Source organism: Chrysemys picta, chromosome 8 (genome assembly GCF_011386835.1).
Source record: "Chrysemys picta bellii isolate R12L10 chromosome 8, ASM1138683v2, whole genome shotgun sequence".
Classification (NCBI taxonomy): domain Eukaryota; kingdom Metazoa; phylum Chordata; order Testudines; family Emydidae; genus Chrysemys; species Chrysemys picta.
In genome coordinates this window covers 99,844,303-99,967,665 of record NC_088798.1, presented here as the reverse complement: position 1 = coordinate 99,967,665, position 123,363 = coordinate 99,844,303, and the positions used below count along the sequence as shown (strand labels likewise).

At 42.7% G+C, this 123,363-nt stretch overlaps 2 protein-coding genes and 1 long non-coding RNA gene across 31 annotated transcripts; 1 reads left to right on the top strand and 2 right to left on the bottom strand.

Moving 5' to 3' along the window:
* Nucleotides 1-5,146: 5,146 nt before the first annotated feature.
* On the bottom strand, nt 5,147-30,499 carry LOC101936581 (F-box/LRR-repeat protein 21). 19 transcript variants are annotated; one of them, XR_010589916.1, is made up of 9 exons: nt 29,995-30,159; nt 26,833-26,867; nt 22,969-23,068; nt 21,934-22,011; nt 18,452-18,910; nt 15,996-16,118; nt 11,589-11,760; nt 7,525-8,580; nt 5,147-7,231 (listed from the first exon to the last, which is right to left on the bottom strand). XR_010589916.1 is itself a non-coding variant. In XM_024103682.3 (7 exons), the coding sequence occupies exons 4-7, from the start codon at nt 18,821-18,823 to the stop codon at nt 7,937-7,939; spliced, it is 1,311 nt and encodes a 436-aa protein (XP_023959450.1). In that variant the 5' UTR covers nt 18,824-18,910; nt 21,934-22,113; nt 22,969-23,064; nt 29,995-30,499; the 3' UTR covers nt 5,147-7,936. The 19 variants fall into 19 exon arrangements, 9 of the variants coding, with proteins under 9 accessions (XP_023959450.1, XP_042706832.1, XP_023959447.1 ...); XR_010589908.1 differs by lacking the exon at nt 26,833-26,867 and having other exon boundaries at nt 21,934-22,113; nt 29,995-30,183; XR_010589909.1 differs by lacking the exon at nt 26,833-26,867 and having other exon boundaries at nt 21,934-22,073; nt 29,995-30,183.
* LOC101936425 (uncharacterized) lies at nt 30,491-35,714 on the top strand. Its single transcript, XR_006174575.2, has 4 exons — nt 30,491-30,833; nt 30,934-31,068; nt 31,809-31,896; nt 35,253-35,714. It is a non-coding gene; the product is annotated as an uncharacterized LOC101936425 (long non-coding RNA).
* A 16,565-nt stretch (nt 35,715-52,279) lies between these two features.
* On the bottom strand, nt 52,280-107,570 carry SLC25A48 (solute carrier family 25 member 48). Of its 11 annotated transcripts, none has more exons than XR_010589906.1 (13): nt 100,627-100,938; nt 97,978-98,021; nt 91,782-91,853; nt 91,547-91,633; nt 88,398-88,650; nt 79,916-80,164; nt 77,768-77,901; nt 72,773-72,902; nt 66,771-68,624; nt 56,056-56,094; nt 55,913-55,939; nt 55,074-55,211; nt 52,280-52,498 (listed from the first exon to the last, which is right to left on the bottom strand). XR_010589906.1 is itself a non-coding variant. In XM_042850891.2 (9 exons), exons 1-8 carry the CDS (start codon nt 100,670-100,672, stop codon nt 72,780-72,782), a joined length of 1,008 nt encoding a protein of 335 aa, XP_042706825.2. In that variant the 5' UTR covers nt 100,673-100,937; the 3' UTR covers nt 69,208-71,490; nt 72,773-72,779. The 11 variants fall into 11 exon arrangements, 9 of the variants coding, with proteins under 9 accessions (XP_042706825.2, XP_042706826.2, XP_065411107.1 ...); XR_006174570.2 differs by having other exon boundaries at nt 66,771-66,857; XM_042850891.2 differs by lacking the exons at nt 52,280-52,498; nt 55,074-55,211; nt 55,913-55,939; nt 56,056-56,094; nt 66,771-68,624 and adding an exon at nt 69,208-71,490 and having other exon boundaries at nt 100,627-100,937.
* Nucleotides 107,571-123,363: the final 15,793 nt, after the last annotated feature.

Here is a 123,363-nt window from a genome sequence, read left to right as displayed (position 1 = left end):
TAAGCACAGGGAAAAACTCTCCAAGAGCAGAGGGGCAGTTCACACATCATCAGGGCATGTATGAGACAAACCCAGCCCAGCCTCACAGGAACAAAGGACACTGGCCTAGGAAGCAACAAAGGATCTGTTGGACTCCCGAGTGAGTCACCCCCTTTCCCTTGGTCAGACAGGGACTATGCTGAGGTAATGCTCACCTGACTCTGAAAGGGAGGGGGAGAGAAGGGCGCAAAGCCAAGAGGGAAGAAAGAACATGATAAAAGGGAGGGACGTTTGCCATGCTGTTCCTCTCTCTTCCACCTCCATCTACAGACATCACCACCAAGCGACTGAAGCGCTGATCAAAGGGAAGAGCCTGGCTGAAGGGCAACCAGCCAGCCTGTAGTGAGAAACATCTAAGTCTGTAAGGGCATTGAAAGTGTTAAGAGCAGCTTAGAATGCATTCTGCTTTTATTCCATTTGACCAAATCAGACTTATTATGCTTTGACTTATAATCACTTAAAATCTATCGTTGTAGTTAATAAATCTGTGTTTATTCTACCTGAAGCAGTGCTTTGGTTTGAAGCGTGTCAGAGACTCCCCTTGGGATAACAAGCCTGGTGCATATCAGTGTCTCTGTTATATTGACAAACTCATATAAGCTTGCAGCGTCCAGCAGGCATAACTGGACGCTGCAGGGTGGAGGTTCCTAGGGTTGTGTCTGGGACCAGAGATATTGGCTAGTGTCATTCGGTTGCACAATCCAAGGAGCAGCTTACGTGCTAGAGGCTGTGCGTGAACAGACCAGGAGTGGGGGTTCTCACAGCAGAGCAGGGTAAGGCTGACTCCCAGAGTCAACGATTGGAGTGACCAAGCAGATCACCAGTGCGGAAAACACCAGAAGGGAACGTCACAATAGGATACAAAGATTGTGAGATTAATGCAGGCAGCAACTCACAAGCATTCAATAAAGTCTAACCACAGTCTTATAATTCTAATGCCTTTGTCAACAATACTAACACACAAGTAAGCCAGCCTGATTCCAGCTAAGTATTTGCCAGTGTTCAACTGAGACCCGGGGACATTGGCGTGAGCTGGCACCTGCTTACCAGCATCACAATATGCACAGTAGCCGTGTGTCACCCATCAGTTTAGCATACCAATGATTATTTGCCTAAGACATCGTAATCTCAGGCTTAGCAATGAGCTATATCAGAAGTACTACTTTGCCCAGTTACAACCTTTTTGGTATCAATACTTGTTTTTATTTGATTTTAGTCTAATACATAAAATAGGAACTGTTCTCTTCACTGCGTGCATAGACGACCTCAATATGAACTTTTAAACAGGAAAAGTGTTACCTCTCTGTTTTCGTTGCTAAACGAGTCCCAGTAATAACAGCTACAGGAGAATCTCTATTCAATTAAAAGACATTACGGGAAAAAATGAAATTGCAGGGTGATTAATTTGCTGAAACATACAAAAGTCAAACCAAGATGCTATTTGCAGTGACCATGATTTAACAACCAGTGTTTAAGTAAATTGAGGTAACACCCTAAGGAAACCAGCTGTCTAACCAAGATGATGCATTTTAGTGAAATTAATAGGTAGAGTGACTCAAGAAATGGGAAATGGTGATTTTTTTGTCTTGAATACTCGAGGGAATTGAGCTTATAGGAGGGGCCAGACTTGAAGTAGATGACAGATGTTTCTACTGAGCCACCTCTGAGAGGCAGAGAGAATAGTTGAGTCTAAGGGAATAGCTCATCAGTAATGGATCAGGAATGATAATATTGCTTTTAAACTGAAGTGTACAGAATAGCCCATGAAGTCTCTTACATATAATCTAAGTCAGATGGGACAGAAATCCAGTGTGTTCCAGTGGTTCTTCCCTGTGCCTTAAAAAGTACACTTTATTTCACCCAAACCTCATAGGATCTGAATGTTATGCTGGGGGGAAAACTGACAAATCATTTCCTTGCAAGAAAACAGATCCCACAGAGCTACATACTGTGACCAAGTAGATGCTGGCTGTGAGCAGGCAAAGGCCTTGTATCTCTTCCCCCACCCCCCAAAAAAAGAAAAAGGCAGCACCAAAGGACCTGTAGGAAGGATTGGGGCTCACACAGCTGCCAAGAGGCTTTTCATAGTCCACAATCACACCTCAACATTCATCAATCCAACAATACCCTGCTTTTTCAGGAACAGCAGAACTACTGCTGATGCCATAAATTGACCAACCTGTGTTTCAACATTTACTTTGGATCTACAAAATTTAAAACTTTGCATTAATAAGTTAGCAAAATTTTACCAGCCACATTTTTATTTAATGAACTTTACAAGTTCAATGTTTCTTTTGGATCAGAGAACAACTTTCAAATTATACATGGGAAAAACAGGCTAGTTTTGGATATTTCCAGGTCTAAAAGAATACAGGTATGAAGGGAGGGTAGTGTGCTTTTATTTAAAAGCAGTATTCAAAGTTTTTGTGTGTTCACTTATAATTCTAAGTGAAATTAAGATTTTTTTTTAATTATGCAGAGAATTAAATATACCCACTAAAGCCAAAATGTAGAAATACAAAGCATGCAAGTATGTAGGAGCCCTTTCAAAACCAATACTAGCACTGTAAAAACTTATGATTCTTGGCGGAAGAGGGGAAAGATAAAAGATCTGAAGTTCAGTGTAGATAAATATTCAAAAGCTCTAATGCTTGTCCAAACTCTGAACTCGGCTACATCTACCATATCCCTAGCTCTCCTATAACATTCCTTAGAACAGGCTCTGTCTGGCAACCCCTAACACCCTACCTGTTGTTTTGCAGTAGCCTATCATCATCTGTTACTTCTAGATGGCATATCCTTTGTCCTCCCACTAGACTCCCTGGGACTTCCCATCTTATTGGTGCCCAACTTTCTCTCCTCCCATAAATCCACCAGTTACTGCACACTCTTTCCTTACGGAAGATATGATTATCTTTAACTAAAAAAAAATATAGTATGACATTTTATTTTATTCTTTTTTTTTTAATTGTTGAAAGCAAGTATAGCACCATCTTGGCCTAAAATAGGAAACTAATTCATATTTCAGAATCAGCATTTTTTAGTTAAAAATAGTCTTCATAAAAAAATAGGTGTGTGTGTGTGTGTGTCTCTAAACTCCAAAAGCAACTCAAATAGTAGAAATCAGGATCAATATCTCCCTTTTGGCTGTGGGGACAGTCTCTAAGGCCTAGTCTACACTACGAGTTTAGGTCGACTTTAGCAGCGTTAAATCGAATTAAGCCTGGACATGTTCACATGTCTTTCGACTTAAGGGGCCCTTTAAACCGGTTTCTTTACTCCACCTCCGACAAGGGGATTAGCGATAAAAATCGGCCTTAGCGGGTCAGAATTGGGGTAGTGTGGACGGAATTCGACGTTATTGGCCTCCGGGAGCTATCCCCCAGTGCTTCATTGTGACCGCTCTGGACAGCACTCTCAACTCAGATGCACTGACCAGGTAAACAGGAAAAGCCCCGCGAACGTTTGAATTTCATTTCCTGTTTGCCCAGCGTGGAGAGCACAGGTGACCACGCAGAGCTCATCAGCACAGGTAACCGTGATGGAGTCCCAGGATCGCAAAAGAGCTCCAGCATGGACCGAACGGGAGGTACGGGATCTGCTCGCCATATGGGGAGATGAATCAGTGCTAGTTGAACTCCATAGCAGTAAACGAAATGGCAAAATATTAGAAAAGGTCTCCAAAGCCATGAAGGACAGAGGCCATAACAGGGACGCACAGCAGTGCTGCGTGAAAATTAAGGAGCTAAGGCAAGCCTACCACAAAGCCAGAGAGGCAAATGGAAGGTCCGGGGCAGAGCCGCAAACATGCTGCTTCTACGCGGAGCTGCATGCCATGCTAGGGGGTGCAGCCACCACTACCCCAACCGTGTGCTATGACTCCGTCACTGGAGAAACACACAGGGAAGAGGGTTCGGGATACGAGGAAGAGGAGGATGAAGATAATGTAGATAGCTCACAGCAGCAAGGAAGCAGAGAAACCGGTTTCCCCAACAGCCAGGATATGTTTATCACCCTGGACCTGGAGCCACTAACCCCCGAACTCACCCAAGGTGTGCTCCCAGACCCTGAGGGCACACAGGGGACCTCTGGTGAGTGTACCTTTGTAAATATTACACATGGTTTAAAAGCGTGTTTAATTATTAATGATTAATTTGCCCTGGCAATCGCGGCCAGTATAGCTACTGGAAAAGTCTGTTAACGTGTATGGGGATGGAGCGGAAATCCTCCAGGGACATCTCCAGAAAGCTCTCCTTCATGTACTCCCAAAGCCTTTGCAAAAGGTTTCTGGGGAGGGCTGCCTTATCCTGTCCGCCATGGTAGGACGCTTTACCACGCCAGGCCAGTAGCACGTAGTCTGGAATCATTACATAACAAAGCATGGCAGCGTATGGTCCCGGTGTTTGCTGGCATGCAGACAACATCCATTCCTTATCACTCTGTTATTCTCAGGAGAGTGAGATCATTCAGGGTCACCTGGTTGAAATGGGGTGATTTTATTAAGGGGACATTCAGAGGTGCCCGTTCCTGCTCAGCTGAACAGAAATGTTCCCCGCTGTTAGCCACATAGTGGGGGGGAGGGGTGAAGTGATCATCCCAGAGAATTGGGGGGGGGGGGTAGTTGGGTTTGTGCTGCATGTTAACCCGGGAACCGCAGCCCCTCCTTTTACATTTAAAATGGGTTTGCAATGAGCCAGCCGTGGGCTTTTCTTTGCTGTGCAGACATCCCCCTGGAATGGTAGTCATTAGTGCAATGTGACAGCAAATCAGTGAGTTCACCAGAGACAGAACTCAGGTCCACCATACTATTCCGATATCCACAGGAGTATGCCTGCTTCCTTATGATGTAATCAAACATGGGCAGTTTTTTTTTTTAAACATACAGGACTATTATTTCACTGGATTGCTGGGAAATTCAAGAGATAAAAATGCCTTGTTAAAAAAGATGTAGGTACATAAACCAGCTCTTTTGGGGAGGCAAATCTGTTTAACCAGTTTTGTTAATCTTTAATTAAAAATGCGTGAACTAACCAACTGACAGATTGAGGCCAGGGGGGTTAAAAGCAGTCATGTTACACACCCTTGAAATCAGAGTTCAAAACAGCAATAATTACAAATCCTTTATTAGAGCAGCCTATAGTTGAAACAAGGTTTCATGTTTAGTTTTAGGGAAAAGCAAAGGCTTGAGGTATTTTAGTTACTTTTTTAGTGGAGGGGTAGTGGAGGAGGGTTATGAAAATACTTACAAATATACAAGTAACTAAGACACTTGCATTAATTTTTACTGCTACCATAAGTGTTTCTATGCTGCATAAAATAACATTGTTAACAAAGGTTCAATTTTGAGCAAGTTCCATTTTAATATATATGCTGTACTGTAAGTAAAGGAGGAAGCACAGGGTGACTAAAACCCCACAGTGAGATAAAGTCAGCTCTTTCCAGTCCCCGAACTATGACAGATGAGGAAAATAAAGTCGTTAATTTTAATGATGAGAATGTATCCAGGCTGACATTTGAGATAATAATGCAGTTATATCAACTAACAAAGAAACAGTCTTCCCCTACTATTAACCTCCCGCCCCCCAATTAAAAAAAAAAAAAAACAGATTCCCTTCCATTTGTACTCCTATGTATGTTTACCTTCACCTGTCACTTATTCTAAAATGTTGCCCTTTAACTACTTTCATTAAAACCAATATAAAATTTTTCAAAATCAGTGGGCAGGTTAGATCAGTTTATTAAATTTACAGTTTAAACTAAAATTACAAAAATACTCATCAAAATAGTATTTGGAACTAATTTAGATTATATAAATTTACCACTTATGAACCGCTTGGTTAACAAGTGATATTACACAGTCTCTTCTACAATATTTGTCTTGTGTAGTTTTTAAAAACTCACTATTGATCAATTCAAATACATTCAGTGTGTTTTACCCAAATTATCTCTTATTTTATGTTGTGTATAACTTTTCAAACCATTTGTTTGAGGGAATGGTGGAGATAGCCAACACCTAACCCAAAATTATTTGTACAGCAGAGAAATTAGATTAACGAAAGAAGCGACTCTACTTGGATTTTACTTTGATGTGACAAACCTAATACAGATCAACCAAATGCACACATCTCTGATTTGCTGCTACAAGCAGGTAGATAGACAAACTATGGTACAATCCACCACAATTTACATTAGTGTATAAAAGTGGATCACAAAAAACAAATACACATGTTCTACTTCGTACTAATGACCTTTACCCCATTTCAAGTAAAAGAAAGATTGCCTTCAGCACAGGATTCTTTAGTGCGGATATGCAATAAGTCAATCCTACAGTCCTTACACAGGCAGGACACTCATTTAGGTTGCAAGTCTTGCTTACTTAATGAAAACAGGATCAGCCCCGGACACTCACTATAGGAGGATTTAGTGGTTAGGGCAGAGTTCTGTGAGGCACAGCTGAGACTCCCCAATTCCCAGGGTTTAATGGGGCATTAGGAAAGCCTTGGGTTGCTCTAAGCTTTTAATTTTATGTCAGGTGGGGAAATAACTGGATCCAAGTGGTACACCCCAATCACACCCTCTGCCCTACCAGCATACTTCTGTGCTAGTGTCGCTGAGATATCATAGCCATCCCTACACCAGGAAGAGGAATACAACTGTGACCCTTTTGGGACATCTTAATAGACCGTTTGTGAAGGGAGCATGGGCCAGAATCCTGACAGTTTAGTGTTTAAGATTAAAAAAACTGGTCTTAAAGATAAAAGCATACACCTTCTCAAATGAAAGGGCTACTATTTCCTACATACAGTTACCAAAGTGCTTCACTGCTTAGCCAAGAACTGAAACACCATGAATTATTAGGTACATCAATTTTAACAAGGTTTGTTTTTTTCCTGTACAGGTAAGTCAGTACATAGGAAGAGAAACAATGAATTATACAACATTATCTTTATGGTACAACTTACTGATAAAGTGAAAATTGAGTACAGAGAGCAAGTTAAAATCAAAAGCTTTTTCTTTATTGTGGCATAAGTCCTTAATTTGCCACAATACTCAAACACATGTATACAAGCACATTAAAAACAGATTTAATTAGCTATACTATTTCAGATTGCTATTATGATACCAAGTATTTGTTCTACATGTTCAACAAAAAATTATTAGTGAACAAGTGGATAAACACTGCAAGTAAGGCCTTGGCTACACTTACCCACTAGTTCGACGGCTGGAAATCGAACTTCGGGGTTCGACTTATCGCGTCTAGTCTGGACGCGATAAGTCGAACCCGGAAGTGCTCGCCGTCGACTGCGGTACTCCAGCTCGGCGAGAGGAGTACCGCGGAGTCGACGGGGGAGCCTGCCTGCCGAGTGTGGACCAAGGTAAGTTCGAACTAAGGTACTTCGACTTCAGCTACGTTATTCACGTAGCTGAAGTTGCGTACCTTAGTTCGAATTAGGGGGGTAGTGTAGACCAAGCCTAATAGTTTACCTGAAAGTTCCATTTAACTCCCTATCAAGCAATCTAGCTTCAGACTCCCTTTAACCACATCAGAAAGATTAACATCATAGAACACCTTAAAAACTTTGTACTAACTGTGTTTAATGGAACAATTTAATTTAACAGAGGCCAAATGAATGTGCTTAATTTAATTGGAGGATGAAACATCTCTAACCCAGACATCCTTTCAATGTATCTATTGTTAAGTATATGAGATTCTACTTTCTAATTTAATCTAACATCGTCACTCAAGCACTTCGCTTTAGCCTATACGCAGTTTATTAAACTTGAGAAATTTAAAATTAAGTTTCGATGCTTTATTTTATAATTTCTTATTTGCATAGCAAGCAACATCTTGATCTAACCAGTTTTGACCATATAGTAATACTTTCTATAGCTAGGTTTACCAGGTAGGCATCATATCAGGGAACCACATTCTTCCAAGGTGTTTGGAGACTTCTGAATGAATTTGATCCAGGTTGTAATCATTATCTGGAATTAGTACCTCCTCCATAATAGACAGCTGGGTGAGCCTCCCTCCACACATCTTTACAAACTCAATAAAACCTCTGCAGGTAACCTCACATTCACCAAGGCCCATCGCCGTTAGGTTCTTACAGCGTTCAGCAATGCAAATGAGTTCATCATCCAGTGGCTGAAGTCCATTAGCACACACCACCAATTCAACCAACCTGGGGCAGTTCATTCCAATACGACCTAACATGGCTTTGCTTACTGCACGACCAAAGTAAAGGTGCGTAACAGGAGTTTCTTCTCTGAAAAATGCATCAAATTCCTCTTCATATAAAAAGAAGTACATCACAATATTGACTTTGGGGGAGTGCTTAACAAGTGCATCCCAACTTTGCTTTTTAATAGTATGAAATTCAATTTGTCCAGGATTTTCACTCACAACATCTATGCGAAGATGTTCAAGGTTAACATGTTTCTCACTTGAAAGAGCCAGCAGCAGTTCATCACTTAGTATGTAATAATTCAAAGCCAGTTCCCTAAGGCCATGACACTGGTCAGCAACACAAAGAATTCCTAAGACAAAAAAATTGAAATACATAAATTGCATATATTTCTTTTATAAAGTACAATATATATTTGTATACTTAGTTTAAATTAAAACATTTTATTCAAACCACTAAACTGTGTGTTATTCTTTTTAGCATACCCATATCCCAGAACAATGTCTAATATTTCCAGAAAAGCAATGATAATAGAAAGGGTTGTTTTTGTAGGTTTCGAGGAAGTTTAAAGCGGTCAGCTTTACAATAGTTCATATTTGATGGCACCCCTAAATGCTGTCAAACAAATCTCTTTATTTAAAAAGTTAGTGTAAAATATAAAATGAAGCTCTGTGAAAAATGGCTAGATAAACATGGAATCTTCCTACTCCACAGTTCTGCTTCTTTTGTTCGTTCATATCTGGTTATTTTAGTGATTATTTTCCCCCTACTGCTTTTTACTCCTGTTAGTCCTAGTATATGCCTACATCTGTAAGAGAGTGAACTGAATTTTAGCCTATTTGTATACCAAAAGAACTGCTTACTAAATTTCATTCAGTCATACTTGTAAAAAAGCCTCTGAATGCAATGAATAGGGACAAGTATTACTGAGGCATAATATGAAGACAAGTTGTACATCTGTTACTAAGGGAACAATTTGGTCCACAGAAGCTTTAACTAGTAAGGATATTTAAGAATGCAGTTTGATTTTTAGTTGTGCAAACTGCAACTGAGCTGGCATTCAAAAGCCTCAATACACAACTGAACTAGTTTAATATTTATGTTGAGAAAAACAGACTCACAAACTTCTTTCAGTCACTTTAAGATGTTTTTAGACTCAGAATATGCAGAGTTTGTCATTGATAAAGTTATAATGACCACACATAAATGAATAACATTTAGACTTGAAATTAGATGAAGGCTTCTAACCACCAGAGGAGTGAAGTTCTGGAATAGCCTTCCAAGGGGAGCAGTGGAGGCAAAAGACCTATCAAGCTTAGTCTTGAAGCCAGATAAGTTTATGGAAGGGATGGTATGATGAGATAGCCTAATTTTGGCAATTAATTGATTCATAGATTCTAGGACTGGAAGGGATCTTGAGAGGTCATCAAGTCCAGTCCCCTGCCCTCATGGCAGGACCAAATACTGACTAGACCATCCCTGATAGACATTTATCTAACCTACTCTTAAATATCTCCAGAGATGGAGATTCCACAACCTCCCTAGGCAATTTATTCCAGTGTTTAACCACCCTGACAGTTAGGAACTTTTCCCTAATGTCCAACCTAAACCTCCCTTGCAGCAGTTTAAGCCCATTGCTTCTTGTTCTATCCTTAGAGGCTAAGGTGAACAAGTTTTCTCCCTCCTCCTGACACCCTTTTAGATACCTGAAAACCACTATCATGTCCCCTCTCAGTCTTCTCTTTTCCAAACTAAACAAACCCAATTATTTCAGCCTTCCTTCATAGGTCATGTTCTCAAGACCTTTAATCATTCTTGTTGCTCTTTTCTGGACCCTCTCCAATTTCTCCACATCTTTCTTGAAATGTAGTGCCCAGAACTGGACACAATACTCCAGTTGAGGCCTAACCAGAGCAGAGTAGAGAGCAGAAGAATGACTTATCGTGTCTTGCTCACAACACACCTGTTTATGCATCCCAGAAACAGGTTTGCTTTTTTTTTTTTTGCAACAGCATCACACTGTTGATTCATATTTAGCTTGTGATCCACTATAACCCCTAGATCCCTTTCTGCCGTACTCCTTCCTAGACAGTCTCTTCCCATTCTGTATGTGTGAAACTGATTTATCCTTCCTAAGTGGAGCACTTTGCATTTGTCTTTGTTAAACTTCATCCTATTTACCTCAGACCATTTGATCTTTGACTATTAGTGGTAAATATGCCCAATGGCCTGTGATGGGACACTAGATAGGATGGGATCTGAGTTACTGCAGAGAATTCTTTCCTGGGTAAGCTCAGGGTTTAGCTGATCGCCATATTTGGGATCGGGAAGGAATTTTCCTCCAGGGCAGATTGGCAGAGGCCCTGAGGGTTTTTCGCTTTCCTCTGCAGCGTGAGGCACAGGTCACTTGCTGCAGGATTCTCTGCACATTGAAGTCTTTAAACCACAAGTTGAGGACTTCAATAGCTCAGACATAGGTCAGGGGTTTGTTACAGGAGTGGGTGGGTGAGATTCTGTGGCCTGCGTTGTGCAGGAGGTCAGACTAGAAGATCATAATGGTCCCTTCTGACCTTAAAGTATGTGAGTAAATACCTTACATAATTCAGGAAATTCCCACCACAAATTTGTATTCAAGCTTCTTTTGCACTGCATTACTTGATTTTGACAACGAAGCCACATAAAGTTATGTTTTTTCAATGAACAGAGGTACAGGTACCGTACATGCTCGTGTTATCTTGAGTATATTATGGAACGGAAGTTGATTAGTTTAGAAAATACTGTGCACGCTATGAGCAGTTCATGAATTTTAATACTTACAACTTCATTATTTCAAGCAAAATTTCTTCACACAGCAAGAGTCATGCCCTTTATACTTATATTACAGAAAGAGATAGTGCTATATATAAACAAGTACTTGCTTTCATGTCGGGCTAAGTGCACAGAAGGTTTAAATCTTTTTTTTTTTTTTTTTTTATCTAAAATTTAATTCTTTACAGAAGTAAAACAAAGCATTAGAATGACTGAAATAGCATGGACGAATCCCCAAAACAGGAACACCACCAGAAAAATTTAAAGTAATACGAAAGGTATATAAATACTATTCTGATGCTTTCCTTTCACTTGGATTACTCCAAAAATGCTTGACATTAAAGACGACATTTTCCCACGGTCTAGACAACTGTGAATAGTCAAGTGGAAGGTTTATGTACCACCTTTGAACTGAGAATTTGCATGAAAGATTTTAAGTGGAAAAATAATTTATTCCAAATGTTAAGTACCTGAAAACAGGTTAACAGAAATGCATCCTCAACAGTAACTACTGCATTACTACTTCCTTTTTTAAACAGATTTACTACTCACCAGCAGGTGACACATGAGGACAGCTGCTCATTTTTAGCAGTTTTAGAGTATCGCTATTGTTAGCAACAAGAACCTTCAAAGATGGATCATCAACTGGTGTGTCATCAATTTTGATGGATGATAATGACTTGGAGTTTACAAAAACTACTGTCAGTGCTGATGCAAAATGAGCCTGTTCAGAGAAAGTGAGGGGGGGTGGAACATTTAATTCAGTGGACATTTAATGTTATTATATCCATAGCATAGTTCAGGGGTAGGCAGCCTTTCAAAAGTGGTGTGCCGAGTCTTCATTTATTCACTCTAATTTAAGGTTTCGCGTACCGGTAATTCATTTTAACGTTTTTAGAAGGTCTCTTTCTATAAGTCTATATTATATAACTAAACTATTGTATGTAAAAGTACACAAGGTTTTCAAAATGTTTAAGAAGCGTCATTTAAAATTAAATTAAAATGCTGATCTTACGCCACAAGCCTGCTCAGCTCGCTGCCAGCCTGGGGTTCTGTTCACCTAGGCCGGCAGTGGGCTGAGTAGAGCCTGCGGCCGGGACCCCAGACTTGGGTGTGGGTGTTTCAGGGGTCAGGGCAGAGGGCTGGGGGAGGAGGTTCAGGGCAGAAGGCTAGGGTGTGTGTGTGGGGGGGGGTCAGGGCAAAGGGCTGGAGGTGTGGGGGGTGCAAGGCAGAAGGCTGGGTGTGAGGGGGGGTTCGAGGGTCAGGGGAGAGGGCTGGGGCTGTGGGGGGTGCAGGGCAGAGGGCTGGGTGTGTGTTGGGTGCAGGGCAGAGGGTGGAGGGTGTGGGGGGGTGCAGGGCAGAAGGCTGAGTGTGTGTGGGAGGGTCAGGTCAGAGGGCTGGGGTGCTCGGCTCGTGGGGGTGCTCCCAGCCCCCTGCCCTGAGTGGCTCAAGGCAGGGGGCTGGAAGGGATATGCCCTGTTCCACCCGCTTCCCCCAGGCTCCGTCCCTAACTCTCTCTGCCTCCTCTAGTGAGCTCTGTGCACGCTGCCGCTCTTCCCCCTCCCTGTCGCTAGGGCCATCAGCTGATTGGCGCCGGGAAAGAAGGCACCACGCTGGGGGAAGAAGAGGAGGAGGAGGGGAAGCTTGGCTGCTGCAGAACCAAGCTTCTGCCTCCTGCCCGCAGGGGAGAGCAGTGGGTGGAGGGGCTGAGGGCCGGGACCACATCAGGGGAGCTGCGTGCCACTCAAAATCGGCTCGTGTGCCGTGTTTGGCACGCGTGCCATAGGTTGCCGACCCCTGGCATAGTTGATTGAACTTTTGCCTCAAGGTAGAACCATTAGTTTTGTCTTACATGGGCCGAAGGGGTAAAATAATTAGCGTAATTATAAATTCTTATTTAATCAATCCCCTAAGTTATGTAATAAAGAATATAGTACTTACTCTCAAACTAGGGGTTATTTTAATGCTTACAGTGAACACAAGCAGTTCTGCCCTCTTCCCCATTTCCCCTCTTTTCAAAGAAAAAAGTGCATATAATGAAGAGCTTGAAGTAGCTACAGAATACCAGTAAGTAAAAATACCAAATTAAGAAAAAAAAATTTCATCAAGAAACTGAACTGAGACCTCTCAGGACTAACATTTGATGGAGCGATAATTGAGCCCATTGAGAGGAAAAAAGGAAAGGATATACTTACATATGTATGCAAAATTAAGTATTGTAGCACCTCACTTCTGGAGATCTGATTTATACCACTTCAATTTTGGAGTCCTGAATAGGGCTGTCAAGCGATTACATAAACAATAGAATACCATTTAACAGCATGATTAATCATGATTAATTTTTTAAAATATTTTTTGATGTTTTCTACGTTTTTAAATATTTTGATTTCAATTATAACAGAATACGAAGTCGACTTATTTATTCTTTATTACAAATATTTTCACTGTAAAAAAGAAATAGGTGAATTGAAAAATACTAATACAAGTACTGTAGTGCAATCTCTTTCTACATTTGTAATTCAACTTTCATGATAATTATATACAAAAAGATCTGCATTCAAAAATAAAACGTAAAACTTTAGAGCCTACAAGTCCAATTAGTCCTATTCCTTGTTCAGCCAATCACTCAGACAAACAAGTTTATTTACATTTGCAGAAGATAATGCTGCTTCTTGTTTCTAATGTCACCTGAAAGTGAGAACAGGCGTTTGCATGGCACTGTTGTAGCTGATGTCACAAGATATTTACATGCCAGATGTGCTAAAGATTCATATGTCCATGGGCGGCGGGTATAATAGGCCATGGGAAGCTCTGCCTCCCCCAGTGCAGCCACAACCACTGGACCCCTGGCTGCATGCTTTTGCGGTGAAGTTTTTGCTTTATTATGCCCTATGCAGGTTCCAGGGTGGCAGAGGAGGCACATACCACCTCCGCAGCCACCCCGGAATCCGCATGGGGCATTTCAAAAAGTGTCTTCTATAGATGCTTTTCCCCTGGGCCATGGGTGGGTTGGGTCCGGGGAGGGAAGGTGAGGTATGACTGCGGTCACCTCCGAGCTCCTCCAGGTGTGGGGAGGCTTGGCTTGGGGCTTCAGCCAGCCCAGCCCCCTCTGGGGGGTGTGTGTGTGTGTGTGTGTGTGTGTGTGTGTGTGTGTGTGTGTGTGTGTGTGTGTGTGTGTGTGTGTGTGTGTGTGTGTGTGTGAGAGAGAGAGAGAGAGAGAGAGAGAGAGAGAGAGAGAGAGAGAGAGAGAGAGAGATAAGGGGGAGCTCTGGGCTGCAGCTGACCTGGGGCTCCTCTACCCAAGGGGGAGGGTACAGGGGTCTCATGGCTCTGGCAGTGGGTGGAAGGGGCAGAGCTGGGGGCTAGCCTCCCCAGAGTGGGGCTCCACCCACCGCCTATGCCCCTTGATGCTTCAACCACCATTCCAGAGGACATGCGTCGATGCTGATGACAGGTTCTGCTGATAACGATCCAAAGCAGTGCAGACTGACATGTTCATTTTCATCATCTGAGTCAGATGCCACCAGCAGAAGGTTGATTTTCTTTTTTGGTGGTTTGGGTTCTGTAGTTTCTGCCTCAGATTATTGCTCTTTTAAGACTTCTGAAAGCATGCTCTACATCTCACCCCTCTCAGATTTTGGAAGGCATTTTAGATTCTTAAATCCTGGATCGAGTGCTGTAGCTATCTTTAGAAATTTCACATTGGCATCTTCTTTGCATTTTGTCAGATTTCCAGTGAGTGTTCTTAAAACGAACAACATGTGCTGGGTCATCATCCGAGACTGTCATAACACAAAATATATGGCAGAATGCAGGTAAAACAGAGCAGGAGACATACAATTCTCTCCCAAGGAGTTAAGTCAAATTTAATTAACGCTTTTTTTTTTTTATTAACGAGTGTTATCAGCATGGAAGCATGTCCTCTGGAACAATGGCTGAAGTATGAAGAGGCATAGGAATCTTTAGCGCATCTGACAGGTAAATATCTTGTGACGCCAGTTACAACAGTGCCATGCGAACGCCTGTTCTCACTTTCAGGTGACATTGTACTTAAGGGGGCAGCATTATCTCCCGTAAATGTAAACAAACTTGATTCTCTTCATGATTGGCTGAACAAGAAGTAGGACCTAGTGGACTTGTAGGCTCTAAAATGTTACATTGTTTTGTTATGTAACTTCACTCAGAAACAAAACAAACAACAAAAACATATGTAAGGAGCACTTTCATGATAAAGAGATTGCACTACAGTACTTGTATGAGGTGAACTGAAAAATACTATTGTTTATCATTTTTTACAGTGCAAATATTTGTAATAAAAAGTATAAAGTGAGCACTGTACACTTTTTATTCTGTGTTGTAATTGAAATCGATATTTGAAAATGTAGAAAAACAAACATATTTAATAAATTTAAATTGGTATTCTATTGTTAACTGTGATTAATCACGTTAATTTTTTTTAAGTTAATTGCATGAGTTAAGTGCGATTTATCGACAGCCCTAGTCTTGAGCCATGCATTTGCTTCCCAAATGTTCCAAATCTGGATTAAGCACCATGTTTCAGCACAGGCTTAAGACTCATTGAAGTCATTAGGACATAAGCAAATGCTTAGATACATTCCCAACTAGGGCCATAATCAAGGTCACATGACCCAGAGTCCTGGATATATAGATACTAGTTTTATAGAAGCCAGTATCAGCTGGGCAAAAAGTTCTAAGAATGGAATGTTGTCAAATGTATGTCATACTTTAAAATACAAACATGAAAATGAGCGTTTAGAGAAATATATGGCAAGAAACAGAACTTTGTGCATTTGTGTACTTTAAAATTAAAGTGTTGGGTTTGTAAAAATTACTTTTCTTTTTAATTCAATAATATCTACATAGTTTAACATGCTTAGATATTAAATGGTTTATTACACTATCTAGCAAGGTAAAATTTGAGAATCCATAGGACATTACCTTGGAGACATTCATAAAACTTGGTTTTGCTGTTGAAATCAAACCTAATGTCTTGATAGAACAATTCACCAATTGAGAAAGGATGTCACAGGCAGCTTCTGCAGACTCAGTACTACTATCAACCTAAAAGACAATTTTAAAACATTGAAGTCATTTTGTATTGCTTCCTAGAAAGTCAACAGCATGATAAAATATATTTAATATCCAAAATAGAGTAGGACCAGTTTTTTTTTTTTTTAAAGTAGATTGCATTATACCAACTTTTATTTGCTCCAAGAAAGGAACGTGAAGCTTATTAAGTGGTTAATAATTTGAAGGCAGCAAAAAGTCATGAAAAGTACTTGCCTACAATACTTATTACACTGTGATTTTCTGACAGTCCTGAAAACACCAGACATCTTAAGGCTATCCATCTATCTTTGATTTGCCTCATCTCTGCATTTCTTTATCAACATCCCAATTTGCATGCATGACTAGTACTGAATTGCAGGTTAATGTATACCATAATTCCATAGCTGATGCCTCTTCCTTCATAATTATCACCTGTCAGACTTTTGGGGTTTAATCTGGTCTAAAAACAGGATAAATAAAAGTAATGCAGCAAAGTGGTCCACATTACACACCGTGTAGCCTAGTGAGACCTGGGTTCTATTCATGGCTCTGCCACTGACCTGCTGGAAGACCTTGGGGCAAGCCTCTTTACATCTGTACTTCAGTTTCCACATCTGTAAAATGGGGGTGATACCCAACTCCTTTGTCAAGAGCTTTTAAGATATGAGCTACATATTGTTATCTGGATCACTATTCAGATGACATATTAAGAGGCAAATCAGTTGTACTATGTGAAGTAGCTACATGTACTTAAAGTAACTGATTAAAATATTAACCATGGACTGCTACAGAACTGTATTACAAGAACTCTGAAGGCAACTAAAAAAGGAAATTACTAATGACAGTGTTAGGAGAAAGGAACTTGAGTTTAATCCTGACTGACATTAACTCCACCTCTGTGGTGTTCACAAACTTAGGGCCATTTTACACTATAAATTCACCCATGTAAGGGGACCTGGTTACAACATTATAATCCCCAAATGTAATTAAGATGGTCTCCCAGTGTAGATTCTATCTACGTAATTGCTATACTTTGAGTAGTATATCTCCAAGACAAGCTACATTAATGTTATCATCTGAATGGTCCAACACCCGAATAAAGGGAGGACTACGTTATGGTAGTACTCCGAACATGAACTTACCACCTGTGTGTGTGTGTGTGTAAACATTACCATGCTGTTTCTTGGACATTAACATTTCTCAATCACCTCAATATTCATGTGCAGCATATAAAAAGTTGTGTGATATCCTTTCACATATGTAGTTAGATATACTATTTTGATTACATTTTCTTTGCAATTGGATGGGACCTTTACATCTCTGCTTTAATTTCTACATGTTTAAGAGGTAGAAAATACTACTTCCCTTCTTCCCTCCCAGAAGCTGAGAATTAGTCTGTAGAGCACTTAGTGCAGGGGTGGGCAAATTACAGGCCGCATTGGGAAATGCTCCGCATGGCACTCGGAAGTAGCGGATGTCCCTCCTCCGGCTCCTATGCATAGGGGCAGCCAGGGGGCTCTTCTCCGCATGCTGCCCCCGCAGCTCCCATTGGCCGGGGGAGCGGCCTGGCTGTGCCTCTGCGTAGGAGCCGAAGGGGGGACATGCCGCTGCTTCTGGGAGCTGCTTGAGGTAAGTGCTGGCCTGTACCTCTGAGACACGCCCCTCCCCCCGGTGCCACATCCTCCTGCCACAGCCTTGAGCCACCTCCTGCCCTCCGAACCCCTCAGTCCCAGCCCAGAGCACCATCCTACACTCCAAACCCCTCATCCCCAGCCCCACCCCAGATCCCGCACCCCCAGACAGAGCCCTCACCCCCTTCCACACCCCAACCCCAATTTCGAGAGCATTCATGGCCCACCATACAATTTCTATACCGAGATGTGGCCCTTGGGCCAAAAAGTTTGCCCACCTCTGATTTAGTACTACTATAACAAAAACTCTAAGACTAGGATTGACATCCTATCCACACAGAATACTTCCAACAACAATACTGGTCTTGTAATTTTTAAACACAAAAGGTAAATTGCTACTATTTAATGTCAAAATTATGACAATGTTGTGCAAAATTAATTTTTTCAAATAATACACTAAATTAAATACAACAGGCTATGAAAATCATGTGAAGTAGATACTGTGCATGTATAGGAAGTACATAATTTTAGCAACTGCTTCCTTCTGAAAAAAAATTGCTGCAAACATCTTTGAATATAACTTTCCATGCATTCAATAAAATAGTCATACCAATTTATTCTTAAGAAAAAAAAAGAAAGGTTTTTGGATGGAGATGCAATACAAACACAGCTGTCCTGTAAAGTGACAAAACAAGCCTCCACCCCTATCTTTACCTTGAAGCTGACATACTGCAGATCATCAGCATGTCTCTTGATAATTTGCTGAATGAGATCAGGGTGAGTAGACTTTAAATAAGAAGTAGCTGGTTGGTTAAGCTCAAATTCAAACTTCCTCCACAGGTCAGGAATATGAAAAACTTCATTCCACCTTCGGCAAACAGAAGATGCCCGTGCTCGATCTACTAAAGGCAGGAACTGAAAAATATGTAAAACTACATGGAGTGGCAGCGTTCCCCAGTCCATCAAGGTTTGCAGGTGAGACTTGCCAAATGCTGATCCATAGAAAAAAGTTTTCTGTTTTTTTGATCTTTGTGGTGCTTGGAGAATTGGATTCTCAGTTTTAACAGTCCGCCTGATTCTCTTCATTTTGAGAGCAAACAATTTCAGTTACTAGAGTGGTGTGACGTAATGAAGGTACAAAGCTTTCTGTATGTTTTCAAGTACAATAGATCTCTAAAAAAAAAAGTACAGATCACAAAAACAAAAACAGACATGTTAGCAAAGCAAAGCCTAAGTATATCTGACTACCATACAAAATGTCTCTGCACTACATACAATGTACATACAGTAGTAAGAGTCTCATTTCCATATATTATATATATATGGTATGCTCTGTAACACAATTAATGAAACCAAGTTTCCTACGTCCAGATGAGCTACCCAAGGGCAGTTTCCTTTGACAGTATTTCATGCAAGTATACCACCAACTGCCTTCTCCAAAAAAAAAAATAATAATAATAATAATAATTAATCATACGCATAAATTTCCACTGAAAATAAACCTATGGGATTTGCTACTAGGTTTAAGTAAGAAGGCTCAAACTAGCGAGTCCATTAGTAATTTCTATATTTGTCTGTGTTATAGTTTAAGGTACACTGTCAATGCCTATTTTTTCCCAAACCGATCTTTTGTTTATTTTACACATTGATGTTTATTTAGGCTACAGACATTTATCCGACACTTGCGCCTACAGTGTAAGGATCCTACTTCAGCATGCTGTAACTTCACAAAGAAGCTAGTTTATTATTGACCAAGTTTTGTTTTTGGTTTTTGAAATTGACCACCTAGATTACTATAACTGAAAGATGAGAAAAGTATTCTGCTCTTTGTATTGTCAGTTTCACTGTACTTAAGTTTCCTGTTGTGTAGTCTTCACACAGCAATAGGGAGAGGAAAACCATGTTAAAAAAAGAAATTGTGACTAAAGTCACAATAAATTGGGAGATATAACAACTGAAGTTTTGTCTTTTTAAATGACTAAATAATAAGTTTTTCTGATCTAACAGAAAAGAGTGTTTCAAATCTAATCAAGAATTTGATTTTTACTAATTTAAAGAAGAGCAGCACACTAGCTCGTGCTAATATACACTTAATGTCTTGCTTCACTATTCAGACCATTTTGTCAGACAGTCATCTAACTGATCAATTTAACAACTGTCCAGAGAATCACTAAATGTATCTGCAGTATAACGTTAAAGTTAGTATTTTGATATTACAGGCAGAGTTGGTAGCGTCCCATTATAAGATCCCGTTTTTGGTTCCTTGTAACTTTGACAACTTTAAACTGCCTGGGATGAAATTTTCCATGCCAGATGTCTTCCTCCGGCGGATTTTTTTTCAAAAAATTCAATCAGCCAAAATAGCTCAGCTATTTCTAATAATAAGGTATAGGGAAAACATGCTTCCCCATGTTAATTTCCGGCATCATCATCTTTGATAAGCAACCACATGCTTTGCATGAGGGACTTTCATTTGGCAGGGGGAGTCTTTTGTTTCAAGGATGTGTCTTATTTCTGTGAAAATGTGCCCAAGTTTGGCCAAGTTATAAACCTTTGACAAACTGCACTTACACACGCTCAGCAGAGACTTGCTAGAGCGTCACAGCTAAACTCCCTTATGATTTTGATCGCATGCTCCAGCTTGGAGCTGAGCAGGACTTTCCTTAAAATTGTTGCACAAGATTGCTGCAGGTCAGGCTGGACACCAGAACTGATAGCACAGGAGACCAACTCTCAAGGACAGCATTGGGCCCAGGCAGGATGGAAGAGGAGATCTCAATTTGAATGCAGAGGGACAACAACAAAATTTGGTGTGGTAGATTGTGACTGGATGAGTGCCAGTGGGCGGGGAGACCAAAATCTGAAAGAGCATTGGAGAGACAATGACTGGCTGGGTAAGGAGCCTGGAGAAGGGAGACATGACACATACTAGATGAGGAGCCTTGGGAAAGAGACCATGGGGATAGGGAACATAGGTGGTGGGTGATGAATGGAGGCTAGGGGGACCTGGGATTGGAAGTTCAGGGGGGTGAGACTAGGCCTAGCTGTACAAAGACTGGGATAAGAAGCCTCAGGAGTGGAAACTGGGGCTTGCTAGGTAAGGAGAATTGACCTAGGAACCAAGAGTGGGGAAGAGACAGCGCAGAAGGGGTCATGGTTGGGGGAAAATGGGAAGAAGAGTCTGTGCCCAAGAGACTCCTCTTCAGAGAGTCTCGCCATTCCTCCGCCATCAGCACATATGGAAAAAAAATGTTGTGCATATGCATTACAATGATCACATAAGGGGGCCGAATTAAGGCTACCCTGGCAACCTTAATCCTAGCATTTCCAAATTTTGAGTGCTTGCCTTTGCAATATTTATATTTTTTGCATGCAACATATTATTAACTTCAAAATTTCACAAACTACTACACACTGTTAAAATTTTAATTCTACTCCTATGACTCTACATCATCTAAATGATACAACTATGAAAACTGTGCATGCCCTTTCTCTAAACATAAAGGGTGAGTTGCTCAGAAGCAGACATTTGGCATCCAGTATAGATGAGGAGGTAGTGTGCAGAGGCTTGCTGAAACTGCGGCTGCTGCCATTGGTCCCCAAGGATTGTTTGGGCAGTTGAGACTCATGAGAATGCAAGATTGTGACCACACCCCATATGCTAGGGTGGGGCCAAAGAGTGGAATAAGTAGTACCTTGTAAATGCTAATATATATATGGTACATGAAAGCAGACTGCAGGTTGTCAGCAACAACAAAATATGGTAATTATTACATTAACTATCATACTATTTTAGTTTAGCTATTTTTGAGTCTCATATAGTTTTGGTATTCTATATACTTCTATAATATTTTAAAACTCTTGCATAGTTGCATCACAATGTTGTGCAGTACCAAATTTAGAACCACAAACTGGAAAGAAAGAAAAAAAAAAAGTTTATTGCTTATAGATCATGGACAATCACCATAAATGTAGATCTCTCTTTTTTTAAAATTTTTCTTTTATACATAAGTATTCACAGAACCTTCTGTTCCATTCTGGCATTAACTAAAATCTAAAATAAGATGTATGTCACATATACAGCTATTTCTTAAAAATAGCTTACAATATATTTTCTACAACTGAAGTTAACTAGTCTAATTTTCAGGTGATATAATCAAGGTAGCCTTGAATCAGAGGTGCACATGCACACATACCTCCAAAGAATGTGGAAGTTCCTGTCTAACATCAGCACCTTTCAGGTATTTGAACATCCATCCCATTGCTGAGTCATCCTGTATGTATGAAAGGATTCCTTAACCAGAAGGCAGGGAGGGGTCCCAGAAGATGAATTGACCTGTGAAGTCATCGACCAAAGACAAACTGACCTGCAAAGTCTGGGAAACCCATGCGGGACTTTATTAGAATTCTTAAAGAATTCTTAAAGTATTTTAATTAAACCAAGAGCACTACTGAAGCTAGTCTCATCATGTTCGCTCAGCAAAGAGTTTTGTAACAGAGCAGGGAACTGCAAGGTGTATGGCTCTAATCTTGGGCCACTTTATGCCTTCAGAATGCACCCAGTTATCATTAGTTGTACAATTATAGGGACTGAAGTTACACTTATGGTGTTGGTTTAATAATATGGTATTGATTGTGTACCATTACCCTCAACCAAGCAAGTCTGCAAAGGGATACATAAGTTTTCCATGCGTGGGCAGGAAAAGAAGGTGTTGCTCACACAAGTAAGAGAATCTAAGAGCTGGGGAGCTGTACTCGTCTGATGTTAAACAACCAAAACACAGGACGGAATCTGTGGATAGCATCCAGAGAATGTTTTTTAACTTCAATGTCTCTCAGTTACAGTAATCTTGTATTACTTGTACATCCTACTGTTACACCATGTTCCTAACAAAAAAAACCCAAAAACAAACAAAACAAACAAACAACAAAAATCTTTCTTCTAAGTTGACTGTATCCTTTTGATCACTTTTGGTTGTTCTACACATGTACTACCTTTCTGCAAGAATGTTATTAATTATTACAGTATACAAGAAAACTTTGACAGTAAATAATTTATAATTAGTAATTACAGAAATATACTATGCATAAGATCACAATTGAAAACAAAGCAACTGTGACATACAACATGCACAGATATTTTACAACTACGAAGGTATAGAACCAACATAATTAGATATAAAAGCCCAATTTTATAAGTTGTATAGGACAGTCTGAGGCAATTTCCTTACCTAAAGAAAGCTTCCAAGTTATGGTGGGTAGTGGACGAATGAACTGTTGTAGTCGCGGCCATGGGGCATTCACCAGCATCTGTCCGCTTTCACTTCCTGTCTAGATAAAAATGCCAAAAAAACTTTAAGTTAAGTTTAAGAACTAATGCTGAGATTCCATCCAGTATAAGAATGAGTCAGTTAATAAGGAACTACAGTCACCTCATTAGCCTTTGCCTTCCCTACTGACATTCATACAGAGAAATTTAGCATCCCTCAGCATAGCAAAAACAAGTTTGGTTGTGTTAGCCCAATGGCACGTGGGTATTTTTCCATATTGCAAATACTACAGATAGAATTGGTAGTCTCTGCTGAAGAGAAGCATGAAATTGAAAGATGAGTTATACACTTACTCTTAACCTGTATCGGTCAAATTATAAGGAGTTGTTTAAACATTTGCTCTACTGATCCAATGCTACCAGTCATTTGTTGCCATGAGCACTGAACTTAACAAAAAAAAAAAAAACCAACCCACTACCTGAATTAAATATTAATGTCATCTACAGTCACAGAAAACACTAAGTATATTAAAGAGCAACCATGTAGGCTTTTCCTTGTTTTTCCTGTGTCAAAGATTTATTTCCTTTATCACGTTATGCTACTATATAAAGAGCTTTCTGGATCAATTTCATCTGTTTTAAAACAGCATTAAGAATCTCTTTCCTATAATCAGATCAGTAAGATTATTTTTGTGAGAGCATAGAGTAGATATAAATATGCTAATTCAGTACTTTTTTGTATTTCTGAAAAATACTAACAAAAGGCTCACTCATCCCATCTGTCCTATTTTCAGCACTTTGGTATTCCTCCCATCATTGTTCAATTTGAGAAACTATAGTCTAAGGCAAGAATGCTATTTGCAGTCACCTTCTACTTCATTATCTCAAATGCCACTCAGTTTTGCATATTAAGAAAGCTTTCCAATATCATCTTTGGTGGTTTGCTTATTACAACTTTGACCAGTAGCGCATTTATGAATCACAACATGCCAAAAAGCAGGAGATGCTTCTGTGTTTCATTAAGATTTAAGTTGGGGTAACTACAACAGCTAGTTATTTAAGCTCATCATAATTTACAATTCATGGTTAAATAAATTCCTCTTATTTTTCTTATACTGAATATGCATAGAGGTTCCCAATATAGATTTGTACAGTAAATCAAACAGATCCTTCTATGTTTCACAGAGAATTAGATTGGGTAACTATGCAACAGTTAGAGACTTAAACTAACCACAAACTGCAAGTTATAATGAAGTAGATTTCTCTTAGCTTTTCCTTTTATTGAAATATTAGAAGTTCACAATGTAGATTTATACAGTAAATAAAGCAATTACATTTAATCCAATAATGGTTTGTGTTTGGATATGAGAAAGAGTATTGATTAAAGTTTTAGAAGCTGGACAGAAAATTTAAAGTTACCTAAGGTTTTCAGAAAAGAAGCAGACTCCTGCAGTCTAAAGAAATTTCCTTAAGGAAAACTAAAACAATAAAAAGTATTGCATATAGTGCAGACAATGCTATCTAGCTTAAAAAGCAACAGAGGGTCCTGTGGCACCTTTGAGACTAACAGAAGTATTGGGAGCATAAGCTTTCGTGGGTAAGAACCTCACTTCTTCAGATGCAAGTTGTGCTCCCAATACTTCTGTTAGTCTCAAAGGTGCCACAGGACCCTCTGTTGCTTTTTACAGATTCAGACTAACACGGCTACCCCTCTGATAGTTTAAAAAGAAATGTGATAATAAATATGACTAATAGTTAAAGGTATAACAAGGTGTTTGTTTCTTATTAAAAAGATAATCCACTTATGCAGAGAAGCCAATGTGAAGTGAAAGTTTAAGGTAACCTTAACCAAATGTTCTAAGAGCTAAATAACCGTAAAGTCTGACTGACTGACTATAACTGGCAACTGCACACAAAGCTTAACATAAGAAGTGATCCTACCAACCTTGTCACTAAATTGTAGGGAATAACCAAGTATTTGTATGGAGTATAGACAGGTGTTTTGCCTTATTGTTTAAACTTATATCCTATTGGTGTTAGATCAAGCAAATAACTTTATATTGCTGCATGATGAACTACTAAACAAATACAGAAAACAAGGAATATGAAGAGACTTTACGTAAAGATACTCTAGCTTCAAAACAGACATTTCTTTAGGCATCTAGGAGTGGTGACAGAAACCACAAATTGGGAAAGAACAAAGAGCCATGTAAGGTTGGCCAAGGGGTACACCACAAGAGAGGCCTCAGGGAAGCGGTCTGGGGAAGAATGTTGTTGACTGGAACTAAAATAACGGGCAGATGTTCAATGATTGCCTTGATAAAATGTCTCTTGCAATCCATTATGTCCCAAGACGTTTTGCAAATCTGGTAAAGCCTCACAGGTCTTACACAAACTTGATGGCATAAGACACCTGCACCTAAAGATTCATAAAATTTTCTTGCAGTTCTTGATCCCAGGACTGAATGGTAAAAAGTCGAGAAACAAAAATGCAAGTTGTCACTTGGGCAAAATTCATGTTCTTTGTCAGGATTTTTTTATTCTGAAGGAGAGAATTGCTGAACAAAACAAGGCTAGTTTTATACAGTTTCTGATCGGTGTTGAGGGCTGGTTCCTCTTCTTGGCGAAGTTATGTGGGCAGGTCAAAAAGTGACAAAGATTTGAAACATCTAACCAGAATAGGAGTTGAAAGCAAGACAGAACACCCTGACAAAAAAACATGTAATTTGCTCAACTGACAATTTGGCTATTAAGCTAAATGCTTCTTAGAAAGTACATACTTAAGTTAAAATAACTGTAAATAACTAAATATGTCTGATGAGCACTTGTGTTTCACCAACAACTTTGATTTAGCATGTTTTCTAGACAACTAAGATTAATAAGCTATTTAGAGTTTTGAAGCTGCAAAAAATTAAAAATGCTGGGCCACGTTAGTGTAATGAGATACTGCTTAACCCTACTAAAAGATAACTGAGAGAAGCCCTGAATGTTTCAGAGATCAATCTAGAAATCAGGAGTTTTGTGATAAAAAGAAGCTGACAATTTTCCAGAGAAAGATGAAAAAGCTTTCACCTGATTTGTAAGTTAAAGATTTTTTTCCCTTATTTGAACATTTGATTGAAGTGACATTTAGAATATATAGTAGTGGTAAAATTCCATAGAAATTAGAATAGTTTTCAAATCATTATGTGCATATTGTATTTGGATTTTGGAGTGATGGGAGAGAAAAACTGGAAGAGCCTGGCTGCAAGTATCACGTTGGCAAGGTAAATGAGTTGACATTCTTAGTAATTAAATAATTGGTATACATTTTTAAAATTCTAACGTTAGTGTTTGGATGAACTGCCACAGGCAGTCCATAATTTAACTGACACACTGACAAAATTCTGTATTTAAGAATGCATAGTTCAAATGCATAGCTGGTACCAAAATCACCTGTCTAGAACAGTAAAGAATTAAGAAAGTTTGCCTACATAACAAGACTGTGAGAGACCTTGAATTAATGTATTATATTTATCTCCTGACAAGTTTTAACATCCCATATTGTTAACATCATATGCTGGCGTCATTCTTTTAAACACTGTAAATACTAACTAATCATTCTTATTTGGTTTTCCATAATTCCTATTATGCAAAATAGAATTTAAAGCAAAAGAAACAAATTTCAAATAACTCAGCAATCTGTACTTTAGCTAGAGTCTAGAGAACTATGAGAAACTTGGGAGAGAGAGTTGATTAAATCTATTTAATATGTGTTTTTATAATCTCTCACAATCCCCAGGCTCAAGATTCCAATAGAAAGTTAGTTTTTAAACTAATACATTACCCTGTGGCGTGTGCAATGCAAACAGCGGTTTTGTGCTTGTGAACAAAAATCAGAGAGAAGTCATTAGACATTAAAACAAGCAAGACTGACAAGTCTAATCAGCACTGAAAGAATGCAAAGACAGAATAATAGGTGAAACTTCAATTTTAAAAATGTGTTAATTTACAGGAACCTAAAATGTTACCTGTAAGAAAAAATACCTCACGCCCCCCGAATCCACTTTAACCAAGATCGTACATCCCAAAGAAAGCAGTATTTGCTTTGAATAAAATTATAGTTTTATTTATAATAGTAAGTCATTTTGATAGTCTGTACTTAACATAGCACCTTCAACATACGGCTCTCAAAGCACTTTGCAAAGATAATTTTTTTTTCCAGGTATAAACTGAGGCACAGGTACTTAAGTGATTTGTCCAAGGTAATAGAATGTCTGTGTCAGCATCGAACAAAACACAGGTCTCCTACTTGTGCTCTTGCCACCAGACACTGAATCCAATGGGAACAGACTCTAGGCCAACATTTATCAAATACAGCCACCAGGGGTTTTTCCTGTGGCCATGACACCCTCCTGAGCAGAGATGGCTTCAGCTGCAGGGGGCAGGCTTAACTCCCCCCCCCCCCCAATCCCCATCATCTTGGGGCTCTGGCAACAGGCTCCATGGTTCAGCCACACCCCCACCTGCAGGGTTCCAGGCTTTAGCCCCTCTTGGGTAGCGGGGCTCTGGGCTTCAGCCCCACCCAACTCCCACCCCGGTTCAAGCCATGGGGCTCCGGATCTGGTGCTAGGGCCGGTCTTCCAAGGCACTGTGGTCAAGAGGCAAGGAGTAGGGTAAGCATAGGGTGCATGGCTGTGGAAACATTGGGGGGAGGGAACAGCAGGGCCCGGGGGGGGGGGGGGGGTTGAGCCAATGGGAGACTACGAGGCCTGAGGGATCCGTGGGGGCTGAGGGAGGCAGCAAGAGCTAGAGACAGTGGGGGGCAAGGGAGGAGGTTGGGTGGCAAGTGGAGGCAGCAGAGGTCAGAGGCACCAAAATACAACTGTACATTATTTTTTGTTATTGAGTCTGCAAAAAAACAAAAACCTCCATAAATCAATTCCAATGATTTGGAAACATATGTGCATATTTATTTATTTTTCCTAAAGTATTTTAGGAAAATTTGTCAGAGCAGCCACCAGCAAGAGTTGGCGGCCGCATTGAGGTCACCAAAAATGTTGTGCGAACCCCTGCTCTAGGCTTTTAATGGAGTTTAATGGCTTAGTGTCTGCTCCCATTGGCTTCACTGAGAGCAGCATCAGGTCCTAAATAAAGGGAAAGTCAAAGCTTAAAGAAATAAGAGTGAAGTCAGTAATAGGAGACTGATTATACTCAATTACCAGTTAAGATGGGACTACTGCTTTTTCAGAGGAAAGACACAGCTTGACATTTTTGTAAGATAAATACCATCCTGGTCAGGAGACGGATGTTTCATTTTGTGCAACTTTGTCCTACAAGTACCGACAACTGGAATACACTTGCTTCAGAATACTATTTGACTGTAAAAAGATAAGCTCTCTTCATAACAATAACAACCATTCCTCCCTCCTTTAATGTATGTATGTATGATGTCAGAATGTATGCATCCGAAGAAGTGGGTTGTAGCCCACGAAAGCTTATGCTCTAATAAATTTGTTAGTCTCTAAGGTGCCACAAGTACTTCTGTTCTTTTTGTGTGATAACGGTTACTTTAAATATGAAGGTGGGTGCCAGACTTTCAAAAAGGTTCTAATTTGTTAGCCCAAGTAACGTAAAAAAATAAGTTGTAGAATGTTGGCTACTTTTACCCATGACTTTAAAATTTTGTTTTTCCAAGTAGTAAACTGCAATTACTCAGAAATCCTGTTAAACTTCTGTTTGAAAAGCAATCCCCTTTTCCAGTTTTATTATAAAGCTGCTTTTTTAAAATCCCCTTATTACATAAATTATTCAGTGCTCCAATGAAACACTTTAAAAGCCCCCCTACAGTAGTTTTACCTATCAACGCTACCTATTCTTTATGGAATAATAGAAATCAAGATGCTCCCTATAGTGTTTCCTGCAGCATTTCACCCTAATTTTAAGTAGTAGTCTGGTGCACTCCAAATTAGGAAAATCCTACCTTTTTAACCTGACCCTCTCCTTTTTTTTTTTTCTGCAGAGACCAACAACTATGAGAAGTGAGCCCACAGTTTAGCTTCATCTATAAACTGAAAGGTGACATCAACCCAGCCAAACCTAACAGATTTCAGAGAAGTAGCCGTGTTAGTCTATATCAGCAAAAACAATGAGGAGTACTTGTGGCACCTTAGAGACTAACAAACTTGTATCAGCATAAGCTTTTGTGAGCTAAAACCCACTTCATCAGATGCAGAGTATCTCTGAAACACTTGCTCCTTTCAGCTAATGACAATATTACCTCTCGCCCGCTAGATCTGCCAAGTCTCTCACCTGAGAAGAGATGTTTAACTATTACACACGGAGTTTAGTGTCTGATGGAAGATTTTGCTTAATAGCCCTGGAGAGGTCAGGGATATTTCATTTTGCTCTCCTCTCACTGGGAGGGCACCAGTCTGAAAGACCGAACGGGGGAGGAGACTGTAATAACCCCAGCAGCTGGGCCGCTGTTTATAAACAACCACCAGGGACACGCACACGCCAGGACAGACGTCAGGAGCAGAAGCAGCTTTGGGGCTCAGAGTGAATTAAGGTCTCAGAGGCCAGTGACCATTTAATGCTGCAGTTCCTGACTGTACAAGTTAGGGCTTTATCACCCTGCCCCCCCCTTCCCAATACACAGCCTGCATCACCCTCTCCCCACCCCCCAACTCTCAGCCCCTCAGCCCCGCCCCCTATCTCTCAGCCCCCTCAGCCCCGCCCCTCTCAGCCCCGCCCCCTTCACTCTCAGCCCCGCCCTACCCTCATTCACGGCTCCTCCTCGGCCCCAACACCGCCCCGCCTCTCCCCAGTGCACCCCCCGTCCGCTGCCCCCAAGCAGCGCCCTGCTCCAGCCCGAAGCACGGAGACAGCACCTATCCCCCGCTCCCAGGGCTGCTCCGCCCCCTTCTCCTCAGCCCCGCCATATTGCGCAGGAGCTAATTCCCCCCGGCGCGCCCGCCGGCAACCCCCCTCCTCCCCTCGCACTCACCGCTGCGGCCGCGATGCCCCCCACCGGCTGACTGGGTGGAGGGGTCCGGGGCGGGAGTCAGAACCTTCTAGGCCAACAGGGAGCCAGCAGAGCTGCCGCCGTGCCTCAGGAGGGCGGAGCTCCTTCACAGACTCCCCCGCCAAGCGCACTCTCTGCAGCGCATGCGCTGGCCGCTCCCGGGCCTCTGTGACCTGACGCATGCGTCGTCTGCGCGCTTCTGGTCATCCACCGCTAGGTGGCGGGAAAGTCCGTTTTAGAGTCACCTGCCGCTCCTGCGCCACAACGAGGCGGACGCTTGCGGAGCACGTCAAGTTGTGCTGCGGCGGTCTCCCTCTTCTCCCTGCCAGGCCCTGCACAGCAACGCCGGGCCCACCCCACCTCCCTCCGCCTAAGGCTGAGACCCACTTTCTCCTCAGCGCCAGCCCCAGCAGCCCAGCCTACTACTTGAGGGGAGCAGCTATTCAGTGGCAGGCAGGCAGGCATCGCGGTGCTGCCCCCCACACCCAGTGTTGAGGACCCGCCTTCCCAGGCCAGCCCACCACTGGATGCTGTAGTCACATAAACAAGGGGAAGAAGAAATTGTCTCTGTTTCCCCCCTTGATGCAAGAACAGAGGCAGTGTGGTATAAAGGCGGCATGAAGCTACCTTATGCCCCCTCCACCTAGGACCAGCAATGGACCAGGCTGGTTTCTGGTGTAAGTTAGAGCAGCCTCAGGACTACTCCCATTCACACCCCGCTGCCTGTGGACCCCAAGAGGCAGTTTTAACATCCAAGACTGGCCTCTCGCTACATCCTTCTTGGGGAGGGCTGTGAGAGGGAAGTATCCTAGAGTTACTAGGTAGGAATATAGGTATTTCAGCCTCTAGTGGCCAGAGAAGTAGTCCCTTTAATTAAACACTATATAAAATAATACCACGCATTTTCCCTTCCTTCTCTAGTTGCCTCTCCTTTGGAAGCAAGATTTCTATAATTGGCAGCTGGTATCTTTCTTCGGGGCCTAAACATGTTGCTGGATCTTTCTAAATAGACCTGTTGTTGCATGCAAAAGAACATCAAGAGAATACTGAGGAAAAGTACATTTTCAATCCTAATTGAAATGACCATATCCTTTTATTATCTACTAGATATCAAATTTTAGGACTGAATCCTAATACTTATTTTATTTGAGAGTTTAAATGAGACAAAGGTTAATCAGCCTGACGTTTACAAATTACACAGGAGAGAGATTTAGCTCTACTTACCTGATCACTTTTAAAATAGACTACTTGTGAGAGTAACATATAGGAAGGTTTTTACACCAGTCTTGATGGTCTAGGTGGATTCTGTTATTACTACACAAATAACAATGCAAATACAGGAGTGAGTTAGTGCCCACACTGCAGTCTTGTTCACTAAGAAAATACTTGATTGACATCCTGCATAGATTTCAGCAGTTAACAGCTGGTCTGTTCTTGCATGAGAAAAACAAGTGTTTCTCTATGTTTATATTTATTCATGAACAATCTGAATTCATTACCCACTGCAACCATACACTTCTTCTAATGCCCATGGATTTCTTGGCATTTGCATGACAGTAATTAGCTGACCATAACATTTTACCGTATCTTAATATAGTTGTAGACACATACAAAATCTTTAACTTGGGATAATTAGCTTTATGTGCATGTATTATATGTTGCAGGATTTATTTTTTTGCATGTAGTGGATGGGTTTTACTTTTGTTCTGACCTGGAAAGGTATTGTCAGCATTGGTGTAAGTGTAAGAATGGGTTATGTTGCATGATTTTCAAAAGTGAAACTTTTTTTTCTACAGGAAATCCTCAATTGATTAGAATCCAACTTCTTGAAGTACAGCTGCGAACTAAGGAAACACAGTAAAGAGCTAACAAGAAAAATTTGAAGTAAATATGCATTATACTATTTTCATTTAATCTTCAAGTTATTATATAACATAAAATAACAATAAGAAATCAGTTTATTACAGAAAATCACAAATATATTCTTACCTATAAAGTACTTGACTGCATTATAATCAACACTTCAAGAAAGAAAGAGAGAGAGAACAAAACCATGGTTAGGTTCTTTGTTGTACCAAAAAATTAATTGCATGCACAATTTCTCTTTAAATAAACTGTTATTAAAAATACCAAAAACTTTTGGCATTACAGTTACTCTCTGCAGACAAGAATACAGGGTAGATAGTAAACAGAGATGAATGGAGATTTATAACTGTTGGCATCCAAATCTGCCAGTTATATGCTTATCCTTGGTGCACTGCCATTAACCATTGGAATACTATAAGGAATAGGTCTAATATTCAAATTGCCCTGTCTTTTGTTACGCTTTCTCTGTAGAAAAGCAAGTACATGGTTTTCTCTATTGAGGTCGCAACAACTTACAAAAGAACTTTGTGCTTAACTTTACACACTGAGAGAAATCCTATTGTCTTTAAAGTTAGGCAAATTTCCGTTTGCAGGATCAGAATATGTGTTTTGTAAAATGCTGTATATTAAGAATAATAGAAGTCAGATATGAGGGTCGGGGAAGGGACAGGACTTTTTCAAACTAGCCACAATTCAAGTTCCACCAACTTTTGATGCTAATATGAAATGTCATTCAAAATAGATCATGTAGGTGTTCATAGTATGATCATCCTCCTTTATGTGCTTTGATCAGCTTTGACATTCACACCATTATCATTAGGCTGCAGAGTAACTATCACCCCCCACTCAGAGATTAATGGAAACAGTTCATGTCTTTCATAGCTATTGCTTCATGATGACTGCACTGCAGACTCTGGCAGTGCATTCATTTTCATTTGGTTCAAATAGTGAAGATTATTTTTATTTTTGCAATTGTAAAAGCTACAGATGAACACATTTTTAATGTGTCAAGTATCGGGGTAGCCGTGTTAGTCTGTATCTACAAAAACAACAAGGAGTCTGGTGGCACCTTAAAGACTAACAGATTTATTTGGGCATAAGCTTTCGTGAGTAAAAACCTCACTTCTTCGGATGCATAGAGTCTATGCTCTATGCATCCGAAGAAGTGAGGTTTTTACTCACGAAAGCTTATGCCCAAATAAATCTGTTAGTCTTTAAGGTGCCACCAGACTCCTTGACATTTTTAATGTGTTCACTAATTTTGGGTTCCTCTATTTTTGGGGGGCCAACTTGAGACATCTTTTGCTTGACTTTCAGAGGCCCTGTAGACCAGCAGTTTAGTTACCTGAAAGTTAGGTAAGAGAATAGAAAGATGAAAGGAGAGAGGGAGGAGTGTAAGAAGAGATGGAAAAAAAGAGAATAGAAGGGAGGAAAATTGAGGTATAGATTTCTGGTGAGAGTATTGGTATAGATTCATATTGATGCATTTTCCTCCAGAGAAAATGGAAGAATTTAATTACGGTATAGAACTTTTCCTATGGAGTCTAAGCTCAGCTGCCAGATCTGCACCCAGACCTAAAGGAATCATTCTAAAAGAGAAGAAACGTGATTTGACAATATCATCTTCTGAAGCATCGGTTGCTTAAAAAAAAAAAAGAAGTTTTTAAAGCGAGCTTAGAAACTTTGTCACAATACATATTGATACAAAATGAAAAAAAAAACTAAGCAGATTCTTATGATATTCCAAAATATGGCAAGCACTTTAGTGGCAACCACGATATTACAAGAGAGTTTCTTTGATATCAGACACTTTGCTTATGAAGACAACAGCTGTAATTGGCACCCATTGAACCAGCTTGACATGATATCTTGCCCTGGGATGGCAGGATTTTGCTTTCAATAAAAGTTTCTGGTATCCTCTCTGGGTAGGTGCTGCTGTCTTCATTGCACTGATTTTTCTGGCATATTTTCATGATCTTCATGGTCCTCAATACTTCTTTCACAATGTTTAGCATTCAGCTTAATGTTATCAGAAGAAGCATAGTTCTGCATACCTGCTATAATATTTGCAACCACTCTAGTTTTCAGAAGATATTCACTGACTAGCAAAATTTATTGTAAAACTAACTTTTGCTGAAATTATGCTTTCTCTCAAAAAATTCCTGTAAACAAACCCTTAACAAGTAGGGCAGCACTGGTTCTTCTTTCCTTTCCTCAATTTGTTTCTGATCATACTCTATTTCTTCTCCCCCTTGTTTTTTTATAATCCACTTTAGCAGAATTTTGAAATTGTTTAAATTAGAATTTAGAAATGCAATTAGAGCAGTTTTGCTTCCAAAGGTCTTCCCTTATTGGCCCTGAACACATGTAAAAGAGCAGCTAACCTATGGATTCTGCTGGGTGGCCTTGATGTTTTTTGATTCAAGAGAGAGTGGTGATGGCAGGGTCAAGAATATGCACCTCCCTGTCAAGTGATTTCACAATCTCCTCAGTCATTTTTATGCATTCTGAAAGTATTGACCTAACCAAACGTAATTAATTTGTGATTGATAATTCCGTGCAATTTATTGTGCTTTGTTCAGGTAATTCATCAAAGCCTAAAAGATGGTGTAGCCTCTTCCTACATTCCTCCCCTCACCAGCCTTGCATGCTGTGTCCCAGGGCATTCACTTGAGGGAGGGCAGCTAGGAGGAGTAGCACGTCCAGTCTTTCCTTGGGATATCTTTTGTCTGCAAACAACTTAAGGCTGAGATTTTCAAAGTCACCTATGAGATTTAAATGCACAATTCCCATTAATTGCAATGGGAATTGCATATCTAAATCATCTAGGTGTCTGAAAATTTCAGCCCAGTATCCACTGGGGGATCCATAGGAACCCTGTTGATAGAGACTGCAGGGAAGAAGTGCTGAACGAATGTATCCCTGCTACTTGGCGACTTTTGTTAGAGGAAAGGTTATGGGTGCCTAGCATGAGAGCTGTCCCCGGTGCACACTCTTCCACCGAAGTCTTCAGTAAGGTCTGCACCAACAGAAGCTGATCCAGACCCTGAGTGAATTTGGCTTTTGGCCTGTGTACACTATTTTCATAAAAATTTAAATCTGAAGCACACCAACATGCAGTCTTAACAATGTTCTGCTAAATTCTAATACCAATAAGGTTTCACACTGCATCAATAAATGTAGCTATTAATTATCACCATCATTAAATGTTTATATGATGTCAGTGACCAGAGGCTCCAGTCAGGATTAGGGCCCCCATTGTGCTGACCAAAGATATATTAAGTCTCTGTCATGAAGAGCTATATTGGAAGTATTTCACAAATACTACTGTAAATGCAATGACCAATTTTCTGTTGTCATTCTTTTCTTTACAGCAAAATACTGAAGCTATTGTATGATTAAACAGTGCAACTCTAATGGCTTGGAATTACCAAGGAGACTGAAGTAGCAAATGACAATAATACCCTGGAAGTAGGTTAGCATGTCATGTTTGGGGGAGGCTTGCTAGCAACTCCACGAGGCAACGGCTGTTTTCAAGGACATGTGACAAGAAGAAATCTCCTTTGGTAAATATGCAAGTTTCCTGATTTGTTTTCGTTTTGTTGAAAAAAACCCACAACAACATACTTACTAATTTTCAAATATTTTTTTTTAATTAAAATGACAGTTTACAGCTATTTTTAAAAAAGGTCTTCCTTAATAATAGTTAAGAAAGAGCAGGGAGGAGGTTTGTTATGTTTAGATATTTTTAAATGCTATAGTCAGGCTTGTAAAAATGTATTAACATCTTCTAAAATTACTGACTCCATAAATAAACAGTAAGCATGATTTACTAAGCAAGTCATCCGAACTGTGGTACAACCATACATTCTTTTCCCCGTATTTGGTCCGTGAGTTTAATAGGTGGTATATTTCAAAATCATTTACTCATTATGTAGGACACTGATAACATGCCTTCCAGATAAATCTGATGTGGAAGAAAATAGGCGCAGGTCAATAGCGTTCACTGAATTGCAAAACAAAAAACAAAGGACTAGTCACTCAGTGAAATATTAACATTTGCTGCAGCTTTCTCTGTAAACAAGCAGCTAGAAGAAACATTTTTTCAGCTTTTAGTTTTTCTGAAAACATACATATCTGATTTTTCCAAAGTAACCCCCTTGTTTTCTTCTCTATTAAATAATACTAAAATATTCCCCTGGCAAGTCATGGTACTTCAGTGGGAACCCTACTGTACATAAGGCTCCTGAAACAGAAAGTTTATTTTTCTATATTGCACCATCAGACTCTCAATGCTTAACAAATGATGAGCAGTAAAAGTGCCAAAACACTAACAAATGGTGACACAAGGTTAAATGTAGGCTAAAAGTTGATGAGATTACTTGAATATAAAAGATTATGACTGTCATTTTGCAAGAATGCTTGTCTCTAAATTCAAAAGTGAAACAAATGTTAAGAAAATCAGATGTGGAATGTAGTTGAGATTTTCTGTTTCTCTGTTATCCTGTATGCTGGATATTAAATCTCTTAAGAGGAGTGTATTTTAGTCTCTAAAAAGAAACCAGGAGCCATCTTTCTTAATAATTCTGATTAATCACTCTGCACATTAATTTTTAATTACCAGCTTCTGACAAGTTACTCTGCCCACTAATTATCCACAAGGTATAGGCTATTTGCTATTAAGACTAAATATGTTCTAATGATCATAGATATCAAAGTTGCCAGCAAGCTTAAAAAGTTTTCTACTGTGAAAAAAATTGTTGTCAAATATATAGTTGTCAGTTTTGAAAAACAATTATATTCTCCAACTCAGAATATTTATCACACACATGTCATGAATGACCTAGAAGTGACAAGTTACATGCAGATGGCTCATGCATACTTGAATTCTGATTAATACCTTTAAGTAGGGGGAACACATAATATATATTTAGCTCCTGTGTCATCCCTAATATATTTACAACTATAATTAGCACCTTTAACTAATGGATGTCACTGCCACAGCCAAGAAAACACAAAACATCAGGGCATTCATGGCAAAATCCTCCCTTGCAGATTAATCCTGTGTAGAGAAGAAACTCATGAGGCCAGATCTTAGCCTCTATTCCATATACACAAAGCTGATTTAAAGATGGCCTAGGTGGCCAGCTGAGGATTGTATTCGAATAGGAGCAACTCCCTGTGAGTTACTGCAGCCTGGAATAATGTAGGTTATCTAATTCATGCTGGGGATTGAACGCTGGCCCTCAGCAGCTCCAGAGATTTAGTGGGTAATAAAGATGGCCCACAGATTGTCCAGACTGAAATATCAGTCCCTCAAAAGAAGACTTTGAAAGAGTGCTTTCATTAGTTTCCTGCTTTATTAACATCTGCTAAACATTATCGGATTTATCCTCCTTTTAACTGGATTATGAAGAATCTTCTCAGAAATGTGTGTTACATTTCACCTAGTCCATGGGGAGAACTACAGACCTGCCTCAAACTCTATTTTGATGAATCCTTGACCAAAGCCATTTGTCTAGCACAGTAACTCCATTTTGGACATCTGTAAAGTCATAGAATGAACAAAATTGAGAAGCCATAATCTTAGAAAATTTGAGAAATGGGAGACGTTCTGCTAGATTTTACAATTTATCAGCAAGTCACCATAATGTTGTGCCATCAGTTTATTACCATGAATCTAACTTTTTTCTAGTCAAGCTCCACAAGCCTAGGCTAGAGGTTTTCCAATTTGGGAAAGACTACTTTTTTGTTGGGATCTATTCTTCAAATCTTGCAGGAAGAGCAACCCCGCAGGAAGAGCACCATATGTTAGGAAGGATCACCTTTCTAGGAGCAGATAGTTTATACTGATGTTTGCAAACCAAACTTTATCTCCTAATTTTGCAGAGGAACCTGAATGCAGAATAATTTCTGCAGTGTTCTGAACAGTCTTCAGCCTTGTTTTTTTAATACTACCTGTTCTCATTTGTCTCTTTTTTTATACTAAATCTGCCCATTTATTTCTTTGTTCTCAGGATCTGAGCAACTTGTTACTCAGGTGGCTCCAATACCAATGCCTCTTCCTTGCTATCTTGTTGCATAAATGTCTGATGTCCTTTCTTGGTGGGTACACACATTAAACCTGCCACACTGGTATGTTAATAGATAAATGACCCAAAGTATTTGGTTCTGTTGTATATTTTCAGATGCAAACGTTTTTGAGCGGCTCTGAATTTTTCACAATACATCTTCCTATTCTTATTTTCTTAATGGGGAGAGAGAGGAAGGGAAAGCAAAACACAGTGGAGGCCAGTTTCATTCCTTGTGCAAATCCATTGACAGCAGAAGGATTGTGTAATATGCATGTTATCTTGTGTAATATTGCAGCAGGAAAGAAGCAATGGAAAGTTGTATATTATATAAATATCACTCATACAAGTTTGCTGGAGTACACACTTGCATGGCAGGTGTAAAAGAGCACACAAGGTGCGAGGCCATAAGGACAATCAGGCCCTTGCAGTTGTAGAGTACTTGTTGCAATTTAAAATATATCTGAGTTCTAGCACTGTATACATTCAGAGCAATATCAGTAGCCTTTCAGTTGATATAAGCAATGGGGAGAAATATTTATTTATTTATTCAGTATAAGTGGCATCACACCTTTATATACTATATGGCAATGTCCTTGTATTGATTTTGATAGAATTTGGCCGTTTCATAAGATTGCAAAGATCTTTATAAAAGTAATGTTTTAGAATAATAATAAATAATTTTATAATAATAATAATATTTCCCAGATTATATGTACTGTTATTACAAACAATAGAAGCTCCCTTTCTATCACAGAAGGGAGAGTAGGAAAGAAGGCAAAGTACAGTGACCAGTTGTCTCTGAAAAAACAGGGATGTTTCTGTTGTTAGGGCTTGTCCTTGTGTCCCCGTCAGTTTCACCAAGGACAGTTTTGCCCTGGTTTTTGTAACCTCTGCATACAGACTGCCTGCTAGCTGGGTCAGTGACATTGACAACAGGCCATCTGAGAATATATGCATCTCAGGGACCTCCCCAGCAGACCTGTTATATGTTGATACCTTGCCTTTTAGGGTAGAAGGGGGTTTGCTTGGCTGACAAGCAGGCATCATGTTCTCATTCACCCCCCAGAACTACAACTCAGAACTAACTGACTTTCTACTATTTGAAATATGGTTTCTTTGCGCAGTGCTCCAAAGAATGGATTATTGCCACATGAATCCTCTCAGTTTGGTGTTACTTTAACAAGTTGCAATAGCACCACTTGGTCACAAGAGGGAGCTCACATTACTTTAGTGACATCTCAAATAGTAGGAAGTCAGTTCCGTGAAAGCGTCAGGTATTGGCTACTGCCAGAGGCAGGATATTGGACCAACGGCATAAGATTTGTAATTATCCTATCAGATACATTTATTCTTTAAAAATGGTAATTACAAATCTTATGCCATTGGTCCAATATCCTGCCTCTGGCAGTAGCCAATACTTGATGCTTTCATGGAAAAACTCCACCACCACTTACCAAATTTAATGTGTCAGTTCAGTGGTACAATACTGGATGTTTCAATTTCTAACCTAAGAACTTAAATGCTACAAGCAGCGTTAACTTCCTTCCATGCCTCCCCCACTACTGGAGAGGGTAGGTAGATCAGAGCCACAAGGGACAGTAACCCTAGAAAACAGAGCAGAAGACAGGGCCTAAGACCCATAATATTAGTTTTGTTTTTCCTATGGATCTGCAGGTTGATCCTCTTCCCACACTTCTTGTCTGCACCTCTGCCCCATTAGAGGTAAATATATGAGGGTGCAGAGTCAGCGTAACAGCAATCCAACAATCTCTGTCCAGCAGACGAGTACCTAGAGGACTGCTCTAGCCAGCATAATTTAGAGCAGCCCTTAGGTTCAGCCCCTAGTTAAACCAAGGCTCATGTTTCACTCCTACCATGGATCCTCCACTAAATTCAGCTTAGCTATGCCCTGAATATTGCCCAGAATTCTTAATATTCTATTTTATCTCTAATTCTCTTTTATCACTATTAATTGTATGCATTAAAAAGGGAGAATAAAACATAAATGAAGGCCACCCTTCTCCCAACTGCTAATGGCAGCTATACTGGCTGGGTTTACTCTGTTTAGGGGACTTTTTTGTAAAATAAATAAAAATATGGCTCAAGCCCACACCCAGAGCACTACTCCTACTTCCATCTCCGAGAAACTGAAATACAGCTTCCCTGGTCCCCTTTCTAAGTGATTCTTTCCCACTTGTAAGAACTCAGAGTCCTTGGGGACATAAAATCAGAAGTATCTTATTTTATTGGGGAAATGGGGAAAAACAGTAAAAAGACATATGAGAACTTTCTCTCTCTCTCATATTCAGGAAGCTGAACAACCCAAATCAGTGCATCAGGAGTTAGGTTAACCCCAGATCCAAATAATAATCCTCTGATTTACAGAGGTTCAGAACTTAGTCCCATCACAAAACCCACTCATGGGTCCAATTAGACTCAGTAGTAGTTAAGGGGTAGTTGGCCTCTGCCAGACTGCTCCAGTTCAGAAAGAACCACTTTGTCAGGTCTCCCTTCTATATTAAGCTTGAGTTTTGTTGTTACCAAACCAAAATCCACTATCTGGAAAGTCATGTTAACCCACTCACTTCGGAACACAAATTCCTATGCCCTTTCATCAGAATAGTATTAATAATAGTTATTTATACAATCAAAACAAACAAAATCCAAGCAACGAAACAAAACTCAGTAGGTGGAATTACTGGTAAGCAATGTTATAATTGCTGTAAATGAAGGTAGCCCCAGCTGGTTTCTTCCTTTTTTTCCCTATAGAGGGAACAGAAAGTTCCCTCCCTGTCTTCTGGCTCTTTTCTTACTCCTGTAAGCCCCAGAAAGTTACACAAAACCAATCTAATTAACAACTGAATATTCTTGTACCACACCTGCAGGCCAATGTTTTCTTTAACTCCCTGTTGATAAATTTATGTGACAAGATTGTGCAAACAAACTTGTGTCAATCTATTTTAAAAGCTTCTCTATAATCCCGAAAGTCTGGGCTTCTTCCAGGAACACTCAATATAATGAAGTTGGTCCCCAAGCCAGGTGTGCAGTTGTAAACATGTCTCATGCTGTTAGGACTCATCAGCATGGTACAGTAACCTGGAAATGTGAACAGACACACAATCAGAAAAGGCCTGGAGATTAAAATCCTGTCTATCCTATAACTTTTAACTGAGTTTGAAACCATTCTAAGGCCTGGTCAACTCAAAATTTGGTTTGTGTCCTCAAACAAACATGCCCAATGCTTGTTTTGCCCTTGCTGGTGGCCTAGGCTAGCATGCGGGTGTCTTCCTATAAGAAGCTCAGCCCACTGATTTTTTGCAGTGTAGATAGGACCCCATATCTTAGTGGCCTGGTTGGTACATTTTGGATAGGTGGAGGACACTCCAGAGTACATTGTTCCACAAGCTGCTGATGTTATTTCATGAGCCTCTCCTCCAGGGACTTTACTCTCTGATGAGGCAATATGAGATAGCTGCCCAGATTTTCGCAGTATATATTAATATAAACATGATTAGTAAGCTTGCTAGGTGTGAATTCACAGTCATCATATGATCATGTTTTGAAAACTAAAGTAAGAGAATTGCATTCATATAACTCAGCTGTGTTTCCAAGACAGATTCTGATGAAAACAAAAAAAGGTTTTGTTTTTACTGAAATTCTTCCAAAATTTGCAGATTTACACTAAAAAAACCTGAAAATTGAAACTAGAGAAAATTTTCGGCTCCTGAAAACCAAAACACTTTTAGTTTGCGGTTTTTTGATGAAAACGTTAAAATTTAGTCAAAATTGACATTTCCTACAGAAACAAACATTCTGATGAAAAAAACATTTTTGTCAAAAATGAGTTTGGAATGAAGTAATTCAATTAGCTCTAGGCACAACTGGTTGTAAAACCCTAACACTGCAAGTACAACTGTGTATCTAAAGAGATACTTCCAGGTCAGATTACTCTACATTAGTAATGAACCTTAACAGCTGTTTCAGTAAACGCCGTTCCAATGTGAAAAGACACTTTACATGACAACACTGGATATAGGGAATTATTAACAAAAATCTTGACATTCATTTAAATGTCAGTACTCAATATTCTCTCATGGATGTATTGTACAATGCTATCTAATGTAACAAAAATTTTAAGTTCAGCTTGACTTCTTTAGTCATTTTAGTACTTAGCAGCTGCATTTTTCATGTGCAGACAGACCCCCCACACTTTCCCCCCTCTGTGCTTACTTTGTTCACCCAGTGCCAATTATCACCATGTTAAGCTACACACCTCCAATGGCTTTAGCCTCTGACCATTGTGCTGCAGCTTTTAACATCATCTAGACCTACAACACAAAAAAACTACATTAAAAGGACATTAAGGTTGCAAAGTCAAGCACTCCAAAGGTAGGAAATGCCAGAATTAAGGTTGCCTGTGCAACCTTAATGCAGCCCCCTTATGCATATGTATTATGGTACAGTCTCTGACTACATGATCACATACTGCTTTTTCCTGACAGCAGAGGAATGGTGACACTTGGAAATCTTGGGTTCCATTCCAGGCTCTGAAGACGTGTGCTCCAGTGGGCCCAGACTCCTCTTCCTCCCAATCTTGATCTCTTCTGCCCAGGCCCCCCAACCTGTCCCCATCCCAGTTCTGTCTTTTCCCTATCTCTAGTTCCTTGTCCAAGTCTTATTCTCTTGACCTATCCAGTCCCAGTCTCCCATTCCAGGCCTGGTGTCTGAGTCCCGGTCCCCACCATTACTGCCAGTTTCTCTCCCTCCCCATGTCGGTTCTTAGTGTCTTGCCCCGCTGGTCCCAGTTCACCCCTCCTGCCCAGCCAGTCCCAATTCTCCCCACCCAGTTTCTCATCCAATCTATCTCTCCCCTCCCACCCCACTGATTCCTTGTCTGTCTCCCCCCATCCCTGGCTACTTGTCCCTGTTTCTTTGCCCAGCCAGTCCCAATTCTGACCCTGCACCACAACCCCTTCTCAGATCTGTCTCCCCTCACCCATATTCCCGCCGCACTGGTCTTAGTCCCAGTCTCTTTGTCTAACCAGTTCCAACCCACCTCCTTGCCCCCAGCTCCTTATCCAATCTCAGTGTTCCCAACCAGTCCCAGCCTTTCCCCAGCCCTGGCTCCTAGTCTCATTATCCAACCAGTCCCACTCTCCCCCTCTCAGCCACTAGTCCTAGTCTGCTTGTCCAACCAGCCTCAGCAGCCACAACCCTTCCGGCTCCAATTTCCAGCCTCTCCCACTCAGCTCCCAGTCCCAACCTCCCCTCCCCACCCCTTTAAATTCCTAATCCAAGTCTTCCCACTAGCTCCCAGCCCCCTTACCCAACTAGTCCCAGTCCCTCTCCCCACTTCAGCTCTAGTGTCACCAGACTCCTTGTCCCAATCTAGTTCTTTCACTACCCCCAATCCGTCTTTTGTCCTCTCTGCATTCGAATCAGACGGGTTCTTCCTTCACGCTACCTAGGGCACCAGCAAGTTGGGAGGTGTCACCAAGAACACAGTAGAGACAGGCTCCCTGCTGCCAGTTTCTGGACCTGGCCTGGAGCAGCCATTACAGGGAAAATCCTTCTGAACCCCTGTAACCCTTGAGCTGAAGCATGCTCAGTCACTCTGTGAGGATGGCACATGCACAGTCCAGTCACATCTAGGAGCTATGAGGGGATGAAGCATGCTTAATAAGGACAGAATCTTTGGAGAGTTTAAATGCTAAATGTCAAAGAAGTCTTTACTGGGCATGGGTGTGGGCTACCATTTTTCAAAGATCTATAACCTGGCCAAGTTTGGGCAGATTTCCATGGAAATAAAGGCACATCCCAGACACAAAGGCATCCCCCTACCACATTTCAAGTCCCTGCTCCAAAGCATGAGGGCATTACATCTGTTCAAGAAAGGTCAAGACTTTTTTAACATAGGCAAAAAAAATGCTTTATTCCCTAGCCTCATTCTTGGATATGGCTGAACCATTTGGGCTGAAAATTTCCAGTAAATAATCAGCCTGCGGCAGACAACTAGCATGGGAAATTTCAGCCCAAATGCGCAACGTTTTAAGCAACTGAAAACAGGGTCTTATAATGGATCAACCTTAATAATAGGGGTGCTACCAGCCCTGCCTAGAATACCTAAGCTCTGGTAACAAAAGTTTGGGGTATGCTTGTGTGTGAATAGAATTCTTTTCTATATCATTTTATTTCTTCCTTAACGGGCCTCTTCATCCTCCTCTTGTTTATTCACACATTATTCCTTGACCTTCTACAGATGCCCCTTTCCGTATCTTTTTTTCCTTATTCTTCTTTTGCCCCTTTTTTTTTTATATATCAATGTCCCCCTCTCTCACTTATTAAAACACTCCTGCTGCTGGGCCTGTCTCTTTGTCTGTTCTGTATGGTTGGCCTACCCTGAGCAATTGTTCTTACCATGACGCGTGCTCCACTGTCACTCTGGAAGAAAATGTAAGCATTATTTAATCCAGCACGGGCAGGCATCTCCTACTACCCGTGCCTGGAGAAATCTTTGAAGTTCCTCCAGCTGGGAAATCTATCCTCAGATAAGTTCACAGTTGCTTCTGTTTGTTGAAAGAGGTTCCATTTATGTTTTGACTTCAGTAAGCAGCCCTTGAATCTTTAAAAGAGTTTCAAAAAATTTCCTGTTTGGGTTCTAATGTGCCAGCTGGCTTTCCATTTTGGGGGGTAAGTATTTTTATTGTCAGAGTGTTCTCTCTGCTTGTAACTGCATCTTGTATACATTAGGTTATACATACCCAAGTAGAGATTAACAGCATTCCCCGGTGACTCCTTACTTTCCTCATTCCCTCCCAATTGCTGCTGCCAAATGTATGTAAAGTGGGTGTAAAATGCCACAAAATAAAAATTCCCCACTCAGTTACACTGGTGATAGTTTTTACCTTCAGTTTGCATGCTTGGGGCTATTCTGGTAGCTGGGGATTGCTGGAGTGCATATCCTTTGCCCCCCCGCTCCCAACCCTGATGTAAACCCCACATTGCTCTACACCACTGGAAGTTTCCCCTGTGCAGGGGAGATCCTCAGTTTTCCACTTAGGGCAATTTAAAGACGTTTTGCACAGAAAAAGTTGGTGTGGACAGGTTGTCCCAATGGCCTGGTATTTCCAGTTGCTGGAACAGTCTCTGGGGACAATTAGTTTATAGCAGTGTTGAGGCTTTTCTAATTTGTATTGAGGGACTGGCCTAGAAGCTGCACCAGCCAAAGATTGTGTGTGGGGTGGAGGCACAAACAGCACCTTTCGGCCCTATGGTAATGGACTGTAAATAGGTAATAAAATTTAAAGGACCATCTGCACTTATCTTTCCCTTAGCAACTAACAAAGTTGACTCCTAATTGTATTGCTATTCTGACAAATGTCCTATGGTTTCCAGGCATGTTGCAATCTTCACAGTCTGGTAGGATACTTTTTTCCCCTGTTGCATTCTCCTTCTTTATTAATACGTGATTAAGCCTTCGGAAGCTTGCAAAGCAAAATCAGTTTGGTGGGAAATGCTTTTTCTGACACCATGGAACATCTATATAGCCAGATGACTGATTTATATCCTGCCTGAAGTCAAATAAAACAGAACTTATCTACTCTCCCACAGGGTGCTTATAAAGTCAGAAGTAGACTGATTATTATCTGTACCTCACAAGTCATGATTTCCCTTAATATTTCACTCTATTATAATTCCATTGTATTGGGGAGGCAGGGGAAACTCCCATTACTCCTGGGTTTTTTGTTGACATAATATCTGGAAATGAATATTTGATACGAAAGCTTACAGATGAAAAACAACAACAATTATTGACTCAATCAACAAATCTAGCAAAGCTATTTTCCTTTACAATCTGTTTCTGCTGGTATTCCTTTGCTTGCCTTTGAATTTGTGACAGTAAGATACTTTGCATTGTAAAACTACCAAAAGTTTAGCATTTTGTTTACTCCCTGTGATGTTACCACTTTTTCTAGATTACATCCTGATACAAGCTTAGTATTATTTTCTTTCTTGATACAGTACCAAATTTAAGACACCAAAAATGATACCAGTACTGAGAATATTTGTGTGTGTGTTCAGTTTTTAATGCGGTGTATATTTCAGAAAAAAAAATTAACTCCAGTGACAAGGATCAAGTGGGAAAGTGGTAGTATGAAGTGTTTAGCAGGATTTGCAACCTTTAAGGCTGATAGCGACCGCCTAATGAAGGCAAGTAGGGTGCAGACCTGTCCACTCTTCAATCAACAGCACAGACCCTTCACTGCTCCTCTGCTCACTATACCTGGGCAAGGTAGGCATGATCCCCTCTTGCAAAGAAGCTAGCCACTGTACTTAACACCACCTGCTGCTATATTATGGGATACCTTAAGCCTACTCACATCAACAGCCTCTACATCCTTGCAGGTATTGCTCCTCCTGATATACGCTAGGAAGTTGCTAGTAGAGTAAAGCACACAAGGCAGCGCACAGATCCAAGACATCTGCTATATGATATAATCAACGCTGAGTCGACTCTAATCACAACAAAGTTTTCTTGCTATCATTAAACCCCTAACATTGTCACCCAAACAGATCAGGGTTTAGTTATGGCAAACGAGAGTAGAAAACATATCAGCACTGGTGCACATCAGCACTGGACTACATGCTGTTGCCTTAATCGCCTCTGCACTGGAGTTGGCTGGTCTAGAGAGGCAACATCATTGGCCTCGATTCTTGTGACTGCAGAAGAGAGCCTGATTGAGTGCAAATGCACTTCCAGTGACCTAGTGAAGTGCAACTTTCTTATATTTGTGCTCCCTGATTGAAATGAATATGGGGAGGGAATGTTTAAAAGTGTTACTGGTTACTAGTTATCCATTGTGGAGTCTGTTGCAGGACATTGTTTGTCTATACAGACAAACAATCTTGTATGACAAGCATTTAGCCTACTTTTACCCCCCTTCCACTTCCTTTCAAGCAGAGAATGTAACATGACAGACGGTTTTAGTGAGATTACTAGATAAAGATATTGGAGAGAACAGAAAAGGTAACTTTGTTACAGTAACAAATGGAGACTGTATATGCAAGTCTTGTTTTCTTTTGGCAGCTATGCAGTGGTGGGGGTGGGGGCAAATTTGAGAGAGAGAAATACCACAGAGAAAGTAGTAGTTTCTCAGATCTGCACAAGAGGGGCAGATAGGAAGAACCATAGCTGTGAAGTAGAAGGGGAATACACTTCTGTACATGGAGGCTTAGAGCAGAGCCAGCCTTCCCAACAGGGTTGTCTCCAGGCTTGCAAAGTATCCCACTGACAGAGTGTTAAGATCTGCTGGGAAGGCGCAATTCTGCCACTGGGGAAGAAGCAATGTGAGGATACGGGATTAGATTTTGTGCTGCATCCCTCAGGAGAGGCAACACAGAAAACACAGCCCAGGAAGAGCAGAAGCAAAGGGGTCTTGACATCACGTTTGTGCTGCATGGAATCTGGATTGCTGTGGGAACCAAAACTGCCCCAGCATAATTTACAGCAGGTTCCTCATAGCTACCTCTGGAATCCTGGTGGCACTCAGCACTACACAGCTGCACCGTGGATCTTCTCCTGTCACTTCTGGCCCTACCCTTGGAATTCCCCCTGTGCCAGAGCCTGGAGCTACTTACCTCAGTCCTATACTGCTCCTGTACTGTGAGAATTCTTTTGGGCTTCTTCAGGGCACCCGAACACGGAGTGGTGTATAGGGGCCAGAGCAGGAACCAGAATCCACTCCAGAGTATGTAGTTTGAAGTAGTGCATTTGAAGAGCCTGACATTTGAGTTTACCTATTTCAGTGTGGAGGAATTTCTCATCTTTCATGAGCTCCATTTGAAGGAGAAATATCCTGGGTATCCAGCAAGGGTTAGCTTATTGCACGTGTAAGTGATAATACCACTTTGTGTAAAATTGCTCCTATCACAGTGGTGTCTTGAGCCCAAATAAGATCACAGGTAAAATTTTCAGAAGTGCTTAAATGACTTTGGAGCCTAAGTCCCATTTTCCAAAGTGACTTAGGTGCTTGAGACTATCTCTTTGAAAATCACTTAGGTGTTTTTGAAAATTTTACCCACAGCTCCATTATATAAAAAACACAAAGTACGAGACAGTCCCTGCCCAGATGAGTTTACAATCAAATAACTCAAAAAAAAAGAGAGGATGGAGAAAAGGAAGCATTATCCCCATTTAATAGATGGGGAAGTCATGTGCAGAGTGATCAAGTGACTTGCCCAATGTCACACAAGATTCAAGAAGTCTGTGCCAGAGTTAGGAATTTAACCTCAGTCTAATTTTTCTTCATCAAATGCTTTAAGCACAAAATCATCCTTCCTTTCATAATCATGGTGTATGACTAAAATATTACAACCCAAGATGAAGTAGTAGAAATCTTGCAAACAGACACATTTTGCAGATTGCTAAGTATTTTTCCTCCCTTTTTCTCTCTCTCATTCAAGGGAGTTTCTCATTATGATGTTACAAAGGTAACTTTTCTCTGGATGCAGACTACATTCATCCAATGCAGACATCTGATGGTCAAAACTAAACTTACCAGCTGTAGCTTGTGATAGCTACAGTTATTGTGAAATCATATGTCTTAGTTCTAATCAAAAGAGTTGTGGGACCAGAAGTGTCAAAGTTTGGATTCCCGCCCCCTTTATTAAAGTAAACAAGTTTTAATAGTGTATCTGCAATCTTATGATCCCAGAGATCTTCCAGTCATCTATAAAAGTGCATCATTGTTTTGATTTTAGATTTGGTTTTATAGAACATGGGTACAAAGTGCCACAATAACAGGGTGATGGAAATATTAAAGCAATTTAGATGTGCAACTGGAGATACATCCCAGGAATCTATGTATTAGCAGCTAGATGAGCAATACTCAGAGTTCTGCTCAGGGTCTGACACTAGATTGGAGGCCTGATTCAGCAAGCTATCTGACAGCAGTGGAACTACTTATGTATTTAAAGTCAGATGCATGTATAAGTATCTTGCTGACTCAGGGCTTGATGGGGGAATCTGAAAGTGGTTAATTTGGACTATTATAGAAGAACACCAAGATTTTATTACTTCCTGATTCCAGCTGTAGTGGGAATACCACAAGAAAAGAAAAAAGTCTCTCATGGTATTTTGCTACTCCTCATCTTGCCTGACTACACTTCAATTAAACAGCCACTTAGCCTGAACCCCAGGCGAACGAGTTATTTGCCACAGGCAACCCAAGGATGTCAAATTGCAGCATAAACATACCCACTGATTACACACTTACGACTAGCAGTGTAGGTGCAATAGCTCGTTTTTTGGAAATGTACAGATTCCCCCAACAGAGTATCATGGAGGAACAAAGTACATGAAGTCTTTTCAACCACCACCACCACCAGACATTATACCAGTATCACATCAATTTAATAATGTCTGGTTACTTTTTGGGAACAGAATAAGAGGTTGACCAGACACAAATGGATCTTTTAAAAAAGGTAACAAATATGAGTTACGAATAAGATTTGTTTATACTTGTATTGAAAGTTCATGTATGTTAACAATGAACAAATAAAGGTAAAACAAAATACAGATAACTGAAGTGGCATTAGTTTTCTGCAGAGTTACTGACAGGGCCGGCTCTAGGATTTTTGCCGCCCCAAGCGAAAACAATTTTGGCTGCCCCCCCCCCGTTTTTTTCTTACCCCACCCCCGGCCCCACCTCAACTCCACCCCTTCCCCAAATCCCCAGCCCTGCCTCCTCCCCCCAGGCTCTCAAACCCGGGAGGGAGGGTGAGATCCCGAGCGGCCGCGGCGTGCGAAACAGCTGATTTGCGCGCCGCTGCTCCCCCTCCCTCCCAGGCTCTCAAACCCGGGAGGGAGGGGGAGATCCCAAGCGGCCACGGCGCGCAAATCAGCTGTTTCGCGCGCCGCGGCCACTCGGGGTCTCCCCCTCCCTCCCAGGTTTGAGAGCCTGGGAGGGAGGACGAGCAGCGGCGCGCGAGCAGCAGCAGCGGAGGTGAGTTAGGGCGGCCGGGGCACATTTTTAGGGGCGGCATGGCCCGCGCCAGAATGCCGCCCCTAAAAATGTGCCGCCCCAAGCACCAGCTTGTTTTGCTGGTGCCTAGAGCCGGCCCTGGTTACTGAAACTAAACTGGATGTCACAAATGTCAACCAAATAAAGTTATAGGAAATGTGCCGTCTTTATTGAGCTCCTGGAGAGCTTATATTCATAACTTTGTTAGACAGTAAAAATCATGGACTCAGTAAAGACACTGGATTTATGGCTCACTACAGTCTATAGTCCATTAACACTCCTTTGTCATACAAAAGCAGAGATATTAACTGCCCATTTCACCTTCAATGGTCCCTTAGAATGTGTTAACTAATTTAGCTGTGACACTGAGCACCTTTCTCAGACTTGAAGAAGAGCTTTGTGTAAGCTCAAAAGCTTGTCTCTTTCACCAACAGAAGTTGATCCAGTATGAGATATTACCTCACCCAACTTGTCTTTTTTTTTTTCCCAGGGAGTCAACCCTGGAGGTTTTTCCCCTTGATTCCTTGGCCTTTGTCAAAATCCCCCAACACCGCCTTGCAGCCGGGTGCAGTAACACAGGATTGCCATCTCAGTTTCCTCTCTCAGGCTGCTTAAAAACTCCACCACAAGTTCTCTTGCATCTGAAATTACCTCTGCCCAGGATCCGTTATTATCCCACATAGTGCAAGTAGTCCTTGAAAGCCCAAGACAGTAAATTTATCCCACACACAATGCACATAGTCTGTAAAATCCCAAACCACAGTCCCAAACCACACTTCACTTCATACTCCTGCTCCAGCATCTTCTGTATCTTCTTTGGTCCCTCCCTGTTCTTTTACTAAAAGAAGCCACTTTAGACCTTCCAGCTGGAGTCCTTCCCAGGCTTCTTTCTGATTTGCAAACCTCTGCTTAGGAAAGGTAGCAGACTAGCCCTTCTGCTGTTTTCCTTACCCTTCTGTCCTCAGCCTTCTCCAGGAATGCTATGCCTCTAATTCTCTCCAGAGGTCTTCACCCTAATCACAGCCGTCTTCTCATTTATTTACCCCAGATACCTGTTGTCTTAATCAGGTCAACCCGGGACACACCTGTGCTGGTACAGTCACTGCAGACACATTTCACAGAAAGGGACCAGCGACCCTGTGACAACTATCACAAACTTCAAAAGTATTATTGTACAGTTTCTTTTTTTAACTAAAATGTCACATGACATCTGCAACACAGGTGTGCCAGGGTTTGCATCAGGTTCCTGTTTTTGAATGTAAATGACCTTTTTATGACCTTCTTTCCTCTGGAAATTCAGAAAACAACTCAAGTGGACATTTAAGTGAAAGTCTGCAACAGGGCATAAAGAAATCTGCCACTGTCTAAAGTTTACACAGATAATATCATCAAAGAGTAGGACAATGATGCAGAAAGAAAACTTCAGTTTTCCACTTAAAATGGGAATTCAAAGTCCATGCCACCATCAAAGAGAAAAAAAACTAGTGACACATACTCTCCAAAGCTTATAATTGCAAATAACTTCACTCACTTAATAACAGGTTTCAGAGTAACAGCCATGTTAGTCTGTATCCACAAAAAGAACAGGAGTACTTGTGGCGCCTTAGAGACTAACAAATTTATTAGAGCATAAGCTTTCGTGGACTACAGCCCACTTCTTCGGATGCATCTGAAAAAGTGGGCTGTAGTCCACGAAAGCTTATGCTCTAATAAATTTGTTAGTCTCTAAGGCGCCACAAGTACTCCTGTTCTTTTCACCCACTTAAGATGCTGAAAGGAGATATGAAGATTTAAAAAAATCACTGTGTTGTATAATAGGATCATCCCCCTTCTTTCTTGAGAGCATTATTCAATAGTGAAATAGTCACAATGTTGACATTTAAGACATGGTTAGCATTCAGAGTTAACACTGACTTAGTTGCACAGGGGAAGTTCACACCTCTCTGAACGATTGTTTCAGGCAGTCTGCGGTTTCAGACATCACTGTTGTAATAAGCTTACCTTTCTACAGTCTAATTACAGCCACAGGCTGCTCTAACTCATACTAGAGGATGGTTCAGCCTCCGGACTGGAGAAGGTGGAAAAGTGATTTAGAACTACCTTTGCCCTCCCTCTCACCACCACCTTAGCTGTGCTGAACATTAGCTTGGTTTAGCTAAGGATCAAGGATTCTATTGATTTCAATAGAAGTTAGGAGCCTAAATAGTTTTGTGGATCTGGGCCCAAGCCTCCATATGACCAGACATAAATTATTTTGTGCCACTGGAAAAAAAAAAAGTGTAAAAAAAGGATGCTTGAAAGTCATTGGTGTTCATGTAAAATATAATTTTATTGTTTTTAGCAAATTACTGTCTTTCATGTTTTATTTAGATAATAAATACAATAAATAACATTTTTTCTCCTTTGTCATTTTTTCCTGCTTTTCTCCTTGTTCACTTGCTGAAAGGTTGTTTTGACGAGTGTTAAGAATTTCTCTATGTTCCCAGTGGAATTTGAGTGACAGGGTCCTCTACAGGACAGGAGCTGTGGTAGAAAAAAAAAGGGGGGCAATTAAACAAACAACAAAAAATGGAAAGAAAAAATAAATCCCTACCACAACATTGTGGGTTTAAGTGCTTAGGCTCTGAATAAAGACATGTGTGATAAGGGGGGCTTGGTTGAGGGTGCAGATGGTGATGGGTTCTATCACAATGTATCACCTTAATTCTTTCCGCAGCTCCCTAAGGTCAGGTTTATACTACAGATCTATGTGGGTATATCTACATCACTTGGGTGTGAAAAATCCACACCCCGACCGACATAGTTATACCAACCTAACTCCCCGTGTAGACCATGCTATGTTGACAGGAAAGCTTCTCCTGTCGACATAGCTACCGTCTCTTGGAGAGGTGGACTAATTATGCTGACGGGAGAAGTTCTCCAGTCGGCGTAGTAACGTCTTCACTATAGCACTACAGTGGTGAAATTTCACCAGTGCAGCTGCGCTGCTGTAGAGCTCTACGTGAAGACAAATCCTAGTTCTTCTGGCAGTTTCAATGATTTGACCATTTCCTCAACTGATATGTTCTAATCTAGCCACTATTTTTGTCCTATGGATACCAATGGATTTTTAAAAATTGTATTTATGGAGCTATATTTACTGTGAGCTTCAGACCAACATCTGGCTCATGACCACAAATCAAGTTCAAATCTTGAAAGAATTTCTTTCCCTCAATCAATATCCTATGACAACTATTCTTTCTCCCAGACATCCAGGAAAAGCTATTAGCAATCTAATTATTTTCACATTGGAACTGTTGGAACTATTGATTTAATCCAACAGAGTTTCCAATATCCTCTTTTAATGCTGCACATTACTTTGGGCTAAACTGCCATCACTACCACCTGAGAGACAAAAAAAGGTGCATCAGTGCAGCTGCACTGCTATAAGCTCAATAGTGTAGCCATTGTCTCTCTAAACCTATGTCTACACTAGCACTTTTGTCGGTAAAACTTATGTCGCTCAGGAGTGTGAAAAAAACCCCAGGCCTGACCAACATAAGTTACACTGACAGAAGCACCTGTGTAGACAGCGCTATGTTGGCAGGAGAGCTTCTCTTGCCAACATAGGCTACCGCCACTCATTGGGGGTGGTTTAATTATGCCAGCAGGAGAGCTCTCGCCCATCGGCATAGAGTGGCTACATGGGAGATCTTACAACCGCGCAGCTCCATCAGTACAGTTGTGCAGCTGTAAGGTCCCTAGTGTAGACATAGCCCAACTACCAGGGATCAACACAGCTACAACTACACAGCATACAGCTAAATACAAGATGGAACAGATTGTTTAGCATAAGTAGTTAACACCTATTTCAAGAGACCATTCAAGGTGAAAGATCATAGGAAGGAAAACAGGGGGTGCGGTGTGTGGAAAGCAGCTGTGGGGGAACTGTTAGTGGGTTGTAGATTAACATTAACTTCACCTTGAATGATCCCTTGAAATATGCATTAACTATTTATGCTAAACTATCTGTTCCAGCTTGTATTTAGCTGTGACAATCTGAGTAAGTTTCCCATACCTGAAGAAGAGCTCTGTGAAAGCTTGTCTCTCTCACCAACAGAAGCTGGTCCAATAAAAGATATTACCTCACTCACTTGGTCTCTCTAATATCCTGGGAATGACAGGGCTACTGCATATTGTTACCACCTGTCATAAATTTCATATTGGCCAGCCCTCTACATACAGAAACCCTTCTAGCCAACAGTTGGTTCATGAATCCTGAGTCCTCAGAAAAGGGGAATTCAGGTGAACTCTTATGTTTCCCTCTGTATACCCTTCACCTACTACTGTACTAAAAATGCACAGACCTCATTGGGTGCATCTACGCAGCGAGTGGCAGCCTGTGGCAACGCGTCTCAGAAGCCAGGTTGACAGACTCAGGCTTGTGCTATGGTACTAAAAATATCTATGTAGACATTTGGGCTCAGGCTGGAGTTTGGGCTCTGAAGCCTGGCCAGGAAAGCTCCACTGAACTGTTTTCAGAGCTCTAGTAATACTGCTCCGGATCATCCAGGAATTGTCAGTTGAGCTATCTAAGTGTAAATCAAAACCACAGCAAGTTTTTTTTTCTTTACACATCAATACTTTAAAAAAGGATTTAAAAATCAAATTGCCAAATCAGCATTGAAATATATGCCCAAATTCTGGCAGGCAGCAGCTCCAGGGGTATCCCCAGAACCATGAAGATTTGTCCTTTTGGGAGCCTGAAAAATCTATATAAGGGTCCATGCACAGATGTCATTGTTGAGTCAGGAGACACATGCTCTGATATGTGGATCATCTCCTGTCACATATAGGTGTCACTCCAGAACACCTTTCTGCGCCTTCTGTCAATGAAGGACCATGTAAAATCCTCTCTGTGGTTTTGAAAGGGGCCAAAATAGGGGCTGCCAATTTTCACACCTCTTTCCCACAGCTGGACGACACGTCTTAAAGTTGGGCACCTATGCAAAGGGTTTGCTATTCTCTGGCACAAGAAATTTAGTCAAACACATAATTATAAAATATTTAGGTTCAAAATCTTATGTAAAAGAGAGAAAATAATAAAAGAAATGTTTACATTTTTGCACTTTTTTTTCTGCAGTAGTGAAAGCGATCGATGAACGTGACGAATCTTATCCCTCACGCTGAAACCAACTTGCAGTGTTTCATTCATTCTTTTAAACCCATCCACAAAGCACGACAATTCACAACCAGTCTGGTAAATGAAGAACATATTATAGAAAACCTAATGTAGGCTGGATTACATTTACTTTAAGCTATACTCATCACAAGAAGGGAGAAGCGCTAATTCATCAACATAGCAGAATGTCACAACTGAAATAATTAAGGTTGCATTATATTGCACACTGACTGAAGAACTTTGGCTAGTTTTTAAAACAGAAAAGCTTCCTATCTTTAGTAAGAAACCAGTGCCATATTTCACTTAAGACTTGGATACTGAAAATTTAAGATATATGCACTCAAACATAATCCAGGCTAAAATTAATGTTTAGCCTCTCTCCCAAGATTTACAAAAGTATTTGGGCACCCCAACATTCAGATAGGCACCTGGTAGGATTTTTAAAAGCATCTAATAGGATAGGCACTTAATTCCTATTGAAATTGCAGATAGGTGCCTGTCTACCTCTTTAGGTACCTAAATACATTTGTAAATCTGACCCATAAGGAACTTTTAACTGATTATGCACCTGATCCAGCTCCACTAACATTAGAAGAGCTTTTTTGCTGTTTATTTCAGTGGAGGCAAGATCGAGCCTTATATGTTTCATTGTTGCTCCTATATTAATAAACTTCTTCACAAACTTTTAAAAACCAAGAGAAAGCAATTTAAAACATGCAAACTGAACACTTTACACAGTTGCAGTATTTAAAGCGAAATCTGGCATATTTACTTACCCAAGAAATGGGAAGACATAAACATGACTGAAAATGAAAAGAATAATCATTACAATTCAGTATTACCAGCCTAGTAAATATTTTGCATACACATTGCAATTGAATTTTGTAATCGAGTTCAAAGAGAGAATTCAGGCACTTACATTAGTCAGACTACAGTCGCAGGTTTCAAAGTTTTCTGCCTAAAATGATAATGAGTGAAAGATCCACAATTACTATCATTTTATAATTTGCAAACATCTATTTTTACACAAAATACTAAATAATCACATCACTTACAAGTAGCTCATGTGTATTCCTAATAATCTCATCGACTCTGCAATACACTTGTGCTTGCACACAGAGCAGGCCACAACAGAAGACTATGTATGACAGCATTCTGGTGTTCAAGTGCAATGCAGTCTGATGGTTGATAGAAGAGCAGGCAGACACTCCTTTAAATTGAGTCTTGCACAAAATTCCCTTTCTAATGGGGAAAAACCCTACTACTAAACTGATACCGAGTGCCCACTATTTTTCCCTCTAAGTTTGGACTGCATTTGGAAGAATCAAATACGTAACTGAGTCACCTAGTGAAGTGGCTTTTCCTTCATGGTGGGGAAATTCGTGAAAGCTCCTCTGAAGTGATTAATTTTTATCATTGTTTTGTCAGACCACAGCAGGAAACAAAGGTTGAAAAAAATCCTCCACAAAAGCATTTTTTGTTCAGATGTGGATTTTGCCTCTCATGGTAGTTCAAGTCATGTACCATGAAAGCAAATACACAACAACATTCCCCAGTGCAAAGTGTCTGAGGAGACAGTCCAGAGGGACACAGACTGTGGCTTTCCCCCTCAGTCAAAGAACCTTTCTATAAGAGGCAAAAAGGCTGCAGGATATTGTTGACAGCAACATGGCAGTAAAAATGTCCTGTCTACAAGTCCTGTCTACAGGTTCCACAGATACTGCATCCACAGTGAACTACAGCTGCAAAGCTTGTGAGTGCCTCCTTCAGGCACTTGAATCTGACCTCAGTTTCATGGGTGCAGAACTTTGACATGACAGTCCCTTTCCCACTCTCTGCCTGAGCAGGTAGGAAAAGTTGGATACAAAAACGTGATCAAACAGGGATTAGTCTGCAAATCCAGAACAATAGCAGAAGTTATGAATCAGGCTGAATCTAACAGGACCATGGCTCCTGGAGCATAAAGACCCTTTCTTCAAACTGCACTCATTGGCAGTTCCAGAGTTAGCCCTCATCCCTTTTCCTTCATAGGTTTATATAGGTTTCTGAAGTTTCCCCCCTTCTGTTATGCAACAAGATCTTGAATCCTCTGCTGGTCAGTCTGAGCGTACTCTGAGTGGAAATTTTCTGAAGATTGTCTTGAAAAGAAGTTAGCTTCCCATTTCACAGCGACACTTCTTGATTACAATGTAGACTGTCTCTTGAGGGAAGAGCTTTCAGCTTAGGAAGAACAGTGGGTGTGCCTCTCTCTGTTTCTTTGGACAGTACTGCCCCACAGCAAAATTCAGCGGTGTTGGCCTGAAGTATAAATCCCTTGATAAAACTGGTTCATATAACATTGGCAGTCTACTCAATGTCTCAGAGAGATAAAAAGGCTATTTCACAGGTTTTCAAGCAGTAAAGTTGTCTGGGGGCTTTATTCTGGGTAATTGCTGTGGTGACAAACCCTGGCATGAACCTTCAGTAACAACCTGGGGATTCTCCCACTGCTTTTCTGTGTTAAAGGAAGGCCCATCCATCAGATTTTGCTCACTGGCAGCCAGATTTGGCCTTTTCCGAGGGGATACCCTAGGTGATAGGTTTCATGCTTTCTGATGGAGTATTTAGCAGGGTTTGCTAGTAGGTCTACCTCCGTTAGGGATTGCAATATGGTTGCTATCTTCTGTGGATGAGTATTCAAGTCAACATGGTAGATGTCCGTGTCATCAAGGTATGCAACATATATTGGTTATGAGGCTGAAGGATTTGATCCTTCATCGGGGGAAATTTGGGTGCTCCATGAAAGCCAAATGGCATTGTCCAGAAGAGGAACTATTTATAGAGTGTGGAAAAAGCATGTTTCTCCCTGACTCCAGGGTAACAGGAGTCTGCCAATACCCTTCGGTGGGATCTAGCATAGTGACATAATGCGTCTTTCCCAAGCTACCTAAAAATTCATCTTCACAGGACAGAGCGTATAAACTGAATGTGTACCCAGGACACAGAAGCAGGATGTTTCTGTGCATGGAATGGGATTATGTCCATGCCTGGATGGCACAAAGTGAGAACAAAAGAAAATAGCTGTTAAAAATGCAATATTTTACTCTAGGTCAATGGGACTGTAAATGGGTACCATCTCCAGTCCTGGCTGGTAAGCTCTCCTGGGGATTAAACAGAATGCACACTCAACCAGAGTACCCACCCCAAGTATCTTTATTATTATTTCTTGCCTTAGGCTCCAGAGACAACACAGTGTAGCAGCAGACGGAAAGGGCTTCCTTCCTGCACCTTGTCTCAGTCTCTTATACTGCTTGCTTTCTTCTCTGAGCTATCTAGCTGGTGACCTAATTACTACATTAGCTCATCAGACTCTCGACAGGTGCAAGTGATCTCCATTAACCTTCCAAAACCAATCAGTCTACCTAACTCCCTCCTACTCTAACTACCCATTGTTGCCTCCTAAAAGGGGCTCTCTTTACAGCTGCTAACAGCACCCTCTCACATACCTCTCCCCTTCATGTGTTTTCTCTAGTTAGCTGGGGCCCGGCCTTTCCACTGGGGCTCAGTTTTTCCCTGCCCATGCTCTGTCTTCCTTGTAGGGGCAGCAAACTCTCACCACCTTAGTATGACTTTTCGTGGACCATCTGTGAGGGTCTTCCATTCTCCATCCACAGAATAAACACTGTTTAGGTGTTTTGGCCCACAGGTCATCACACAATGGACATCATGCAGTCTTTTGCCCTTGATCTATCCCATCTTTTTCAACGCTCACTAGGGCTATTCCCCAACCAGCACCTCACAATCTGATGATCTGATGTTCCCCCATAGATATTAGGGATCTCTCATGGATCTCTCACTCCTCTGGGCCTTCTAACTGGGGTATAGTGGGCTTGCCTTCCACTCTTTCTTCGTGTTGACCTTGTACAAGGTGACCCTTGCTCTTTCACTCACGTCTCCTCCATGCCTGGGCTCTGCTCTCTCAGCTTGTTAATATCTGCCTCAGTTGTACTCTCTACAGCTTTTCCTCTGCGCTGGCATTTCCTACTTGGGCCCCACTTTCTTGGCCTGTTAGTATCTATCTAGGATTTACTTGTATCTCAACTTGTGGGCTCTTATCTTTTTGACCCTAGCCCCTGCTTTTTCTGCCATCCATTGAGGTTCCTTCCACGTGGCCTCCCTTCACCTACTTAAAGGAAATGGGTTCCAACCCTAAGACCATGGGATAAGGTAAAGTTTTCACAACTCCAACATTTTTTCACCTGAACCGCCTTATACCTCTCATGGGACTAAGTTCTTTTCTCCCCTTGTATCCACTCAATGCCTAGAGTTTCTCCTTCCCGTAACCACTGCTGTTCAACCAGCCTGCTCCACAGGAACAAGCAGGCAGATGCAGAGCATAAACTGTTCTGAGATCATGGCATCTACGACTGCTTCCACATCCTGCCTCCTTAACCTCAGCCACCGGTTGGCTCAATCTGTCAAACTTCTGTGTAAAGGTTCTAGGCTGTACCCCATAAGTCCACCTGGTGGCTCTAAATATCTGTCTGTTCCTTCCAGCTGACAAGCCTGCATGGTCCAATATAGCAGCCTTTAACACATTGTAGTTCTTGGCGTTCTCCTTGCTTAACACCATGTAAGCAGCCTAGGCTTCTCCTGCCAGATAAGGGGCTAACCATATGGACCATAACCCTTTATCCTAGACTGGGCCAGTAGCTGTTCTCTCAAAAGTCAGTAAGACTGCACTGGTGTCATCTCCAGGGCTCATTGTACAGAGCTGCAGCCCGACCTCAAACTTCTGTTCCTCACAGTAGGACTTATCAAATTTTGTAAGTGCTGCTGTGCTGCGTCTCTGTCTTCACAAACTCTTGAAACGCTCGCTGGTGCTCTGCCTGGTGTCCGCCATCCCAGCTGTCTGCCGGAATGCCTGCAGCATCCTCTGCATCTCTTTCTGCTGCTAAGCTAGCCCCTGTATCAGCTCCTCCATCTTTTCTTGTCCTCATATAGGCTACCTCTCAAACCTTCCTGGCTCTAGCTGATAGGTGTATCCCAGACAAGCCCCCACTTGCAAACAGGTTTCCCCTCCAGCCTGGAAACCCTGACTGGTAAGCCCTTCTGGTGACTAAACAGCACACACAGTCTACCAGGTACCTTCATCAAGTGTCTTTATTATTATTTCTTCCTTTAGGCTCCAGGTCTAATACAACATAGCTGCAGATGGAAGGAGCTCCTTCCTGCTGTCTGGCTCAGTCTTTTATACTGCTTGCTTTCTTCTCCGAGCTGTCCAGCTGGTGACCTAATCACCTCGTTAGCTCACCAGATTCCCTACAGGTGCAAGTGACCCGCACTAACCTTCCAAACCCAACGTGCTCCTACTGTGCCTGGTGTGTTCTCAATGGGTGCTGGCTCCCAAAAGGGGCTTCATTGATAGCTGCTAACAGTACCGTGTCACAGGGACCAAGGCTGAATCTCTCGTCGGTGCTGGGTGTATGGCAAACTTTAGTCTAACCACATTTAGTAGACCATAAAGAAAGGACACATGCTGCACTTTTGTTGTGGATTCAAAAGTAAAACCAGAAAACATCAGTGAGAATGAAAGGAAATGACCATCAGCATTGTCCTTCAAAGACACCCCAGCAATAAAGGGTTCTGAAATGTTTTGGACAATAAGGGCCCAGTCTTGCTCACAGTGAGGTCAATGGCAAAACTCCCATTCAGTGTCCCTGGGTGCACAGCCGAGGTGAAACCGAAAAAGTTTGATGCTTTCTAAAAAGCTGTGTGGTGGGGAAAATGATCTATTTTGCCCCATGCTTTTTGAGGAATATCTCCATTCATTTGCATAGAGACAATGTACTCATCACTTCTGAAACTGCATCACACTGGAGGAATGCGTAGAGGATAAAAGAGACTTTCTCTTTTCATTTATGTGTTCTCAAGAGAAACTTTATCTACCTAATCTGTAGCATTCAGTCACTCTGACAGCAGGAGGTGGGAGGCTCAGGGTTAATCAGCAGGAAAACCTTAGAAATACACTGTGCGCTGAGAAAGATGGTTTCAAAAATGTTCAAAGAGTAATTACTTCAATTAGCTTTTATTTGTTGCATCCAACCCTCTTGTGTCAGGAGGGGCACTGTAATGAGACTAGAGGTGAGTAAAAAGAGGAAGATAGAAGAGGATTCTGGAAGGTTTCCCTCCAAAAGGATTTCAGACAATATTTATGGTTTGCATTTCCTTTGTCCTCCTGTGAGAATGGGAGAGAACCATGGAGGATGAGCATTGGGGGTGAGAGAGAAATTAAAATACACCTCACCTGCCAACTGAGCCACATGGCCCCTTCCTTTAAACTGCACTTGTTGGGAGTGCCAGGGCTATCACTACATCTTTTGGCTCTTTCTCCCCTTCTATTACTCCATGAGATCCTTGTCATGTCTGATTTGCAGATAAATCTGGAGCAACTACCATAGGTGCTGGAACTAGGGATGCTGCCGTACCCCTTGGCTTGAATACATGGTTTCCGCCTTCAGCACCCCCCCTCTAAACATTGTTCCAGCACCACTGGCAACTAACTTACACCTGAATCAGGTTCCTTATTTCCATTATCAGTCAAGTTGGCACAGACGAGATATTCTGCTTGTTGTTAAAGTAACTGAACAACAGTGTACTAAACATTTGAGGCAATGGCACTATTAACAACACTGGTTATACCAGGGGTTCTCAAACTGGGGGTTGGGACCCATCAGGGGGTCATGAGGTTATTACATGGGGGGGGGGGTCGCGAGCTGTCAACCTCCACCCCAAACCCCACTTGCCTCCAGCATTTATAATGGTGTTAAATATATACAAAAGTGTTTTTAATTTATAAGGGGGGTCACACTCAGAGGGTTGCTATGTGAAAGGGGTCACCAGTAAAAAAGTTTGAGAGCCACTGGGTTATATTTTATCTCTTGAGCCCAGGATTTTAACTTCAGTTCAGCCATTAACTGCCTGAAGTCAATGGGAGCCTTCCGATAGACTTCAGTGAGTCTTTGGATCAGGCCCTAATTATTAGGATTTGTTTACACTGTTCTGTAGTCGGCACCAATAGGAGTGTAAATTCTAATGTGTACCAGCATACCCACGAGGACCGTGCTGACATGAACTAAAAGTTCCCCAGTGTGCATTACCGTAATCCCATTTCAAACAGTACTATGTTAACATGCATTAGGGAACTTTTAGTGCACACCAGCAGGGTCCACGTTGGCTACTTAGTGCACAACGCTCTGGTGAGCACAGGAATTTACACCCCTCTGGTGTAGACTAAGGCACCATCTAGACAAGCCCTTAATCTTTTTTATTATTATTATTGGTATTACTAGTAGTATCGTAGTGCTTAGCCATGGACCAGGCCCCCACTGTACTAGGGGCTGTACAAATACAGAACAAAAAGACGGTCTCTGCCCCAAAGAGCTTGCAATCAGTTATTAAATATCCGTACCCATTTTTATTAGAAAATCCTTAAGCCTTTCTCATTAGAATAATGTTGTGAAAATCAGTTGAGTAAATGATTCACAGAATATATTCTTTTCAATGACCTTCTTGAACTTGGCCTGATTCTGACTTTGCTTACACTGTGTAATGGTAACTTCCCTGTACAGGAGAATTGCATTGAAGTTTTATTGTACAAACATTGGCTTTGATTCTTATCCTTTTAAAACCAATGATTCAGATTTTTCTTTCACCCTTGTTAAATGAACTCCACATTTATATTGATGTGAAAAAAAGATCAGAATCAGGCCTAATGTGTTTAAAATAAAACTCCCATATAATTCTTTTCTGCATTGTTCCATGTTCTTTCTCTCTCTCAAAGCAAAAGGCTAGACCTTTAAAGTCATGCTTGAAACATCTTCCTGTGATGTTTGAAAATCCTTAGCTTTCGTATTATATATATATTATGTATAAATCAAATAGGGTAGAAGCCCTTTGCTTTGGATATCAAGTCTTCATCTATTTCATTCCCTTGGCCTTTCAATATATTTTGGCATGTTTTATTTAAAGAGGTATTGGAAATTTGTGTATTTCAACCCGGACAGGGAAGTGAATTCAAAGTAAATTCAGCATTCAAGGTGCTGTGCTCATCCTGCCTTCTGCCTCTCACATGGCACCACCATTGTTTCCAGGATATCTGGAAATACAGACATAGCAACAGCACTATATGTTTGTTTAGACAATGTCATTTCTGGCAAACGCCACCATTAGCTAGCAAAGTGCAATGACAGGCAGGTTACAGAGCCAGGTTCAATTTAGAGAGTAAGACTGGGATTTTTCAAAAGAACCCAAGAGAGTTAGGCATGCAAATCCTATTGAAATTCAGTGGGGACTGGGCATCTAACTCCCTTAGACATCATTGAAAATTCCAGCCCAAAGGTCTTTGATGTTCTGGCTTTGTGTACCAACCCTAAGCAATAGATTTTTATGACGATGCACAATAATATATGAATGTGTGCCACCATTAATATAGAGAATTGTATGCCTAACATCATGGGAAGAGCTTTCCAGATCAGTCTTTTAGGCTTTGGCTTGTGGATAATCCGGATAAGCGTCTGGACTTTTGAGTGCTTATCATTGAAGATCACCCATCACCAGGCTTCTAAGAATATTCTTATAATTCTTTCCCTGTGCAGTAGAAAGATTCCCTACAGATGGAAAACACCAAAATGACATGCTGTCTTGTTTTAAGTATCAAGAAAGTTTACGGTATACACTTATCAAGATGTTGCAGAGAGCATGCACTTTGCTAACCACAAATAGGACATGATAGTGTTGAAAAGTTTACTTTTTCCGGAGATAAAGCTGCTTTGCCTTTGTGCGTACAGTTGCAGCAAGGTGGTGGCACATGAGTTGGCGTCAGCTAAATGAAAAAAGTTCAAAGAGCTATACAATGGTTTCTCCACCAAAATGTGACTCACACAGAACTAATGCTGAGATTGGCTGTGACTCAAAGTGACAAAAAGCAAGAGGAGCCCAAGTAAAACTTCCACTCTGCCTTTATTTCTAGACAATGAAGTGAGAGCTTACTAGGAAGAACATCTCCAGCTCTAATCAGTCATGGTCACTGGAGAGAGCCTTAGAATTGAAATAGTCTCTGTGGGTTTGGAGCCCCGGAAGCCAATTACTGCTGATCATTAAATCTTTAGATATTCGGAATAAATAAAGAAATAAATAGTACTTGAATCGGTCAGAAAAAAGAGGCGTGTTTTTATTCCAGCAGAAAATTTTGCCTTTTCATGGAAAAACTGACCTTCCCCACATTTCTAAGTTCCGACAAAACTCAAAAATTTTCAAGGAAAACATATTTTCTGTGAAGATTTTCATTAAGTCAAAAACCCCATTTTCTATCCATGAACATTTTTTTAACCAGTCCTACACAGCACAATTCCTCTTTTGTGGCTCCCTGGGCACAGGGGTCAAAACCACAGGGGTTGCCCTGCTAGGAGGCACAGAAAGGAGCAATGCCACTTCCACAGCATCATTCTTCCTTCCTCTGCTGAAGCCTCTTCACTGGATGAGGGACCCCTGCATGGGGAGAAAGTGGGCTATGGGTGAGCGTGCATCATTCTGCACCAGTTCCACAGAGCATCCTCGTAAAAGTCAATACTCAGTATTAACATCTGTGCAGGACTTCTCTCTACAGCGAAGAACCCCCCAGAATGGTGTCATTCTGGGAGCAACAGCAGGGATGCGTCCCTTAGGGAATCCATATATTTTGAGGGGTGCTTAAGCCTGTTCTTTTCACAGGTGGGAGGAGGGAGGAAGAGGGGGCAAATTCTGTTTTCCTTGAGAACAAACTGGTGAGGACACCATCGCATTTCCAGTTCCTATGCAGATCATTCCCAAAATACATTGAGATCATCCAGGTCTCACTTAACAGCACAGTAGAGGCCAGTGCAGTGACAGAGACCCTGAGGTCAAGCAACATTGCAGGTGATCCATTCTGCCTATACAGCAGTCACAGGTCTGGTAACACTTGAGATATTGCAAAGTATGAAGCCCTCAGAGCAATTAGCCTCCTCTGCTGGGTATTTTGTTGCAAGAGTATCTCACGCCCAACCGACTCCAGAAGCAGAGGAAAGCAGGGGTCACCAAACCTCACATCTTTTAAGGTTTTCCATTTATCATTTTCACTGCCAGCATCTGCTGTCACAGGAAGGAGTCCCGTGGTGGTGGAACCTGCTGTTCTCATGCCTGAACCTAGAGCCCAGATCACACTAGTGATTAAACAGGATTGTAGTGGGGGAGCTACCACTCTGGCAGAACAGAGGTTAAAAACAGCCCTGGAGAGGGCTGTGGCTGGGATCAAAGGAGTGAGAGCAGCTGAGGGAGTGGCTGATTACAGGTGTGGCCAACTACAGGTGTGGCCAACTAAATCAGGGCCCAGCTGGCCCTGATGAGAGGGCTGGGGGCCAGGAGCTGGGAAGTCTCTCTCCAGACTTGGAGGGAGAAGGACCTGGCTGCCTGAGAGAAAAGAGTACCAGAAGCAGAGCAGTGTTGGGGAAGGGCAAGAGGAGCTGGGGAACTCCATCCTGGCAACCCCCCAGGCTGCAGGCCTTGTTAAAAGCCCAAGGCAGGTACTGGGGCTAAAGAGGTGTAGTCCGAGAATAGGCAGAGGCAGCTGGTCCAGCCTTCTTGCCAGTGATGAGTGGCCATTTCAGACTGCAGTTTGCCCCAGTGAACGGGGGCTAGATGATGACTGGCAGTAGCCACTGAGGCAAGGTGGGGGTTCCTCTGGGAGGCGAGACCCAGAGTAGGGGTACTGCGGAAGGCAGAACCCCGAGGTAAAGGGCACCGGGGTCCGGGAGGGACACGGGGCCTGAGGCAGGCGAGACACCGTTCAGCAGAGAGCGCTCCGGAGCTGGAGTTGAGCTAATCCCAAGATGACCAGCAGGAGGCACCTCGGCCATGAGCGATCCATCTGTTACATGGAATAAACAGTTTTCATTTAGGAAGCTCACGTTCATCAGCCCCAGTTCTTACACTCAGCTTGGCCCCTGTCATTGGAAATCTCTTGGTCCTCTTCAGAACCAGGACGTTGTGGTCCAGCTAGTTACCCAGGCATGGCCTTTTTCTCTATAACTCAAGAGCCTATATATGTTATCTCTAGGAACTTGATGATCTATCCTGAAGCCTTAATACCCCACCTGTACTGCAGGGTTTTGTTTTATTTTTTGGCTTAAAGAGTAAATTACATATAAAAACCATTGAGTTCCTATTAAAAAAGACATTCCCATTCTGCAGGACATGTGGATCTTACTAAGTCTTTTGCTCCTTTAACTTCTGATTACAATTTTCTCTAAGACTTGGATCCAGCATCCACTGAACATAAGGGCAAAATCCCCATTGTCTCAAAATGTACATATAACCCATTTATTTAATTTTTATTCTGGGGAGATGGGGGGGGGGGCAGTGCATGCATGTGTGTGTGCCTGTCCTGTATAATTTTAACAATTACGTTTTTTTCCCCTACTTCTTACTCCGGAGTTCATTATTTTTTCCTAGAATGCACTTTTATTTTTCCTTTAAGGTTACAAAAAGTCACTTGATGTTCTTAGCTCAAATCAGGGGTATGTTAGAGATGATAACTCTCTAGCTAAACAGAGTCCTGTTTGCTATGAAACAACATACCTGGATGTTCAAAGAAATTGGGGAGATGACATTTCACTCCGAGTTGTAGAAAAAAAATTCATATCTTCATTTCTGACAGATTATAATCTGTGGTTTAAAAGCAAAGCAGAAAGATGTAATGGGAGAGAAGATCAAATATGAGACACATGGTAAATTAAATTCATCACAGGGAATATCAGTTTATGTGGTGGTCTTGAAGATGCTAGAGATAAGAATGTAAAGGGCCTCAGACTATAGAATCCGTTGTTGAAGCTGTTTCATTTTGGTTACATAATTTGAAAACAATGGGCCAGCTTTTGGTCTTTACTGTGGTGTTTTTACACTAATCTCTTGGAACAAAAGGGCCATCCAGCTGGCTTACGTGAACAGCTGTAGATTCTTTAGATGTGGAAGAAATCCCTGGCTGGTGCAGCGCCATTATCGCTATGATTTTAACAGGATCTATAAAAATCACTAGGAGCCAAATTCAAAGGTGTTGGGTAAGAAGGGAATAAGTAATGGGTAGGAGCTAAAGTGAGTTTCCATAAGGAAATCTCAAAGCGTCTAAGTTGACGTATGCAGTATGGCTCTAAGAAAATGTAAATTACACTACATTAGATTGTATCTAAACTCCCTTTGGATTTGGCCCGGTGCTTGCGCTGCCCCTACTGGACCTGCAGCAGCAGTTATCCCAGAAATACTGTCCTTAGGTCAGTCTGGAGTACTGCCTTAGTCATGTGGTGCACATGGTAACAGAGAGAGAGAGATGTAGGCGCAGTGGGCAAGACGTCCTATTGGCTGGCAAACAGGACAGTCCAGGACCCCAACAACTCACCACGAATGGACTATGTTATGAGACTGTTTCAGAGGACTTTGGTTTAACAAAAGTTTAAGTCCATTCCTTGAAGTAAAAATCGCTCTAAGTCCTGAGTGATGACTAGAGGTGAACTTTGGGGGCTAGTCTCCACTGCAGTCAATGGGAGTAGTACCAGTGACTTCGCTGGGAAAGGGATCAAGTCCATAGGTCCTAGATGTATCCAGCTACCGCGTGGGAGTGCAAGGAGGGGCTGGGAGTTCATGAACCCCTTGCATGCTGTTGCATCCCTGCTCAACAGCTGGGCCCTGCTCCCCATGTGTACCAGCGAACTCCGTAAGGCACAATTTGTCCCAGCTCCTTTTTAAAAGACAGAGTCTTTAAATTAAATTTCCAGGTCATTAGGGAGCAATTTGGCCTTGCTCCTAGCATCTGTGGGAGATCAGGCCTTTAGTTCAAAAACACACTAAAACAAAGGATTTTTTTCTCATTTTAACAGGGGGCGGGGGGGGGGGGGGGAACAGAAATCTATGAAATGAGCATCCTTAAGCCCCTGCACAAAGACTTCAAAAAGATCTTACTGTGAATGCTGATCTGCAAGTAGAGTTATAACTACCCTATGCTGCACCCACATCATACCTTTCAGCCAGAAAAGCCTAAAATGGTCAAGAGAAGATAGAAAAACAAGTATCTGGGAGATGTTATCATGCAGAGAACTTTCCAATTGTAACATCAGACACCATAACTGGACTAATTAAAAGGTGAGAACATTTCCATCATGCATTTTCTCTACTTCAGTCAACTACAACAACAATAGTAATATCTTAACCATTTAAAAAAAAATCAACTCACGACATGTTTTAAGCCCTTCATTCTTTATTACTTTGAAGACAGGTTTTAAACCTTTTCAGAGTCCATCTCCATAGACTTGAATCCCAGCAGGTACCATTATGATTATCTAGTCTGATCTCCATAACCAAGCCGTAGAACTTCACTCCCTAATTTCGGCATCAAGCCCACCGCAGAACCGATGCTTTGGCTGAGACTCAAAGCCAGACCACCTGCATGGCCGACAAGAATTCTGGCACTGAGCCACCAATGCTGTAAAGAAGTCCGAGCAGCAAATCTGCGTGAAAGTGTCATGAAACAACACTGCGGTGTTTTGCTTAGTTTATGGTTTTGTTAAACTCAAGCTAAGCTCATCAAAAGATTTGTCCAGTGCCTGCAAATGATTCTGTCAAACTGGGACACGTTTTGATCAGACCTGTTTCCTGCAAGCCTGGTCAGCATTTTGAATGAAGCCAGGCAGAGTTCTGAGTGGTCTCAACTCTTGCAGCTATTTTGTAATAAGCTGCCTTTTCCCGTTTCTTCCGACAGGGTATGGTGCCATCATGTGGTCAGTGCTTTCACCTGTTTAATATTTTACTTTTTTCCCCACCTCTTCTCTTTTCTGTTTTATTATTTAACTTTCTCTCCCCCTCCTTCTTTGTCACTAAGGTAATATGCTACTATGTTATGGCCCATTCCTGCAGGCTTCTATTTAATGTGAGTTGGGCTGAGTAAGCACTGCAGGACCTATCTCAGGCTGGCTTATATTGCTCCAAATGGAAAAACACCAATAAAAACAACTGTGAGAAACCCATGTTGCTCTCAGTGCTGTATATGCAAGGAGGACTGAAAAGAATAAAGCATAAGAACAAAGGATTTAAAATACACATTGATTAGCACTTTTACAAATGTTGTAATACAAGGAAATCCTACAGTGAGAGTCTGTTCCCAAATCCCTCCAGCTCTCCTCCCATAGGCCCCACTCCAGCAAAGCACATAAACATTTGCTTAATTCTGTCTTAAATGTTTTTGCTGGACTGAGTCCTTCCCCTTCAATAGCCCCAACATTTTAAAAATGCTTAGCAATCTCAGTGGACCTGTGTCCTAGCCAAAAGTGCCTATTCCACTTGAGTCTGTTTTTTTTTTTTCTTAATTGAACAATATTATCCATACACTAAAAGGCCTAAAGCCTTAACATCCCATCTGCCCTGTAGGAGATTTCCCATCATGCACTGCTTTCCAGGCGCACAGTTGGCTCCAGGATGTACCTTTCATAAACATGTAGAACCCATTTCTGCTCACTTCCTCATGTGCTTATTCAGACATGTAGTTCCAATGTAGGGTTGTCAACTTTCAAATGTCACAAAACTGAACACCCCTGCCCCTCTCCCCCAAGGCCCTGCCCCTTCTCTGAGGCCCTACCCCTGCTCATTCCTTCCCCCCTCTCTGTCGCTTGCTCTCTCCCACCCTCACTCACTTTCACCGGGCTGGGGCAGGGGACTGGGGTGCAGGAGGGGGTGAGGGCTCCAGCTGGGAGTGCGGGCTCTGGGGTGGGGCCAGGAATGAGGGCTTTGGGATGCGGGAGGGGGCTCAGGGCTGGGGCAGGGGGTTGTGGTGGGTGTGGGAGCATGTGGTGCAGGAGGGGACTCCAGGCTGAGACAGGCATGTGGGAGGGGTTTCAGGGTCCCAGTGGCAGTTACTGCAGCTCCCAGGAAGTGGTTGCCATGTCCCTGCAGCCCCTAGGCACATGGGCGGCCAGAGAGGCTCCAAGCGCTGCCCTCACAGCCTGCAGGTGCCGCCCCCACAGCTCCCACTGGTTGTGGTTCCTGGCCAATGGGAGCTGCAGAGCCGGCACTGGGGCAGGCAGTGCACGGCGCCTCCCTGGCTGCCCATGCACCTAGGGGCCGCAGGGACCTGGTGGCCACTTCCAGGAGCCGCACAGAGCTAGGGCAGGCAGGGGTCCTGCCTTAGCCCTGGGCCCCTGCTGTGCCACTGACCGGATTTTTAATAGCCCAGTCAGCAGTGCCGACCAGAGCCGCCACAGTCCCTTTTCGATGGGGCATTCTGATTGAAAACCAGATGCCTGGCAACCCTATTCAAATGGGATTACTCACCTACTCAGCATGAAGAAGGGTGGCAGAATCAGGTCCTTAAGTGATATCATGCATTAAAAGAAACCCTAAGGCACAGTGAACAGATGTAATAACATTGCAGGTGTCAAGCAGCCTTGCTCTGCTTGTATTTCTTAGCCCACAAAATTAAGTTCTATAATGCACTGGACCTGAGGCATGTTCCTACGTCATTTCTAACACAGCTATTCACATTTTTACACAAAAAATAATCAGTAGATACACACATCTACTCTACAGGATGAAATGGAATATCTAGATACATTCAGTACATTTTACAAATTGTTTCATGTGATGTAAATTCTCTATATAGCTAGGTGAATAATTGTTTGCTTTTGTTCTGTTTATTTTGATCTATATTTTCATCTTTCCATAAAAAAAATGTCCCTAGAAATAAAGAGTTAAAGGCAGATCGTCTTCATTGCTCTCTGCAATACCACGTGTCAGAGCTAAATCACGTTAATGTGTAAGCTGCGTGAAAGTGCAATTTTTGGTGCCCTCCTGCAGCTCCCAGCTTTGAGTTAATATTTAGGCCAGTGTTTCTCAAACAGGGGCTGATCTTCTGTATCCAATCCTGGAGTAGTACTGGGAGAACGCTGGGGATAGGAGCTGGCTGAAATGGCACTACAGGGCTGGCCAGTTACTGAGCCTTGGAGGGTGAAATAAAGGAGACAATAGGGAAATCTTGCAGGGCAAACACATGTGAAGGTTTTATTGGGATCCAGCAGTAAGAGTGGCCCCAGCCACATGGATCCGGGACTAGACTGGTGGTGGAGACGTTCTTGTTCTGGTAGAGATGGGCATGCTCAGACATGGGGACAGTAGGCAGCACGTTCTGCTGGTTCTTCCCCCTTTCCTCTGCTGGGGCTTGATCCTGTGCTCATTGAAGCCAATAGTAAAGCTCCCATTGACTTAATGGTGCAGGATAATGGGTCTAGTTTCTAAGTCTTCTGTGCTCCTTTGCTCTGTGCTGGGAAGAGAAGGGGAGCGTATTGGCCTATTCTTCTCTTTCCAAAATTTTAGCAAATAAAACCAAAGTCTGGCTGTTGAAGGCACAGATGCCATGTAGGGCAGAACAATTCAGATACACAGTTCATAGCAAATCTCCCCATGGCTTTCCATTTTAATTCATTCATGTTCCATTTTATACAGAATAGGCAAATACATGACATATAATTTAGTCTGCATTGAAAAGGAAATAATATTCCCAACCGTCATCCCAATGGGCTCATGCAATATTGCGTCCTTGGATGAGAATGATGTGTTTAAAAGTCGATAATGCGGAGAGAATGTAATCAGTGATGTAAGGACTTCTGCTCAGAGGGTGCGTGCACTGGATGTATTTTGTTATTCATTTATGGAAAACTGACTATTCTGGTTAATCTCAGCAGTAGCAAATGCTAGGCCCAAGAGCAGGCAGCCCATGAACATCCTAGCCCAGATAGCCACCTCCCAGCCTGGCTGGTCCTCAGGTGGGGTGAGACTTTGGCCTTGCTTCTACTCCTCCTTAGGCCTTGTGGTAGAGGGACCCTGCAGGAAGTGGCATGGGCCGAGGGACGTGCTGGCCACCCTTCCTGCTGCCCCCATTGGCCTGGAGCAGCGAAAACAGGCAGTGGGAGCCACGATTGGCCGAACCTGCAGACGCGGCAGGTAAACAAACCAGCCCGGCCCACCAGGGGCTTTCCCTGAACAAGCGGCGGCCCTAGTTTGAGAACCACTGCACTAGACTGTCACTTAGGCCAAGGCTTTCAATGCTGGATGGCTAAAGTTAGGTACCTAAATCCATATTTAGGCATCTTGGGGTACGTCTAGACTGCAGTTGGGAGGGTCCTTCCCAGCATGGGTAGACAGGCCCTCGCTAGCTCTACTGAAGCTAGCATGCTAAAAATAGCAGTGTAGCCAGGAGTAGCATGGGCAGAGGCTCACGGGGTCAGGGCAGGTTTGTACTCAGGCTATCCCAAGCTGCTGCTGTGTGACCCTAGGAATGTCACTTAGCCTCTCTGCACATCAATTCTTCATCTGTTAAATGGGGGAAATAGCCCTTCCCTACCTCACAGGGGTGTCGTGAGGATAAACACATACAAGACTGTGAAAGGCTCAGATACTACGGGGAGGGGGCCACGTAAGTACCTTTGATAGAGGGTTTTCAGAAGTTCTGGGCAACCACAACTTCCTCTGATTTCAGTGATGAGGTCTCTATTTTTAATAGCGTTGGCAGCTGTGAAATCAATAAAGATCTTTGTGAAGCTGACCTGGATGTTAAGGATTGGTTGCAGCTTGGTCTCCTCTTAGTGCTTTGCGTGAAAGTTCATATCCAAGAAACATGGCTGCACTCATCGGGAATCCTCGCACTGCGTTGACTGTGAGGCCCCTAACAAAGACCTGTTCAGGAGGGGAAAAGATTACAGCAAAGGAACAGATCAGATATTTTCATGAAGACAACACCGAGCTAAAACATAGTGGAAATGTGAACAACAAAACAGGGTACATTGTGAGCTGCTCATAGACATTTTGTGAGCTGGAGGAGTTATTACCTAGCTTCCGTGCTCATGCATCTGTGCATTTTCTATCTGGGCACCAGAGAGTCAAAATACATAGCAAGTTGCTAGTTTGATGGGGCTGCATACATATTCTGCTGTTTTTATAGAATGCCCTCCAAGCAGATATATTAGCAGCAGTGAGAAGCAGGAGGTGGCTCTCAGAAGTTTCTTTTCCTGCAGTGGGTAAAAAGTGGGCTAACTAAAACGTGTTTAAATCTTTGTGACCAGAAAACAGGAAATCTAAATCTTCTTCTTAATCTCCCTTCTCTTATCTGTCTCTCCCTTCCTCTCTTGCACGTGCATTGAAAACCATATTGAACGAGCTGAGAAAATGAAAGGCAAGATTGCAGAGCCTCTTGCCTTTGCAAATGAAGTGCTCAAACTTTATGGGCTAGTCTTCAGTTGCACCAGAGTTCTGCATGAGACATCTGGGGCTTGAGGAGATGTTACAATCCGGGTTCAGTCTCTGCTGCAAACTGGAGAAGCCAAAGGATCTTCCAAGGATAGCTGCAGTGCTCCTCACCTCTCCTCATTCTCAGGAGACATGAATACACCATCCATCGACATAGCAAGGCAGGAGCAGGTGGCATAGAACCAGCTACACAGGCCCTATAGGGCTCCAGGAACATAGAGTTTCCTAGCCTGGCCCTAAACGCAGTCACTTATGACGGGGCAGTTCCCAGTTTCTCCTTCATGGCAGCTTTAAGGCCCTGACCCAACAAGGTACTTTAGCACATGCTTAAAATTTAAGCACATGAATAGTCCCATTGACTTCGGTGGGGTCACTCGTGGGTGTAAGGTTAAGTACATGCGTTGGATCAGGACCTATATCCCCTTGTCTTTGCTAAGTGTCCATCTCAGTGCAAGTAGAATATTTTGCAGTTTTCTCTTCTGCTTTCACAAAACAGTTTCCAATCCAAGGAAAAATGTAGGATTGTTCTGTGCCTTATTGAGAATTAGTTCACATGACTGCAGAATAGACTTAACGGCAATATTTCATATAGGCCAACACTTCCAAATCTGATTTCCTAAAGTCAGGGGCCTAAGTCCATATTTAAGCATCTCTTTTATTTGGGTGACTAAATATGGATTTAGGTATTCAGGTTTGATACTTTTGGTCATCATATTTTGAATTGATGATGTGTTTCTGAGAGTGAAAAAGGCTGCATTTTTTGATTGCTTGAACAGTAAAGTGGAAAAGGAGTCATTGTATTAATAACATACTTCACTTCTATTGCTAACTTGTATCCTGTTTTAAAATTCTGCCGTCTCACATAGCACTATTGCTTAGTTCTCACTGTACTGAAAACCAATATCAACTTGTTTTTATGAACATTCCATTTAATTAGTTCCAAAATGTTTAGTGGAGTGTTTCAGTTAGCAAGCTACTAACAGAATCATATTATTAAATAAATTCATTGATTAAATTTAGATTACTGAATTTTGGAATAGGAGTGGAGACTAAAATCATAGAATATCAGGGTTGGAAGAGACCTCAGGAGGTCATCTAGTCCAACCCCCTGCTCAAAGCAGGGTTTAGTTGGTGTTGATCATCCCAGCCAGGGCTTTGTCAAGCCGGGCCTTAAAAACCTTTAAGGATGGAGCTTCCACACCTCCCTAGGTAATCCATTCCAGTGCTTCACCACCCTCCTAGTGAAATAGTTTTTCCTAATAGCCAACCTAGACCTTCCCCACTTCAACTTGAGACCATTGCTCCTTATTCTGTTATCTGCCACAACTGAGAACAGACAAACTCCATCTTCTTTGGACCCCTCCTTCAAGTAGTTGAAGGCTGCTATCTAATCTCCCCTCACTTTTCTCTTCTGCAGACTAAATAAGCCCAGTTCCCTCAGCCTCTCCTCATAAGTCATGTGCTCCAGCCCCCTAATCATTTTCATTGCCCTCCACTGGACTCTCTCCAATTTGTCCACATCCTTTCTGTAGTGGGGGGGCCCAAAACTGGACGCAATACTCCAGATGTGGCTTCACCAGTGCCAAATAGAGGGGAATAATCACTTCCCTCGATCTGCTGGCAATGCTCCTATTATGCTGCCCAATATGCCGTTAGCCTCCTTGGCAACAAGGGCACACTGTTGACTCATATCCAGCTTCTCGTCCACTATAATCTCCAGGTCCTTTTCTGCAGAACTGCCACTTAGCAGTCGGTCCCCAGCCTGTAACAGTGCATGGGATTCTTCCATCCTAAGTGCAGGACTCTGCACTTGTCCTTGTTGAACCAGATTTCTTTTAGCCCAATCCTCCAATTTGTCTAGGTCACTCTGGACCTTATCCCTACCCTCCAGCGTGTCTACCTCTTCCCCCAGCTTAGTGTCATCTGCAAACTTGCTGAGGGTGCAATCCATCCCATCATCCAGATCCTTAATGAAGATGATGAACAAAACTGGCCTCAGAACAGACCACTAGGGCACTCCGCCTGATACTGGCTACAAAATAAATGCATTAAAAAAATCCTTCAGTCCTTACAAAGGGAAAAAGGCTTTTTGCCTGATTGTAGTCCAGTACTAGGAAGTCTATAATTTAAAATAGCTATCTAGCATTTTCTTTGAAATTCAGAAATTTGCTAATCAAATAATAAGGTAGAACCCAGGGAATAGAACACAGCTTTACAAAACTCAGAACCACTGATAGTCCTACAGTGCCACCAGGAGGGCAAGCAATGATACACCCAGAGAGCAATATGCAGAGTAGGCACTGCAGGATGTACTGCCCAAGAGACCCAGAGTGACGGTACTCTGTGGCCCTCTGAGTGGCCAAGTGCCCTGTTTAGCTTCAGGGGTTGCCCCAGGAAGTTGTCTGGGCAAGCACATAGACTTTGTCCTGCTGCCACACCAGACTTTGCTTGATCTCCTAATTTTTGGTCTTCGATTCCAGCCTGACCCTGACTCCTGCCTCTCAATTCTAGCCTGGGACTGCTTCTGATCTTCGGTCTTCAATCCCAGCCTGACTCTTGTTTACAGAACCTGGCTCTTGCAATTCCCCCAGCTCCTGCCTGGCAGCTACCGCCCATGGTGGGCAGACCTGAGCCCAGCTGTAACCGCTAGGCCTGACCACCTACGCCCCAGTCCATTATGCCACTGAAATGTACGATAGAGCATCTAAACATGGTGGAGTTTGTAATATGGGACGGGAGAGTTGTGTGTTTTGTTTTTTAGAGATGATGGAATTTTTATGACAAAGGTATAACTCTTTGTCCGCATTTTGTAAAAGTCACATTCAAGGACAAAGGTAAACATCAACTGAGATTTACAGAGAAAGGCCTTAGGACTTGATCTTCTTCTATTCAGAATGAACACACACAATACTGAGTGGGCAAAGGGGCCACAATTCTTTTTTGTACACTCTGAGGTTACTTAGGGCTTTAACAACCCTGTTTCTCTCTCTCCTAATATCAGGGCCGCCGAGAGTGGGTTCGGGCCCCGGTGAAAAAAATGTTTCGGGCCCCCCAGCAAGGGCAGACCGGCTAAACAGGGCCGACGAGAGGGGGGGGAAGCCGGGCCCCGGGCTCCCTTCCGGACTGCCGGGCCCCGGTAATTTCCCCCTCCCTTCTCGTTGGCCCTGCCGAATATAAACATCCAAATCAGGGTTCAACATCTCCCAGCAATGCTCCATTACTTTGGTTTCACCCAATAGGAAACTGACGAAAATAGGTTTTCCTTATGAAACTGTCCTTGTATTCAAGACCCGCAGATTCCCTTTCCGAGCAGCACAACCATGACTGGCTGCAGACTCTGTACATTGAAATTTGGCCATTGTAGGTAGTTGGGGTATGATCAGAAAGACAAAATGTTGATCTCCTGCAGCCCTCATTCCTGTGAATATCCAATCATTGTTTTATATGGTTACTTGCTGTATATTTGTCCATGCCCCATACTCCCCTGTGTCATATGAGTGAGAATAAAAGATGGAAACAGCCCTCATCTGGGAAAAGGATCAGACTATGAGCTTCTGTGGCTGTTGATCTGACCTACTGGCACGTGCAAAAAAGATGCCAAATATTTAACAGGTCACAACTGCAAATTTGCCAGTTATTTTTCTTTTTATAATTGGTTATTTTTCCTCTCAGAACTTGGAATTTAGCACTCTTTAGCTATGAGCTATATAGTGTTTTGGTGAAGGCTTAAGATGCACCTGGCATTCAAGTGTCAGAGACAATGACGCAATGTTCAGGCATCGTCTGTGTATAATACAATAAACCCATTGGGCTTCGTTCTCTGCCCTTCCGATTTAACAGCTTTTTACACCCACTTTGTCCTTGTGTGAAACGACTGTAGGTGCTAAAGGGCACCAGAGAAACAGACCTATCAAATCTTATCCAAGAATGACGAAAAATACATAATGAATCCTGGTCCTAGTGACGTCAATGGTAATGTCCCCATTGACTTTAATGGAGCCAGCATTTAACCTCATGATGGACAGCACTCTAGTCTCAATTAAACTTTTTTATTTCAACGGTGCTTCCCATGGAGTAAAGTACTACTCAAAATGGGTAGCAGAACCCGACCTTATAGCATTTAAACTCTTTGATTCTTTAGGACATATTTATTGTCATCATTATTATGACTTATAATTAATTGTACTGCTTTTAATTATTTATTATCTACCCTCAGTTTGGATAATAACAGCCATTACATTTTTCACTTAAAATTAATGCCTAGTAGCAATTTTTTTCCTCGCAATACCACTTACTTTTAAGCCCTCACTATGGTAGCTCTGGGAGATACAATCAATGATTCCTTTGTATTTGTTTAAATAAACCCCATCAGCTTGAAGTCGACTTTTCACAACATCCATCGGAGTAGCAGTCCCCCAGGAAATTGCTCCTAGAAATAAGGAAAAGATCATTCCTTCCGTATACTGATGTGGTACAACTGTGCTGCGGTGATTATGACTGGAGATACGTGGGTAATAATATACTCACTGCTAGTGCATGCCTATACACACCCTTCTTTAACCCCAGCCTGCTACCCCCACTAATTCACCACTCAGCTAGTGCATCCAGTTGGTGGCACTTCCAGAAAGGATGAATACACTGGAATGATAGTGTAAAGTAGCATTTCTGGCATCAACATGGCATTTCTGGGGGTAATGTACCACATTTCCAGACAAACTGTTTGAGGAACTGGTTGTCAGTGTAGCACAGGTAAGGAACAAGGTAGGTAACCAACTACAGGCAGATCAGAAGTACCCCTGTGTGTGTAGCTACTGCTGCAGTGCCCAGGACTAAGACTTGAGAAAGTATCACTTAATTCAAGTTTGTGAAGAAAGGCTCTCCCCCCCCCCCCCTTCTCCCAACCCCAAAACTTCCCAGGCTCCACAAGCTACAAAACTACAATTTCCAGTATGTTGCTAACAGAAGCAATTTAAAAATAACTGGAATCCTGGGGGTATATTGAAAAAGAGGGCATCGGGTTAAGAAGGTATGTGTGGATGAGGTACTGTTTTAATCACATGGGGATGGACTGAATCTGAATCCTGTTGATTACTCCGCAATCGGATGGGATGTTTTTCCTGGTTGCAAAGCTCAATGGGGCTTACGTCGCTTATGACTGAGGTCTTCCAGTTACTCAGGATCTTGCTCACGTATAGAAAACCTAGTCCTCTATTTGCTCCCTTATTGCCTTTGGAATGTGATGTTTCCATGTTGAGAGATTTAATGGTTTAAGAAAGTCTCATGCATATTGATTCGGTATTATAATGAAACCTGTGGTCGTTCATGCCAGACAGTGACTGTGTGATTGGGTTGTATGGGGGAGATGGACGGACAGAACGTGCCTAGAGCTGTGCCAATGTCCTGACATACTAGAGAATTTGTTCAAATCAACCAGTGCTCTGTTTGTCTGCAAGTGAAACAGAGCCAGTGTGTTGTAATCATTACCCAGGCTAATAAGTAACTGTCTTCATTTGGGATCCAGAGATTTAGGAATTGTAAATAAATCATTAGCTAGTTTAAGGGCAATTTTGTAGATCTAAATGCATATATAAAAGTGGTAAGGGCCAGTATAAACAGAGAAAGCAGGCTTCAGCCTCCAGCACTGAGACAAGATTAACGATGACTCTCTTGGTTTTGCGGCTTCTCCTGCTGTGGATGCATGTTTATCCTTACGAGGTACATACAGGGTAATATAGTGCCTTCCAGGCTTATGGGCCACTCAGAAAGCTGAAAGGCAAGAGTGAACTGCAGTCCACTGACGCTGATACTAATTACACAGGCTTAGGGTTGATGCAAAGCCCACTGGCCTCCCTGGGAGTCTTTCCAGTTATTTCACTGGGCTTTGGATCAGGCCCTTAGTGAGAAGAAAATAAAAACCTGAGGCCCCAATCTTGCAAGTAGTTATACAGGTGCTTAACTTTGCTCACATGAGCAGTCCCACTGTACACAGAAATCTTGTGAAATCCTGGCCCCATTGAAGCCAAAGGCAATATTCCAGTTGACTAGAAAGGGGCCACGATTTCATCCTTAGTTCATAAGTCACTGCATCAAAAGTAAAACATTAAAGGGTAATTCCATTGACTTCAACAACACTAGACCTGATTTACAGCCATGTAAATGGGAGGAAAATGAGGCCTTAAAACACGGACATTTTATGATTCAGATTGATTGTTGCAGAAGAATATCCAGTGTATAGGTACATATATTGTGCCTCATGCACAAAGACTAAACACAATAAAGAAATCTTACTGGGCCAATAAAATAAGTGCTTTGGCTGTCCTGCTTTTCACTGGTTTTGGGTACGGCTAGGCTCCAACTAATACGACTGCTATAAAGTGTCTGAAGTTTAGACTAAGCTTCATATTCATTTGTTTCCCAACCTTGTGAAACAAAAATGTCCATACCTGCTATACCTCCTGCCATCCACACAGAAGAGGGACTAGGAGATATGCATCCCTCGGGAGTAATCCAGCCACAGAGAACTGTATAAGGGATGAAGTATAGGCAATACCCAGGAACATCCCTCAGAAGCATTGCTCCGGCACCTCGGTACATTCCAGCTAAGCCCTCCTGCCGAAGGATTGAACTAACACAGTGAATTGGGCCTCTGTATGCGGGAAACCCAATTGCCCTGTGCTTTAAGTTTATGTTTGCTGCAAAAACAGATACAAATAATTTTAACTATACATACTTTGGGCATTCTCACATTTTAGTTTGTTTAACTTCCCTTATGTAGTTGCTCCTTTTAAAATTAATCCCTTGAAGTCTTTTCCTCTTTATTATTTAAGTTGAAATGTGAAAACAACCAGTGGGTAAAATTTTCAAAAGTGCTTAATTGACTTAGGAACTTAAGTCCTGTGTTCAAAAGAGACTTAGGTATTCAGGGCCAGATTTCAAATGTATTTAGACACCTAAAGATCCAGACAGGCATCTAGTAGGATTTTTTAAAATGCCTAAGCATGTTAGGTACCTGGGTACCATTGACTTCAACCCCACTTGGCACCTACTGACATCTTTAGGCACCTAAATCTGGCTATGAGACATAGGCAATTTTGACACCAAAGTGACTTGGGCACTTTTGAAAATGTTACCCATTTTTTAAATTAAAGCAAATATGTAAACTTCTTGTGGTTTCTATAGTATTGCTAATTAAATACCCAAAGCCCCCTTAATATTTTAATAACAGGATAGTTATTAAAGAAGCTGACAAAAGCCAGAAAACCCTAAGATTCAGAGTGCTTTGCCCTCCTTTGTGTGTGTTTTTTTTATTAAGTATTTTTTCCTCCAAATCAGAAATCTGTTCTGTATTGGAGATCAGCAATATAAATCTCATTGAATCTCTACCCAAAGAAATGGGATCATTATGATGCTGGCCTAGGCTAACTTGTGCCTGCCTGTGGATGTCCTGCCTTGGGTGTCATTTCCATCTGGTAGAAAATGTATTCACTTGGAAGTTTATTGCTACAGCTACCTGGGCAACTATTTTTGAAAAATATTTTTAATGTCACCATTCATTCCACTTGTGTATAATAAACAGATGTTGGCAGGATACCAGATCTCTCTTATGTGCAAACCTTTTGTGGATAAACACTAGAAATCAATTCTATAGGCAGTGATATAAAGTTATATATGCATCTATCATCTATCAGGTACATATATGTCAAATATTGGAATTCTATTAGAATGTTTATCATTCCCCTTAAAGTCTTCACAGTATCTCTTTGGTCTGTATATGTATTTCAGTGAGATTCAGTAGCACCTCAGAGTTACGAACATCTCGGGAATGGAGGTTGTCCCTAACTCTGAACAAAATGTTATTGCTGCTTTTTCAAAAGTTCACAATGGAACGTTGACTTACTACAGCTTTGAAACTTTACAATGCAGAAGAAAAATGCTGCTTTTAACCATCTTAATTTAAATGAAGCAAGCACAGAAACAGTTTACTTACCTTGTCAAATCTTTTTTTTCCCCTTATTTTTTTTAGTAGTTTACATTTAACACAGTACTGTACTGTGCTTTTTATTTTTATTTTTTTGGTCTCTGCTGCTGCCTGTTTGCGTACTTCCGGTTCCAAATGAAGTGTGTGCTTGACTAGCCAGTTTATAACTCTGGTGTTCATAATTCTGAAGTTCTACTGTATAGCTACAGATATACTCTCTCTCTCTCTGTCACACATCCTAATGAAATATATATATATACACATATCAAAGAGAGAGACTGAAAAACTTATATTAAAGGAGTACTAGCGGCTAATGATAAGAATTTTAGTAGGACACTAATATTTGGCCTTTGAGTTCAGAACTCACTACTTACAATCAAAATCATTGTCAGACACGACAGCTTTCCAGGAGCTCAAACTACACTTTTATTTTCTGTCTCAGCTGTCAGCATTAATGATGATTCCAAATAGCTCTTCATTACAATAAATATATTAGGCCAAATTCTGATCTCTGATACACTGGTGTAATTGAGCAACAGAGTCACTGATGTTATTGTAGATACTCCAGATATACACTTGGATCAGAGAGATCAGACATTGGACATTCACTATGAGAGATTAGCTGAATCAGTCTTCTAGTACATCTGAACCTGAATGTTTGCAAAGAAAAGTTGTGTCCACGTAATTAGAGTCAGGAGACAATACATTGCTGGTTGTGGGCTTTTTTTCAAGTATTCCTATAGGCTCAGCAAGAAGGCAAAACTATTGCCTATTCTTCACGTGTCTATTTGGGACCCTTTTCTTTGCATTTTATACAGTAGGTCAGTCGTGGTCTATCTCTTAGCCCATTACCAGTGGCCTCTGGTCTGGAGCAAAATTCAACAAGTTGAAAAAGAGAGAGAGAGAGAGAGAGAGAGAGATCACAACAGAGTGAATTAAAAGCCAGTATTTTGGGTGCTGTTCCTATAAGAGCTGAAGGTTCTAGAAAATCAATTACAATTTTTAGAGTGCCATGTTACTGCTGATTAACTCAGCCACACTGGGGAACTACATAGAAGAAGCCCACCTTCTAAAGAGCATCATTTGTTAATGCTGACTCAATCAGGCAGCTGACTGAAGTGATACAGCTGAACACCTGCCTTGAGTTAAAAAATAGACAATCACAGGAATACAAGACAGAAAAGACCTGTGGTCTCACCCAGCCCACCTCCTGCTTGTCAGCAATATGCCATAAAGCATGTGTTATATTAGTATTTTGTCCAGGCTAGTATTAAATGTCCCAAATGAATGGCCTTTAACCATCTGTTGAAGTGATTGAAATGATGGCAGCACTATGTTCCAGAAAAAGTGATTTATGTCTCATGCCAGCATTGTATGGGAGACAATTCCACCACCTAGTGCATCTTCTTGCCAGGATGCTTTGCCTGATACCAGCTCAACTTTTCCCCTTCTGAATTTCATCTCATGAAGACTAGGAATGGTCTCAAGTGCCCAGTGTTTATACCCTTAGACAGTTATAGGGTATCAAATCCCTACTTATTTAAGTAGCTCTTCTCTGAACTGCTTCTTGCTTGTCAAAATCACCCTGCGACGCCCAGAAAGTAATGCAATGAAGCTATACTGATTTACACCAGCAGGGGAGTTGGCTCAAGAGTCTAGGTGCAATTGTTTCAGATCCAGAGGAAGGAGGGCTCCTTTTGGCTGACACTTGGACTTTCAGAGTCTGAATTCAGTGCTAGCCAAATTTAACTTCAGGAAGCTGCTTAAAGAGAGTTCTGGGTCTTAGAATTAAAACAGTGTTTCAGTGATTCCATATACTCAAAGGCATAAAGCCATTTTGACCAACAGTTACCTTCATACGAGAACCTGAAGCCTGAAATCAGATTCCTGATGTAAATTCAAACTTGCCCTTTAGAACACCTAGTTCACTAAGATAGCCCATTGGTCATTTGCCTCAACTGCTTGCCTCAGCAAACATATTCCAATATTATACAGTTCCACCATATCTTTGAGAGATGACTAACCTAATCTAACCTAATCTCTAAAACAACCGCGGGCCTGAAACCCAAAATTTCCACATTGTTGACCTTACCAGGAAAAACATCAGAACTGCGTTTCTAAGTTTTCCATGCCTCAACAATAGAGATAATATCACCTAGGTTACCATGGGCATTTGCCATTATACTGTCATTCATAGCAACACATACTATGATGAACATCAAAGCCATGGTCGTGGATTATATTAATTAATAGTTAGACTGTAAATATTTTAACTACCACAGATAGCCAGAGTCACTGATGGACTCATGGAAAGAATATTCAGTTTTCAACAGCACCTTGGTCTTTTCTCCATTTTGTTTTTATCATCATTTGTATTTTGGTAATGCCGAGGCGCCCCAGTCATGGAGCAGGACCCCATTGTGCCATATGCTGTACAAATATAGAACAAAACAGTCTCTGACCCATACAGCTTATTTTTGGTGCTCAAAAAGTTGCAGGACTTACAGTCGCTGAACCCTGTATCTTTGAGGTTTGCCCACCCCTGCTGACAAAACGCCACCTCCCTAACACAGCAATCTCCTGGCCATAGCAATAGGTTTCCTTTTATATATAACACTTGTGTCGGATGCAAAGTACCCACGTGATATCTTGCCCTAGTTATTCCCAAGTTAAAGGGCACGGCATTTTCTCTACTCCTCAGTCACAGCCTCCTCTCTGGCCCATTCCTCTGCGATTTGCTAGAGCGGGGGTAGTTACAGAAAAACACCACTGTTTTTTGTTTTGTTATTTAAACACCACTACAAGGATGGAGTACTTATTTATTTGTCCTAACTCATCCGTCCAGAACTCTCATACCCCTCTCCACAGCCCTTAGTCATTGACTTTGAAACCTTTATTTACTTGCACTGGGAAAAACAAGAAAAGAAAAGAAAAAAAGGAACAAACTGTTTCTGTGTTTTTTATATATTTCTCTCTCCTCTGCTCTCCCTCCTCCTCCTATGTCACTCACACAATTTGGGGTCAAGGTGTAGGGCTCTCTCTTTGGGTGTTCAGACCATGCTCATTTTTATGAGAAACAGTTGACTCGTCCCTAACCAGGAGCATCTTTTAAACCTCTTTAGCCCCAGTGAAACATGTATCTTGTTAGGAAACACTTAGCTCCTTTATCTGGGGACACACAGTACAGCAAATGTTTTGCTCCTGGGTGCCTGTTCTATACACTGCTGGAACACACTCAAAACTATGATCTAACAAAAACCACAATTCTGCTTCCCTTCCAACACCAGCTACCCTCTAAATATGGAAGTAAGTCTTCAAAGAGACCTAGTCACTGCTTCTCTCTGTGTGTCGACAACCCTTATAATTAAGCTTCCCAAGTTTCTATCACAGTTTTGCCTGCTCTCCCCAGCATAAATAGAAACAATTCAAGAAAATAACCCAGTGTCCTTTGTATTTGCCTTCCCAAATCTCAGCAATCATGTATTTGCAATGCCTCACATGCCAACTGAACCATCCTGGAAACAGACAGAATCTGGTCCAAGATTTTTAGAAATGAGTCAAGTTGTCATGGCTTTAATACCCAGTTATCTGTTGTTTCATCATTTCTGATATCTTTGTAATTTCGCAGCAATGACAGATCTCAGCACCTCTGTGCTGGAAGGTATTAACTGGATTAGACATATGGTCTCACCATTCTTAAAGCATGCCTTCGCTCTCTGTGATGCATAAGGGTTTGGAATATAGCTTTTTCAGAACAGTAATGTAAAAATAATACAATGAGAGAGTCAAACACCCCCCACACAATGGGACTTGCACAGTCATTGGCACTATGATTCCTAAGGACCAAAGGCCGAATTAATAGAGCTATTACAATTCCTATGGTGAGAATGGAACACCAACCGTAGCAATTGTATTATCCTGGTATAGAACAATTAATTATGGGAAGTAGGAAAAGTTAAATAATTCAGAATTTTGGCAGCATTGAAGTCAATGGAAAGCCTCCAATGGACTTCAGATCAGGCCCTTAAGAAGTGTATTTCTATAATGATTTTATTTCTCATAAAAAAACATCATCAGGACATTCCCTATAAACCTAAAAAAAATCTTGCAACTGCCTGCAGTGATGGAAAGCTTCTGACTGTTGAAGGAATGAAAAGAGGTGGGAATCATATTTATGAATCATGTATAACCAGAAATGCTTAGGCCTGTGGCAGGTTGCACATGGCAGCTTTTCAGGACCAGACACATCATTATCACCGCTTTTGGTTTTGAGAACCAAAAAAGTTTCTATATATAAAGAGCTGAGGGGAGGAGGGACTGGGACTTTGTTCCATATTGGGGAGGGATGGCAGGCAAAAATATGCCATGTGGCTGTACTCCACTGATGGGCAAGTGGAAGAATTTGCTTTTTCCCCCCAGATAGAGAAGTCTGTTTACAGATAAGCTCAGCATCAATATTTTATGTTCATCATGATCGACTGGCACAAGGTTTTGCTTGTGAAAACTTTGTGTAATGTATATTTTGTAGAATGCCATGGGACTGAGTAAATAGTCTATGGGCAGAGGGATCAAATAGGTCCAAGGTTTCAAAGAGTGTCCTGCCTTGAAATAAAACAGGGTGAAGCCAAAGGAGTGGGAATAGTGCTAGAATTACTAACAACTACAATCTGAAGAAAAAAAGAGTCTAGGTTGATCAGTCCCTTAGGGCAGCAAGCAAATTTAGTCTCGCCACCTCCCTCACACAGGAAAAATTGTGTCACTGATATTCTTGGCAAGCTGCAGGATTCAGCAAATACGAGTTCATTTGGTTTTGATTCCCCATTGGACTTCTGTAAGAGAAGTTCTCTGCCATGCACAGAAAAGTGGAGCATCATTAAATTCAGCAGTGGTTAAAAATATTCCACTGGATCACAGCCATACCCACTTAAAAAAAAAAAGGATGTAAAACCGAGGGACTGCAAAAATCTTGTTGTAGCGGAGTTGGTCCCAGGATATCAGCGAGACAAGGTGGGTGAGGTAATATCGGTTATATCTCCTACCAACAGAAGTCGGTTTAATCAAAGATACTCCCTCACCCTCCTTGTTTCTCATAGATCTTTGTTGGTGTTTGTGAGGGATTGTACTTAACTGCTGCAGGAATCTGACTTAAGAAAACAGCTCCTGACTGATTTGATTGGAAGTGTGTTGGACTGGTTTTAAAATGCTCATTGCCAGGACAATAGCATCATTTGCTGCAGATGCGGGATGTTCTGAGGCGCAGTCCTTCCTCTGCAGGGTGGGTGTAACACCCATTGGGTCCAACAGACAGGAAATTCAGGCCCCTAGCATTGAACTGAGATGTCAAACCCTAAACCATGCATCTAGTTTGTCTCCAGGAAAGCTGCTTTCCTACAGTCCCAGGCAGTAGTAAACTTTCCTGAGAGAGGTGGAGTGGTGAAAATGGACAAAGGACAAACTAAATTTGTTAAAAATGCAGTTAGTTCCTGTCCAAACTTTTAATGTAAAAGGGGTTTCTGTGGAGATAATTCACTAGGACTTTATTTTTAACAGTCAGATGCAATGCCTCCCAATTTCACATGTTTGTCTCCTTTGCAGATTGTGTGTGTCATCTTTATGAGTGCTCAGCTTTGGGCCAACTCTACTCCTATTGACGTCAATTTATCAGTGACTTCAATGGGAGCAGACTTAGGCCAACAAGGAGCACTTCCAAAAATCCCACCTTGAACTGCACTAAATGTGAACTAAATAACTGAGTGGGTGGCATGCTCTGGAGATACTTTGTATTGACCTAGCATACAGCACTGACCTAGTGACAGAACTGAATTAGAGAATTATTTTACCCTGAGTGTTCTGTTTTCCTGTAGCCTAGATTCTAAATAATGTGCTTGAAAATGGAGAGTTTTTTTAACCCACTTGATAAGCTTAGTTGCTCTTCTTAACATTAATGGGAGTTATATGAACACAAAGGGTTTGAATATTCTCTTGCTTTCTGTCCCTAGAACTCCTAAGGACATCAGAGGCAGTTTTTGCCTATGGAACAAAGGATGAAAATGCCCATAAACTAGACTCCATCTTGCAGTCTCAGTTGCATTATACAATGCGTGCTTGTGTAGCAAATCTATAGGGAAAAAATATAATCACTCTCAACAGTGTGGATCTTAATGATAAATGGTAGGAGGATACTACCATCATGAGTCAAATACTGTAGTCCATCATCAGTGCTTATTCAGGCAAAATTGCAATTGAAGCTTGAGTAAAGACTGCTACATAAGATTGTCACTTGCTCCACAAACAAACAAAAAAATCAGACTACACCTCTACCCCGATATAACGCAACCTGATATAACACGAATTCGGATATAACACGGTAAAGCAGCGCTCCGGTGGATCAAAGCAAGTTCGATATAACACGGTAAGATTTTTTGGCTCCCGAGGACAGCGTTAAATCGGGGTAGAGGTGTATTACTGAAAACAAAGGTTACCCTGTGTCTTGGATGACTGTGCCTTTAGTGCACTATCTAATATGTGGCTGATCACCTCTCTTTCAAGGCCTGGCTGGTGCAACTGCTGCAAATTAAAATCTTTCTGGATTCATTGCAGTTTATGAGAATCTTATGGCATACAATTTAATTTAGGGACCATGGCCCGGATTCTCTGTTGCCTTGCATCTGGCATAGTCAGTTATGCTGGTGCAAAGTAGTTGTAGAACGCATCCATTGGTGTAAGGGCCTGATCCAGATCCCACTGAAGTCAATGGGAGTCTTTTATTGGTTCCAATGGCCTTTTGATCAGGCTCTGGGGGATTGGAGAATTCTAATTGATAGTGTGTTTGCGTAAGTGTCAATAAGCACAATGGATGCAAGACGGTGGAGAATCCAGCCTTGAATCACAGATTCAATTAATCTGAGTATGCAGAAAAGGCTGAAAAACAACCCTTGCCTTCTTACCTTTAAAAAATGTCTGTGTCTGCATCTGTAGTCTTATCTTTATCAGGTCCACAGGCCCACCAATTCCTACCGAGACAACCCCTGCTACCATGCTGGCAACAATCAAGTCCGAGAGTGCCGGGGCATGGTTAGAATCTCCATAGCGCTGCTGGCTAATAAACCTTTGAGTATTGCTGAAGACACCAAATGTCACCGAGCTGTAGACAGCAATGCTGGCCAATGGGAAAGACATTCCTTTAAAGAATCCAACAACCTAACCATGAAATAAAGCAAGAGTTAAAGGAGATGTATCAATTTGATTATTTTTCTTAGTTGGTCACACTTCACAGTAAACCTTAGAATTCCATAGCCCCTGTGTGACACATGACCAGAAATGGTTAAGCATCCTGCAGGCTAAATAACCCAAATTCAACCCTTAAAAACATATGGGTAGATAATGTTTGTGTTTTTGTGTATTTACATATATATTGGTAGAGGTCAACAATGTAATCAAACAGTCCCTGTCTATGCTGTATTCTGTTAATTCAGAGATTTAAAGGACATCTTAACATTTAAATGAACTGTAAACATAGGTGTCAAGTATCAGGGGTGGCCGTGTTAGTCTGGATCTGTAAAAAGCAACGAAGTGTCCTGTGGCACCTTAAAGACTAACAGATGTATTGGAGGATAAGTTTTCATGGGTGAATACCCACTTCATCAGACGCATGCATGATCTCTTTGAAATGTATAGCAAATTGTCTGCGAATGGTGGAAAAACAGGCAATTGGATCTGTATGAATAATTACCAGCGATACTTAGGAAACGAGTGTCTAGTGTTCCCTGAGGGACTCTGAGCTATCACAAGAGAGCCTGAAATTTAATAAAAAATGGCTTGGGTCCTGATCCTGTCATCTCAGATTTGCTTGAGGCTTCATGCAGGGGAAGCCTAAGCCACAAGGACTGAGATCCCAGTGCTGACTGGACCACCCTGAATACAAACATTGGACTATTACTTATGAACTATTTATGAAAGAACTCTTTGCATCTACAAAGCTCACCATCTCTGCTGTGAATCTGAAGCTCAAGATTGTACTCATGTCTGTATGTATACTGATCTTTTAACCTATACTCCCCTTCTTTTCTTTCTAAATACATTTTAGTTTAGTTAATAAGAATTGGCTGTAAGCATGTACTCGGGTAAGATCTGGAATATTCATTAACCTGGAAGGTAATGTGTCCACTCCTTTGGGATTGGTAGAACTTCTTTTATATGATGAATATGATTTTCAGTAATCTTCATCATTTTTGACTTGGGTGTCTGGGTGGAGGCCTGAGGCTGGGTTACTTTAAGGGAACTGTGTTTACTTCTGAGTAACCAGTGAGGTATATTAGAAGCTGTTTTGTGCTGGCTTGGTAAATCTAAGTATTGGAATATCCACCAGCTTTGGGGATTGCCTGCCCCATTCTTTGCAGTTCACCTTAAGTGAGTGACCTCAGCTGGCTCCCCTGGGATTCCGGACACACCCTGCTATACTTGACTTTGCATATCTCCACTTCAATTCAGTTCCCCAGGAATTATAAGTCTGCTTTTGTATGGTGTGGGAAATTGATCACTCAATACTTCTCTTGTCATTTTTTAACCTATGTTTTCTTTGATCCTTTCATAGAGCTAATTGGATGTGAAATGTAATGCCCTAAGTAAGTTCTCAACAATTCTTTAACTAATGTCATGTCAGGCTAGCTAGCTAAAACCCAAGATGGATGTCAGACCAAAAATGCAAAAACTGAATAACAGATGTTTCTTGGAGCAGAGCAGTTGCACATTGTAGTTGAAACAATACACTTAGAAAATGGAAGCAAATTTAGGACACTGAGAAATTACTTTCAGTGCTTTTCACAGATTATGCAGCATAAGGGAATATTCTTAATACAGCAAAACTGGAGACATAGGAAAGTACTATAACTATTTAGGGCCAAATTCTTTCCTGGCATCACTCCATTGGAGTCAATGGACTGACACCAGCAGAGAATTGTGCCTGTCAAACTTCAAGGAAGAGATACTGCAGCTTGCAAAATGGTGAACATGGGAAGCTGAACCACGCACAGAAGAAAAGAGAGAGTCATGAATAATGATATGTTAACTATGCTGTACACAGAAAGCAGATGGTGGTACACTGTTAGTTCAGCATTATCAACCTTTCATTAGGTTGCCCCCCCCCCCCCCCCGCATTTATTATCATAAATTATACAGGTGGAAAACTTGCCCATATCCTAGTCCATATCCTGCCACACTATTCAGTCCTCACTAAGGCAAAACTCCCATTAAAGCGGATTAGACAGCACACTGAAGGTACAGCAGTGTAACACCCAAGGTAACCTTGTTTCTAATAATCATTTGGCTGAATGTTTAATGGCAGGTTTGCCCAAGTAAGGAATGCAGGATCGGACCATAAGTGTCATAAGACCTAAATCTGTGTCATGCTTATGAGCCAGTTTCTGTACTGATTTACACCCAGGCCATTCCATTCACTTCCATGTTGTCACATGGGGACTAAGTCAACACAGAGCTTGGTCCCAAATTACCTTCAACAGGCCTGGCTGGCTGTTCTAACAATGCAGAATCTGAACAAGAGGGTGACACACCTTAGGGCTTGTCTACAGGATGCAGTACGGCACACCGTGAATTCTAATGCACACCAATGTGTTGCATACTCACTTGCCCACGTAGACCTGACTGGCGCAAACTAAAAGTTCCCTATTGTGCATTTAACTTAGTATTGTTTGCAATGTGCACTAGGGAACTTTTAGTGCACGTCAGGGCCAGTGAGTGTGCAACATGTTGGTGCGCATTAGAATTCACCCCTCCCAGGTGCGCTTTAGCTCCCCATGTAGACAAGAGTTCGGCTTAGGAACAATTTTGGGTTTCTCAGTAAGAGTAACAAGAAAGGATCTTAGTCTGCTCCCAGCGAAGTCCAGGGAAATTCTGTGAGTGAGGTCAGTAGGAGCAGGATTGGGCATAAAGTCACAATCCACTTCTGCACTTCCAAAGTTTAGGCTCTAGGTCGGAGCTGTGTCAGAAGAGGTTATTTGCCCTTCCACTCACAAGCAGGTTTATTCTGGGAGGGGGAAAAACAGTTTTCCAGAAATAAAAAGGAAATTAAAAGTCATACATGCCTGTGTCCTGCCCACTCAAAGGGGCCCAAAATCCTTAGGCACTTCCTTGAGGAGTCGTCGTCTCTCTCATAGGTCAGGGTTGGCTGGGGCAGAGGAGAAGGACAGATGCTTGCAGTTCTTCACATAAAGGCTTTGAATGCTATTGCACTGAATGCATGCTGTTTTGGAATCACTTTTAATATCTTTTTCATTTTCTATTCTGGTATGTTATAGACAAACCAAGGTACTTACACTTTCATTTCTGTACACGGTAAGGATACAATTAAGTGTATTTCCATATCCTTGTCCAGCTTGTAAACGAGTCTGCAAAATGTATTGATGAAATGTAATTGAAACAATGCATTTTCAGTTCAGTGGAAGCTCATGCTATGCAAACAATGCACATTTTGATTTGACAGTAAATTATGGCTTTGCTCCTAGGACAAATGGGACAATAAAGTAAAATAAACACGCAGTAGCCCAGTTTGCACTGTGCCAGTGGCAGATCCAAACAGAACCTCAGAAGTTCGGGGCTCTTTGCTTCATCCAGAATCCATGATTGTCGTACTGGTTTGAAATATGGAAAGGCAAGGCCTCCCAACTCTGCACAGAATCATTAGTATGTGTTATGCAGAATAAGATCATTTGCAAACCAGACTATTAGCTACCCCAGAATGCAGTGGATTCTCTGTTACCTGAAGTCTTTAAATCAACATCAGATAACTTTCTGAAAGATTACTGTACGTCAACCAGAAGTTATAGCTTTTAATGCAGGAATCACTGGCTAAAATTCTATGGTCTGTGTTATTCAGAACTACAGACGAGATCATAATCGTCCCTTCTGGTCTTACGTTCTATTAATCTGTCAGTGGAAGCTTGACTATGATTTTAAGCCTTTTGTTATTAGACTTCAGGGAGTGTAGCAGGTAGTTCATTCATTTACCATGTGTTCTCCGTTAAGTTAGTTGATATGCCTCAAAGAAACCTTGAATAGTGGGAAAATTTACCCTCTCCCCCAAAGCCCAAGTAAATGGCAGGAGAAGAAAACGAGTGCTTGGTTTCAGGAATTCAAACTGTCAACATGTGTTAGGTCATGGTTCCATGGCTTCCACATCAGCATATGTGTTTGAATCGGTGCCACAAACCTTAAACTCCCTCCACCGGGGATTGTGGCCACTGGATCATTGATCCAATGGCCTTGCCCCATCTGCAACTTAACTCTCATTGCTGTTGGAGCTGGTGCAGAGCCCAGCTGCACTTTGTGCAGGGTATCTCACCTACCTGCCCAGACCTGCAGCAGTTGTCCTGCATTGGGTGCCTTCCGTGGCCCTGACAATGCTAGGTGAATTTCACGCTAGATGTCTAAATATTAAATGGAGCCAAGGCAATCATTCCAAGCCCCAGAAATATCTAACTTTTAATGAAAAAAAGGTGTTTTATACATTGCTCCAAACCAAGAGGATTTGTTTCTGGAAAGAGATATTTAAATGTTTTCTAAAAGGACCAACAGCAGTAATAAAACCCAGCACATTAACCATGACAAACCCTGTATTGTTTAACAGATATTTCACCTCTCACATATATAGCTCATCCATCAAGCTGCTTTCATGTTTTTAATAGAAAAAAGTCATTGCAATCAACTGACAAATTTTCTTAGCTTGCGGGTTTATTTTAGGGGAAATTCAGTCCCGGTTTTTTATCCTAATATCAAGAGCACGACCTCTTTTCCCCCTCTGTAAGTGGCTGCACAGAATGATGGCCTAAATGACCCTGTAGTGTTTGCATCCATCCCTTAAATCTACGATGACATTTTCCCCCTTGTCATGACCCCTCTGCACAGCATCCCCTATCTCTAGCTATCTGCGTCACCATATCCTGCCCCCAACGTATAGTCACAATGCAATAATCTTTAGAATGGACACATCAGTAGGCGGTTTGATAGGTGCTCTCTGAATAACAGAACCAGGACAGTTTCCAAACTGTATTTCAGAAAAGAACAGTCAGCTACATATAACTGGCTTTAGTGGAGCTACACCATTTTATGCCAGCTAAAGATCTGGCCCAATTGTTATTTACAACATATAGAAAATTGGAATGTGTGACACTGGCAAGTTCTTCAGTTGGAAAGAGGTTTGAAAAAACAAACAAAAGCTTACATGAGTAATGTATCTCCAGGGCCGGCTCTAGGATTTTTGCCGCCCCAAGCGAAAACAATTTTGGCTGCCCCCCTCCCCCCGTTTTTTCCTTACCCCACCCCCGACCCCGCCTCAACTCCGCCCCTTCCCCAAATCCCCAGCCCTGCCTCCTCCCCCCAGGCTCTCAAGCCTAGGAGGGAGGGAGGGAGAGGGAGCAGCAGCGCGCGCTGCGGCCGCTCGGGATCTCCCCCTCCCTCCCAGGTTCTCAAACCCGGGAGGGAGGGGGAGATCCTGAGCGGCCGCGGCGCGCGAAACAGCTGATTCGCGCGCCACTGCTCCCCCTCCCTCCCAGGCTCTCAAACCCGTGAGGGAGGGGGAGATCCCGAGGGGCCGCGGTGCGCGAATCAGCTGTTTCGCACGCCGCAGCCACTCGGGATCTCCCCCTCCCTCCCGGGTTTGAGAGCCTGGGAGGGAGGGTGAGCAGTGGCGCGCGAGCGGCAGCAGCGGAGGTGAATTAGGGCGGCCAGGGCACATTTTTAGGGGCGGCATGGCCCGCGCCAGAATGCCGCCCCTAAAAATGTGCCGCCCCAAGCACCAGCTTGTTTTGCTGGTGCCTAGAGCCGGCCCTGTGTATCTCCTATCCTGGAGCCTTAAAATTTCACTTGCTGTTCCTTACAGAAACTCAGTGTCATTCAATAGCAGTCACTCTGCAATGCAGGAAATCTGCAGGAGAGCTAGAATTTGAAACCTCCTGCAGTGTAATGAGATTTGCTTCTGGAAATAAGGAGGGATAAAAGTATTCAGCAAAGCATCTTGTTACACTGAGGCTGCTCTGATTGACCCCAAGATCCGGAAGCACATTGCTGATGTAAAGAGCCCATTGTCCCACACCACTATAACACTTGCACTTGAGTGCAGGTCAAACAGACTTGAGGATCAGGGACATCATCATCATATGCTTAAAATGCAGAAATGTTTTTATACACGCTAAAGGTTCGTCATGGTGCATGAATGCAAAGAATCATATTTTCACTTGGAGGACTCATACCTGTCTGGCTTGTGATATATAAGAGAGAAGAACGCAAACTACTGTCTGTGAATAAACAAATTCATTAATTAAAGCATTCCTCAAAAGCTGGCAGTTAGTCTGACTTGGGTAACTGCAATGGCATGTGAATACAACATTCAATGTGCTTCTTTTCACGGGAGTGAGCCGTGAAAGCACTGCAGGCATTGCCGTTAAAGCTTATTCTGAGTTGAAACGGACTCCAGTTCAAAATGGCACTGATGTCACGCCCTTGAAGAAGCTGGATAAGTGTGTTCTATTGCTGCGATGCATATAGTGGCTTATTAGAAATGAAAGCCGCATAAAAATGACAAAAGTAATGGTCACTAAAAATAAGCAGAGGCAAGGAAAAGCAACCAGTGGCCTAACAGAGATAACACAAGTGAAAGGAAATGTCCCAGCAAATGACTAGAGAAGGCTCTCTCTTTAACAGAGACTTAGAATGGTCCTTTCTTTGGGTTCTAGTTTAGAACCTTGACTTTGGACAACCATAAGGAGATAGGAGCAGCTTGCATGAGCTGCCAGCATGGAGAAAGATGTGAAGCCATTGGTTAGAATAAACAAAGTGAACAGACCAAATGGGGATAACTGTGAATTTGAAGGTGCATGTGGAGTCCTCCCCTGACATGAGCATAGGAGCAGCTTTCTAGTTTATTCTCTGGTTTCATTAGTGAAATTGGCTTTTGTCTTGGAGAAGCCCCAGAATCTCGACTCACATGCAAAAGCTGAGAACAGCAACAGCGCCTAAATACTACTTAAGAAGGTTCTGGCGTATAAAGGGTAAAATGAAAGATGTGGAGTGAAAGGTGAATGACGCTAACCTTTTATAGACATGACCTCATAATACAAAGGGAAAAACTTGCCTGGATTTTAGGGGATGGGGAAGGTAAAGATGCTGAACCAAGTGTTTGGTTTGTTTGTTGAGAATTGCCATGCTGGTAACTTAATATACATGAAATAACGCACGTATTTACCCATGTTTCTCATCTCCCAGAAAGAGGAAACCTTCATTCCTTATTCCACTGGACACTATGTTCATAGGTAAACACTGTTCAGATGCTCACTTTGTAGTTCAATATTGGTTAGATTCCTTCCCCCTCTAATTTGGAAAAGTAACAAAACTGCCTACTTGGTATTCCCAAACGACATCCAGAACCAAATGTAACAGAGGTGTCAGCTTGACAGTTGTCTTTATAAGCACTGAAAAATGCACTACTTGTTACTTGGCAGCTTCTGAACAAACACAACTCAAACACTCCCAACAACATACATCGTCAACTTCTATCACCCACACACTAGGATGACATCAAAGCCACATATTGCCAGACTTAAAGAAAGACACTTCTCTGGGATGTAAGCAAACAGTATTTCCAGAGGAATTCATAGACAACATGGCCAATATACAATTCCTGTTCTACATACTCGGCTCTGAATATTGGCTTCCCAGTGTCATTTGTTAATGCCCTGGCACTGCTTCTGCAGTCAGGGACACATTTCAGTAGTCAGCACCATGCTTCCCTGAAGAAACCCAAGTACCTCAAGCAACAATGATCCTCAGTCTGATGGTCTCTAACTTCTTAATAAACACAAGATCAGCTATCCTGGAGCAAGAGCACAAGGACTATAAGCGGAGATTCTCAAAGCCCTATTCCTGTTCATTTTCATTGCAGTTTGGCAACCAAATCTCTTAGCTGGCTTTGAAAAATAGCAGGAAAGTATAACAAAATGTGCCATCAGGTAGCCACATGTTGCACAGGTCCCTGCACAGGTTTGCAGGAGCTGGGAAGAGGATGCAAGAAGCCCTCCTACCCACCCCACTTCCCTTCCCCGCTCCCCACCCATGCCCATGCATAGGGACTAGATTCTTATTACACAGCACTGTGATTGCTCCAGGGTACTAGTGATATCAGCATTAGCTTCCCTGCAAAAAGAGAAAACCTGGCTCAAATTCCCATAGCAGCATGTGTGAGAGGGAAAATCTGCTTCAACCTGTAGAAAGGGTATTGCATAGGCCACTTTGGTCTACACTCCCCTCAGAGTTCTCAGAGCCACTGTTCTTGCCCAACAAGGTATGTAATCCTCTCTCAGCCAGTGGTGCACCTCAGTGACTACTCTGCAGCTCGTTGGGCTGTAGCAGTGACTACGGTCCTCCATGAGTGCCTGATCCATGCAGTTCATTTTGGATTCTTGACACACCCCTCCCCTGCCCAGCCACAACTCCTCCATGCAGTTGTGGAGATAGCCACCATGGAACATTTGATGAAAGTGCTTCAGAAGCTTTGTGGCCTGACCATCCCCGCTGCAGAGCCATGGTATTTCTACTGGCTACTGGGCCTTGCACTCAGATACAAGTATAATGACCTCCACTGGGGGTCATCAGCTGGGTTGGAATCCTGGCCTAAAGCACAGGCTTCTTCCACTTGAGTTGAAGGAGTAAATCCACTAGCTAGCAGCAGTAGCAGATGACTATCCCCTGTAGGCCAGCCACAGTGGGGGATGTAGAACACACTTTGCCAGTGGAGCAGGAGAAGGAGTGGTATGTTCTTCTAAAGCTTCAATGGACTAGAATAAAATACTAACCTGCCCCAATAGTTGTGTGTTCAACTCAACCAGCTTTATCTGTGTTAAAGACTATGCTGCCTTGTCTGCACTGCAGTATAAGAACCTGTTAACAAACATCTTCTAACACCACACCTGTAAATCCATCTAGAAAAATAACCTGATTTCCCGTGTAGGAAAGAGGATGATAGGAATGGCTATTGAATAACTGCAGCTCCTAGCACCAGGATAGCTAGATTTGTACTTTGTCCTTACAGTATTGCCAACTTTAGGAAAACCTTTAAAAAAATACCTCTTCAGCACAGACAAATACAGCTTGCCTTTTGCCCTTTGTAAACTCAACCATTGCCTGGATTGATAAAGTATGTGCTGACCTTTTCAGTCCGCAGAACATTATATAATGGGTAGTTTTCACTTTCAGTTTTGATCCCATCCAGGGAATTTATCTGATAATCACATTTTCATATCTTCCTTTTGAAAGATCTTTCAATAATTTCTCTGTGTTAAAATCAGAGGTGAGACAAAGAAAGAAAAACACAGAGAAATATCACTAAATGTGGGTGTATTTTTCTCAGGGGTTAAATTTATCCATGGGCAGGAAGCTAGTGTGGGGGTTGTTTGCTGGCCCTCTGCAAAGGGATGAATCTCACAATCTGTGTAAGTGAAAGTGCGGCTTAAAATATTTTACCTTTACTGTGTCCAGAGGATGCCCCACAATTACACTTGCAGCTCCTGGGGATTAAAATAAGGTCATTAGACAAAACACAATTGGGTGAGTCAACTAAAAGGAGAGACTTTTGTAACATTTACCCACTGAAACTCAAATCTGTGCCCTATTGCATATGTGCTCCCCTCGGCCAATCAGAGCACTCGCCTTCATTCTGCTCATTACCTAGTTGGTGAAAATTCACTCATCAGTAGAGCCATGCAAATTGAGGGTAAATCTTGAAGCAATGGTGTCAGTTGCAGAGCAGATGCACAGGGAGAATCGGCATTCCCTTTGCGAGATGGAGCTAATTTCTGAGCCAGACCCACAAAAGCCAACCCAGAGAGGTGGTGGTGGTGAGACCACTTGACATGAAGAGACCACTGTGCATGATTTACAGAGGATACTGCAGGCCACGGGCTGGAAAAGCATATGTGGAGGGGCTGTGGAGCTATCCCATGCACTGTCTGCAACATGGAGGACAGATTTTTATACTCAACCTCTGCACTGTTCCCCATTCAAAACCTATTTTCTCTTAACCAGGTTTTGTGCGTGTGTGTTTGAGGCTGCGTGTGAAAATCTCTGTCATTCAATAGTGTCAGCTGACCGGGACAAGGGCAGTCTAGCCTAGTGATCAGAGCGGGCGTCAGACTTCATGGCTGGAGCAGATGTCAGGAACTAACAATTAGGTCAGAACTGGAGTCAGTAGTTGGAAGGTGGAGCCAAGAGTCAAGCTGAAGGTCAAGCACTAGATGCTGGAGCTGAGGGGCAAGTCAGAGTCGGTAATCAGAAGGCAGAGCCATGGATCAAACCAGAGGGCAGGTACTGGAAACCAGAGCTGAGGATCAAGCCGTAGTCAGAAACCAGAGGCATGGGTCAAACCGGACGCTAGGAACTGGATAGCCAGGGTCAGTAGTCAGAAGCCAAAGCCATGGGTGAAGCTGAGGGTCAGGAACTGGAGCAAGCAGTCCAAAGGGGGGGCAGGACAAAGGCCAGGCTGGAGTAGCAAGAACAAGGTAACCCAGCAGTGGTGGCCATGAGCACTGAGCAGCCAGCGAGCTGCTGCTGGCGTAAGAGCGGGCTTGCTCGCTCCAGCAGCCAATCGGTTAGCATGGCCAATGGTGGCTGGCCAATCAGGCAGCCTGCGGCAGGCCAGCTGTACTGATGAGGCTGCCTAGAGCCTAGCTCTGCTGCAAGCCCTGGCTCCTGACAAATGGCTTCATCGTTAACTGACAGCTCTGTTGATCATTGGACTATTGCCACGTTACTGAGTTGTGGGAAGTCAGCCGGGGCCCTGCAATGCCCATGAGAAACATTTCCATGATGGCCCATCAAAGGGAGAACAACAAGAAGTGGGAGGAGAGAAGCAAAGTGGGGGTAGAGAATAAGAATCATTTAAAAACTGCTCCAGAAGCTTAGCTCAGGATCACATGCATTCATGTACTCGATTTATGGGAGTATTTAGTACAATTGTGCATGAAAACTGTACATGCAACTGGCAAATTTTATCCCTAACTGGCTATTTGCTCACCCAGTTTTCCTGCCCCATTTATGCATGCGTTTACAGTAATAGACATGGACAAATTAGCCAAAATACATCACGACAGAATCCAGTCTCCTCAGGTTTTGGAAATCAAGCCTCACCCTTTCTCATGGTAATTTGGCAAAGATTCCAGTTTTTCCTGAATAAATGAGGACGTTGACCTGAACTATTTAGTGGTTTGACACCCTTGTGTGGTGCCAATACAAAAGCCTCAGGTGCCCTGTGTGGACATTAAAAATCCACAACAGTAGCACTTTTTGTAACAGTAGCCACCTGCTCTTAGCCAAAATTTCTTTCTCTACCCTGTTGTGTTGTCCACCTGCCAGCTGTCTTCCAACCCAGTGAGAGCTGCATTGTAGTGGTGCACTTTGAGATCTTTCTAGATAAAAGGAGCTCTCTAGAAGTGCAAGATACATCTTCTTCCTACACTTTCTAATTGAGATGGCACCTATTTTACAGAAGGCCAAAATCAATTCTTTCAGAAAACTGCCTGATCAATAATTCTAGTCTGATAGTGACAGTTAGTCCTGATAAGGCTATAAGATTATCAGGACTATCCACTCAGAACCAGATCTGAGCCTTTCATAAAAGGGTGTGGATTAATGGAGCCATCTGATTGGCTAGTGAGGATTCCCAGCTGTTTAAATATGAGGCTGTATGCACAGGGACCTGAACTCAATAGGCAAACACTAGAATGCCTTTAGAAAACCATAATCTTATGTGTTGGGTTACAATATCATTTTACATATTTCTCAGCTAGAGACATTCAGCCTTGCAGATCATGCACTTACCTCAGGAATGTGTAATGTAAAGATGACACCATAATGTCACATCCCACATCTCATTGCATATTGGTAGTCTTAGAACAGACAGATAAAACTGTGCGATGTTCTATTACTGCTTAATTGAAACTATCTTCTTTGTACAAATGTGGCAAACGACACATACAAACACAAACATGAATGAATGCGGACAACTTGATAAATGCATCCATCGATAGACTTCTTTTTAAAAAATGGACATACACTTACCTATTTTTATATAACTCTGCTGTTACTGTCCCAAAATATCCCACCAGTGTTACTTACCTCCTATCCAACCAGCTACAAAATCTTCTAACTGAAGACTGCCCATGTTTTAAAACTGCAGGACAACTCCTATTCAAATAGTTTCTTGCAAGTTTGCAGTTCTCATTCAATTTCTTCAGCATGTGCTGTTGAGGACTGCTTGAATGTGTCTCTTTGACTCTGTGACGTAGAAAAGTGACTCCAACACCCCCGGGTGTCCCAAAGGGATTGTAGTAAGAGTTTGTGTCTTTCACATGTTTCAGCAGTATTAAAACTGCAACAACTCTGACTCTAACCTCTCACACAGCCTGTCTCAAAGTGCCTCCAAAGCCCACTGTGACATCATTCCCCCAAACCTTAAAGGCACAGTACAACTAGAGCATAGGAAATTCCCCACTGTTTTTTTTTTTTCTTTTTTTTTCTTTTAGAGACAAATGGGGAAGGTTACTGACTAAGTACAAATCATGCATTTATTTCAGGTGAAATTACTTTGTGTTCTAATTGTTCCTTTTGAAAGAAGCATCTGTAAAAGGGATTTTATGTTACTGGCAATAATGATAGTTGAAGATAATTGCATTTGAAAAGGTGGGGGTTTTCCAAAGACGTAATATTTTAAAAACATGAATTAATATGAAATTCTGGGTATGGCATGGAGTTAGGGCCATAGTATGAACTACTTACTTATGTTGGTGGGCAGATACTCATACATGTCACAATATAATAACAACAATACCTAGTTCTTATATAGTGTTTTAATCAGTAGATCTCAAAGGAAAGTCAGTATCACTATTCCCATTTTACAGATGGGGAAACTGAGGCCAAGAGATCTGCCCAGGTCACCTGCTGGAAACAGAACTTAAGTCTCCTCAGTCTCAACCCTATGTGCTATCCACTAAGCAACACTGCTTCTCGTATGATACATAGCAGCATATGCTATCACAATATGAGTAAAGGGTTCATACTGTGGTCCTTGAATGCTAGGGAAAGTGACTGTGATCCAGAATGCCAACTCATGTAAATAAAAGTAGCTCTATTGAGTTCAACACAGCTATGCTGAGAATCTGGCCCTCTAAGTACGGACTAAGACATATAGTATATCTATCCCGAGGGAAGTTGTACCTCTAGCAGTGGTGTAGCTGTGGGGGAGCAGGGGGAGCGGCTGATCCCCCTGAGCACATTCCCCAAAAGTGGCGCCTTTTTAACTCACTCACAAAAAACCTCACCACCCAGTGTGGCGCGGTCTTCGGCGGCGGGACCTTCGCTTGCTCAGAGGGGCTTCGGCAGCATTTCGCCAGCGGGTCCTTTAGTGCCGCCGAAGACACCCAGAGCTAGTGAAGGGCCTGCCACCGAAGACCCGGAGTGCCGCCCTGTCAGTAAAAGCGCCGCCGGATGAGTAAAAGCGCCGCAGCGGGTGCTGCCTTTTTTTGTGAGTGAGTTAAAAAGGAGCCACCCGCTGCGGCGCTTTTACTCACCGGGTGGCGCTTTTACTGACGGGGCGGCGGTCCGGGTCTTCAGCGGCGGGCCCTTCACTAGCTCCCCATGTCTTTGGCGGCACTGAGGGACCTGCTGCCGAAATACCCCCGAAGCCCCGAGGAGCAAGTGAAGGTCCCGCCACCGAGGTGCTGCTGAAGACCCGGGTGAGTACAAGCACCGCAGCAGGTGGCACTTTTTTTCTGATCACTCTCCCTGTTCCCTCCACCTGGCTACGCCACTGACCTCCAGGGCCTAATCTTGCCAACTTTTACGCGTATGAATGGACCTTACCCACACAAGTAGCCCTGTTGACTTCGATATTCCATACATGAAGCCAATGGGACCGTTCACACTTTAGGATTTGTCTACATAGGGACATCCAGGAAAATTAATTAGTTAAACTTAATTATATCCCTGTGTGGACACTGTTAATCAGAATTAAAGTGGCCTTAATTCTCAATGACAATGTTCACACAGGTGTTTAATGTCGTTTAACTAATCCACTTCAAATTCACACCTTTAGTTCATTTGGATTTAGTTCAATTTTCCTGGCTGCCCCTTAGAGACCAGCCCTTAATGCCCTTGCATAAGGAATACCTATGTGAGTAAGGGGTTGTAGGATAGGGCCCCTACTTAAACCTAAACTTGTTGGTGTTGAGGAACAGGGAAAATGGAACTTACTCATATTCAGTCAACTAATAGCCAGGAAACTTTACTTAAGTACATTAAAAGCCAAGAACTACTGGATTAGGATTTAGGAGCAACAGGTCTGATTAAAACAGTTGAATCTATAAACTCCAAAGTTAAAACATTAGGCATCCTGAGTTAAAGTGTTTTTCTTGACTCTGAACAAGTGAGATCTAAAGAGAGGACAAAAATGACAAGAACAAAGTGACCCTTCATGTACCGCTATTAAGTCTGTGGGATGCTTTCTCAAGAAAGCACACCATGAGCCAGCCAGAAGGTCTAGTGCAGTGGTCCCCAACCTTTTCCGTGGGGCGGGCGCCGGAAGACTAGCTGCCGAGGACCGCATTTCAGCAGCATTTCTGCGGTAGCGCTTCTTGATGTTGCTGCTTCTCGGCGGCTGCTTGTCCGGCAGCCAGTAAGCGGGCACACATGGATGCCCCGGCGGGTGCCATGGCACCCATGGGCACCGTGTTGGGGACCCCTGGTCTAGTGGGGGTGGCATGCCCTTGGCGGGGAGGGGGAAAAAAGTGAGAAAAGGGAATTTCCCCAAGGATTATCCCTCCCCCACCCTCAAAAGCGTTCTACACAATGGGATACTTTACACCATAATAAGCTAAATTTCCACTGGGACTAGGGCTGACTGGAAAATTTATCAAAACTCTTTTGACAGAAAATTCTTTTTTTTTTTAATAAATTAATTAAAACAGAACACCTGAAAACCAAAATAATGTGGCTTTCAGACAAAAATTTTCAATATTTAAATTTTCGCTGGAAAAAAAAAAGATTTTCCAGCTCTAATAAATAAAATAATAATGATATATAAATGGATGCACATGGACTTTGTGTGTATTATTTTCATGAAGACCATTGAAAAATCTGGCCAAATGGGATAACCATTAAGAAGGATGGATGGATGATGAATTAGCCATGTCTTCTATTTAACTTAATGGAGTCACACAGTTAAATTTCCCCACCACATTTTGAATATTAAGTGTGAAATAGTTCATGTTACTGTAAAATAGAATTGCAATCAGCTGTTATTCAGACTTTCCTGTAAATAACTTGGATATAGTTCAGAAAGAGTTGGGAAGCTAGAACTGAAATGGAAGAGGAGCTCAATTTCTGGAAATGTATCTCTGAACACAGTGGGTGCCAATCTATTTGCAGTGAGCTGGGCAGTTGACAGCACTTGGAATAACTAGCCCACAACCATGAATCAGATACTTCCCATTACTATTTCAAACCAGCCCTGGAAAAGGGCTGAGCTACCTGACAAAGAGCTAATTATAAAGACTTGTAAAGTGGCTATCAGCAAAAAGTTAGGAGGGGATTCACTGGGAAGAGTCATGAGTACTTGGAAGAGCCTTCATTTATATGACTAGGAGATTTGTGGGATGTGAAGAAGTCTCCTTCCAGCCCTGGAAGGATCCGTATATTTTTCTTTGGAGGTCATCTCTGCACTGTATGTGCCCAAACCGACTGGATACTTCAGTCCTGGCCCATGCTTTAATCATGATGGGGGCACATCAGCAAGTGCAACATGGGTTCCCAGGCTTACAATACAGGTTAAACATTGATTGGGCAAGTGTAAAATATTTCTTTATTATGATGCATTCCATTTCAGATACGCTGGTCCAGGATTAACTCCTCTTTGTACATTAACCTCTTTATAAAAGTGTAACTGCAGCTCCACTATTGCAAACAGATACACGGGTGCAATGCCTTCAGCCTTCCCAGGGTCTACATCTCTTAGCATTACATCTCTTAGCATGACTGGGACCTAAAAAAATTGATCAAGGCCAGTAGATTAAAAAAAAAAAATGATAGGAAGCCCCAAAATGACAAAAAATGATTTAATCAATATGTAAATGAAGTAAAGCAGACAGCATCATATGGAAAGACTACCAGCTAAATCCAGACTGTCTGAAGACACACCAGTGACCATGGAACTGAGGTGCAGAAGTGTGCCACAGTTGTTAGCCTCTCTTGTAGTTAACAAATCATTACACTCCAGCAGAGAGAGGGTTACCACTGCTTGGCTTTGTTACAGGAGTGCTCTGTCTATGTAATTAGTTAATAGAAATGTAGCGCCTAGCTTTTAGATAGCATTTTCAGTCTTTAGATCTCAAAGCACTTTACAAAGGAGGTCAGTCTCATTATCCCCATTTCACAGATGGGGAAACTGAGACACCAGGAAGGAAATTCCTTCCCCAAGGCGACAAGTGGGAACTGAACCTACATCTTCTAAGGGCCAGTGCAGGGCCCTATCCAGTAGGCTATACTGCACACAGCACTCTTTGTGGGTTTAGTAAGACAAATCGATTTTGCTGTAGTGAACTGCAAAAGACTTCCTTTGTGCACCTCTTCACAGGCTTTGTGGGCAAAATACATTCCGGAGGAGAGTTTGAAAATCAGAAGGGTCAGAGCTTGTCACCAGAGAAGCATTGGGAGAGCATGTTGAGCATGAGGGCTTAGTGCAAAGAGGCACAGGGACAAGAATGGGAGGAGACAAGAGTACTGGTCATATGGGAGGTGTTGGTGGAGTGAAGAAAGTGATCTGAGGTAAGCGATAAGGCTGGGGACGTAGGCTAGAGCCTTGATGGTGGGAATGGGAAGGAGCTGAAACCTGATGCAGAAGTGGATAGGAATCCAGTGCAGGGAATCACAGAGAAGACATGATTAAGGACAGTGACTGTGGGAGAAAGGGCAGTGGAGAAGGGAAGGGATGAGGTGGTAGTGGGAGAACGTATATATAACATAGTCAAGAGAGGACCAAGGCCTGGTAAGGAGTGGAGAGGAAAGGACAGTGGTTAGAGACGCTATATGTCAAGAAGTGGAAGAATATTGCTTTTTTTTAAGTTAGATTTCCTCCCCATGAACAGTATCCCTTCCTTAATTAGTCTGCTTATTATCAGCTTACCAAAAATTCTATCTATCTATATATACACATATATAGATAGATATAGATATACACACACACACACATACAGTAAATATAATGCAGAGAGAGAGAGAGAGAGAGAGTTAGTTAATGACACCTAATGTGGGGAGCAGGGGGCAGATTATCCCACATCTGCTATTGAGGAGTTCTGACACCTTCCTCTGAAGCATCTGGTATTGGCCCCTGCCAGAGACAGGATACTGGACTAGAGGGACCATGGGTCTGATCCAGTCTGGCAATTCCTACGTTGCTGTCTCAGTCCATTCCATACAGGACAGGTGTCTATATCGGAAAACATAGGTTTCCTTGAATTCCAAGGCCAGAAAGGACTACTGTGATCATCTAGTCTGACCTGCTGTGTCACAGAAGCCAGAGAACTCCTGCCCAAAAATTCCCAGAGCAGATCTTTTAGAAAAACATCCAGTCTTGATTTAAAAATTGCCAGTGATGGAGCATCCACCACAATCCTTGGTAAATAGGTCTAATGATTAATTATCTTCACTGTTAAAAATTCACACCTTATTGCCTGTCTGAATTTGTCTAGTGTCAATTTCCAGCCCTTGGATCATTTTACACCTTCCTCTGCTAGACTGAAGCACCCATTACCAAAGTTTTATTCCCCATGTAGTTACATATAAACTGTGATCAAGTCACCCTTTAAACTTTTCTTTGTTAATCTAAATAGATTGAGCTCCTTGAGGCTCTCATCATAAGGCATGCTTTCTAATCCTTTCACCATTCTCAGAGCTCTTATCTGAACCATCGCCAATTCATCAACATCCTTCTTGAATTGTGGAGACCAGAACTGGACACAGTATTTCAGCAGTAGTCACACCAGTGCTGTAAAATAATGGCTCTATTTCTAGCTGATACTCCCCTGTTTATGTACCAAGGATTGCATTTAGCCCTTTTGGCCATGGTGTTGTACAGGGAGCTCATATTCAGCTGATTATCCACCACACCTCCCAAATCTTTTTCAGTCACTGCTTCCCAGGATAGAGTCCCCCCATCCTGTACGTGTGGCCTATATTCTTTGTTCCCCGATGTCTACATTTAGCCACATTAAAAGGGATATTGTTTGCTTGCATCCAGTGTATCAAAGAGTCCAGAATCTGTATCAGTAACCTGTATCAATTCTTCTCATTATTTACCACTCCCCCATCCACTTTGTCATCAGCTCTGTTTATCAGTGATGATTTTACGGTTTCTTCCAGATCTGTGTTAAAAATGCTAACTAGGTAGGGCCCAGAATTGATGCCCATGGGACACCACTAGACACATACCTGCTCCATGATCATTCTTCATTTACATTCTAGGCACCACCATGCCATGCAGGAAAAGTCTTGAGACATTGTAAAAATCCTGGACCTGATCCTTTTCCACAGCCAAAGGCATTCCCGGTGCTACGATTCTCATCAGAGAACAAGAGAAGCGATGCCACCTCGAAAGGAACCTAGCAAGTTAGAATGCTCTTGCAAACTCCAAACAAACTGAAGTCGACGCCTCCCAGTGACCTGTGAAGGCTTGTTCACCTTGAAGAAATTTCCCAGTGGACGTGTGCCTGAGCAATGCTTTAACAAGCAAAGACACTACTTTCCAAAACATTGCAATATAAAGGCCAGGCCACCCTCAGTGAATGATGCCTGTTTCTCTCTAGCTCTCTTCCCCACATTTGAGACATAACAGCGATTTATAAGATCCTCAATGAGCCGGAAGTTTCTTTGGCATTGTAGCGGGGTGACGACTCACCGGCGCGGCGCCTTCTGCTGGTAGTCCGGGGAAGTAGCTCTTCCAACCCAGAGAAGCGCCTTCTGCAGGCCAGTGTCTCACCTGCTGCAGGTCCCCCATGTCCCTCCTGGACCCCGGTTCCCTTTACATCAGGGTTCTGCCCCCAGCAGTAACCCACAGTCTGTTCTCCCCACCCTGGGGAACCCCCAACCCTCTATCCCCACCTCTCCTCAGTGGTTACTCCCAGTTCCCATCTAGCCCCTGTTCACTGGGGCAGACTGCAGTCTGTAAACCACTCATCATCAGCCAGGGGGGTTAGGACCTGCTGCTTTTGCCTGTCTCTGGACTACCCCTCTGCAGCCCTACTACCTTTTTGGCCCTTTTAGCAAGGCCTGCAGCCTGGGGTTTGACTAGGCTGGAGCTCCCCAGCTCCCTCTGCCCTTCCCCAGCACTGCTCCACTTCAGGTACCCTTCTCAGCTCCCAGGCAGCCATGTCCTTCTCTCTCAGACAGCTAGAGAGAGACTGCCCTGAGCACCTGCCTCACAGCCCTTTTATAGGGTCAGCTGTGGCTTGATTGGAACATGGCCCCAGCTGTGGCTGCTTCCCCAATCAGCCTAGCCTTTCAGAGCCATAGCCCTCTCCAAGGCTGTTTTTAAACCCTCCTTACTGGAGTGGGGCTGTCACCCCACTACAGGCAGGGAAGGCTAGAAGGGCACGGAATGAATTCTGTGGCTGTATTACTAATGAGTCTAAGTGGAGCAGTTTGTTCAAAGGTATTAACGAAGCTCCAAGTTGTGATTGCAATCCCAGTCAAACATTTCTACAGCAAATAATGCACGGTGCATGGCTCAGCGTACACCAGGCTGTTTTCCCATTCCGAAGCAAATGTCAATCCAGTTTTAGCACTATATTACTATGTTATTAGAGAAGACTGGGAGCTTCTTCAAAGAGGCGAAGGTTTCACTCACAAAGCTCGTCACAGAAATATAACGGTGTGGACAAGGCAAAGTTGGATGCATAGGGAAAATTATTTCCTCCGATCAGCATCACTCCTCTAATCTCCTCTCCAGAAGTCCCGCTGACAACCACAGGAGTCCAGCCATGTCAGAAGAGAACCAGAGTAGAGCTGAGATCTACTTTATGGATCCGAGAGCAGAATTTCACCTTATGACTGCAGCTGTTCAAGTGATCACATCCTGTGAATTCCAAAAAGCATCATTCAGACCTCTCAGAGTCAAGCACCATGTGTTGCAGGATTGGGGCCAAAGCACTCAGCATCTTGCAGGATCAGTCCCATAATTAGTAACTGAACGTCAGGTTTACATAGCATGCTAAACCCTACATTATGCGGCTAACGAAACTGAAGACACAGCTGTTGCTGATCTCTGCAGAGACAGTAGCAAAGATGATTGCTGAGACTGCAGAAAGCTTATACTGCATAAGCAGATATTTATACTACAGAGAACATGACATGAAGTGTGACTGTATTTGCTGGGTCGGAGTCAGTAGGCAAATGAAAAGGAATGATTGTTTTATAGTTTGACAGAAGCAAACAATATACAATGAAGTCGAAGAGCATTTTGCATTTTCTGTACAGTGCTAGGCTCCACTTCAGTCTTAAGTGAAAGAACTAGAAACAAAAGCTAGTACAGTGGAACCCCGCTATAACGCGAACATTGGGGTCCAAAAAATTCAATCACGGTAAATGCGGGGTCGCGTTATAGCGGCGTTCCACTGTACTTGGGTTCAGTTGCAGCAGAGTGTGCGCCCTGGCTAGCGGGAGGGAGGGAACGGGGGGAGAGAGAGAAGGGGGACAGCCAGCAGGGCTGGCTTTAGGCCGATTCGCCCTGGCGGCGGTCGTCTTTGGGGGCCCCGCTCCCCTGGGCAGAGCGCCGGCTGGAGTGCAGCAGCCCCGCTCTCCCGGCCGGACCGCAGCAGCCCCGCAGTCCCGCGACGCTGGCCAGCCCTGCTCTCCCAGCCGGACGGCGGCAGCCCCACGACGCCAGCCGGATGCTGGCCGGAGCGCGGCAGCCCCACTCTCCCGGCCAGCATGCCCGCCCAGGGCCGGCTCCAGGCACCAGCTTAACAAGCAAGGGAGAGGGGTGGCACCTGCGGCAATTCGGGGGCGGCAGATCCCTTACTCCCTCTGGGAGTGAAGGACCTGCCGCTGAACTGCTGTCGCCGATCGCGGCTTTTTTTTCCGATTGCCGCCGCCGATCGTGATCGCGGCTTTTTTTTTTTTTGCTTGAGAACCCCAGGGGCCTGCCGGGGCTGCAGGGAGAGTCGCTCCTGCTGCAGCCGCTGGGGCATGGATCCCAAACGCCCCGCGCCCACTGCAGCCACCGGGGCCAGACTCGCCCCACGTTATAACCGAATTCGCGGTATCGCGGGGTGCGTTATAGCGGGGTTCCCCTGTACCTCCAGCTAATCATTGATCTTTGTAACAGGGTTATGCTGTCTGTCTCCAGAACCAAGGAAAGTAGGTGCAGCCCTTTGACAGGCTGATGAACCATCTGTTCTTAAAGGTAAAATGCAAAGGTGTTTTTTAGACAAAGATGTTAAAGGTTTAAGAATTCTTTATAGTCCCTCCAGATTAGGCACAGGGGGGAACACAACACACACCTATACACGCTCTATCGTGCCTGAACAATTTTTATAGTGGGGGTGCTGAAACCCATTGAACAAAACTGTAAACCCTGGATATGATGGAAACCACTGCACACCAGGGAGGTGCAGCAGCACCCCTAGTTCCAGGACTATGCACATGCTTCAAGATTTTGGTTGGGAATAAAGCCCATCCTGCCTGCTTATAGGACCATAGATAATGTTTGAATAAGCTAATCCCCTCAGACTTTTACTCTATGGGCATTAGATAGAGAAATTCATTGTAGGGCAGCTTTCTAACATTTAGATGTAAAAAGCACCCTTGTGGAAAAGGCCAATGCAAAGTCTATCCATTGCTTAAGTCCCAGTTACACCCTTAAGGAGTTTTATTGGGTACATAGGCCCTCTGCCTAGGATAATAAGGACCAATGATAGAAGAAAATCTGAAGCTAAGAGATAAGTGGTATATATCAGCATTGGAGGCTACAATACATACTTTCTGAGTATATCTTATGACTTCTTATAACTTGGGTGTTTTCTTTTTTCTTTGCCCCCCATAGCCCTTCATGATTGAGCATCTTTTCCATTAGACTGTTTATTTTTAGTACCGAAAAGTATTTGACAGATACTAATCACAGTAGAAGAATCAGTATTTGAAACAGTGTCTAAAATAGTTTGATAAAGTCTGGGCAGACACTGCCATCTAGCAGAAATATGATAAATGACTCATTAAAAAAGCCTGGTGAGTGGCTTCTTAATGTGTAATTTGCAATGGTTTAGCTTATTCTCACATTATTTGTGAAACACCACTGCTGTCAGATATACAACTATATCCAATATACACAATCATAAGGAAAAATGCACCTGTGGAGAGAAATCAATCTTTTCAATCCTTCCACCGAAGAAAGCAAATCATTTATCCTTTTATTTTAGCATACAGTGGTTTATCTGGATCTACCCAAGGCACTGTTTTTAGCCATTTTAATAATAAATAGCACTCCCATTTCTTTTAATATTTTCAATGAATATTTTTCCTTATCTGTAGGAGTACAGAATATCACTTTATTCCTTGTACTCCTTCATTCTGTGTATTCCTTTTATTCCTTGCTCAATTTTTTCCCTCATTTTTCTTCTAGACAAACAGGAGATTGAAAAAAAATGGTGTGTTCCCTGGTCCATAAAATAATTATTGTCACCGTTTGAATTTTTTCTTGGATCCAATTTAATATATTGGGCCCAATTCTGGTCTCACTTATAGTGGTATATCTCAGTAGTAACCCTACTGAAGTAATTAGAATTGCAGTGGTGTATGTGAGACCAGAATCAGTCCTATTGGCATAGATTTGTGGTGATGCTTTAAAAAAGGTGATATCAAAACTCCAAGTTATCTTTAAATAATATGCAGCCAGTAAAAACAATTATTGTAATGTATACAAAGAATAGGGCATATAGTGGTTCTCAGACACAGAGAGAATTTGACTATTGTTTTCTGCTGCAGATGCTCTATTAAACAGTGCAAATGATCATAAAGCAAAAAGAAATTCACCTAGTGTAGACATCCAAAGATTTGTTTTTACAGCTGTTATGTAAATTCCAACAGGGAACAGGAAAGGATGTCACTGTTAGGAAACTAATATAGAATCCACAGACATTAGACCCTTCTTGTATGCAGTACAATTGCATCACTTTAGGATCAAATCTGAATACTTTAATACAGTATAACTATGAAGGGCCAGATTCTACCCTCATGGCCTGCCCCTCCCCCATAGGTTTGCACAGTGTGTGTGACAGCGGAAGTTATCCCTTAATATTTATGTCAAATACAATAGGACCTGGGGTGGATTTGTCATGGTGTTTTTTCATATTCTGAGTGTCTAGAAAAGTGATTATTACATTAGGTGTGTAGGCAAACGCAATACCCATTATGTGCTTAGCTACAATTCACACACAGCTTTGAACTTTAGAATCTGTTTATTGGAAGAGCAGTCATCTCCCATGACACCAGAGCTATCCCTTGCTCTTACCATCTAATAATCCCATGGGATCTTTAAGTTCTATCAGGATAGCCACTGGATATTGGCAGAAAACATCTCATCAAAAGAAGAGACTCAAGTGGAACTATGGTTATTTTCAAACTGTGCTTTGTTTGACATGTATGCAAAAGAGCATGTATTACTCCTGGGGGAATTCTGCACCACTGTGTATGCACAGAATTTATGTCCATTGCAGATTCTTTTTGCTTCCCCGCAGAAAAATGACTCTCTGATGGGGGAACAAAAGGAAGTCACAAAAGTGGTCATGTGACCCTCTCCAAAAGTATGTTTCAGGTGCCCAGGGAAGCTGGCAGAGAGGTAAATCACTGTAGGGTGAGGCCAGGACTGGGAAAGACCTGGCTGGTGGCGCCTACCCTGCACCGGGCTCAGTTGCTAGTCCCGGCAGAAGTTGGTTATGGATTGCAGATATGATTCATCCATAATATGACTATATCTATAACTCTAGATCTGTCATTAATCTATAATGGGGGTAATAAGCACGTAGATCAGCAACAGCATCTCCTTTTTCTCATTGTGTGGGTTACATCTATAGAATTGATATGTGTCCTCACTGATGAACACCTGAAAATACCGACTGATACTAGGAATCACATGGAAAGTCTGTCAAGCAGCAGCAGTGTAACAGAATTGACAGCTAATATGCCAAGTCCTAGACCCTCTAAACACAGATACCTGTCAGTCAGTCATTTGGGCATCACCTGGGGCTCCTGTCACAGATCATGGCATTTAGCATTTACCAGTAATCAGCCATATTGCACACTAGGTGCAAGTATCAGAACAGGCTTTGCTGTTCTCTATGCCAAGGGGTAATATGGCAGGTGTAAGAAGAAAGGATATGTTTGTTTTAGAATAGGTGTCATCTATATTGCATATAGTTTAAACTTATGGAAGGTAATGGATTGATCAAAGAGACTAGCTCTGCTGAAAGAATGTAAGAGCCATGATCCAGCTTCCTAACCTTAGGGTATGTCTATACTACAGGATTATTCCAATTTTACAGAAACCGGTTTTTGGCAACAGATTGTATAAAGTCGAATGTATGCGGCCACACTAAACACAATAATTCGGCGGTGTGCGTCCATGTACCGGGGCTAGTGTCAATTTCCGGAGCATTGCACTGTGGATAGCTATCCCATAGCTAGTCCATAGTTCCCGTAGTCTCCTCCGCCCATTGGAATTCTGGGTTGAGATCCCAATGCCTGATGGGGCCAAAAACATTGTCGCGGGTGGTTCTGGGTACATCCTCCCCCTCCCTCCGGGAAAGCAACGGCAGACAACCATTTCGCGCCTTTTTCCTGGGTGAACAGTGCAGATGCCATACCACGGCAAGCTTGGAGCCTGCTCAGCTCAAGACAGCAGTCATGAACATTGTAAACACCTCGCGCATTATCGTGCAGTTTATGCTGAACCAGAACCTGCAAAACCAGGCGACGAGAGTAGGTTACGGCAGTGCGGCGACGAGAGTGATGAGGACATGGACATGGAATTCTATCAAACCGCAGGACCCGGCGCTTTGGAGATCATGCTGTTAATGGGGCAGGTTCATGCCGTGGAATGCCGATTCTGGGCCTGGGAAACAAGCACAGACTGGTGGGATGGCATAGTGTTGCGGGTGTGGGACGATTCCCAGTGGCTGCGAAACTTTCGCATGCGTAAGGGCACTTTCATGGAACTTTGTGACTTGCTTTCCCCTGCCCTGAAGCGCCAGAATACCAAGATGAGAGCAGCCCTCACAGTTGAGAAGCGAGTGGTGATAGCCCTGTGGAAGCTTGCAACGCCAGACAGCTACTGGTCAGTCGGGAATCAATTTGGAGTGGGTAAATCTACTGTGGGGGCTGCTGTGATGCAAGTAGTGAAAGCAATCACTGAGCTGCTGCTACCAAAGGTAGTGACTCTGGGAAACGTGCAGGTCATAGTGGATGGCTTTGCTGCAATGGGATTCCCTAACTGTGGTGGGGCGATAGATGGAACCCATATCCCTATCTTGGCACCGGAGCACCAGGGCAGCCAGTACATAAACTGCAAGGGGTACTTTTCAATGGTGCTGCAAGCACTGGTGAATCACAAGGGATGTTTCACCAACATCAACGTGGGATGGCCAGGAAGGGTTCATGACACTCGCATCTTCAGGAACACTACTCTGTTTAAATGGCTGCAGCAAAGGACTTACTTCCCAGACCAGAAAATAACAGTTGGGGATGTTAAAATGTCTATAGCTATCCTTGGGGACCCAGCCTATCCCTTAATACCATGGCTCATGAAGCCATACACAGGCAGCCTGGACAGTAGTCAGGACCTGTTCAACTACAGGCTGAGCAAGCGCAGAATGGTGGTAGAATGTGCATTTGGACGTTTAAAAGGTCGCTGGCGCACTTTACTGACTCGCTCAGACCTCAGCCAAACCAATATTCCCATTGTTATTGCTGCTTGCTGTGTGCTCCACAATCTCTGTGAGAGTAAGGGGGAGACCTTTATGGCGGGGTGGGAGGCTGAGGCAAATCGCCTGGCTGGTGATTATGCGCAGCCAGACACCAGGGCGATTAGAAGAGCACACCAGGAAGTGCTGCGCATCAGAGAAGCTTTGAAAACCAGTTTCATGACTGGCCAGGCTACGGTGTGAAAATTCTGTTTGTTTGTCCTTGATGAAAACCCACCCCCTTGATTGACTCGTTCTCTGTAAGCAACCCACCCTCCCACTTCGATCCCAGCTTGTTTTAAAAGGAAATAAAGTCACTATCATTTAAAAATCATGCATTCTTTATTAATTGATTATAAAAAGAGGGAGAGAACTGACAAGGTAGCCCGGGTGGGGTTTGGGAGGAGGATAGAAGGGAAGGAAAAGGCCACTAAAAAAGTTCAATGTAAGGACAGCCTTTTGGTTGGGCTGTCCACTGGGGTGAAGTGGGAGGGTGCACGGCGCCTCCGCCCCCCCCCCCCGAGTTCTTACACGTCTGGGTGAGGAGGCTATGGAACATGGTGAGGGGGGAGGGAGGTTATACAGCGGCTGCAGCGGCACTCTGTGCTCCTGCTGCCATTCCTGAAGCTCCACCAGACGCCGGAACATGTCCATTTGATCACACAGCAGCCCCAGCGTTGCAGCCTGCCACCTCTCATCTCATCTGTCTACCTGGCAAGTGCATCTGAGTTCAGACTGCTGTCCAGAGAGGTCACAATGGTGCACTGTGGGATAGCTCCCAGAGGCCAATACCGTCAAATTGCGGCCACACTAACCCTAATCTGAAATGGCAATACCGATTTCAGTGCTACTCCCCTCGTCGGGGAGGAGTACAAATATCGATATTAAGAGCCCTTTATATCGAAGTAAAGGGCTTCGTTGTGTGGACGGGTGCAGGGTTAATTTGGTTTAACACTGCTAAATTCAAGATAAACTCCTAGTGTGGACCAGGCCTTAGTATCACTAATCTGTCAGCAAACTGCCTTGATTGTGGCCATTTCTGGTTCCTCCAGTTCCTTCATTTCAAGCTTCCCCTGCACCCCAAACCCCTGCCCCAGCCCAGAGCCCCCTCTCACACCCTGAACCCCTCATCCCTGGCCACATCCCAGAGCCAGCACTCCCAGCCCACAGCCCTCACCCCCTCCCGCACCCCAACCCCCTGCCTCAACCCACAACACTCTCCCGCACTCTGAATCCCTTGGCCCCACCCCCCAGCCTGGAGCCCCCTCCTGCACCCCAAGCCCCTCATCCCCAGCCCCACCCCAGAGCCCTCACCCCCTCCCACACCCCAACTCCCTGCCCCACTTGGAGCCTCCTCCCATACCCTGAACACCTAATTTTTGGCCCCACTCTGAAGCCCACACTCCCAGTTAGAGCCCTCTCCCCCTCCTGCACCCCAATCTCCTGCCCCAGCCCAGTGAAAGTGAGTGAGAGTGGGGGAGAATGAGCCACCAAGGGAGTGGGAATGTAGTGAGTGGGGGCGGGGCCTTGGGGAAGGGGTGGAGCCTCGTGGAAAGGGGTGGGGCTAAGATGTTTGATTAGAAAGTTGGCAACCCTACTCAGCTCCTTAAGGGATCAAGCCCTGGATGTGTGCTGTGTGTTCATACCGCTTCCCTGGGGACTTGATCCCACCACACTGAAGGGAATGCGAGACCTGGCATTGATTCCAGTGTGAGTCCAGCAGGGTTGGGCCCTCAGTGTTCGGGGGCTCTGGCTGGAAATGCCGTTTTCTCTCCAGGGCAATAATTTATTTGAAGCACAGCTGTAAAACTTTCGTTTTGTTTAAAAGACCACATTAAAATGTCTCTCCTCCCTGACCCTGCAGAGGGCACTGCAGTTCAATCTCTCTTGTAGGTGTAGTGTGAGTGTGAAACCATGTGCAAGAGCTCTAGGATTGGAGGAGATGGGGGAGTTATTTGGCCTAGGAAGCACGGAGGGGATATGGGTCACAGAATGGATGAAAAGGTGGGCACTGAAATGTGCAGAAGCAGGGGGGAGAACCGAACACTTGTATTCCTCAGCTCATAAAAGAAATAGAGTTGATAAGATTCTCTCCCCCTTCTCCCACACAGAGACCTTTCCCTGCTTCTCCCTCAGCAGTGTTTCAAAGATTTGTTTTACTCTGTCTGCCGCAGCCTCTTTGTGAATCTAGTCCTTAGTGACTAGGGTCCTGAATGATATATTGAATTTTTAAATGTAAGCACCCTGGACCCTTATTAAAAATCCACGATGACATAGGATATTCACATGGTTCCTACTCAGCTGAGTTTCATCCAAGCTCTAGCAATTCATCCAGACTTCATAACATTCCATAAAGAATAAGTGGCCTTTCTCTGGTCTAACCAAGTAGCCCTCAATATGTGGCAAAGCTGCTGAAACCAGTCAGTATTTTACTCAGACCCATCCCGGACAATCTCTTCTTCAGCTGTTAGATTTGTGAAGGTCTTTTGGTTCGACATGGCCAAACTTAGCTGTTGGAATAGCCGTCTGGTGGGTTATTTGTCTGACACCGACACAGGTGGTCAGTCAGAATTGTACTGTAATGACCGTTTGCAGGGCCGACTCCAGGGTTTTGGCCGCCCCAAGCAGCCAAAACCAAAAAAAAAAGCCACGATCGCGATCTGCAGCGGCAATTCGGCGGGAGGTCCTTCACTCCTAGGTGGAGTGAGGGACCGTCCGCCGAATTGCCGCCGAATACCTGGACCTGCCGCCCCTCTCCGGAGAGGCCGCCCCAAGTACCTGCTTGAGAAGCTGGTGCCTGGAGCTGGCCCTGACCATTTGGCTGTATCCTTAGTTGTTATCTTAGTGTTGGATTGACTCATGGACACCCTGATAAGGCTCATTCAGGGTGGAACACAACCGTGCCCTGCTTCGCCAGGAAGCAGAGTAGCCTTGCTACTTATCTGACCTTTACAAAAGCAACTTATTGTTGGTGCTCATTACAGGATAAAATTAGGCTTTGGCCTACTCATATCGTACCAGACCCTCTCAGAGCCAGATCCTCTCTAGGATGTAATGTTTTAAGGGCTGTTAAGAGTCATTTTACTTCTTTAATAGAAGTTTTAATAGAATTCTGGCCTTTGATATTCATCCCTTTTCCATTGTAAAAGGCGTTTTCTTCCTCTAATGAAAAATAAAACCAAGAGGTTTTTTTCCTTCCATGTGATGCTGTGTCATCTCTTCTTTCTATGCTCTTTTTCCTCTTTCAGTGCAGATAATAATGACTGACTGAGGGGTTTTGCCTATTATGGGAGGTTATTTTTAATCTAGTACTCACAACTGAGGATGTCTGGGACCACTAGTTAGACGCATCTCACCCACTGCTAAGGCAATTAATTCTTTTTTAAATGTCACCTTCCTGAGAATTCCATTCCCTGCCATGTACAGGAACATGTAGCCAAGAATATGGTCCTATGTGAACACTGTCTTCTGAGAACAACAAGTGCAAGTGAGTATTTTTCTCTTTTCTTCTCTCTGATCTCTGCTCCGATTTCCTATACTGATGGTAGCTTTTATAGAACTCAGCTGCTAAGATCATTTCTGTGGTAGCTTTTAAATCTATTTCATTTCAGTATTAAACGCCCCTCCCTGTCTCCTCATAAACTCTTCAATGATTTTAAAATATGTTTTGCTTCCTTATAAATCCCTCCATGGTTTTGCTCCTGGTTGCTATTGGATTTGCTTTAATCCTACATCCATATTGAACAGGGCTTCAGATATCTCTTGTCTGTGTCTCTGGCATGGGCTACCTCTAGGACTAACAGGGAGGTCTGTGCTTCTTAGCATTTGGCTTGATATGTATGCAATTATTTGATGTCCAATTTGTGTGCATTTTGGTGACAGCTAGCAGACACAATTGGTGCACTGGTATTAAATGGCCACAAGGGGTTGTAAACCTTCACTATTTTTGACAGTGAAAATATTACAGAAGGAAATGCTATTACCTTTTCAGGATAAAAAAACAACAATGTTGAATTTCAATCATCACTTCTCTGGCTTTCTGCTTATGCCCGTCAGGAAGAATAAGTCAGGTGCGTAAATCCAAAGCTGAATGAATTTCAGTTTATTGCTGCTATATGAGGAGTTGGGTTAATGTAAAGACTTTACAATTAGAAGCTTCCCAGGGGGAGTATCTGGGCTGTGTATATGTGGTTGGGGGCAGAAGAGAAGGGGAAATAGGAGAAAGGTTAGGAGTTCCAACCTAAAATGTTCTGTGCATATAGTACATTCATACGAGGTGTGGAGGATCCAGTCAATAAAACTACACTCAAAGTTCTTGTTTCCACAATCAAGGCATTTCACTTGGAAAGAGGCAGAGAAGAAGGGTCAGAGGGAGGAGTGTTCTCTCTCAGGGGCTCTGCTAGAGAAAACAACAAAGGAGACCTGGTTTTGGTTTTGAAAAACCTCCTCAGGTTTTGGGTTTTGGAGAACCAAAGACAGGGGGGGATTTGGAGGAATTCCAATTTATCCAAAGCTCTGGGTGGGTGAGATAAAAGTCTGCAGTTTTGTTCATCTCTGCTCTGCAAAGTACCACATTCTGCTAGATGGGATCCCCAGATATGGGAGAATCCTTTTGTGACCCTACGAGCCAGAGGGCAAGGGGCTCCCTGATATGTAGCACTGAGACTGACCAGCTCAGTGCACTCCCCTTCCACCAACACACACACACACACACACACACACACACACACACACACTGTTGTCATGATAATTATTTAGAAGGTGTCTTGTAATATCTCATTGGAAAACTAGTAACTCACTGACCATTCATAGTCTGGCATGACGTATGAACAGTTAACATACAAAGAGCAATACAGATGTGCTAGAAATATGTGACTAAAATGTGTTTAAACTAAGCAGGTCACGAAAAGTTGATAACCAGATTTTTCTTAGACAAAGGGTTGGGAATGCCCTGTCTACCTTGCGAGCCATGGGCAATGGGGATACACCAGCAGTCAACAAAGCAATCAGCTCCCAGGCAGAGGGGAAGACTGCATTTGCATTGTAAAATTGCAGCAGGAAACGTCATATGGGAACTCACCAGGAGGGGGCACTTTGATCAAGGTGATGTCACCTTCTCCCACCCCCAGAAGAGATAGACTGAATCCCTCAGGACATCTTCCTGGCTCTTGACACCTGGACGATGACCTTTGGGGGAATATATGGACCTGGAAAAAAGACTTTGGGTTATCCTTCACTTGAGGAGGCAAGGGAACAGAGCGCTTTGTGCTCTGTGTTGGATCCTGGCTGAAGACTGGCCAGCTGTGCTGGAAGAATGACTATGGTGAGAACGAAAACTACTTTAAACAAAAGATTCTAGTTTGTTAAGTTGGATTTTAGATTTAGAAGCATATTTGTACTTGTATCTATTTGAAACCATTTCTATCCCTGTTCCTTCTGCTGGCATCATTTAAATCTGGGTTCTATTGTTAATAAACTTGTTATCCTTTTACAAGACCATCTCAGTGCTGTCTATTAGATAAAAGGGTAAAATTTGCAGCTAATCTAGCAGGCTGGGGTGCATTCTATCTCGTTGGAGGTAGCAAAGTCAATAGCTTCTGTGAGGGTCCAGTGAGAGGGACTGAACACAGCAGGGAGATGGTTTGGGGGAGATTTGGGACAGGAAGGGCAGTTAGTGTCACCCGGCAAGGAGAAGCCAGGCTGGTGGAAGCCAGGGTCAGGCTACAGTGCTGTGAACATACTGCTGGTATCAGGGTTCTGATCCAAAGCTGCCCAGCACAGAAACACCCACGGTTATAGGGCAGGTAGTGACACTACCCCTGACTGGTCTGCATGAATTACCATAGCATCACACCTTTTTGAATGATCACACTGTGGGCTGCTAGTGCTCAGAGGTGTAATGGAGATGACACTTTACATTGGTTCTGAGGTGGAGTGGGGCTGAGGGAAGATTGTTGATAACCAGTTTCTCTAACTGGGCAATCTGAGAGGTGATCTTTGAGAGTTACACTGGAAGAGGTCTGAGGCCTGGTCCACACTAACCCCCCACTTCGAACTAAGATACGCAACTTCAGCTACGTGAATAACGTAGCTGAAGTCGAAATACCTTAGTTTGAACTTACCGCGGGTCCAGACGCGGCAGGCAGGCTCCCTCGTCAACTCCGCGTACTCCTCTCGTGGAGCAGGAGTACCGGCATCGCCAGCGAGCACTTCCGGGATCGATCCGGGATCGATTTATCGCGTCTAGACAAGACGCAATAAATTGATCCCAGAAGATCGATTGCTTACCGCCAGACCCAGAGATAAGTATAGACCTACCCTCAGAGAAGACAGAGGAAATGCACTGTAACAGCTGTCACCAAACAGAGGAAATCAGGTCATGAAATATCCTAGAATAAAGTGATTGGGGGAAAAGCCAAAGCTCCCCTCTTTCTAGACCATCTTATATGATGGTTCTCGGTTAGTGGTCATTTGGGAACCTTCCAAAATCTTAATGTTGATGCTATAGTCTTCATCTTCCTTTTGAGCTACATATCTTCTCCATGAAACCATTTGTGCTTTTAAAAAAAATCAGTGCCCAAATCCTCCCCAGGCATAGTTCAATACACTCCGTACATTGCTGGTCACTGAACATGTTGGGACACAACGTACAAAATTGACATCAAGGAATTAAGTCATACTGGTGTATTACACGTAATGACAAATAGAAATGCTAGCTTCTTGTTTTATTAGGGATACTCATGAGCTGTTTGCTAATATTTGGTCTATTTAAGCAGACAGTATTTTTTCTACTTTAGGCAGACCCTGGACAACACATTTAAAATTGTTTGCCTGAAGACTGAATGGGTGATAACTGCAAGTCACTTTTCCAGGCAATAAAGATTCTATACTTTGATCTGGCCCCTTAGTGGCACAAACGGACTGGAAAAACCATTAGATCTCCCCAGCCTCTGTGTAGGAACTGTGTTGGGTTGTTGGGCAAGGGTTGTGTATTGGATCAGGAGAGGAAATGGCTGCAGTGCTACTGTACTTGGCTATTTGCCACTGGCATAAAAGTTGCTTGGGGTCATAGCCAGCTAGGCGGCTCTAATCTACACCGGGGCCAGGGCTGGCATAGAACCAACCCAGAATCAAGGAGCTGTAACCCGTTCTTTTGTTGCCCATCTCAGGGCTGCAGCCAGCTAACATAACATACAGCCAGACTCTACGCTTTAGATTTTGTTATTGTTTGTGGTACACCTAAATAATGTTTTCTATGCCTTTATAGTCTATTGGCGTTCCTTAAGGAATATTGATCCTGTTTTCTATCCCTTCATATCCCACCACATTACTACAGTGATTGTTCAAGAAGAGCTGTTCAGATTTTCTGTTTTGTTATTTTCTTCCTAACTCAGTTCCTTTTGACACCAGCTCATTGTCGTGGGGTTTGTTGCTTTTTTCTATTTTTATTTTTTTAACTCCTTTGGAATTTCCAGCATTTTCCTTTCCTGTCTACTCTTCATGATAAGAGAATTTCAAAAACATCTGCACCCTATCAGGATTATCACAGGGCATATAAAACTGAACACAAGGAGTACAAAAATGCTTGATGGCAGAGCCTCACTGTCCTCCAGGAAGTGACCTGGCAACCATCTGGGCTCCCTGGAGTTTCAGAGTTTAAAAACAGGTTTGAATCTTCATTTCTAACGCATCAGTGACCCTGTTTGTTCTAGTTCAAAAAACCAAAGCTGTTTTGAATCATCACTATAGGATGATGGAAGCCAGCATGTCTCTCTCACCTAATCTGGTAGTCTCCTTTGCAACATCAGATGCTATTATATCATAGCTTTACCACCCAGATAGAGGGTTTTCATTGGTGTAGGTCAGGAGACAGTTGGGGCAGTGTGAGGCTAACGGCTCCTGTCCTCCCCCACAGAGGACTCTAACACCTGTCATTTATTATATCAGCCACCACCCTTTCCAGTCCCATGCAGTAATTATATTTACGGTGACATACAATCATCCCCTTTTGCCAGAGAGAAGAGACCACTCCATGCAGAGAGTTCCTTTTTTCTGTGGCTGTGCTAGCCTCTCCCAGCGGCTCTCTCTTTCTCTCCTTCTCTCCCTCCTGGGCTTCTTTTCTACTCTTGCAGTTAATGGGCTAATTAGCGACTTAGCTTTTCCCAGCCCAGGCTGTTCTAGTAATTAGCCACTTCTTTCCTCAGTCAGGCCCTTTCCAGGGGCGCTCATTGGATAAATTGATAAGGATGAGTACAAGAGAATATCCCAAGCACATAGGGACAACATGAGAAAAGCTACAGTATAAAAGCTACTCTGAAACCTGGTATAAAATCAGTTACACCTAGCAAGGGACATAAAAGACAATAAGAAGGTCTATAAATACATTAGGAGAAAGAGACCGGCAAAGGCAAGTGTAGGTCCACTACTTACTAGGGATGGAGAGCTAATAACGGATGGTGCTGAGAACACTGAGGTGTTCAATGCCTATTTTGCTTCTGTCTTCACTAAAAAAAGGTTAATTGTGACCGGGTGGCGATCCACAAAGGGATTCAAGCCCTGCGATGCTCAGCATCACAGTGCCTAACTTTTAGATACCTAGAAAACCACAGGAATACACTGTGATCCACAAAGTCTGAATTGGGCATCGAGGCTCCCAATACAATGAATGGGGAGACATAGATGCCTTAAATAGTGATTCACAAAAGCCAGCAGGCTAGGCAGGGAACCGCCTATGCTAGCCAGTAGGAGATGCTGATGGGGGATGGGGTGCTAAGCCCCATCCATCTCTTGGAGATAGGTGCCTAAATCCATATTGCAGGGAGGCTCCTGACTCTGCTTAGCAATCCACAAACAG

Excerpts from the sequence above, each read along its gene's own strand:
- LOC101936581 (XM_024103682.3), bottom strand. The coding sequence starts at position 18,823 with ATGAAGAGAATCAGGCGGACTGTTAAAACTGAGAATCCAATTCTCCAA. Across the intron at positions 16,119-18,451 it reads TGCAGTATGTCAGCTTCAAG|GTTGATAGTAGTACTGAGTC; the intron begins GTAAAGATAGGG and ends ATTGTCTTTTAG. Across the intron at positions 8,581-11,588 it reads TCCTCATGTGTCACCTGCTG|GAATTCTTTGTGTTGCTGAC; the intron begins GTGAGTAGTAAA and ends TTTTTGTCTTAG.
- SLC25A48 (XM_042850891.2), bottom strand. The coding sequence starts at position 100,672 with ATGGGCAGTCTTCAGTTAGAAGATTTTGTAGCTGGTTGGATAGGAG. Across the intron at positions 91,854-97,977 it reads ATCCTCTGGACACAGTAAAG|ACTCGTTTACAAGCTGGACA; the intron begins GTAAAATATTTT and ends TACATTTTGCAG. Across the intron at positions 91,634-91,781 it reads CCGTGTACAGAAATGAAAGT|CCAACCCTGACCTATGAGAG; the intron begins GTAAGTACCTTG and ends CCTCTGCCCCAG.